The following is a 144,179-nucleotide window of genomic DNA, read 5'->3' on the forward strand; positions in this document are numbered from 1 at the left end:
CAGGGAAAAAATTAAAATCTTTGTAACTGTTTAAGAAGAATGAAATGCAATTTAAAAGCCTCAAAATGGAGAAGGGCAAGAATCAAAACTAAAGAATCATAGGCACACTGAATCTAAGAACGAGTTAAGCAAGTGAAAGCCAAATGACAAGATAAACAAAGGCGGGAAAGGATTACCCAGGGGATCTGACAAAACAAGAACTGTTTCCAATACATACAAAGTAAAACACTGGCAAGAAGAGACTCCAGTCCAAGAAGAAAAGGCAAGGACCATTTACCGTCAGAAGCAGTAAACACTGCTGAAAAGTTCAACAAATCCTTTGCCTCCAGGTCCACAAAGGAAGATAGAAGATGCCAGAAATGTCTGTGCCCTGGAGAAGGGTCAATGAAAAAAAACATTACTGAAGGAAACAGAAATGACACCTGGGTTTATGTCTTGAGGTTGACACAAATGCTAGAAGCAATATTTTCCTACTGCAATCAACTTGACTGTAAATAAGGACACTTGGAAATTGGCCACTCTGCATTAAAGGTCTTATGAACTGCTAGAGTCCTTCACTTTTGTCCAAATGTAAAAACAGTGATTTTTGGAATAAAAGAAGAGAAAAATCATTTTTACATTTCTTTACAGTACAGCATCTGTCAATTACAATTCTCCTATACTTCTTTTTGGAGTAGGGGAGAATGCACATGGAAACTAAATGTGTATCTGCAACCTACTGAAAAGGACTTCCAACAAGTCCTAGGAGTGAGCATGGATTCAGCACCCCACCTACTATCCACTCAACTCCTGAAAGTTCCACAGAATACTTGAAGTTAGTGAGACTCAGACTGCATTCAATCTTTGGTAGTCTGCTAGCCACTGATTCAATGAAAGGATTGAAAATGGGCTGCCTAACTCACAGTTTTAAGAAAATGCAACTGACCTCAAAATCAATCCCACCAAATCAAATTGTGATTCTAATAAACTGAGCATGTGACAATTCGTATGAGAACTTAGTCTCTGAGAACAAGGAGGATATAGGTATTTAAAGAACTATCTAGGACGGACCAAGCCCCTACAGAATGACCCAAACTCCCCAAGCTGGGGGTGGGTGGCTCTTGGAAACCATTCCACATCTGGAAACTGTATTCCTAAAAATCACTACTGAGGCTTCAGTATAGCCATTCTGGGTTATGCTGCAGAGCCAAGCAGGCTTAAGGTACATTATAGGGAGTGTGCATCTATGTAAAAACGAAGATGAAGGCAACGGGTATTAGGCCACGGCTGTTTGCTCCAGCAAACGGTAATTTCCCAATAGCTCTGGCTCCCCATTCCTCCTTTCCTATCTCAAGTAACTTGGAGTCAGATCAACCCCTGTTCCAATCCATCCAAAGAGGTTCAGACTCCGATTTGGGAGTCATTGCCCAACAAGCAGGTTTGAACTCCTCCACTGCACATTCTTAGGCTGTGGGATGCAGAAATCATCTACTGCTTTTCTCTCATCTTTGTCAATATTAACAGACTCAGATCTTCATCCTTCCCTTCATTACTTATCTACTAACCACTGTCCCCCCCACTTCCATACATGCCAAATAAAGAAAGAATCCTCTGTTGGCAATGACGACTTGATTGTGCTTTCTATAGATGGGCACATGAGTCGTTTGCTAAAGTAAGCCTTTATAGGTATTTGGTTTGACCCAATTTGAGTATTATCAGCCCCATCTCTATGACAGAACTATCAAAGAAAAAGATGCCTAATGAAAAGAGAAAACTGATAAATGGTATATTACATATTTAATTTGAATGAGAAATACTTACTATAAGATGGAATTTACAACTTAAATAAAACATTCTTTCATAACATTCTAATATCCACATCAGAGTTCAATGCCAGCACGGTTTGAAAGTAAAGCTGACATAGGTTTTCCAAAGAATGTTGTAAAAACATACTGTGAACAGTGTAGTAACATTTTAGAAGACACTAAAACTTAAATATTTAGATGCTGCAAATGAGAAGTTACACCGAACTCCATTAATGACATTAACATTAGATAACCGCATCTCCATTTCCAAGCTTCAAAAAATGGAGAAAAAAGTTCCTTTAGTTTACCTCCATATTAAAAAAATAAGGTATTTTGGGGAGGCTAAAGATTCATTCTCAGGTATTTTCAATTAAATATAATGTTACATTATCTAGAAACTTACAAAGTATTATCCATGATTATGAGGTTAAATATCAAATAGGTTTTACTTTTCTTACTTTGTAACATTTAATTTTCCATTAGGTTAATATGCTAGTTTTTTCTGTTCCTCTTGTTCTTGGGTAAGTGAATGATTTATCAGACTTGGTACTCAGTTTACGAGCTTTTCTCATTTCAACTTGAAGAAACTGCAAATATTTATAGAAGATGAACCACATGTATTTGTTCCTGAAGGTTGTCAGAATATAGCACTCAAATCAAATGCCGAACAGAAGCTATTCCCTAACACCACATACTGTGGAGATTTAATTTCCATTGACATGTTTTCCTAAACAGTTTTTCCCACTACAGTAATTCCTAACCCAAAAACTACTGAAATCTTCTTTTAAGTGTGTACTCACACATTACTGAGTTATGAGGACCTAAACAGTCATACAGAATGCAGAAATAGCCACATCTTTAAAAAATACAATTGAATCCTGTTAAATTAAACATATACCATGAGTAAAAGAGTATATAAGATTATGTTTGAACTGACTTTCCTTCCTTTTTTTTTTTTTTAATTTATTTTATTTATTTTTGCTGTGTTGGGTCTTCGTTTCTGTGCGAGGGCTTTCTCCAGTTGCAGCAAGCGGGGGCCACTCCTCATCGCGGTGCGCGGACCTCTCTTGTTACGGAGCACAGGCTCCAGACGCGCAGGCTCAGCAGTTGTGGCTCATGGGCCTAGCTGCTCCGCGGTATGTGGGATCCTCCCAGACCAGGGCTCGAACCCGTGTCCTCTGCATTAGCAGGCAGATTCTCAACCACTGCGCCACCAGGGAAGCCCCCTTCCTTCTTTTTAGTTTGCTCTTTGATACTTCAAGGGCGCTTTGTTTATCCACAACAAAATTCCAAATCTAGGCAACTAGAATGCAGGGAAATGAACCAAGAGTATACCATCCACAAAGGCAGGGACCATGACCAGCTTTGTTTATCAATATACCCCCTCTGCCTAACACAGTCACACTCAAATGTGTTCACTCTAATAAGGAATCACCATGGGCGGGAGTGCAAATCAGTATAACCTTTCTTGACGGAAATATAGCAACTAAAAGCCTTAGAATTATATATACCCTTTGACCAGTAAGTCCGCTTCTAGGAATTTATCCTAGGAAAATTAATTACATGTGAGCAAGGACTTGAATTCTAGGATGTTCGAGGGCCAGATCTTTTTAAAAGCAAAAACCTGCTAACAACCCCCAATATCCTGAACGAGGGCCCAGGGCGCGCCCTGCGTCACAGCTCACTCTGAGGCTGCTCCACACCAACCACGGCTCCCCGTGGACTCTGTTAGCGCCCACAGCACCCTACACTGGTCTCCTTCTCTCACCTCCTCTGCACGAGGACAGTGAGATACAAGGTGTCTCAGGACCCACTAAAGGGAAAAGAGCCAGGGTGCGATCCAGCTGACTGATCCCAGAGCCCCAGTCTTGCCTCGAAAACAATGTTACTGCAAAAAAAAGGATTTCTCAACTCTTCTTACCCACCACCCATTCCTTTGATCATCTTCCTAGGAGTCGTGTCTTCAAAGGGAAAACCATCCAAAGAGTCTCATAGGCACACCTCCGCCGGCTGGTCAATCTCACTGATTTTGGGGTTATACAAATGGCAGGATTTTTTTTTTCCTTTCAAATACAAAATTATTAAAATAGTCTTTTCCCTCCAGTGTAGCACTTGTCTCCCAATTCTTCCTTCCCCACTCATAAAACTTGTTATTAGCATAATTATATTTCACGGTATAAAAAAATAAACATGAAGCCCTCAATTAAAAAGAAAACACACACACACACAGAATCAATTTCATTTTCATACAAAAACATGGTCCTTTGGTGAAATGATTTCTTTTTTTTTTTTAATTCTTGTGCCCGATGAATGGCCTATGAGCATGGGGCCTGGGCAACCATCACCTGAAGAAATGAAAAGGCGGACCCACGGGAAGCACGCCAGGGGTGCCAGGGCAAGCACACAAAGCCTGGGGCTTCAGGGGCGCTCACCTGGGAGCGAAGAAGTACTAGATTCACAGTAGGTACCAGGGCCTCTGGGTCGGGCATCGGGACAAGCAGCACTGGACTCGGTGGCTGAAATGTGGCAGCACAGAGGTATAACAAAGGTGATGGAGCCTGTAGGTCTGAGCCTGGTGATGCTTCTGGTCAAGCCTGCTTTATCTTTGGAAATACACAGGTATAAGCTAAATAAAAATAAGAAGATAAATATAATATGTCTAAACCCAAATGAGCAAGCAGTCGAGATTATTTTATTATTATTTTATTATTTGCTAGAAAGACTTCTCAATATGCAAGTGTGTTTCTTCCGAGAATTGCCCCAATGTGATCTCAAGAGTCCACGTTAACTCCTTTTCTGGAAACTTCCTTTTCTTAGCTGTTGTATTCTTGAAGAGCCTGGGCCATGAAGAGTTTGCCTAAGTTTTGAGCAGTGAACTCCTTGATGTTCTGGCAGTAAGTGTTAATCTGGCCTGTGCATTTGGGAAAGTGAGAAAGAGAGTCATAATGTTCCACAAACTGTAAAATGACCCAGAATACTAGTCAAACAAGAAAATCAGCATAACACAGAATCATCAGAATGTTATTTTGTTATGTTTTGAATCAAAAACAAAAACGAAGCAGACACAGATTTAGCGAACAAACTAGTGGTTACCAGTGGGGAGAGGGAAGGGGGGAGGGGCAATACAGGGGTAGGGAATAATAAGACGTACGAACTATTAGGTATAAAATAAGCTACAAGGCTATATTGTACAACACAGGGAATATAGCCAATATTTTGTAATAACTTTAAATGGAGTATAACCTGAAAAAACTGTGATTCACTAAATTGTAAACCTGGAACATATAATATTGTAGGGCAACTATACTTCAATAAAATTTTTTTTAAAAAGAGTTAAGAATTCTATTCGTTCATAAGGGATTAATAAAGAATATAAGTTTTTTTTTTTAAATAAGCTATCTTCCACTCTTGGTTACATGGATAATGAAGAAAAATGACAACTTTTAAAAAGATTATCAGCAGTTAAGCACATATTAGCTGTCAATCAAAATGTACTGACTGTGCAGACCAGACCAACACTGTAACTAAGACAAGTGAGAGAACAGCACTAGCTCTTCTTAGCCAGGTAGAAAGGAGATACCAAATCACAGAACTGTAAACTAACCAGACCCACCTCACCCAGATGTTAACTACAGTAGTTTTCAGTCCGTGCTCCGGAAATATTAACAGCCTGCTCCTGCACCCCCAGAGCCCAGACAGACCATGAGCAAGGAGCCCATGTGAGGAAAGGGCTCTACCACTGCATTAGTCTTAAAACTAATGATCTACTCTGATGCAACAGTTACACATTTCTTGAAAGTATAAGAAATACAATTCTGCTTGAAGTGGCCCTTAAGTAAGTAAGGTGTCTCAGTTTCCCAAATCTCATTTACACAGGTACCAGAAAGCTTTAAGGAATTTGGAATTTCCCCCACACTAAAAATATATCAACAGAATTGAGAAATTGCAGAAGACCCTCTTTTCTCTGAGTTGGATTTTCACTCTAACAAATCTCTCAGACAACTGGCTGACTGAATCAAACAGTATTCAACAACATTCATACAGAAATAAGGTGATTATAGCTAAATAAGGGCATGAATGTTATATATATTCAAAATCAAGTCCTAGCACAGGACACAACGGCTCTACTACCTTAAGGCAGTGTTAAATGTTTATCCCCAGAGAAAGTCCATGGAGAGTTACATTCATGTTGCTACAATACAAGTCAAAGTAAGGGAAATACTTCTTTAAGTCAAAAACTTCAGTTCAATTCAAACACCCACTTACAGACTGGGCTCAAGGCTAGGCTAGAACATCAAAAGTAAGGGGTTTGAACTCAATGGTCTTTTGCATTATGAGATGATAAACACTTTTTCTTGGTTTCCATGAAAGATGACTCACACAAAACCTTCCCATTTTAGAAAGTTTATATAATCCCATCTCAAAAGTGTTTGTTTAGATAAACACAGAGTGAAGCACTGAAAGGACCTTAGAAATAACAAAGACTGACAAATTCTTAAATTTCAGAAATTACAGGTGCTAGATTCAAGTCCATCATTTAACCATTTTAAATACACTAACTTTTAGATGTCTTACCCTGTGAATCTCTCAGTGTCTCCTGCTTCCTAAAGAATAAAGAAAACCAGCCATGTTCTGCACTGGCTAACAATACCTGCAATGAGCAGAGAATCCATCCTGGCAGGGGGCTGATGTGGTTTGAAGAGTTTGGACAGATCCTCCTCAGGGAGCGGGGGTTCTCCTCGACTCTGGCGCTGCATATTCTCCTGCTGGCGACGCTGCTGATACTAAAATTCAGAGAGGAAATGACTGGGTTATTTTTCTCTACCTGGGAAGAAAAAAGACCTCCCTCACTTATGTGATCAACAAAACTCCACTGCTTTGAACTCCAATCTCGGTTTTATAAATGTAACCCTTCATAACTCTTGCTTCTAAGAGGCTAAATATGGTTAACAGTTAAAGAAAACTTCCTTGTTGTAAACTCTAGTGTCACTCTGAGCTCTAAGATTATGTAACTAATGATTTAGAAAAACAAAACTGGTTATGTGAGAAACATGGGGCTTACAGGCAAAGAAGCTCAAGATTCATGAGCGAAAGGGAGTAACTTGACCAATTACGACAACAGGGTAAACAGCACTGCAAGTATGATTCATCTTAACTTGAAGAACTAAGTAATGAAATACCATATTGGGGAATTTTTTCAGCTTTATCCTTATTGACCAAAGTAACAATAATACTGATGATGTTACTATTATAACGTCACCATTCCTGTTATTATTATAACAGTAAATACTATCAATTCCTAACAACAGATAATCATCTGTGCTTTAGCTCTACACCGAAGAAAGAATATTAGCACAGATAATGCTTCAAAAACTTTCAAACTCTGGATTCTTAAGACTCAAGGCAGAGAAAGTGGGGTTATATATAAAGGTATATATCAACTATAAACTTATAGTTCAAACTACAATCAAGACGCTAATAGCTGTGGATTGCTTACAACAGCAGAGGAAATAATATCCCACACACAGCCTTAAAAGGTCAGATAATGGGAAACCAGGGTAGGCTAGTAAAAATTTTAAGTCCTTAGATAAGGGAAGTAACTTGCTTTGCAAAAATTTCTACTCATTATGGGGTATGAGAGTAGAAGTGAGACAAATCTAAAAAGGGTTATGAATGGTGCTAAGTAGGAATAAATGTCAAATGCAAAAATTTATGTCATACTAGAATTCTAAAAAATATCTCCTAAGATTGGTTTCCAGAATCAACTGTTTCACTGGTGACAGATTTTCAATTTGATCCTCCAGTTGGGTCTTTTACCTACAGGAAGAACCAGCAAGGGAATGGGATCAAGCTGGTTTTATTCTCCCCAGTTTATAAGAGACTTTCACCATCACCATCTTCACCACCATCTTTTCAGTTAAAAAAATGATACTTTATAGATTTATATGTGTTTTAAAAATTCTATGTGTGTAGAAACACAGTATTTTAAATTTCACTAAATATATGAACATTGGTATTAAATTAATTTTTTAAATATGATATTCTCAGAACCACTTAGTTGTGCTTAAAATCCTACAGTTACCAACATCTAATTTAAAGTACATTTTAATGAACAGAGTAATCAAACACTCACATGTATGTACATTCTGGAATCAACTTATCTATGAATCAAATGCTAAGAACATTTCGGAGCAATACAGTCCTAAACAGTATTCCAGGAACTGTGAAAATCATGTGGTCTTCAGGTAACACTAATAAAGATTAAGATTAAATGGCCAGAGCAGTGTGGATGTGCATATGAGAATATCCAGGTAATTCCACATAAATCTGTATTATACTATCTATTTCACAGCAGTTGATCTATTATTTCCTATCAAAATTGCTTGCTCTTAATCACAATTGCTCAGTTTTTTAAATGAACTGAAGACTGCTAACTGTACTGCAATGAGCCACTAGCAAACCAATTCTAGTTAGTAAAGAAATGAGCTGTGACCCTCTGCAATCTCTCTGCCTCTGATTTTCTCAATAAATGTATCTCTGTTTTGCATAACCTTGGCATTACAATCTGAGCTTAATCTACCAGCTCTCTTCAAGATAGGGATTTTTAAGTACAGCTTGTAAATAATATATTAGGAACATACTATATAAAGAATAACCTTTTAAAACATGATAGAGTTACTAGCTAAGAGTCAATGCTTTATCAAAGATAATTTAGATCGTTTTGAAGATGACTCTTGAAGCACCATACTTGGAAAGAAATTCTATGTTTGCTGAATTTTCCCATAATACCAACCTGATGTTTCTGCTGCTGCTGTTTACTCGTGTTCCTCATGTATGTGTTATATTTAACTATATCTTGGCTCATTTCATCCACTCTGTCCATCAGCAACTGGAGGGTCTTCCCCAAATGACTGCTGAAATATAAAGTAAGTATACTGACTGACATGTCATACTTTAAAGTTATAGCTCTGCCACTGCTCTAAGTAGTTTTGAGATATTAAACTGATCTGCCATTTGCTAAAAAAAAAAGGAAAGCACACACATACAGGAAAGCAAAGGCAGAGGAGAGAATGAGAGTCAGCTTGTTATTAAACTTTCCATATCGAACCCACAACTATTAACTACAAGGGTATCTGAAATAGCTCAATTTCTTAGTGTCAGAGCATACACATGTCAGAGTAGAAAGAGTTAAACATATCTAGCAGGGTATCTAAAATGGGTACTTTCTGAACAACCAAGTTTAACCTAGGCTCAGTACTCCTGAACCTGTTTCCTGAGCCCCGCCTCCGCTCTCCCCAACTGTGCTCCAAAGCATTCAAATCAGTAGCCACAGAAAGGAAGAACCGGCAAATGGACTGAGACTTCTAGCACATGATTTCTCTACCTAGCAGGTTCTGAAAGAGTAACAATAGCATTTATTCTGCAAGGCCAAATGAAGAAAGAGGGCTCCTTCTCCTCTGCCCTTCCTAAAATCTGAAGTACAGTCATTCATCTTTCTTTTCCTCTCCATAAATTTCTACTGCAGCTTACTTGCCAAAATCTTCTTACAAAGTGATGCTAATGGTTAGTACAACACCCACCATATTCACTGACTTCTGCCCACAACTATCTCCTACCATGTTAGGCCCAGTACACGTATATGTACTCTAAAAATCACTAGCTGACAAACAGTACTCATTCATTCATTCCACACAGGTATCTACTAAACACCTATTATGTTCCAGCCTCAGTGTTAGCAAATAAGGAGACACTAGTGAATGAGACATTCCTGGTCTCGCTCTTCACTGAGCTTACAATTGATGGGGAGAGGGGAGGAGGGAAGAGGGGAGATACGACACTTAGATAGTGTGGTCAGAATATCTCTTTTAAAAGGTGACAGGCTGGGGCTTCCCTGGTGGCGCAGTGGTTGAGAGTCCGCCTGCCGATGCAGGGGACATGGGTTCGTGCCCCGGTCCGGGAAGATCCCACATGCCGCGGAGTGGCTGGGCCCGTGAGCCTCGGCCGCTGAGCCTGCGCGTCCGGAGCCTGTGCTCCGCAACAGCAGACGCCACAACAGTGTGAGGCCCGCGTACCGCAAAAAAAAAAAAGGTGACAGGCTGGAAGCACAAGGTTAGAAAGAATCAGCCATGCAAAAAGTATTCTAGGTGAAAGAAAGCCCAAGTGCTGAAGGCCTGAGGTGGGTAAGAACTAGACAGGTAAAAAGAGGAGGCCTGGCATGGGAGGAGCACAGAGACAGGCTAGGGAGGCCAGACAAGCACACACCAGGAGCCATTAGCTGCCTCGCACAACACCCCAACCACATGGTCACTTAGTGTGAATGAGAACCTGCGACTCTGACATGAATCCCTGGTGACATGTCTTGCCTGAAATTTTAAAATGATTTAGCCTGGCTGCTATGCAGAGAATACACCGGAGGGTAGCAACTAGGAGACGGTTAAGAGTCCACTGTGGAGTGCTGGCAAGAATGTGGAGAAATTAGAATACTCGTACATTGTGGGGAGAATGTAAAATGGTGCGGCCACAGTGGAGAACAGTTTGGTGGTTCCTCAAAAAGTTAAACACAGGGTTACAATATAACCCAGCAATTCTACTCCTAGGTATATACTCAAGAGAACTGAAAACTTACACTTACACAAAAACTTGTACATGTATGTTAATAGCTGCGTTATTCAAAACAGACAGAAATTGGGAAAAAAAACCGAAAAGGATGAATGGATAAACAAACTGTGATTTGTCCATACAATGAAATACTACTGAGTTATAAAAAGAACAAAGTACTGATATATGAATGAAACGTAAAGGCATTATACTAAGTGGAAGAAGCCAGACACCAAAGGCCACTTACAGCATGGTTCCATTTATAGGAAACGTCCAGGGGAAGCAAATCCACAGAGACAGAAAGTAACTACTGGCTGCAAGGGGATGAGGGGAGGCAAAGTGACTACTTAGAGGCATGGGGTTTCTGCTTGGGGTGATGAAAATGTTTCCAAATTAGTGGTAATGATTGCACAATATTGCAAATGTATTAAAAACCACTGAACTGTATTCTTTAAAAATGGTTAAAATGTTAGATTTTATTTTACATGAATTTTATTTTAAATCTGTGCGCGCATGTGCGCGTGCGCGCGCGCGCACACACACACACACACACACACACACACACACACAGAATCTACTGTGGCATTGCAGAGAGAAGTAGTGGCGGCCTGGAACAGCCCAGTGGCAGTGAACATGGAGAAAAGTGGGCAGAAATGAGAGAGGAATCAAGGGCGACTCCCAGTTTCCTGGCTTGAGTAGCTAAACGGTTGGTTACAGCACTTACAGAGAAAGAAAAGGCTGAGGAAGAAACAGACTGGGAATATTGGGAATGACTAAAAGTAAACCCAGTTAAAACATGGATTCCATCTGTAACCTGAAGAAAATAATTAGAAAGCTTTGGCTCTTTATCTTAAATAATAGAAAGAGCATAGATCTGGGGTGTGTGTGTGCGTGTGTGTGTGTGTGTGTGTGTGTGTGTAGATGAATTTATCTTTTAATTCCAGGTCTGGCACTATCTATCTTACCTCGATCCAGCAGCTTGGTCTAGTGACTTAACTGAAGAATCAAGTGCTTTTTTCAAATTAAATTTTATTTCATATTTATCTTATTCCATTGTTAATTTTGTGAATCATTTTTCACTTTTAAATATTTCTTCTTTGGACATCAGATTAAGTATTCACTTTTCTGTTCTTTTCCAATTTCTTAATAGTCTGATTTTAATTCATCCATAATTTGAGCTGATGGTGCAAGATCAGGAATTAAAATGATTTTTTTTCCCCAATAGCTAATCAAATGTCCAGATCCACTGATTATTTAGTTACAATGCTTTCCAAGTAACTTCAGGGCTGAAATTTAACTATACTGTACCCTCTCACATGCATTCTTTCAACACACATTACTGAGTACATACTTACTTTTCCAGTCACTCTGTTATAAGATACTATATAAGACATTGTTGCACTCAAAGCATTCTAGGGAGAAGCAAGGAACACAAAAAGAAATGCAACACAGTGGTAGTAGATTCTATAATAGAACAGAAGCATAAAAGATAGTTTGGTGGGATCAGATGAGACTTTCCAGATTATGTGACAGCTGAATTTTGAGTTTTTGAAGGAGCTGAAGATGGGAGTTGGAGACAAGGAAGATGCAGAGGGACACTGCAGATACTGTGTGTAGTTAACATGGTCAGAGACACTGGCATGAAAAGCATGATACATCTGAAGAACTGCAAGTAACTCAGTCCATCAGAAGAAGCACGGGAGAAGGGCAAGACTGGGAAAAAAGAGAGCAATGAAACTGAAGAGGCAAACGGTCACGGTGCAAAGACTCTTGGAAGTTGGGCTATAAGCTTGGATGCTACTCCAAGGACAATGGGGACTCAGCCAAATATTTTAAGCAAAGGAGTAATATGATCATACAATTTGCATTTAGCAAGATCACTGCAATGAAAGAGGAAAAGGTTAGAAGCAGGAAGTTAGGAGACTGTGAAAGTAATCAGGAAAAGAAATAATGAGGCCCTGACCTAAGGTAGCAAAAGACAAGGAATAAGATGAAATCACCCCAGGAATCACACACAGGAAGACAGACCCCAAGGAACACCGATATTTAGGGATGAGCAGAAGAAGGTTGACTGTGGAGAATGAGAAGTAACCCAGAAGTAACCCAGTGGTAGTATCCTAAACTACATCAAAGAAAGTATTTCAGGAAGAAGGTTTATCAACATATTAAATTTTCAACACTCTATAACATCCAGCAATATCGTGATAAAAGTCATCTTTTGCAACTTCAGCGAGAACTCTAACAACACAGAATAGATGGAATACCAAGTGTTTAGGATAAGTGGAAAATGAGTAAATACAGACAGCAACATATAGAAAATCCTATTAAGAAGTTTGACTGTAAAAAAAAAGGCGGGGGGAGAAAATGAAGTAAAAGGTTAAAGGAGATGGATATTAATGGCACGAGGTCAAAAGGTGTTGTTTTTGTAACTTTGTTGTTTAAGATGATGGTGACTTTAAACAAGTTTAAATGTCCTTACTTACTCTTAGGAGATGCATGCTCAAGTATTTAGGGGTTAAGTGCCACGTCTGCAATTTACTTTCAAATGGTTCGGGAAAGTAAGTACCCATTTATGTCTAGAGAGAGAAAGAGAACAGGTGCAAATGTAGCAACACATACACCTGGTGAATACAGGTCAGTGTTTATGGGTGTTCACTGTATTACTTATTATCCTTTCAATTTTTCTCAACTGCCGAGCATTAAAAAAAAAAAAAAAATTAATGGGAAAATCCAGTCAATAAATGTAACAGAAAAGAACCAGTACAGAGAGGAACTGGAGATACCCAAGGAGAGAGGGTGCAGAAAAAGACAGACCTGGATGAGGCCTCAGCGGAGACACTGATCCCTCATTTTCACCAGTTAAAGAACTGAGGCCCAAAGAACTATATTAAATACAAGAAATACTGTAATTAACTACATGATTACTTGTTAAATAAGTCACTTATGTTCTTAAGTGAAAAAGAAATTCACAGAAGGGAAAGATCACCACCAATCCTTGACTGGGTGATCGAGGAGAGAGCAATGACACTGGAGAACGCCATTAAGAAGAGTTAACTGCCATTGCAGAGAAAGATCTATTATTTTTTCCAGACCTTACATCTTGGAGACTGACTACACTGATTTTAGCAATGAGAAAGGTGCTACTAGAAGAGAACTTCCCTCTCTACTAAAAAGCGTCTTTAATGCGAAGTACTAACATTACGTGTTGTAGGTATATGTAATTATAGTGAAAGAGCACAAGCACAGGTATGTGGACTTTAAACATTTCGTAACATTTCTGTTACTATAGTGCTCTTCAGAAATCTAACCAATAAGAAATACGTGAAAATCTGCACAGTACAGGTCTTGAAGGGCAAAAGGAATTAACAATAATACAGAACTATTTCACAGATAACACTCATAGGAAATCAGGTCGACTACCAAGAGCAATTTTATGGGGATCTTTTCAGTACCAGTTCAACTAGAATAGTGAAACAGAGTTATTGTTGGCAGTTTCAATAATGTAGTCTTTTCTTTTATTTCCAAGGAAAGAAAGAACTGAAAGCAGATAACTTAAACAGATGTGAATGGAGAGGTGCAGTGATAAGTCTGCTCTGGCTACATTATCAATTTGTCCTTATTATCCTTCATGTATGATGCCCACCCTTAGTTTACTTTTTTAAAGAGGAAACAAGAACAGAATTGTTTTCTCATGTGTGAAAAGCCAAAGGCTTGATTTTTAAAAATTAATAAAGGCTGTTATGAAATAACCATTACCAGAACTTCTGTCTAATAATATTAAAATTAAGAATTAGAATTTTTTAAATGAAAGGGAATGCAGTATGTTTTATTCATAGCATAAAGCAAAGTTATCAGGTAAAGGAAGAACTGGAACACGCATATGGGTTGTGATAAGCGAGACCAAGCAAAATGTTTAAGGAGCTACTTCAGAATGATTTCTGATGCGGTTTCTTAGAAAAAGTTTTATGGCAAATGATGATTAGCAATCATCATGCTACTAATGTTAGAAATTAAAATTTGAGAGGTACAAAGGTTACATTTCAGTCTTTTAAATTAGTACTATCAATTTGGGCCAATGTAACGGTCCATTCGTATAAGCACTGCTTCAAGGTTGCTTCTTTTTTTTTTTCTTCTCCCAATAGGAACACCAATTTACCCTTTTAAATAACTTCACATGGAAAGCAAACATCTTCTCTTCCTATTTCATATAAAATACAGAAGATTAAAAACTATAATAAAATATTTGTCCAGATCTTAGTTGCTATGGCGAACTGGGAACATTTTCTTGGCTATTCTAAATGCTGCTTTGGACAAACAGACATTACAGACCAGCTCATTGGTCATGGGAAAGCAGAGAAGGGCTGTATTTGTTTTGTATCCTCAATAAAGGAAGCTCGGGGAAAGGTGAAGACGTAAATAATATGTAAGCAAAAGCTTTCACATAGTAAATTTAAAATTATTATATAACTATATACTTAATACATCAAATTGCATGCTGAAAAAGGTTCTTAGCTCAATGCTTTAAATACAGGTGTGCCGAGTGTGTTTGTGAAAGCAATGAAGAAAAATATGACCTTCTAAAAGAGACAAATTAAAGGACTATTGTGAACATACATTTGTAGTCAAACAGTACACTCTTTAGTGCCAAATGACCCTTGCAACCAGGCTGTATTACTGAGCACTCCGTTTACCATCTAGTTTCCATCTCCTTCCCCTGTTAAGACTTTCTAGTGGCCTCTGTGATAAATTCATGCAATGAAGGTGGCACTTCAACCACAGTGCCACCCATCCCAGTGCATGGAGAAGAACACTGGGTATACTGGTCCTTCTGGGTTTACCCCTACTTGTCTTATACTGAAGAAGTACAAAGCCTGCATATTCTTTTGTACTAGCTTCTATCTGGGATAACTAGAAACCTGATAAATAACTGAGCTTCTGTTCCAAACTGGTTGCTGTATGAAAACACACCTTGTTTTTCTAAGCCATTCAGCAAATGCATACTGACAGATTACCTACTTGCTATTAGCCTTCTCCTGCCACAAAACAATCACTAACATCAGGCTTAAAGGGAATTTAAGAGGAGCTATATACATGATTCTGTTCATATTTCTGTTAAAAGCAATCAATGAGGGGAAATGAAACATTAATTTCAAAAAGGAAATAATCTGTTTTAGAACACCTCAGTCAGCGTTTTATCAATATAATAAACAATATCTTAGCAACTAGATAGCCAAAGCAGTCACGATGAAGCAAATGATGTCACCACTGTCTAAGAAGCAAAAGCCAGTGTGAGGTTCAGAAAATTCTAATCTTGGTTGAAAATTCAAATGGAAAGCTTACTGCTAATAGAGTCTACATCTGAACAAGGGCAAATGCCACAGTAAAACAAAGAAGCATTCTGGTTTTCTCCCAAGCATTATTAAATATCCAGACCTAATACCACAGCCTCTAAGGATACTGTACAATAAATAAAGCTGAGCCAAATCACAAAACCCCTCCCCTGTGGGCATGTACCATCTCAAAGCAAAAATGACACAGAGAAGGCAGCAGAGCGCTCCTGTAATAACGGTAGCTATTAGTATTCAAACACCATCTCACTGTATCAATAACCATGGTGTTTTTCCTTGGGTTTTAGCAGAGCTGGACAAGTACTACATGTTGCTACTATGTCTTAAGAACCTCAAAATGTGCTTAAGTAATTTTCTTCTTGTTTCACCGGTTAGAGTCTAAGTAAAAGACTCTTTTGCAGAAAGTGATAAAAAAGGGACTTCTCATTAGACAGGGCCGCTTACCTGCTAGCAAGACTGAGCAATTCATGTTTATCTGCTACAGCTGCCTTCTTCTCAAGCTCCCACATCAGGACGTTGATCAGATGGGAATTTTTAATTACAATCGGCACTTCTTCAAACATGTGCTCAAAGGTGATGTTTCCCTTTTTCAATCTGCGAAGCATGTTAAAAATACATTAGTCTGGTGGTCAGAAGTAAGTGTTAAAGTGATTATTTCATTTTCCCTAATTACAGGCCCTCTTGAGGATTTTTGTTTGTCTCATTAGCACTTTTAAAAAGGGAGAGAAACTAGAGTTTTACAGAGTCAAGCCTAAGTCGAGTGATTTGAACAACTCTGAAAATGATCCGAGTTGGAGCTATAAGACTAGAAAATAAGACTTAGCAAAAGAAACTATTGCTTCTTCACAATCAGGTTATCTTCAAAATTTCAGATACTAAAATGTAAATGCCATAGGAAATCATGCTATATAATCTATATCTAAAATATTTAAAATAGCTAGAAAAGAGAAATACTCTAGTTTTTGGAAAGTTCACTTTAAAAGCCAACTGAACTCAAGAGATTAACAAGTAGCAGGACACTCACACGTTACTCCACACGCGGTGGCTGAGAACACGGCGAGAACGCAACTCCTCAGAGTTTAGTTATAACCACCATGCCCCGGAACTGTTCAAGAGTTAGCTTTTCTTTTTAAATGCTTCGCATCTTAATTTCTTTAGGAGCCAAATGGTAAACTACTAATGAATTGTCTGTCCTACATGAAGTCAAAAGCACTAACTTTAATAAGAAATAAAAATTCCTATAATTAACAGAAAATGAAAGAATTCTGAATTTTTAAAATTTTAATGTAAATATTCCAATGCCATTATGTAGGATCACAAAACAGCTTTTTCAATTAATTCTTTGCATACCTGTCACCCATAAAATATCCAAAAAATCCACATTCCTTACTGAACCCCCCAAAATATTTATATCTTTCCACACACACACCCCCCCCAATGAAACAGGTCAGAAAATAAGACAAACAGCTCTCGACTGTTCTGATACAGAACTTACAATCTGACAGCCACTGAACACTCACTCATCCCATCTCCCTTTATTTAATCATATATTTCTTCAAATCCAGTAGCTAATTAATCCCCACTCTAACTGAATTCACTCATGCTGAGAACAACAGATGAGACATTCCATAAAGAACAGTTTAAACATGGAAAGGGAGAAATCAAGTGGCACTCAGCCATGCAGAAACTTCTACCGTCCACATGGCAAAAGCATTACCACACCACCACCGAGGATTCAATACATGTGGCAAACTAATATCTTAAAAGAAAAACACCCGATCCTTAACATATGCCTTATAGGCCCCCAAACACTTACGCTTCGGGAGAAAAATCCTTCTCTTTACAAACTTCCATCAGTTTAGGAGTCAGTCTGTATGCCTTTAGTGAGAGAGACCCTTGGGCAGTTTTTATGGGATCTCAAATAAGGAAAAGAAAAAGAAATTACTAAGAATTCTGTCACTACCAGTGCCCAAATGACACTGGTTCTGGGCACATTCTGTTAATTATCATAGTCTTTGCAAAATGAAGATCAAAATAAATAATCAGAACACAATTTGAAGCAGATTCAAACCAGCATAGCAAACAGTAAGTGAAAATGCAGGAACCTATCACCCTACTTATAATAGGCAGAATAACTTCCTCCCGAAAGTATAAACAGAAGATACAAAATACAGTTATTTTCAAATCTATTCCTCAGCTAGAACCAGCAATCTTGACAAAAATTAAATATAGCATACGTTCTATACATCTTACATACATCTTGTATAATTAGAAGGAAAATACTAATGAATATTAAACATGAAAATTCACTGGACACATTGTGTAGTTCTTAGTCCACTAATTTAAATAAACAGCCCTTCCAAAATTTATCCATCCTAACAATCACTGTTCAAATTTTTTAGTTAAAGCAGATTCTAAAAACAAAACCACTAAAGTCAAAGTGCAATCACAAGTGTCTCTTTAGTTTTAGAGAAACTAATTTTATCAAAGCTAACGCTTAAACACTCCGTGAGTAAGGGAGCTTAGCACTTGCTGCATAACGGCTCCGGCATGCCAATATTCGCCTAAAACCTGTGTTAACATTCATGTTGCCTGAAACTTAACACAGTGCAACTTTTAGCAATAGGTGATAAAATGAAAACCAAAATAGACTGAAACAAGTGGAAAATTCATCAAGGTCTGATGATGCAATGTTTCCAGCCAGTATAAGTACACTTTAACAACTTGTTCTTTACTGTAATCCAATTGTTAACATACTGAAACAATTTGGGGGCAGCTCATAAGATTGATCGTATTCATTAGTATTTTTTCTGACAGATACTCAGGACGTTACATTTACTTCTCAGCTGGAAACTATATGCAAGTCTGCCAGATATGGCAAACTGTGAGTGTTTGGGGAGGGGGAAGGCTATAAAGCTGTTAAATTGCCTACAGTTCTGATACAGCACAGAACATCTGGTCTGGAGAGCTTGAGGAAACACCATTAAACAGGCCGAAAAGAAAAAAATCTTTGTGCTAAGAAACAGTCCAGGTTTTGTACGCTGCTGTCCGAGGTATAAAAAAACTTGGCACACTGTGTTATGATTGGTCAGTCACGTACAGAGCCAGACACTCTAGCAATCGGGGTTTGTTAGACATCTGGTCTAGTTCCACCAGCCCCTTCAAATGAGGGAGGGGAGATGGAGGAATAAAAATGAAGCAGCTACTCCAGCATTCCAAAATGTACACATCAGGGCTCTGATAGCAAGAAAAATAAACAGAAAGAAGGAAACCCTGTCTAGACTTAGCTGCTGCTGAGGCTGCTGCAGAAACAGGGTTGGTATTTACTTGAGAAGGCCTGCCAGGCTGCTCTTAGAGGCGAAAAGACAGAAAGCAAAAATAGTAGTAGTAATAATATTAAGGGAAGAAAAGAATAATAAAGGAAACTCCTACGAACCGTAAATGAGAACGACAGATTCTTCAATGGCATGCTGGTAACTGAACTGAGAATCCAGAAGCGCCCGGGTGACGAACGAGCCGTAGTATGTGGACTGGTACCAGCCCACGTGGAGATGGTCGATGTTTACATGGCGAAGGCTCCGCATCATTTCCATCTGATATTGGACTAGATGATGGGGACGAGAGGGACAAAAGAAAAACTATTTAATGATATTACCCATATTAAAAACAAGCCTTTTTGGAAACAAATTTCTACACGACTGTTTATTAGCTAAAGGGAACAGGTTTCCAGATTTTAAATTCATTCGCTTCACATGTAAAGAAAACAAATTAAGCTTTCAAATCATTAGGGCATTCCTTTTCTCATTAACAAAAACACATTTTGTAGAAACAGTATTAAAAATCTAATAATAATGCCTTATTCCAAACAAGTAATTATTTATTAATGTGTCTCCACTTTTAAGGAAAAAATGTGTGTAATTACTAAATTGGATGGTTGTAAGAAGTTATGTTTGAATTAATAAGTTGAGAGTAGTTATCAACGTCTTCAACACAGCTTTTAGAACTGAGAAGTTAAAACCATCAAGAAAACCAACAGGAAAACAATTAACTACCACATTATTTAAGTATGAACAGGACACAAGCTGTAGCTGATTAAAAATAGAAGAATTCATTTTTGCCTTCAACTGGTGCCCCCTGCTGCATGTGCTAAGTTTAGAAAAGAATTCTTTTTTCGTCTGTGTGTTCCTTTGTGTTAAGTAATCAACAGTATTTTTTTCATTAGAATAGTTATATTTTAATCACCATGTACAGAATGAACAGTTGGATGACTTTTACATGTCAAATTAATGACTATAACGTATATTATTAACTCAAAGCTGTATTACTAGAAAAATGGGTGCAGACACTATAATAATGTATTCTGAAAAGCAATATAGCACAATAACGAGTAGCAAATATGTAAAACAGGAGAAAATTTTATAGTTAACATAATATTCAAGCTATTTCTATTACAATAAAAATGCATGACTGTGTTGAGTAAACATATTTGCTTAACTCAAAATCTAACCATTTCATTTCCAAAACTCTTAATCAGGTTTTAGCAAAAGTAAAGTTAAATGTCTGTCATTTCCTTGGTTATAGCACTACGGTTTTACAAAGCAAACAAAATTCAGGATCATAAAGTATAGAAGAACCTTCCCCAGATGGACACGGTCTTTTCAACACTTGTTACTAGGTAAAGAAAGTATAAATCTGCTTATTCCAAGGAAGGTTATATTTCTTATGATAAAAGATGGCAGCCAACTCATCAACTACTCAAGAATTATGTTTTTTTGAAGTTTTCCTTTTATATACAATATGAAGGCTTCAAGAAGGAGCAGTATAAAATTAACATGGTAATCCTGAATCAATTACCTTTTATCTTAATTTTTTCGCTTCTAGCATATAAGATATCCCCCTTCCTAGCCAGTTTAACAGATTCCTATCAACCACATAAAACTGGGATAGAACCATTGCTATTGTTTCTTTCTGCTTTAAAATTTCATAACTCTTTTAAAGTAAAATCACTGATTTGGCTAGTAAAATTTAATCAAATGTAACTTATGAATGAAAAATTCTAGTATCACCAGTAAAACAGGAGCCAGAACTAAATTTAATTATTTATTTTAAAGGGATAGGAAAGAGGAGATGGGGAGCAATTACCAAGCAACTGACAGTACAAACACGATTTTATAGGATGAGTTTTTTAAAACTGGTACTTATAAAACATCTGTCAATGTACAATTTAGCTATAATATAAGCAGAAGACAGATTCTACCAACTGGCAATAGTAGACAAAGACCCGGAGTCTAGTGATCTAGGTTCTCATGTCGGCTCTGAGATTCTGCCGTGGGGCATATCGCTGTCCTTCTCTGATGCTCAGTTTTCCCATCTCCAGAAAGATCTGAGAGCTCATCCCAGTCAAAATGCTAAGATTCCACACTGTTCACTGGATATGCTAATTACAAGTAATGATTCTTCTATAAACTAAAGCAGGTAGCATGCATTAATAATTAAAATAAAAGTGCTTTCCTATGAAAAATATTCTGTAATCTTACTAAGTCAAACAGCCTGAATACAACAGATTTTATAATAGCATTTTCAGGATGCATGAAGTAGAAAACTTTACAATCAGTAGCAAACCTCCAGATTCCTTCTTCATCCAGAGTCTTACCTATCTTACAGCCCCTTGGTAACGATAAGGAGGAAAATGAAGTGTTTTCTCTCAGCTAGAGAAGAGACTAAAGACTATAAGCCTATGAATGAAGCCTGTCGCCCTCGGAGTTACCATTGTAAATAAATGCCAATGTATTTATTTCTGGGGATTGAGGGATGAATAAATAAACTTCTACATTACGGGTGAGGCTGAGCACTTCTATTTTCCTCTTCTACAGCTTAGAAAATCATGACATACAAGATTTTACAAGGCTTTAATAAAATTTATTTTTAAGGTCATAAGAGTTTTCATAGGATGAAAATACAAATCTAAGGGTTAAGACCAATGACAGGTGAGTTAAAAATTGCTTTTGAAACTCTACAATGAACTGGAATTTCACTATTACACACACAAAAAAATATGTGAAATTTCAGGTCATTCTTCATCTAGGTTTAGACCTACCACCCCAATTTTTTAAATTAAAAACACAACTTTTTTTTTTTTTAAATGCATGTCCTCTTGGAGGTATCAGAGAAAGAAAGGATCTAACTAAAAAGACTACAAGTGATCCTTGAAAAGGTGAGGGTAAGGGTGCTAGAGCTCCAAAGTGAAGTTGGGGTGTTGGGGTGCACTGAGGCCCAGTCCTCGCTGGAACTATACATATGAGGCTCCCAATGAATGCACAGTTTAAAGAGGTTACTTCGATTTTAATTAAAAAAAAATTTTTTAAGGAAGTCATATTTGTTCTATTATATGCAATCAGAGACAACCCAGAAACAGCCATGTGAATTTTATCTCTGCAGTGTTTTAGGTCTATGTCCTTGTTCTAATGTTAACACAGACATGTGACCCTGTCTCCTTTCACAGTTTTTTCTCCTCCTCCAACCAAGTTCTCAAAAGTACAAATAAAACCCTACAAAAGCTTCCCGGTAAACCTACGTGGGGATAAGTAAATGCACAGCAGACTGTCCCACTAAACTGTCTCAAAACTGTGCTCCCAACACGCCCATCAATCAACTGAAACTGAGCTGCCACACCAGCTGACACCATTTACCCTCTGACACGGAAAAAAAAGTCGTGATACAGTGACACGCCAGTAAACTTTACACAGGAAATAAGAACGATCATTCCAGATTCTCATCTCCCAGGCAAATGCCACTGCTTTAGTGGCTCTGCTAGTCCAGTCCCTCTCAGGAGTTATGCTCGAGGTGGAGGGGAGGGGTACTGGGGGTGGGCAGGTGAGATACAAACAAGAGGACCCAGTTTAGCTAGGGACACCGGGTAAACAGAAAGGGGAAGGGCTCATGCTATCTGGAAAGGACTGTGAGGACGGACGTGTGTCCCAGCCCGCAGGCTCTGGGGAGTAGGGGCTGGTGCTATTTCCTTCTCATTCCCAGCCATCCTCACTTACCCTCTCCCTGCCACCACCCGCAGCTGGAGTTTTAAAAGAAGGGTAGAAAAGATGTGGCTAGACAGATAAGGTTCACTCCTATCTCTCAGAAGGAAGAGAATTACAGCAAAAGAAACAAAGAGAAAGGAGAAGGAAAAGAAAACCAAAGTTCCTTGATATTAAAGTGCCACACCTCCCTATAGTTGAGTTAATGAAGATCAATGAAATAAGAGACAAGCATTTACTGGCAACTCTGACGAGTTGGCTCAGGGTTAGAGACACTTTCATTTTTGTTCTAAAGTTCTCGTATTTAACAGAAGCCCAAGTGGCAATTTCAACCAACGATATTAACTTCTGAGTTAATGGCTAAATATTTCTGGAGAACTTTCCAAAGATGAATAGCAAGGGAAAACTTTTGGGGAGAGGAGGATTACTTTAAAATATGATAATATTCAATAGAAAGGCTCAGAATTGTGTAGTGAGAAGTTTAGGAAAGAACATTTTAAAACGTTGTTAGTTTAAAAAGCAAACCCCCTGCCGACTGACTGAGGAGAAACAGTGCACAGCAAATGAATTTCAAAGACAAATAGGTATGTTACTACCAAGCCAACTCAAATTACTAATACAAAAGCTACACTTAGATGCAATGAGGTGGTGCTACAAAATTTGGAAGGATTATAAAAATGAGGTGAAGTTTTATAAATCTCTTCAACCTCTACAACTGCCTTCATTGCTTAAGCCGCTCCCAAGCAAAGGAGAGCCTGGTTTACAACACTGAGGAACTGCCCGCAATCTGGCACCAGTGCATTCACATTCACTTTTTCCAGATACCCTCTTTGCAAAACAGTCAATTTTAAACTGCCTAGAGCTAAACAGTCTTAACTGAGGCAGGCTGCCCAATAACTATTGCTTTCAAAATCCACCACATTTGTTGGGCCTTTCTCCCGTTTATCTCCAATATGAAAACACTGAATATACTATGCTGTCTTATATTTAAATGCTGTATCTGGACTCACACACTGGCAAACAATCGAACAAGAGTTTGAGATATGAGTTCTCCTTAAGATCACCAGGAAGGACACTGAATTCGAAGCTTTTCAGTTCAGCACAGTAATTAATCAGCATTCTTTTCACCTCCAATTCCTCACCTTCATTTTAAAAACCATCTTTATTTTATTATTTTAAGTGAGTCCTCATGAAATGCAATTTATTGCCAAAAAACAGGAACAAAGAATTACCACAGTTGGCCAGGCTGGGATGAGCTGAAAGTAGAAAACTGAAGCTGAAGCATACTTTAAAACTATCTGTCTGGCAGATTGCACGCGCACACGCGCGCGGCGGGGGCGGTGTGTGTGTGTGTGTGGGGGGGGGTTGTTAGAGATGTCTTATTGGGGAACAATTAAAGGACCAAGTAATAAACTAATTTAAATTTAAAAAATTAAAAACAATTCAAAGGATCTATTGTCTTATTTGACTACTTTGATATTGTATCAAACAAATCCAAATCATTTAAAAATATATAATAAAATCTTATTAAAAATATACATAGATATAGTCTGGAGGAAAAGGACAAGACTAAGCACCAGGAAAGAAACTAGCACTTAGTGAGCACTTATATGTCACACTTCCTGCTAAGTGGTCTACATATGTTACCTGACTTTATTCCTCACAATAACTCTAATGAGCTAATCACCGAAATCCTTTTAGAAAAGCTGTTTACCACAGCTTGTAAAGTGGCAGGACTCAATTGGACTTTAGACTTTCTGACTCCGAAGCCCAGGCAACCATCCATTACAGAATCTCATCTCTTCTTTATTAGTAAAGTGTAGAGTGAATTATTTCTGAATCAATAAAGGCATAACAGAGATAGAGCAGAAATACACAATTTCTAGGTTTTCAGAAACCACAGCTTGTGCATGGTTTGATCACTAAATTAACTAGTAATTTAGCACTACCAGTAAGATTTTAAGTGATAAAACTACCTTCAAAGATTTTTAAATGTCAAAGTGTGAAATTATCACCAAACATGTAATCAAACTCCTAAAACACTGCATTCTATGTTACTATTTGAAACTAAGCACTGGACCAGATCAAAGATGACCTGCACAAACAGATCAAGAAAAGAACAAAGAGAGACCAGATGTAGTTGTACATGCTCTTTGAAACAAAGAAACAAACTAAGCTCAACCAAGAGATGCAAAGGGCTTTAAAAGCAAACAAACAAACAAAACCCCACAATTCTGAAACAAATCAATGATAACAACAAACATGACAGGAAAGTAGAATACATCAAAATATATCTGTTCTAGCATTAGGGCTAGAACTAAGGAAGGCTTTTAAGAAACTTATCACAACCCTCCTTCCCAGCAGCACCAATTGAGACACCGGTGAGCGCGGACAGGCTATGAACTGTGAAGGCTCTGCCACATTATTTAATAAGACAAACTATTCTGTGCTTTCCTCTTCATATCATATTTTCTGCAAGCCACACATACGTTTCAGGCAATGCTCAAAGCTAGGAGCAGATGTAGATTTAAGCAAACAGAATGTGCATTTGAAAAAAGAATTAAATAAGAGTCTACTTCGGGTAGAGAGAAACTATAGAGTACATATTTCTTAAAACTTCCATATTCTCTTCACCCACTCTGGCATTACGTATTCATCCTTTTTTTGATCCCCCAATTAATACACCTGTTATTAAGGCCACGCTGGGACTGTTTAAGAACTATGGTAAGAGTTCAATTTCTCACAATATAGAGAAATATACAGGTCCAATATAAATTCTACTCTACCTAGATATTAACCTGTTCTATTTAAAAAGAAATAACAAAAATACTGCCTTTCTTAATCTTACCGGAAATATTTTTTAAAGTGTTCATTTGTCCTGGGTGGTTTAATTTCTTCTTTAAAGTGGTTTATGAATTCGGACAAGTAATTTCTTCTCTATGCCAAGCTGGGAATAAGGGAAGAGGATGTGTGTGCTACTCTATCTTTTAAACTAGTAAGAGCTTTGAAAATTATTGGAAATCAGGTTTTTTAGAGGTTTTAATGTATCCCAAGAAGTCTCCTATGAAATAAACTGGATTCTTCACAGAAAATACTATGTATATCCTGGAACAAATTCATATTGTATCTTCTTAACCAAATCATGAAACACAGCCAAGAAATCCTATTTCTTTGAGGTTACGAGAATTTTTTAAATATATATATACATTTATGTCCTTGGTCATGAAAACAGATGCGTGTAAGTGAATGACAGAGAACAGCAACTAAGTTAATTGTATGTCATTTGAGATCCATTTACACAATGTAAATTCATTTTGATGGGAGCAAGGCGATATAGACCCCCTTTCCTTACCTATCACCATGAAGAATTCTCACTTAAAGAATAACCTACTGACCACTGCTACCACTTGCTACAATTAGGAGCACAGTATGTTAGAAGACCAAATGAGAATCTTTTTTTTTTTTTTTTTGCGGTACACAGGCCTCTCACCGCTGTGGCTTCGCCCGTTGCGGAGCACAGGCTCCGGACGCGCAGGCTCAGCGGCCATGGCTCACGGGCCCAGCCACTCCGCGGCATGTGGGATCTTCCCGTACCGGGGCACGAACCCGTGTCCCCTGCATCGGCAGGCGGACTCTCAACCACTGCGCCACCAGGGAAGCCCCAAATGAGAATCTTTGGGTTTAGAAAAATATATATTTCATGCTCTTTCATGAGGACAGGTAACGCCCCTGTCATATTTACAGGTATATATCAAGTACTTGTTTAATGCTGACACAAAGTTAGGTACTATAAGAAATATTTCAGAAACCTAATTGTTGTTAATGTACTAGAGGATGGTCACAATTATTAGGAAATTATAGATCGATAAATCAATCCATCTCCATCTTACCATGTTTCACAAAGGACATAAAGTAGCTTGCATTAAAAAGCATAACCAGTAAAATCACATCTAGGGAAAGTATAAATTAGATTAAAGAAGGTGGAAACTGAAGGTGAGGCAGAGACCTGAACAAAGTGAAGCAAGCCATAGATATTTTGGTTAAAAAACACAAATTTAGTTCTGGGCTCTGGCAATCAAGTCAAAAAGGGAAACGTGGTAATTTATATTATCCAAAGGGAGAAAAACATAAGATTCCAAAGTAGGTAAGGCTTTTATCTAGTTCTTAAGCCTAAAATGAAAATTTCATGTGGAGTCTCAATGGAAAACTATTGTACAGTTTTTTGAGAAGCAAAAGCATTCTCTAATAGAACAATCACCACTGATTTACCTTTTTTATAAATCTAGGTTTTTAAAGGAAAACAAGGAGAGAATGGCTCATGAGTCTTAAAACAGAAAACAGTTTGTACAAGTTACAAGCAGCAGCAGAAGCAGCAGCAGCAGGGGAATAAAAGAAGAAAGGGCTACCAAAATGAATTAATAGTTTCATCCTGTAAGAAACTACCTATCAGACTCAGGCTGTTCAAAACATAGAATGGGATGCATCAGCAGTGAGCACTAAATACTCAAAATAGAGAACAAATGGTCAGTTTTTGGAAGAACTGTTTGCAGCATACAAGCAATACTGTTCATTGTGAAACCGTTTACTGAGTATCACCTGTGCTGGGAGCCTGATAAAAGTTATAGTGACATGAGCTTTAAAGGTACCCCCTCTTCAATAGGAGCTGGTGGTCAATTAACACATTTCTCTCTCTGAACCTTAACTTCCCCACCTAAAATATGGTGGTTTCAACTTCCAACCATATGATGATGGCAATTTTAAAAACTTACCTCCAGCCCAGATGGTTGTTTGCTTAACGAGCATTTTTCGGTGGGAGTTCCATAGGTAATGCACTCGGTAAAAGTATACACTGACTTTATCAATCCCACCCTCCATGCAGACTAACTGTTTTCTCTCTCAGTGAGAGGCCCTGAGTCATCAATCTTGCCCACCTTCTCCCACACTCAGCTCATATAGTCCTCTACTTTCTTAGCAGCTCTCAAATCTGTTTTCTCCAAGGCAAAAATCATTTAGAATGTTTCTAAAAATTTTAACTGGGAAAATGCTCGTGAGATGCCAAGATGAGGAAAAAAAGCAGAATATGTGAGTAACCTAGGTTGCTCCCTCCTCCGAAAGAGAAAAACTAGAAAGAAATATGCTAAAATGGTAACGGCAACAGTTCTCCGGGGAGTGGGATCATAGATGACTTTTGTTTTCTTACTTATTCTTACCCTTATTTTTCCATGGTTTTCGGCAAGAGAAGTGTGCAATACATACAATACTATAGGAGTACGTACACAAGTATCAACAGCATTTTCTTTTGCTGGCCAACTTATTACATTTAACATGGTCACCAAATAATCTGGATACCAGAGCTCCTAAACTGTGGGAGCAGAGAACAGAATATGGTACCAGACTATTCAGAAGAATCTGAAGTAGCCAACCTGGTCTGAATAGCATCTGCTATGGACTGAACTGTGACCCACCCCAAATTCTTAGGTTAAAAGCTTGACCCCCAATGTGATGATATCTGGGGATAGGGTCTTTGGGAAGTAATTAGTTTCAGTTGAGGTCATGAGAGTAGGGCCCTCACAATGGAGTATGTGCCTTTATAAGTAGAGACACCTCAGAGCTTGCTTCCTCTCTCCATCCATAGGCAGTACTGAGTAATCAGGCTGTGTGAAGACACAGTGAGAAGGTAGCCACAACCCAAGGAGACAGCCTTCACTAGACATCAACCCTGCTGGCACCTTGATGTTGAACTTCCAGTCTCCAAAACTGAAAAATAAATTCCTGTTGTTTAAACCATCCAGTTGTTTAAACCATCCAGTCTATGGTATTTTGTTACAGCAGCCCAAGCTAAGACACCATCTTTAACACATATTAGTTGTGTGACCTATGACAAACTGTCTCAGCTTAGGTGTCTGCCATTGTAAGATGGGAATAAAAACAGTATCGACTTCATGAAGTAGTAAAGAGGATAAATGAAAGCCTTAGCAACAAGAGCTTGGTGCACTGAATAACCTCAAGAAGAGCTCAGTGGGCTTTCACCATCACCTATCATTCAGAAATGCTATTTATAATCTAGAGGTTATGGTGTTTATCTGAGTCAAAGGAAAGTTTATGTACAAATATGAATATGATCAAAAAACAGTCTACCGTGAAAAAGGATTACAAAGGGAAAAAATACTTCTTAGACACTAAAACTATAAGCTAATTATTTTCAGTACAATAAAGAACAGTCAATAAGGAAAGAGACAAGCTACAGAAATTAGATTTCGAGAAAAGGTAATCTTGGGTGTACTATTATTACTGGGTATATAACAATATACTTGCATTGTGCTATATAAGTTTCTATCTCCTGATTGCATTTGTAAGTCTTCCAAATAAAGGAAATAAGCTCCCTGCCCCCTCCCCAACAGGTGACTTTAGAAACCGTACTGAGAATACAGGTGGAAATGGGAAGGAAGAGTGAGCAGCAGTGCCACCTTACACAAGGCACTGACTGAGTAAAGGTTACTGGAAATACTGCCCACCCAAGTGACGGAGCTAAACTCAGTTCAATATAGCAAACAGCTTTCTAATGTGCCACCTATCACTTAGTAGGGTGATCCACTCCTGCAGCCTCAACTGTCCAAAGATAGTGCCCTTTACCTTCAAACATCAGGACAATTTGGATTAGCAAATCAGTATTAAAGATGCTATAAGAAGAAAGCTTGAAGGACACGAGTCTTTGAAGAGTATCCTTAACTGCAACGCAAAGGGAAAGCTGGCAAGAATGGAAAATGACAGGAGTTAAAGAAAAGGCTAGGAAGAGCAAATAACTTCCTATGGATTATTTATACCACAGAAACAGAAGGACTTGTAACCACTCTCTCCATCCAACCCTTTCTTACCCCCATCTCTTCCCCTACACACTCAGCTTCATGCAAACTTATTTTTATGGGGTAAGGAATAAAGAGGTCTATGCTGAGAAAAAGAACAAGCAGAAACCCACACAGCCACCACAATAAATCTGAGGCTTGATCCTTGTGGCTTGTTTTTAATGAGGCCATGTTACTTTTCCTGTTACAATCTCCTTTTCCCAAAACCATACAAATATGCACTTTTGTGGAGAGAGGGTGTAAAGCTTTCACTCAATTCTCAAAGGGGCTAAGATCCAAAAAAGAGTAACAAGCACTGAGATGCAATAGAGAACAAGCCAAATGTGGTCTTGGCTCTCAGGGAACTTCCACTCCTCTGTGCACATGTAGGGGGAAGGTGGGAAGGAGGCAAGATGTGAAGCAATAGTAATCAATTCAGTTCAGGGGCAGCCAAACAGTAGCATAGACAGCACTGAGATCACCAAAGACACACTATTCAGGGAGAGTAAAAATGACAGGCCAAAGGTCCCAAGGAAACCCCAGCAGGACACCCAACAGATTGTCACTTTTACCCTTGTCCTACCAAAACCAGGAAGTTCATCATGTGGGAAGCTGGATGGAGGCTTCATCTAAACAACTCTGTGATTTAGATTAGTAATTCCCAAGAGAAAATACACTCCTTGACTGACCAGGTGATATGACCGGAGCTAGTAAGCTAAGACTGTTCTAAAGGCAAGGAGTGGTGATCCAAACAGAGAGGTAACCTTTCTCCATTTGAGAAGAATACACATTTTGGGGGAAAGCTGGTCTCTAGCAAAAATGTTATGTTATAAAATACACTTAGCACAAACTGTATCCTGCTATGTTACAAACGTACCTTGAAAATACAGTTCTACAGTCACACACTAAAAACCATCTTCAAGCAACTCAGTAATCCTGTTATCTTTTGGAGTTTTTTACACAGCGATCTCTAGAAACCATTACTGAGACTTGTCTAATCAGTTGTCATTATGTAATCTGAGGTTCCTAAAGATGCTTTTCTATAGTGGACCTCTTGGATTAGAGAGGAAGATGAAATAGAGCATACAGGCGAGAAATAAAAATCACTGAAAGGCAAGAAAAGTATTACAGAAAGATGCTGGAAGGCTACAAAACAGACCAAATAATTCTCTTCCGCAATTGGCAGGCAGGATCCTGCCAGATGTTTGAAATAGAATTAACCTCTATGGGCTGCACTGACAGAAATACACTGCACAACTATAAATAAATAAATATCTAGGGAAGCATAAATAACTATCTAGGAAAAGGCTATCTTTGTTTTACTTTCCCTGAACTTGTTTCAGATCGTTCACCCCCCACTCAAACCGCCAAAAAAACCTGTCCCTCACTGCAGTGTCCAGATACAGAGCGAGCTGGGTATGCCGAGACTTGGAAAAAGGTGCCATTTGCAATCTTTCAAAGCATTTTCAAACCAGGTAATATCACCTTAACAACAAAAAAAAAAAACCCTCTTTTATCCCCAAAGGATATATATCTCTTCCTTGCAGAATAGATTTTGATGGTCAGATAAAGGCAATACAAACAGCTTACAGAGGCTTCCTCCTTATATTGTGAGGAAGAAAAATCTTGAACAGCAAATTCATACATTCATCCCTTCATACATTCACACAGCAAGTATTTATTTCAAGCTATAATGCGCTGGACTCTTAGGTGCTGTCCAGCAAGAGGGCAAAGACAGAAAAGGTTCCTGCAGCTGACATTCTAGTAGAGGAGCAGGGTGACAGCCAGCATTCCTGGGTCTACTCAAATGCTTAATGTTCCGTAAAGAAAATATCTGGATAATCACATATAGTTCTCTGGGCCTTTAAAATGAACAAACTCTCTCTTTTAATAACAACCAGGAAATCAAGCTTGGGAATCAAAGGCCTGGCTTCTTACTTTGCAAAATAATACAGCACAGAAGACTAGTTGCAGGCTGAGAAAACAGCAGACCTGAATGGCATGTTTGGCTTTGCCATTAAATACAATAAAATAAAGCAGAGGAAAACCTCCAAATAACCAAACTGCCCTTAAAATTACAGTTTTAAAATCATCTAATTTTTAATGTATCTCAAATGAAAAAATGATTTGGATTAATGCTTATCACATGGTAACAGTGATCAAATAAACAGTAGTAAAATGGCAATGATTACCCTTGTGAGAAAACTGACATTTTTTAAAAGAGTTAAGGCAGGGACCAGATAAAAATCCCCCATGAATAAAACTTCATGTGTTTCTCTGCTAGGTTTTGAAATTGGAATCAACTGTCTCTACTGTGCCTTCAGGTGCTAATATTCCAGAGATAAATGGGGGACAAAGTCAGTTTCACTAAAACTATGATCTAGAAACCCTAACAATAAGAATGGTCAAAAGGAGGAGAGAAGTATAACAAGGATCACAGTTTAAGAAGTGACTAGAGTTCTAGACTACAGAGCATAAGTGGGTTCCTCACACAGACAACAGGCCTGAGGCTAATCCCTGAAGGAAGAGGCAAAGGTTCAAAAACCATCATTAGATTTTCCTCCCAACACAATTTTAGTTCAGACAAACAAAGCACTGGAACCACCTCTCTCACACGTGAATCATCTGCAGAACATTTAATGGACCTCTGCACTCATGAAAACCACTGATTTCAAGTTTTCAAAAAGTTATCCTAATTTTAATTATATAAATAAAAGTTTTAATGAAATTAAAAACGAGACAAAACTGCTGTATATCAGTGACAGAGATGATTTGCATTTACCTCCAGGGTTTAAATATACAGCCTGGAGATGGATGACTTGAATTACAGGTTATATATCTAAGAAGGTTCTTTTCTCATTCTATTTCTACTAAATTAGCAGCTCCTTACTCAGACTTGTAGCTCTCATCAGGAAAAGCAGCCAGCATTTCGTTACTGTCAGATGATGCTACATATATGAATGAAATAGACTAGATTCTAATCCTTGATTTCATTAAGCTCTGGAGCTATTCATATCCTGTTGCACTATTTAGATGTAGTTTAATATGTCTAGCAATCTCATCAATTTCTTCCTCTAATAAATTAAAATTATCAAGGCTTAGTAAAGTGGGAACACTTTCCTCATCCCCGTATCATAATCTCAATGTTTAAAACTGTGGTATTTTTACTCAAAATTAATACTATAAAACTACTCAAGATACTACATGTTTAGCTAAAACATGCCACTTTAGCAAATTATTTGAAGGAAGGAATGAAAATAGCTTTTACTGTCACTGACTGTTATAAAGAAGGTATAAAAATGTAACCTCTACTCTCATGTCAAAGATTCATACAGGTATCTTTACGCCTCACAGGCAGGTTAGAAAAGCAGGGTCAGATTTAATCTCTTCCCACACATTTTTCATTGAACATATTCTAAAGATAAGTATTGAAAGACTGAAATTTCAATTTTATTATCTTCACTATTTTCTTCCATACTAAATTAAGATTGAAAAGCATAATAGCATTATTTCATCAAGTCTAAAACTCCACTAAAGCATAAGAAAGGAAAGAGAGCTAGCAACTTTAATTATAAAACACCATGGATTAAAAAGTACATCTCAATTTCATAGATGTTCAGGTGCAAAAAACAAGGAGAGGAGGGGAGGAGAATTCTAGAGCCACTGAAGCTGTTCCCTGTAAACAAAGAAGTGTGTGGGCAGGCACTGTGGCAGCAATGCTTTTTTCTTGCCACAAATACAATTGTACTCTATCAGTACTCTAACACGCTTTTTCTAGTCTATATAACTCACAAAATAGTTGTTAAATAAAAACTCTTCTCTTGAATCATGGATTTTCCATAATGAACAAAAAAATCACCTGGCACTTTTCCTTCATACAAGAATCACATATATGCTAAGGATGAATGCTTTTGTGCACATCAACAGTGAAGCTGAGTATATAGTAACATGCATATTTAATAGGAAGTGCTTTTGCATGTTCTATGTGATTGAAACTACGAAATATTAACTAACAGTAGTTTTGTAAAGGAAAGGATATAGGTACTCTGCTTTCTCGCCAAACACAGCATTTTGTCATTAACTTTACAGCTGCTTTTACAAGGTTATCTGCAATAGTGCAACTTCTACTTGTGTTATTATTATTTTTTAATTTACTTATATTTTATTTATTTATTTATTTATTTTTGCGGTATGCGGGCCTCTCACTGTTGTGGCCTCTCCCGTTGCGGAGCACAGGCTCCGGACGCACAGGCTCAGCGGCCATGGCTCACGGGACCAGCCCCTCTGCAGCATGTGGGATCCTCCCGGACCGGGGCATGAACGTATCCCCGTCGCCTGCATCAGCAGGCGGACTCTCAACCACTGCACCACCAGGGAAGCCCCTCTACTTGTGTTATTTAAAAAAAAAAAAAAAAAAAAAGTGCTACTTTGAATGATGCTCTGGTAGTTGGGACTCTTGTCCACCTTTAGCGACAAGATTCATTATTTTTGGAAATAGTTCTTTGGAAAGTATTACATTTGTCCTGGAAAAACTTTATTGATTTATAAAAATTGTCATTGGAGTTTTAAATCACATGTTTTGGTGGCACTGTGCCACCACTTGACAAAGTTTCTTAAATAACCAAAAACTTTGGGGACTAGGGGCAAATTATTCAAGAAGTCCATAAAACCTACTTTTGAGGTATGTGCCACAGTGATTCTTATTCACTTTCCTCTTATTGCTTGTATAAATCACCACATTCTTAGATTCTCATTCCTATCATATACAGATCCACATTCCACAGAGGCCAGAGTTTCTGCGGACATTCTGGGCCAGATAGTTCTTTGTCGTGGTGGCTATCCTGTGCGTTGTAGCATACTGCACAGCACCTCTGCTTCCCACACACTGGATGCCAGCAGCGCTCCCCAAAGTGATAACAGAAAGAATGTCTCCAAACACTGCCAATGTTCCCTGAGGAGCAAACCCCAACTCTCCTCAGAACACTGATGCAGGCACTGGAACCCTGTTCGATTATCACATATTATTCTGAGACACAGTGATTTTGTTACTATTTTTACGACTCAATGAACCATTCCGCCCCCCATTTTTGAGATGGAATTTCAATACAATAATAAGAATGAAAAATGCAAATTCGACAAACAAAAATATGTAAATGATGTAAAAGTGGTAACCAAAACAAACTACCATATGTAACTATCATCTGAGACACACTGACCAACTCACTATCCTTTAGAGCACACATACAAGCTTTAAGAACAATTATTAGGAATGTAGAGAAGTCTTCTAGGAAAGTCATAATCAACCTTACACTTCAATATGTAAAATGTATATGACAATTGTTTCAACGCCTTTTCCTCTGAAAACACCAAAATTTGAAGGCAGAAAGTGAAGGATAAATTTTTTTAATGTTCATATTTTAAGTGTTTTAATATAAAATTCACTACTATCAAACTGTGATATAGGCCAGGGACATGAAGGACTTTCAACTGGTTTAGAAAAACTATTAACAAATACATGTGCAGTTGAGATCTGCAAGTTGGGGGCCAATTATGGCGATCATGCTTTCTTATAACTTGTCTCTTGATACAATACTATTTACTAACACTAATTATAGAAAGACCGGAGGGTGGGTAGACCACAATCCTGAATTAATACAACAGTACTAATATACATGGCAGACAAGGGAAAGGCTAGACATATATTACTCACCTTTCAGGTCTTAGCTCAGAAACCCCTTCTTTCTGGAAACTTTCCAGGTTCCCTAGTCCAGGCTAAGTGCCCTTACTTTGTGTACCGTGCTCCTGCTTTTATAACATTATTCCACTACGCTATAATCACCTTGTTGTGTTTACATTTTCACAAAAAAACCACTGTGTCCTCAGCACCAAGTACACTGCCTGGTACAAGTGGTGCTTTAGTAAGTCCTTCTTAAAAAAAAAACTCAGATGAATCCTATGATAGCTTTCCTTATGATATACAAAAGGAATAATAATAAATGCAAGTTTATCCAGAGTAATTAATAACAAGGAAAGAGAAAAAAAAATCCTGAAAGCAATCTGGAACACTGCAAACACTGGACTAGAAACCTCAATGAGCACTGCAGAAGACTGTCTATATTTAGAAAGAATGAATCGACATTACGTAGCTAATTTACTTACGTCTTTTTCAGAAGAACATATTGTGGGAAAATAAAGATAATATTTAAGATTATGTTGTTTTTTGTTTGTTTGTTTTTGCGGTACACGGGCCTCTCACTACTGTGGCCTCTCCCGTTGCAGATGTGCAGGCTCAGTGGCCATGGCTCACAGGCCCAGCCGCTCCACGGCATGTGGGATCTTCCCGGACCGGAGCACGAGCCCGTGCCCCCTGCATCGGCAGGCGGACTCTCAACCACTGAGCCACCATGGAAGCCCTAAGATTATGTTTAAATGGAGAATTTTACTCCATTGGGCAGACTATAATTCAACATTATTTGTAATCAAATAAATTTGAACCAAAATATGTCAATTTTCACCTGAAAAATATGTAACTTTAAAAAATATGCACAATGATGGTGAAGATGTGGTTTAATTGCAGGGTGACATATGTTCCGAGTGTGGCTGGGCTCCAGTTTATATTTGTCCAAAGCCCACATTACTTGGCATAGGTTTGGAACTAAAGTTTCCCAATTTGTGTGTTAAAGTATATGGTCACACTCAAATGATACTCTCATATACTACTGAGAGCAACAACCTTTAAGGAAAAATGCTGGGTCTAAGAAAAGCTTCTACTTACTGAGCACCTATATTTCAATCAATAAATCAGATACTCCCTATACTTTATATGTAAGGAAGATATTACTTTTTCCATTTGTTACATGAGTAAATTGCCCATATAATAGGTAAGTGACCACCATGGCTCAAAGCTAGATGTTCCCAGCTACCAAGCCCACATTCTTTTCAATATACCATAAAAATATTTATGTCCTTTAACTCTGATTCCTCTGCTGGAAATCAGCAAAAAGGTTATAATTCATAACTGGAGGGAGGGGTATGCTTTTAAGTGATCATCAAAAACTGTTTATAACAAAAAATTAGAAATTGACTAATATGTCTGACAATAGGAAGAAGTTGTGATACATTTATGCCTTCAAAAGTTCACAATACAGGGGCGTCCCCGGTGGCGCAATGGTTGAGAGTCCGCCTGCCAATGCAGGGGACACGGGTTTGTGCCCCGGTCCGGGAAGATCCCACATGCCACGGAGCGGCTAGGCCCGTGAACCATGGCCGCTGTGCCTGCGCGTCCGGAGCCTGTGCTCCGCAACGGGAGGGGCCACAACTGTGAGAGGCCCACGTACCGCAAAAAAAAAAAAAAAAGTTCACAATATAGCTTTAACAATGGTGAAAAGCATTCAAAAACACAATAATATGCAACATAATATGAAACAGATACAAAAGGTAAAAGCACTCTAAAATTTAAAATGTTAAAGATACTTAGAAGGAAATATACCAAATTATTAACCATCATTATGTTAAAGATAAAAGATGGATAATTTTTCCTCTTTTCCAAATTCTCTGAAATATTGTTCTATTAATCTTTTATAATTCAAAAAGCTTATTTAAAAAAGAAAAACTTAGCAGGGGCTAAAAGTTCAAACAGAGTACATTCTGTTCTCTAATTCATAACAAAATTCACATGCTCACAAAAATGATAGTTAAGTTTAAAGATATAGATAAGATAGGAAGAGAAAAAGCAAAACAGAGATGCAAGAATTTGAGAAGTTCAGTAACAGAAGCATTTCAAGAGGTAAACCAGATGCTCCTATGGAACTGCAGCAGAAGGTCCAGGAGACAAATTCATAATGTCAAAGGCTATATCAGATCAAAGAGCATAAAAGTAGGGTCCATTTGCTACAGAACCATCTGTTACACTGAAGAGATCAAGCCTCACTAAGCTCTCAGCAAAACTCACAATTAAAATCAGTTGAAAGCTGTTGAGTAAGAAAGCAATGGAAAGATGAGAAGACTGCTTCCTCAAGCATTTCACTGGGAAAAGGACGCTTGGGAATCGGGTCAAAACAAAGCAGTCAAAAGCATAAGTTAAGTGAACAGTGTCTCATGTGAGGCCATAAAAAGTTAAGTTACCAACAGTAATTAGCAAATATCCATGATATTTGCTTTCAGTGCCACAATGCCTCTCTCTCTAAGCGTCTCTCTTCTGTTTTACTTTTCTTTAGATTAGGCAATGTTACTGTCCTTTCTCCAGGACTTCTCAAAACCAAATGAAAAACTCTTTAAAAAGATATTGCTGTCTTCAGAGGCAGCATGGTTCAAATGCCCTCACAAAACATTTCACAGGTCACATTTCAAGAGGGCAGAAGATGCATACTCTGGTGAAATTACTCACAATAGGTAAAAAGTAAAAATTATTCTAAGTGTTTGGTCTGTACCTAATAAATTTACCTTTCCTACAAAATTAAAATGGAATTGTATTGAGGACATGCAGGATGGTATGAAGCCAATTGAGCAGGAAATACTTGATCTCTTGGGGGTAAAAGTCTTAGCTTCCAACTGCCTGTTACTTCTATTCAACAACCTAATCAAGAGAATATATAAAAATGAAATGTTGTGATATGTTGTTTGCTATGGCTGTGGTGCATGAACTTGCCCTGAGACCTCTGCTGAGATGATAATCATCTGACGCTGAATTATGACTACTATATTAAGTGCCTGTCCAGAGAAAATCAACTAAACTCACATGATTGTTTAAGGTCAAAACATCTCAGAATACCTATCATCCACAAACAATAACGTTTTACACATGGTGTCATAAAACAAAAATTTCAATAGACATCTGCTGTATCAGGAATAAGAACAGACAGAGCCATACCCCAGACATTAAACAGAATGCCTTTTCATTGTCACAATGCCCTATATAATGAATGTATCCCTTTAGTATGAGAGAGATCAGCTTCCTTCCTACCTAACTACTCCAATTTTGAGCTTCCCTTGGGGTGCCATAACAAAATACCAGAGAAGTTTACTTCCTCATAGTTCTGAAGGCTGGGAAGTCCAAGATCAAAGTGCTGGCTCATTCGGTTCCTGGTGAGAGCTCTCTTCTTGGCTTGCCAGCCTTCTCCCTGATGCCTTCACATAGTGAAGAAAGAAGGCGAGCAAGCTCTTGGTATCTCTTCCTAGAAGGACTCTAATCCTACCAGACCAAAGCCCCATCCTCACGGTTTCATCTAACTCTAGTTACCTCCCAAAGGCCCCATCTCTAAGTACCATCACATTGGGGGTTAGGGTTTCAACATATGGACTTTGGAGGGACACAAACATTCAGTCTATAACGACTTCTATTTAAATTTCTCAATTTGGCAATGGGGTGTGTGCATAGGGATGATGACATAAGCTAAAACTGTTTATTTAAATCATAACAATTTTTGAATACAAAAGGTTGATATTAATATTCATAAAAAGGACTATAAGAAAACAATATCAAAATTGGGCAGAAGCAAAAAATAAAAAATCTGGTTATCATGAAGATGCTGTTTTGTAAATGCTCTGGTCACAGCATATTCAGTGATTTATATAACCCTGGCAGGTTATATACGCTGAATTCTTTTTAATTTTAGCCAGCTTTATTTTTTTAAGCCACAAGACGAATAATAATAGCCTACATTGATTATTAGCCTACACACCTCACATGTATTTATGATAATCCTCCCAACGGTTCTATTGTGTAGGTACTATTATCCCCATTTTACAGACAAGGAAAGTGTAAGAACTGTCCATTATAGTAGTACAATTTTAGAATACAGAGTTTAAAAGAAGGAAATAGGACCTGTCTCTAATAATTCTCTATCTGGAAAAAGGACTATTCACAAATCTGCAGCCTTTCATTTGACTATTAATAAAAAGAGCCTGTCTTTGTTCTGTGTTTTAATCTCAAAGAGAAGCTATTATGCTATAACCACTGGAGAGAGCCAAGATGAAACTGGGCAGAAAGGATCAAGTTCTCACCAGATGGAAGTCTTGCAGACATGAGAGCTTTTACCAAAATATTTGATTGAAAGTAGGAAGAAGGGAGAATGTATCTTCTGAAATGCACTATAAAACTGTTCTTGCTGGATCCACCCCCCTACAGTGAAGATGTAGAATGAACACGAAAAAAGCAAAGTTTCCAAAAGAAAAGGTGCCAGGATTCCTCCCTTTCTCCAATTAATACACATTTTTCAATTACATTGCAGCTATTATGTTCATATTATTCAAAAGAAACAAGATGATGCATTCCTCGATACTGCTACTTTTACAAAGTAATGCTTCTAATGTTACATAAAACTGCTAAACCATTATTGATGGGAAGGAAGAACACAGAAATTTGGAATATCGTGAAATCTTTTCCAGACTCAGAATTATGACTAGTGCTAAAATTCAAAGATTGAAGGAAACAGATAAGAAAATAATTCTTTTGAACTGTAAGCATACACTACAGGAAGTATGCATAGCATGAAAACATTTTATTGTTTTTATAAATCAACATCCTGCAGATGTTATGATTAAGAATATCCACAATTTGTTCAATTATAAAATGTTTTAAATTGCCAAATTAGCAAGAAACTCATATCTGCTTCAAATGCTTTTTTGGAAGGAGTATGTAAATCATAAATAGCTGTTGCACAATCAACAAAGAATATTACTTGACTGTTTATTTCATAAGAAATAAGTATACTGTTGAAATATATATTTCCCAAACCTTTTCAAACAGAATATACAGGCAATATCAATTACAAAAGGTAAAATGTAGCTGCAGCACAATTTATTTGATATTATGCAAATCACTCAGTCTTTCAGGTTATAAAAGACTGAGCCTTTTCTCTTATTTATAAACAACCACAGTCTGCCTAAAATAAACTTCAAATTCTGATTTCTTATAGTGTTTGATACAAGAAACTAACCAGAAGTTTGCCCTAAAGAGAAATGGAACATCTGGTGAAATGAGTAACATGCTTCAGGATCACATCTGTTGCTAAGGTTAGTATTCCAATGTGATGGCTGTAATCTCCATGCTAAGTGGTAAAAGCCTAACGGAGAATAAAAAGGTACTAAAGAGGCATCTTCTCCAACCCCAGAGTGCTTTCTTTTTCTCAGCAATGTTCTAACAACTGGGCCTCACAGAGTACTTGGAGAACTATTTCTGTAATAAGTAAATCCTTCAGTTCAAAACACGGACCTATTCAATAGACTGCTTCTACCATGGGATGGCTGATTGCGTCCCTTCCCCCAAGTATATTAATCTAGGACATTAATCAAGACAAAATGTGCGCTATTTCTTGTCTGTGATTCATCAATCTATTCTTTTATTTTTCAATTCACCAATAAGAGAATCTGGAGTAGAAGAAACAGGAGAGAAAAACTGAGAGAAAGCCCAGGTGACCAGGAGAGATGGCATTATTAATTCAAAAAAGGCTGCTTTCACAAGCACACCATGCTCAGTAATCTTTCTCCTCCATTTACTTTTAACTTTCAATTTTACGCCATAAACAGCAACAACAAAATTCTATGCTTACTACAGTATAAATTGCCTTATATTTGTGACACTTTTTAAAGCCCCTACCGTGCCATCAAAGGTTCCCAAACAAGGAAAGATCTGTACAGCAGGAGAGGAACCCACTTACATTTTCTAACAGCTGTGAAGGATCAGTCCCCTCGAGTAACAGAAATCAAATGCAAACTAAAAAGTGTTTAGAAATCAAATGTTTCCATCACCTCACACTATCAGCTACTTCCGTTAGTATCCATGAAAGAGACATGGATTTTATACAGCATTTCAATACAATAAACTTTACTGACAGTAGAAAAGAGAACACAATTACAGACTAATCCTACTATTAAACACAGGAAGTCATCAATGAAGAAAATGAATACTCAACTTCCCATTTCTGTCGCTTCTCTACTGGACTAAACAACTAATCACAAATGCCTTAGGGAAGAGTTTACAAGTGTTATTTATGAAGCTTATCTGGGGTTCCATATTCTGAATTAAAACCATATTACTTAAAATATAAAACATTTAGCATCACATCAGGAATTGATTTTACACCAAGTTCAAAGTCAATGATAAGCCCTATGGAGGGAATTTTATATAATTTGTGATGGTTCTGTAAATATCTTGACTACCTACTAATCAGAAAGGATAATACAGTCTACATATCCTGGAAAATAAAAGATGAGTGACCAAATGGGCTCAAATCATCCATATTATGCTAAAAATAGGAGGATGTGAAAAGATTTTCAAATGTCATTACAGAGTGAGTCTCAACTCCAGTTCCAGATGACTTCTGCCAGCATTTCCTGAGCACCTATCTCTTTTTCTAGGCACTAAGGTAAAAGCTGACAGCCAGCCTTGAATCAAGACATAATCTTTGCCTTCAAGCGGTTCAGAGTAGGTAAGAAAGCCACATTAGCAATACCATGTGATAAATTCAAGGTATATGGGTTGCAGAGTTGACACAAAGGGAACTATGGGGATAGGGGCATTAGGAAAGGCTTTGCAGAGGTTCAAAACCTGCGCTAAGTTTTGAAGGATGGGAAAGAGCTTGCCAGACAGAAAAAGTAAGAGCTGGAGTCAAGCCTGAGGAAACCACCATGCAAGGCACAGAAGTGTAAGAGACTCCAAATTTTTAGGGAACCCTATAAAACAATCTCATACTATATAATGTGCACAGGAAAAAGAGTAAGAAAGAAGGTGGAAACCATATGCCTGAGCCAAATCTCAAAGCACCGTAAGCCAGGGAGACACGGACTTTACTGTGCAGGTACAGAGGCGCCAGAGAAGGGTTTTAAGTAGGAAAGTGACACTCTGAGACTTCTGGGTTTTTTTTAAGGCATCACTTTAGACGGGAGAATGGACTAAAAAGGAAAAGACTTGGGCAAGGAAACCTGTTAAAAGGCTACCACAATAATTCAGGCAAGAGATGATGATGAAAGCCTGAAGTCAGGTAATGTAGACAGACTGAGCAGTTAACATGAAAAATGGAATATGCTCAGCAACTTTACATGGTAACTTTAAAACTAGCTCGTGCAAAAAGTTTAAATGAGCCACCAAGAAAACATCAAAATTCCAAAAGGCATTTTAGGTTGTGTGCCACATTAAAGGAATACTGCAAAACAATTTCAATTAGTAGGAATCAACAAAGTTCACACATTCAAGAAAAGGACTAGAAATCCACATCGTGCCTGCTCCAACCTTGGTGCTCCAGCAAAAGAAACACAAATCACAAAGTGGTGTCACAAAATTCACAAATCAAAAGTGCAACCTGAAAGTTTCCAAATAAATAACTGCGATAATTTATGATTACATAATTTGTTACTATATTATCTAAAGAAAAATACATGTAGGACTTCAAGAGAAACTGACGCAGCCATTTGATAGGCTTATGAAGTATTTTCTACTTGGCTCTTAAGTTTTTCTTTTTTTTCCTTTTAAGAGAAGGGCCAAGAGACATTTGTTTAATCTGAGGGCATTTTTACGGGCTTTTAAAACAGCATCATTTCCAAACTGCTTTTCCCATGACTGCTTTCATTTCTGGAATAATTTTCGAATATACTGAAAACCACCTAAATTTACAAAAACCTCTAACAATGAGGGTTGCTAAGTTATTGATATACTTCATGATTCCTTTTAAAGATACTTGTAATAAAAACTTGGTCACAAAAGCAATCATTCATTCAAGTAAGAAACCTAAAATGCCCAAGACACTAAGCTAGAATGAATCAGGTCTGACTACTGCCTACGTATACTTATAAAATACAAGCTAAGGTTAGTTAAAAATATAGTACTTCAGAGGGTCGAGACACATTCCGAGCACAGCTTAAATGCAACACGACAAAATGTTACTGTCAACACAAAGCAATAAAAAATAAAGATAAATACCATATTTAGTCAGCCCAATTTAACTCATAATTTCCCTCACTTTTATCTATATGATATTCATATAACGTAGAAAAACTAAAGAAACATTTGAATACCAAGGGAAAAGTTCCAAAAACTTTGCAACAAGCCCCTACTGTCAAACTCACCACAAATGTATTAGACAGCAGTGAAATGCCTTCTTCTGAATATACTCAAGTACGAGCGCTAAACACAGAATGCTGTCTAATCTCTCTGGTATTCATACCTTAAGAAGGAGTCATAAATGGTCAACTTTAGCATACAAAATGTTTTGACATATACAGTGCTTTTAAAAACCTAGAAATTTCACATAAAAATTGGAAACAATTCAAATGCCCACTGAGGACAGAATGAATGAATAAAATGTGATATATTCAAATAGAATACAGCAAGAAAATAATGAATGCACTACAGAGGATGAACCTCAGAAATACAATGCCGAGTAAAACAAGCAAGACACAAAGAAAACATACACTGTCATTACACTTATAAAGTTCAAAAACAGACAAAATTAAATTCATAATGCATAAAAACATACCTGGTAAAACTATAAAAAATAAAGCTTCAGAAAAGTCAGAATACTAGTTACTTCTAGGGGGAATGCAAGGGAGTTATGATCAGGGAGATTCTGTGGTGCTATCCATGTTCTATTTCTTGACTAAAGTAGCCGTTATGTGGATGCTTGCTTTATAATTATTCAACAAATTGTGTTTGTTTTATGTACTTCTCCTGTAAATAGACGTAGGAATTCAAGAGAAACTGACTCAGCCATTTGATAAGCTTTATGAAGTATTTTCTACTTGGCGCTTAATTTTTTTTTTTTTTCTTCAAGTTAGAAGGGCCAGGAGACATTTGTTTAATCTGGGGCATTTTTACAGGGTTTTAAAACTGTATATATTCTTAAAAACTCAAATGTAGTCAGAAGCCCTATGACATTGAAAAGTCAGATCGTCTGCATTTTAATTAAACTATTACAGGTGAAATGAATCTCACCAATAGGAAAGTGTATATATTCCCTGGTGATGCAGTGGTTAAGAATCCGCCTGCCAATGCAGGGGACACGGTCCGGGTTCGAGCCCTGGTCCGGGAAGATCCCACATGCCACGGAGCAACTAAGCCCGTGCACCACAACTACTGAGCCTGCGCTCTAGAGCCTGCGAGCCACGACTACTGAAGCCTGCATGCCACAACTACTGAAGCCCGTGCGCCTAGAGCCTGTGCTCCACAACAAGAGAAGCCACCACAATGAGAAGCCCGCACACTGCAGCGAAGAGTGGCTCCTGCTCGCCGCAACTAGAGAAAGCCCGCGCACAGCAAAAAGGACCCAAAACAGCCAAAAATAAATAAATAAAATTTATTTTTTAAGAAAAACATGAACATATCCCAGAACATCGAAGGGGTCTGATATCTTAATGCCATATCTACTCCTCCCACAAATGAGAATATATTTCTACCCAAAATAATCACTATCACTTTAATAACTGCTGAAAATCACTTCTACTTTCACAATTATTACTAAAAGTCAGTCATACTTGTTCTTAGAAGATACCAAGCCCAGGACCTTCATCTCACTGGCCCTGCTTCTTTATGGTTTTTTTTTTCCAACTATTTGGCCTTAAGCAAAAAGCAAAGAGCTGGCCTACGACTTGGAGCTGACAGTTCTCTGATGGACCACTAACACTAACTACCGAAGTCACTAGTCTATTTCTGAAAATACAGCAACCTAAAACAATCAGATGGAGGGCAATAAAATTAAAAAGAAAAATAGCTCCTCTCCTCCTTTATCTCTCAACCCCAGCACAATAGCACTTGTTGGAAATGCGGGGCGGGGGGCACGGGGGGGGGGGGGGGCTAAGAAATTTGAAAATAAGTTCTAGCTGAGCTAAGGCAACTTACTGAAAGGGTGCAGACACTGAAGCCCAGGAAAGGGTATACTGGATTTATTAATCCTTCAGACTGCTGTTAACATTACTTTTTGATCCCAACTACCATTTCTAGGTTGACTTACACTGGGATCTAATTATAACCTACTTTGCTTATCATTCTCAGCATGTAAAAGAAAAATGTCTAATACAATTGATACAGCAAATATTCAAAGATTAGTTCTGCTCTGTGTATTCATTTTAAATAAAGAGAAAATTTAAAACACAGGTAGAAAATGCTTTAGGTATATGTGCTAAATTAAGCAAGTGACTAAGAAGAAGGCCATTATACTCAACATATGAAAGGCTCTGACAAGCAAATAAAATGTGAGAGCAATATGAACAGGTATCATGGCTAATCCATAGAATTTTCACCAAAATTAGTGACAGTGTTGTAGCTCTGAGAATACACTCAACCCCAATGCTCACTGTTCAGGTAAACATTGTTTCCTAGTGTTCTTAGATCAAAGGTACATTTAATAAACAGCCTTAGTGCAAACATAGTTTATTCCATTACTAAGCCTGATGGCAGCTCCTAATGACAGCAAACACTGCTTAAACTATTAAGAAATGCAAGAAAAACCTTCATTTTCCATTTATAAATAACAACCCATTTGTACACTGCATCCACGATACACATACATACTACACTTTGAAAAAGAGCAGACTCCAGTTCAAGACCAAATCCCACCTTTTGGGTTTGACCATCACTCCCCCACCCCCTACAAACCTAGCATTGGTGGGGGAGGGGTGCACTTATAAAGCCCCAAGGACACTCCAAATAATGTACTCAAGTGTTCTTTGTTTTGGTTGTTTAACATGTACTAAATAATCTTGCAATTCTTGCCTGTCACTCTATATGTACTCTTCAGTCATTTAAATTTTAATTTTGTTTCAAAACACCACCATAGGAACCTCTATTAAAAAGAAATAAATGTTTTAAAGCCTACAAAAGAAATGTCCTTCTATTTAAAAAAAAATGAGGAGGGGGATGTACAAAGTCCCTATTTTCAATTTTAAGGTTTGGTAGATTAGACAAAATTACTTTTTATATTATTCCTCTTGGAACAGAGGTTCTTCTCATAGCTAGTGAAATCACAAATATGAAATTGCCTCTTCCCAATGCTCACTTTTTTACACTGGCAGATAAGGTCTTGTGTTCTACATTAACAACCTCCTAAGAAATACTCCCTAGCATCCCACTGTGGCACAACCCTCTTTACTTACTGGACTGAACTGAATCTAATAGACTACAGGGATAGCATAGAAGGATATACACATAATTTTGCAAGCACTCTGAAAGGCTCTCAAAATCCAATAAAAGTTTACCATGACGTGAATAATATGAAACAAACTGAAAGAAACTAGAAGAAAGAACCACTCCCTTTATAAAACTCACCCAAGAATCCTCTTAATGGCAAATTCTCAGTGCACTTGAAAAGACTGTTAGATTTACAAACATATAAACTATGCATTTTTTCAGGACCTCGATTATACAAAAAAAAAAAAATCAGTGCAGTAAAGGCCAATTAAATTTTGGTTTACAGAAAATACCACCTTGCTTATTATCTTCTACTAAAAGTAAGTACTGCCTTAAAATCAAACCTAAGTGGAACTTAGGCAAAACATTTAAAGAATGTATTGGCGTAATAAATGACTAAGAATCAAGACAGGATTCCACACCACAATTAAGGAAGACTCAGGAAAAGTATTATCTGTCTTTCAAAAAAGAAATCCTTTTCCTGCTACCCTCACTGTATATTCATCTTATATAGTGGCACTGAGATGTCTATTTACAAACACTCTTCATAATAATATGCTTAATGAGTTGAAACACATAGGTCTCCCTCTCACTCCTATGCCCTCTGACATCACCACACTTTCTGGTTTATAGATGTATCCTTAAAGAGGTAGTCTTAGCATATACAAGTCTGTTACACATAAAGATACATAAATTCACATATTTTCAACAAAATAGTAGCATGCTCAAAAAACAAACAACCGAAAAACGTACTCCCTTAAAAATATATCTGAGGGGTTCTCCACACTTGTTCATAAAGCTTTTCATATTTTTGTACAAACGTGTGGCATCCCACTGAATGGATGCACCATATTTTAATCATTCCCTTACTGGCAGGCATTAAGTTATTTCAATCTTTTGATATTAAACATCCTGTAATAAATATCTTTATACATACATCACTTCACATACGTGGTAAGGAGATGTGCAAATCAAATTCCTGTAAGTGAAACTGCAAGGTAAAGAACTGTGAGCAAACATTTCCATTTTTGATACCGCCAAACTTCTCTTCATACAGTTTGTGCCAGGTTAAACTCTCGTCGGTAATATATGAGTGTATCTGCTTCCCTACACGGTGTCTATCAAATTCAGTGCAGTGTGCTATAAAATTTTTTAATCTTTCCAAATCTGAAGGGTGAAAACTAGTATTTTCTTATACATTTTAAATTGCATTTCTTTCATTTAAATTGATTTGTTTATCTTTTCCTATGAACTGCCTGGCACCTTTGGTCCACTTTTTCTAGTGGTCTGTTTGTTTTCTTTTCTCCCCGCATTCGATTTGTAAAAACAATTTTTATATAATTTAGAAATTAGCCTTTTGTCAGTGCTGAATTGCAAATACTTTCTTTCGCTTTGCCATATATGTTTGTATTTTTATTCTTTGAATTATCAACCATTCATTTTATGCCTTCTGGGTTCTGTAGCATACACAGAAAGGTCTTACCTAATCTAAGACTGAATATTAAATAATTCACTTACATTTTCTTTTAGTTCTTTCATGATTTCATTTTTTTGTTTTGTTGAAATCTTTGACCTATATATAAATTATTCTTGAGAAGTAGTTCTACAACCTCTCCTTAAAAGTTCCCCTAAAACGAAATCATGTTCAGATCAGATAGAAATACTATGTGATGCTAATAGTTAGTTTAACCCTTCAAAGAAGGAAGCATGAGCTAAAACTGACTCATGAAGGGGTACTGCAACACAGTAACAGGGAATAAGAAAACAAAAGTTTCTCTTCATGCATCCTCTATTTATCCCATATCCATACCCATACTGTCTTTAAAAACAAAACAGCAATAAGAAAATCCCATCTAATGCAAAAGTCTTAAAAACGAGGGTCAAAAAAAAAAGAAAAAAAAAAAACTAGGGTCAACCTCCTAAATTCTTGTGCCTTACTGTGCACAGGTAATTAATTTAAGAAGTGCACAGCCTGGGCGGGGGGGAGAGGGGGCGGAGATGCAACAGTCCAGAGCAGAGTGTCAGAGCCCAAGCAGGTGAGCAGGTTGTCCAACACTAAACAGTAAGAAAGGCGGCCTCACAAGGCAGTAGGTGGCATGGGGAGTCAGAGACTCAGTAAAGTTGGGGGCTCAGGGAGCAAAGCAAAGAGCTTCAGCATCTAAGCAGGGTGAGGAATGCAGGGCAACCGGGGGACAGGTGGTCTGGCATAGGGTATCAGAGCCCAAGTGGGGTGAAGAAGGTCACATGGGAGAAGGGGATGGAAGGTGGAGTCAGAGCCTGAGCAAGGTAAGGAGGACATAGGCATGGGAAAAGGTGTGACAGCAGAGACAGCTGAGTTACATGAGGAAGAAATTAACCAAATAAGTAAACATATTAAGAATAGCAAAGGCCAGTGTTTTCACTGTCAGAGAAGGGAGTTATAAATATGGAAAGGGAGAAACCTAAAATAAACTCTGTTGCAGTATACTGGAGTTGGCCATTTCAGTGTGAACTCATGGTTTTCAATACAGATAAATAAAGAAGTACAGATGTGAATGTGTTTTCTGTGTGTTATTTGTGTACTTAAATACATACATTCCCTAGATCTGTCAGCCTCAAAAGGCCCATTGCTATACTCCAATAGCAATGAGTACACTCAATGCCCAGTTCTCTCTTCTAGATACCATTCTTCTCTACGAGGATATGGGGATCCTTTGAGAAATGACTGATTCCAGAGCTGTGACACGGAAAGTACAAAATGAGCCTGGAACATCATATTATGCCACAAAGCAATAAAATGCTCAACTAATTGATGGAGACATTGCTGAAGGACACAGCCACCTTGAATGATAACCCACTGATCAAACAGGATAAAATGAACATCAAAATAAAGTGATAGCAACATATAGTAACCCACTGAATAAAACAGGAAACCATGGAGTATATACACATATAAGGATATATGAATAAACTGAAAATTTTTTCAAATAGCATACTTTCAAAGTATCCCTAGGGCTTCCCTGGTGGCGCAGTGGTTGAGAGTCCGCCTGCCGATGCAGGGGACGCGGGTTCGTGCCCCGGTCTGGGAGGATCCCACATGCCGCGGAGCGGCTGGGCCCGTGAGCCATGGCCGCTGAGCCTGCGCGTCCGGAGCCTGTCCTCCGCAACGGGAGAGGCCACAACAGTGAGAGGCCCGCGTAACGCATAAAAAAAAAAAAAAAAAAAAAAAAAAAAAGTATCCCTAAATACTTGGAAAATCCCCCAAAATACTTGGAAATAAGATTTTTCCTCATACCACTCAAATTTTTCTAGCCCTATAATTAATAATCATGAATAATAATTAAGGCTTGATAAAAGATAAGCATATTTCATGACTACATCAAGAATCAGATCCCAAAGCACTACACAAATTGTTTCTGAAATAATTCATTATTTCTGCCTAAAATACAGGGTTCAATGACTAGCGCTTCAGAATAGTTACAATACGGGTGAGGGGGGAGGTGCTGTTAGCATGATATTGAATTTCCACTACATACTCATATATTTAAACCTTGTATCATGCTTTGTCTCCTTGAGAAAAAAAAATCAAAATAATATTTGAGGGTAAAATTGATGAAGTGTAAATCTGACTACAAAATATGTAAGGCAGAACACCCTTGCTCCAAAAACAGAATGAAAAGCACAAAAACCAAAAAAAAAAAGTTTTTTAAGAAAACAAATTAAAACAGTTAAGGCAGTACATGCAGTCAAATAAAAGAGGCTAGGACACCAAGCCTGCCTGTATTACACTACGATCATTACAATAAGGGCACAGACATAATAGTCTCACTGTGGCTTTTCCAAGGGGTTCCAGATCACCCCTAAGGAAATACTGGGCCCGGATGAAATTTTTTTAAAAGAAAAAATTAAAAAAGGATAGAGCTTTAGGATTTTAGAAAAGCCTTTTTTTTTTTTTTTTTAATGCATGCCTATTTGCATACATATGGACACTGAAGACCTACTGTTGCCTTCACCAACCCAAAGACTGGCAAATTTGCTCACTTTCCTCCTCTGTTCTGCTACAGACTGGGAACAAAGCGGAATTCACTCCACCAGTGAGCTTGTGAATTAAAATGGAATTAGGATGACCACAGCCCTCTGAGTCTGTACTCGAGCCACTTTCCCTATTGCTTAAAGCCACTACCAAGAGGTGAGGCTCCCTCTGCATTATGTTACAACATTTTTTTACCCACTTAACCAGGAACCTCTAGCTGAGCCTGTCCTCCTCACACTGAATTAGTACTAAAGGTTTATGTTTCTTCCCTCAGGGCCTAAATCTTTATTTGTTCCTATTACATATCACACTGTTTAAAAATCTTCCAAATTTCAACTTGCCCTGATTAGTTTGAATTATACAATGCAAATCAGACTACTCAATAAGGCTTGATCTTGAAATGTGATAAACATAATCTCAACTGATTAAGTTAAATTATGCTCCAGTAGAAGGCAGACTCTACATACTTCATATGCCTCCAAGCTACAATGAACTCAAAATTTTACCCCAAATGTACCCAAAGTTATGCTTTTGTGAAAAATAACAATACCTAACACTCATTAAGTGTTCACCATGAGTCACGTACTGTTTTAATGTTTTACATGCATTCTTACTTAATCCCCAGAACCACCCTACAGGTAGATGGTATCACCATGGTACAGATCAGATCACATTCAAACACAGCAAGAGCCTACCCCTGGACCATTACACTAGAGGAGAGCTATTATCATGTTTTGGCTATTAGGTAGCTATTGTTTCACATGCAAAATAATTATAACTGCAGTAATTTTTACCTTTAGCTTTAACAAGTTGATCAATGTGATATAAAATAAATTTGACATGGCTGATTATTCAAAAAAGTAAACCTATACATTTCTCATACATTTAATTCAAAACAGAATTTAAGCTGCAATTTTCTAGATCATCATATTAAGTCTAGTCTACAAGTCAAGTTAGCTGTCGCTCACTAATGCAAATCACTCCTTTACTCAGAAGTCATCAAATTTCTCGTATCTACCCCTTCTCTCATTCCCACCACCAGTGCTCAGAATGGTCTTAAAACAGATCTGAACTGTCATAATACAAAAAGCTTTCATAGTTGCCCACTGTCAATGGTACAAAGGTCAAACTCTTGAACAAAATGATCAAAACTAATATAAATCTATGTTGTAGGTATCGACTGTCTCCATTTTACAGAGGAGGAAAGTGAAGCTAAAGGACTTTTACCATACTCCGCATCTGTCTATCAGTACCTTGGTCATGTAACAGCCTCTATTTTAAAACCTCTCCCCGCAATCAACCTCTTTCCCCATTCTTAGAAATCCTAATCTGTCATGTGAACGCCAATTCTTTAATGCTGCCAACCCCTAAATTTCATTGTTTATGATTTTTTTCTACTGAGATGCAAAACACTGTTAATATCAGTGGCTCATCTTAACAAGGGACAGCAGTGGGGCTGTTAGGAATTTATACATATAAATTTTACACACAGACATATATACATTTATTTGCATGTGTATGCCAAAACTCACTGAGTTATAGGTCCCATTTTATTAATTAAAATTGATTTGATAACATTTGCTTACATTTCCATCCATTTCATAATTCAATTTCCCAACAATTTTCGTCATCAATAAAACACTTGACATTTGACTCCTCTAAGCTCAACAAACTTTTTCCTTAACAGTTTATTTAAATGAACACATAGGTGCTCTGATTATTCTCTTCGAATGGCAAGGGGCCTTAAGATCAATGGCAAATGACAGTGTCGGGTTTTTTTAATGGAAATAATGAAATAGAAGACAGTATTTTAACAGTCTCAAGTAGCCAACGATAATCTGGCATTGGAGCAAGACTGCTTAACCATCTAGGGAAAAAAGCAGGTAACAAAACTCATCCTTAGTGGGATGGTGGCAACTGCAGCTGAAACAAAAGATTATCCAATTGATTAACCAATTTCAATCTCCTGAAGTCTTCAACATCTTCTTAAACAAAACTCCTTTTCACTTTTTAGTCACTACTTAGCAAAAACACCAATGGTCAAATGCAAGTATGGTTTATTGTTCCTGTTTTTAGTGGATCAACTGACACTCTTTAAAAAAAAAAAAAAAAAAAGATTTATACAGTTTGAAGGGAAGCCAGAAGCATCCATAAGTAAAACCGGCATCCAATATGGAAGTTAAATTTAGCATGCTTGGTGTTCAGAGAGTCCATTTATATTGCAAAAGCTAGGTTAAACATAACATTTGTAACTTTTAAACACCTTTTTTTGAGAAATGGGATGGGATTTTTCTATCACTGCTAATTTACTTAGAAATTATATGCTTTCCCAAGTTAAATCCACCCTTCTAAATATAGAGCATGCTCAAAACATTCAACCAGCTATCATATAATAAGACTTCTGGCCTAAATTTATTTTGTTAAATTTCTTTATTCTAATCAGTTCTCCTACAAAGCTAAGAAAAAAAATACTTTTTCTATATATGTTAAAATTAGGGAAGAATGTATTCTTCAATCACAAACAAAATTAAAACAAAGGAAACTAAAACAGTAAAATTTTTTGCCACATTATTCAAACACTGTTAATACTATTCTGCTACCTAAAGGATCAAGTTTAACTAATTTAGCTTTGTGTGCAATTCACAATCTCCTTTTTCTGGTTCTAGCCATTCAACAAATATTTTATTGAGCATTTACCATATGCCACTGTTCTACATACAAGGGAAACAATACATCAGCCTTAGTTCCTGAGCTCAATGAACATCCAGTCTAATAAAAGTGAATAACTGAAAAAGATAATTAAGATTAATCCTGATAGTCCTCATAATATTTATTAATTACTGGGGTGTTTTCAACTTACCTCCAAAAATTCTTTGCTACTTGTCCCACCAGGAGATGGAACTTAACTCCCCTCCTCTTGAGTAGTAACTCACTTCTAGGGAAAAATAGTAAATATTCAGTGGAGAAACCTGGCAGTCACCCCCTAAACTGAGCGGCCAAGGTTAGTATCACCAGTACTAAAACATGTTGAGATGATGTACCCCCTGATATGATGTGATGAGAAAGGCACTTCTTTTGTATTCTTCCCCAAATTCTACAACCTCAATCTAACCACGAGAAAGCATCAGACGAACCCAAACTGACAGACAGTGGACAAAAGACCTGATACTAGTACTTTTCAAAATGTCAAGGTCAGGAAAAACAAGGAAAAGGCACAGATTGCAGGAGACTAAAGAAACATGACAACTAAATGCAACATGGTATCTTGGATTGAACCTTGGAACAGAAAAAGAACATAAGTAGGAAAACTGGAGAAATCTAGATAAAATCTGTACTTTAGTTAATGGTCCCAATTCTTAGTTTTGACAACACTGTGGTTATGTAAGATGTTATGGTTATATAAGATGTTAACAGTAAGGGAAACCTGGTGAAGGGTATACAAGAACTGTCTGCAATTTCTGTAAATCTAAAATTATTTCAAATTAAGAGAACAGAATAATCCACTAACAAGACAGATCTTGGTTTGGGTAGAAAACAAGTGGTTTAGCACAGCTGGCATATTAGGGGGAAAATTGAGGGTAATGTCGAAGGACATGTCAGAGAGAGAAGCAGGAACCACATATCTTCAAGATCTAGTGCAAATTCCACTAGTTCCAACCTAGTGCTCAAGTGACTTCCTCTTCTGAAATCATTTCCTATACAAGCCATTTGTATATAACCAAGTATTGCCTGGGAATAGTACAGTACTTACTTCATGAAACAGCCATGGGGATTATATTTAATGCATACCAAAAGCTCGACACAATTTTTGGCACTTGATAAGTGCCCAATAAATGTTAGCCATTACAACTGAGGTTGTAATGTTATCATTACCAATAATAATGATGATGGTGATGATGATGACAACATTCAAAGATTACTGCCTCCCCATGGCTAACTTTCAAGATTTTTAGTGATTTTTCCCAGTTAAAAAGAGAAAAAAGACAATTTCTTCCTACTAATAGCTAGGAAAAATACCTATTTTACTAATAATAGTAAAATCTTGATGTACAATTGTTTTTTTCCCCATACAAAGAAGAGTAATAAGGTTAGTCAACAAATATGAAGAGATACTTGGAGTCAATAATCAAACAAAAGTTTAAGAACTGCAGAAAACGGAAATCAAAGGAATGTCCCTAAAATTTCAATACAGGCAGCTTCCATATCCCCCGTGTTCCACACCTGTGGATTCGATCAACTACAAACTGACAGTATTCAGGGAAGGGGAAAAAAATTCCAGAAGGCTCCAAAATAAGAATATGTAAGATAAAAAACTTGAGCATCCATGGATTTTGGTATTCACTGTGGAGGCCCTAGCACCAATCCCCCGTGGATACCAAGGGATGGCTGTACATCCTTTCTTATTTTCTTAACTGGAAAACTCAAAATTTGTAGTTTAAAAGCTGAAATGTTTCAAACATCCCAAAGAAAACACAAGCTATTTAAGGCTGGTTTTTAATTATTTCAAGCCTTTTTTCTTCACCTCTCAAACAATTTCATAGACTGTATAACACCGTGTAGCTCTCACAGTGGTAGTATATGCTATGTCAGTGGACAAAGTTGTATTCACACCAAATGTAAAAGTTTGGCGAGTTCCTTTGTACAAAAGGCATTTTGCAGTGGATACAAACTATTGCCAATAACACTGCGTAGGATCACACATGGGAAATGATAATTTCTGCATCAAATATTCCTGATATTGAAGTGCTGATGAGCTACAATGAATGTTTTCCAACATCTAATTCATATTCTGTCAGAGATAGATCCCAACTGGCCTGAATGAATTTAGATACCCAATAGTATGTCTAAGATGGTATAGCATAAAAGTAAAAAAAAAGGTCATCGAAACTGTGAAAAGTTACATATTAAGGCACATAATACATAACTCTACCCATGTTGTTTAGCTATTAAACTATTAGGAATAGACAGTATAAGGAGAAAAGTTGTTTCTTCCAAGAGAGAAACTCTAATTTTTCAGCCAAAACATCAATGTCCTAAGGTTTCCGTAAATTATAAAGACTTCCAAGACAGAGTGATGATTCAAAAAGGGTATCAGACACCACCTTACCCATGTGACCAAAGTTAGCATCACTAGTGATGTCATGTGGATAACATTCTACCCTCCAACAGGATGTAATAAGAAGAGCACTCACCGTTGTGGGTTTACCCTTCAAAACTCCAGTCTAATCATGAAAAAATATCTGACAAACTCAAACTGAGGGACATTCTACAAAACACTTAACCAGTACTCCTCAAAACTACCCATATCATGAAAAACAAGGAAAGACTGAGAAATGGCCACAGACCAGAGGGGACTAGGGGGACACAACAACTAAAAGCAATGTGATGTGGTATCCTGGACTGGATCCCAGAAAAGCAAAGGACATTAATGGAAAAACTGGTGAAATCTGGATAAAGTCTGGAGTTTAGTTAACAGTAATGTGCCAAAGTTGGTTTCTTAGTTACACTTATGTACCACAGGAATGTAAGATGATAACATTAGAGGAAACCGGGCTGAGGGCTATAGGAAAACTCTGAACTATCTTTGCAACTTTTCAGTACACCCCAGATTTTTCCAAAATAAAAAAGTTAATAAAAAATAAAAACTGCAGACAAATTTGTTTATAAAAGTTATCTAGTAGCCACAGATAAACTTTCTTGGAATAAACACTATCACCAATGCATTCAATCACCAAGCTGAGTTTTCATGAATATTTCAAATACACGACCAAGAAGAAAAATAAGTCTTAGATTAAATCACAGAGTTATAAAGAACATGATAGTCATTAACTCAACCATTTAACTTAAAACCCTTCAGTTTAGTAGCCTCTTGCTGCTTACTAAACAAAACCTAAATTTCTATGAGGCTCTGAATGACACAGCCCCTTATTTCTAATTCAGAAGGATTTAATCAGACGGCCTAGCTTTCTAAAAGTTGCTAAACAATGGCAAGCTCATTCCCACCTCAAGGAGGGCCTTCACACTTCGTTTTCCTCTACTCCTGGCTCTCACACACCTGAATACACCTCAGTGTCAGGGACTCTGAAGGGACCCATTTAAGGTGGGGCACCACCCACTAAATCATCCGTTTATTTCTTCCACACTACTTAACACAATTTGTAATTATTTTATCTGGTTAACTGTCTTATGTCTCTCTCCTCAACGTGTTCATTATGTTATCCCTCAACATCTGCCAAAGTTCCTGTGGTAGCTGGCACTCAGTAAATATCTTTTAAATGAATGAATGAATCCACCAATTTGTAAGAACTATTCTCAAGACAGGACACAACTGTCTAAAGAATTCCATCCCATGAATGGACAGTTCTGTTGGAAGAGTGAAGTAAATCTACTTTACTCTTTATTTCTATTTTTAGAAGATCTTAGTTCTGCCCTTTGGAGCTTTATAATAAAGATCAATCCTCTCTCCTTAAGACAGCCCTAAAAATATCAATCCACATCTATACCATATTGACTATTCCAAACAATGCATGTACCTTTCAAAATGGCCCCGAAAGCTCCCTTAATTGAAAAATCTTAAATATTTAATATTTTAGTAAAGCTCGTATTGCCCTGCCGGTTATCAACAGCTTACATTTACTGTACCCACCTGCTCTGTCATACATACCATTATCACAGAATGGGTGCTGTTTACAAATTATTCAAGAGGAAAAGGGATGACAAACAGGATTTAATTCTCCTAGAATATGTCAGATATTAAAGCTATTTGATACATGAAGTCAATCCCTCAAAATATGTGTATAACCTTGAGCTCAACCTTTTACAATTTCTTCCGTCTCTCTAGTATTCACCTTTTCATTCTTAATGCTACTGCTCACATTTCATTCAAACCTTCATTATCCATCTGTTTTTCCTGCCTCTAGACAAAAAAAATATTGATTTTATACCCTTACACCTCTGCTGGGGAACCCAGAATGACACACAACTGTTTCAAGTCTAAGCCTCTTTTTCAAGCATTCTGTCTTCCATAATCTGACCCTATCTATCATAATTTCAGACCATTTCCCCAAACTAAGTCTTTGCTCTAAGTGACAGACCTCACTTTCCTACGTTTGTATCACATGCTTGTTCCTAAATCTATACCTCTTCATTTTGTATGAGTTCACCTTTCCTCAATGAGTCACAAACCTCTAAAACTTAAAAGTACTACCCTACTTTCTAAAAACAGAAAGTTACAAACTCTTGGTAAGCAATCTTTCCAATGCTCAAATCTCTTCCTATTTTTAACACTCTTCTCCTTTGTCTTATCAGGGAAAACAAAAAGGCTGTTGATTATCACTTCCATACGTCTTTCAGTACCAAGGGCAAATCAGTTATATTAAAAGAAGTCCATTACATTTTTAAGTGCCCTTCACCAGGCTTAAAAGTTACACTGGGACATGGAAACTTCAAGCCAAACTACAATAATTGTAAGAGTACTCAAAAATCAAGACGGGGGGCGGGGATCAAGACAGTGAAAATTAATCAGCACATCAATAAATGTACAAAGCATTTTACATGTAAATTTTCAAGACAGCTCTTTTAATAATGATTATTATTACTATCATGCTAAGGACAACAATATCTTAAGTTATTAAATCTTCCCTGTCCTCCATTTACTAGTCCAAATGAATATTTATTTTCCTAAGCCGAAACATTTGCTTAACTACACAACAAAGATACTATTAAATACCTGTGAAAGACTATTTCTAAAATTAGTGGAAGGAAAGTCTGTTGATTTTGATGACTAAAAATTTCATTGATCTATATTAATAGGCTAGCTAAAGTTTAAAATTTCAAGTTCAAAGACAAAGCAAGATAATTTATCAAACAAATTAAATTCTGTGATTAGTATAATTCATTCATTATGGGCGAAGTAGTTAAAAAATCTTTCCATAAATTCTCAAAGATGCTCATCAAAACCATTTAATACCAGCTGAAGGGAAACCGATAGCAGTTAAGTTACTACATTCTCAAGACATGAAATATATATTTAAATGGATGTATTTATATCAAACAATAATTAATTGAATTACACCAAACAGCATTATAGTGCTCCACTACCACAGGATAAACAAAAGTGTAATTATGATCCAAGCAAAAAACTAAAGAGAAGCAAGGTCGGATGAACTTGATACTCAACTGCTGCACTTTCAAGCTTTTAATTTTGTTTAAAAGGTTTTCTTGTTCTAAGGTTCGCTTAGCTGTTGAACTTGCACCTCCCCAGAATCTCAGCTTGGCCAGAGCCTTTCTTTTAAAAAAATCTCTTTGCAGTGAAAGAAATTATGGTCTAAATCACAAAGATGACAAGAAACCTTAGCAATTTAAATAGACAAGCCTTGAAATAATATTGTGATCAAAGTATCAAGCAGCCTAATAAAACCCAGGTGGCTCAAGCTTATCATATACGGTACTCATTACCACAATTGCACTATTTAATCTACTTCCTGGTGTCAACAAAAACTTTCTGTTATTAATTCCCTCCAGTTATGGATCTGCTTAAGTTACTGCAGTTTTCTGATAAGACATCTCTTTGTCCAAAAAAATTTTTAAAGAGGGAGCAAGTCTCATTTTAAATGTTTTAGAACTAGAGCCATGGTTGGTAAAACCACAGAAACCACAGTGGCTTTGTATTATTAGTCATCTATATAAGGTTATGTTAATTCCTAAGGAGGTACCAGATGACTCATGATTAACAGTTTCATAAGAGCTCATATGTTTACATCAAAAAGGTAACCATATGCACACACAAAGAACTGTTTTACAAGTTATAAGCCTCAAAGCCAAATAAGAGATTTACTCACTGACAAAGGTATACAGGATAGATTCTGCCAGTCAACTCCTCTTACCCATACACAACTTCTCCATCATTCATATGGTTGGTCCCCTGTTGGTTACAACTTGTAAGATTTTGAAGGAATTTTCCCATCTATAGGTCTTACTGACCCTTTTTAAAGTACTTAATTGTTTCTCAGGAAACTTGTTTTATGGCATAATTTGTTTCCAAAAAGATTCCATTTAGGCAACATAAAAATGCTAGCTAGCATTATTAAATCAACCTCAACAATGGTGTCAAACACTGAAGCAGCAAAAAGACTTTATATTAGAAAAGTAACAGAGAAAAATAATAAGAGGCTGGCATGATCATGGTTACCATCCCTGGATTTTCTAGTTGGTCTCAAGCACAGGTACCACAACATCCAAAAGGGGAAGTCGAGAGCTGAATGTATCGCAAGCCTCCAGTTTACAGACAGCTGGGTGTACTGGTGACAAAAGAAAATCACTCACTGCTTCGTGCTTCAGGAGTGGCACCCAGTGTTCACACAGATTCCTTACAACTTACTAACTGATCCATTTCCTTTCCATGTTCTCCTCTCTCTCACTCTGCTTGCGCAGATGGCAGTCACAGCAGATTGGAAGCATTGCACAACATATCACTTAAGCATACTGTGTACTCAGTAAAGAAGGAAATTCACATGACAAGCTTTATCAGTATTGTCTGCTTAAGTCATCTGCAAAGCAATGTATTCTAGAAAGTCTTCCTGTGTCATCAGTCAGAGGCTGATCTCCTAAGTCAAATTAAACCATCTATTCAACCTATTGTTTATAACTGCATTCAACAGCATTTAATAAGAATCTGTTTTTCCTCCCTTAACCCACCCAGGCCAATTTATACTTTCAATTAGCTTCTCCATTCTTTCAGCATTGAAATGATCTTAGAGTGCCGGAGGTGACTGTATATATTCAACTACCACTAATTTTCTGTTGACCTAAAGGTTAGAATTGCCCTTCATTTTAATTTAATACCTAGTATACAGGCAGAAACTTAAGAAACTTTCTGAATCTAGTGTTAAATTCAACAAACATTTGTTTCCAGCTGTGCTGAGAGTAAATGATAACACCAAGAAGTCACTTTTAAGTAAATACATCATGCCTACAAGTCACAATTGCATGCATCTATATCACTCACAGTGCTTTCAACAAAATACTGGCATTACTGACAACCCTCCTAAATTGTGTGAATTACATATTAGATGGGCACGTTGGAATTTCTAGTTCTGGATTAGCCACTCACTTTAAACTTGGGCCTCTTTGGGCTTCAGTTTCCCATGTGCAAAAAGAATCACAAAAGTTCCTACTGTGATCCACTCTGCAAATGTGAAAATTGAGGCTAGAGACAAATGATTACAATCAGTAATAAACCAGAACTTTACCAGAACTCAGTCTAAATTCCCTTCCTTTTATGCCTTTCAGAAAGTTTGCAAGAGCTGTATAAAAATGATTTAAAATTTTTTCTCAACTAACAGCTATAATGGTAAATGTGTACACACACCATTTCCATATATATGGAATTTGCTACTACTTATTTTTTATCAGGCTGCCCATAGGATGAGGAGACAAAAACGAAATACAAATCTGGCTTATAGCAAAACATCATTCTCACGGTTAATCATGTCAAACATCTCCTAAAGGAGCAGGGAAGTAACCCAGACATGCTTACCGTGATTTTAACATTTCACAATATGCAACGTTTCACAGTATGTCTATACCATCCCATTCCTCGTTCATTCACCAGAGAAAATGGCTAATACCCATAAAGGTGTTATATCACCACTCTTCATACAACCCTTCACTCTCTTCCAGTAATGAATCTTTTTAATGTTTTGCTTTATCTGTGTTTTCAAGGTAGGAGTGGTGATAAGAGTGTTATGAGGAGGGAAAGAAGAAATGAAGAAATAATTCACCTCACCAAAAAAGTCTTGCTAATAGACTTTTAAAACTGAGTACATTTGGGGCTTCCCTGGTGGCGCAGTGGTTGAGAGTCTGCCTGCCAATGCAGGGGACACGGGTTCAAGCCCTGGTCTGGGAAGATCCCACGTGCCACGGAGCAGCTGGGCCCGTGAGCTACAAATACTGAGCTCTGCGCGTCTGGAGCCTGTGCTCCGCAGCAAGAGAGGCCGCGACAGTGAGAGGCCCGCGCACCGCGATGAAGAGTGGCCCCCGCTTGCCACAACTAGAGAAAGCCCTCGCACAGAAACGAAGACCCAACACAGCCAAAAATAAATAAATGAATAAATAAATTTAAAAAAAAAAAAAAAAAAAACTGAGTACATTTGATTATAGATTAAATTACTGACAAAGAAATTTTCATCTAAAATTTTGGGAGTCCCTACCAAGTGAGATCAAAAATAAAAATAAAATATTCCTAATATGAAAATGAAAAACATGATGATTTTACAAATCTTTAGGAACCAAATTAAGTTACAAAATAATGGAATCACTCTGAATCCCCAACTTGGAGATGTGTAGGCTTGCAGACACATCTTTATAAACCCACGTCATTCTCCAACTACACAAAAGGTTTTCTAGACACTTGCACCTGAACAGCAACATAATCTTCACTTTATACCATAACCTGGTTTCACTAACGTAATGTGCTAACCAATCTCCCCATGCTTCAAGTCAAACACATTGCTTAGAACAGCTAAGTTCTTCAACGAACACTTCAGGAAACATCCTTAGCAGATACAGGCACGAAATGGCCAGTGGAAATGCCTGGCACATAGTTCCCACTGAAATACTGACTTGATGAATGAGTAACAATGGAATAAAGAAAGAAAAGAAAAGGAGAAGGTAAAGTGAGAACAGAGGAGCCTGGAAGCTACAGTAGCGTGAGGACAACTGTTATTTGTGGAGTGACTGCTGCCTGCTGGGGTCGCTGACACATGCCCCAAATCCAAAGTTCCCTAACTAGGACGCTGCTGCCTGCCTCTTCTGACCACTGCTGCTTGTGGGACTAGTAGCCTGCCACCAAAAACCATGTCCACAAGGTCCTCACCTTTCCAATTCTACAAAACAGCAACAAGACAGATACATTTCTGCAAAGACCACTGGAGTAATTCTGTGATCCTCTCACTGATCAAGGAGGGAAGAAAGGCTGTCTGTATATTAAAATGTCTGTAGTTACATATTAGAGAAAACAAAGGGTGAAGATGTATGGGGTGAAGAAGGGGGGAGATGTAGGGCTGCATTATAAACCTATGCCATCATATTGTTACTTAAGTCAAAATAAATATTGTCTTTGTTCTCAAATGTATCAGAAAGCACCAAAAATGTACTGAGTAAAAAATTACCAATTTTAAAAAAGGGCAGCAAATAATCCTCATGTTGAAAAGGGATAAAGGTATGAAAACACCAGTCTGAAACTGATAATAGGTAAGCCTTGAAGAGTAACCTCAAACAGATAAAAGTTTCAAGAGCTATGAAAATTTCACCTAGAGAGATGAAAACAAAACAAACAGAACACTTCACTGGCATGACTAAGATATCAATCTATATTAAAAGGCAGTTTGCAAAACTCAGTATTAGCACCAAAACGTCAAATCTAACTATAAGTAATCTATCAATCTATAAAACTTGCAGATCAGGTAATGTATTTAATTGGGGGGGGGGGGTGAAGCCAGGTAGCACTTCTCCAGGGCAAGACAGGAAGCTTGAACTGTGATGGGTAGGACAATTTTTGGAAAAACAGAAATAGCAAAGGTCTTTGATTACACACTGTAGCTGTGGCTTTTTGACATTTTAATTAGTGCCAAAACAGTTCATTTCTAATGGTTATTAACCTTAAAGTTAGTAATAAATTCAAATATCTATACCTAATGTCGTTGTGGTTCAAAAGTAAGGCAATTTTTATTTAATTAAAATTTAAACCACTGGGAATAGTAATTTAAGGATTACATTTTTAGACCTGGGAAACTTAGGAATTTTAAATACTATTTAAGTATTGTATCCACCTGTAATTTTCAAATCTTAAAGTATTACTTTAAGTCTGGACAAAATTTGAACAGGTTTTACTTGGCTTCTTTCCAAACCATAGCACTTACGCTTTAGGGACTGAGGGAGGGTACAGTGTAAAGCACTTTAATTTCTTAAAGCAGAAAAATCTTTTACCTTGACCACATTTTCAATAGTATATCCTTCTATGCACAGGAGTTTCTCATTTAAAAGGGGGGAAAAACCCTAAATTTTAAAACATGCAATAAAAGCAAAAATATTTTTCAAGCTTTTAAAATGAAGTCAGACTTTGCTCCTACTCTTGTATTTAAAATCTTGAGACGCCCAAACTGAGAGAACAAAAAAGGCATAAAAATAATCAGGACTGATGCTTTATATTTGGATTCTACTTCTCATATTCTAATCACCCTAATAAGCCAAAAACTAAACATATAAAGTAAGGTTAAGGTTTTTAAGTTAGTTTCAAATCACAAACTATAGCTTTCTGAGTGAGCAAAATAATTTAAGTAAGCAATAATCTAAAGTTCATTACCCTGAATATTCAGTGATAAATCACTCAATGTGAATGGTTTAACGTTTTCAAAATACTACCATGAATAACAACAAAGACATCAGTACCCTGGAGAACTGTGCCATAATTCAGTGTACAGATTCTCTCTAGTTACCTGACTATACAATGTTTCATTTAAAATGAAATATATATGAAACAGGTTATTAACTATTTAAAATTTATTAAGTATCCTATTTAAATATTTATTAAATATTTTAAATAGAGCTAACTGCAGCATGGGTCCTGAGTTTCCATAAACAAGGCACTCAATTATTATTGTCAAGCATCTTTTTATGTATCAAAAGAGCCTAGATGTCAAAAACAACTTCTCCACCTAATACAAAACCAGCAACAAAATCTGAAAAATATTATCAAGGAACATAATTAGCTCTGAACAATAAAGATGCCAAAATGAATATATATTAAATTCTAGAGATGCTTGTGTTATTTATGAGGGCCCAGAAATGTGAGTAATTGGAACAAACTCACAAGACATAACTTCCTTAAAAATTACTTAAAATGCAACTAATAACCACCTACAAAATCAAACTCTACCTCCCCTGTGAAGTCATCCTCCAAAAGGAATTAGTAGCTCATATCTGAGTGTTGCCATCATTTTTCCCCTTCCTCACACTAGACTCAGATTAATTCTGTTTCACAATTCTTTATTTACACACTTGTCGCTCCCACTTAAAATCTTTCAAAGCAGTAACTAGGATTTTATATCTGTATCTTTTTCACCACCCGCTCAATGCAATTTTTTTTCACCACCTACTCAATGCAATTTGCTGGATAAAAGCTGAAAAGGAATTTTTTTTCTGATATCTGAAACATTACCATACCTCCACTTGATGATCTGAGATCACAAAGTAAACATGCTTCTACTTCTCCAGTAAGTTTCAAAACACACTTCAAAACTATCTATATATAATATTTCCAATATTTCCACCAAGAAAAGCTCTTTGGGGGGGGGGGAAGCAATAAAACAGTATTTTTTAAAAAACGAAATCTATCGAACAGACCACAGTGATCAATGACTATTCATACAGATGGAAGATAATACAAAATAGTAAGTAAACATCATGTCTTTTTACAAAATGTCCCCATCTGTCTGAAAAAACATGAAAAGCTTTCTCCATTCTGACTCAACCCTTCCCTGAACTCCAAAGCAATACAAAGCCGAAATAGTGATCGTAAGCTAGGGTTAAAGCAGTTTTGCACTCAGTGTGGGCTGCAAGCAAACTAAGGAGAAAGAAGGCGAGATTTCAGGAAGCAAGTAAGCAGAGACTTTCTCCAGTGTAAAATATAGCTTACCTATGTAGAAAGTATTGCAAGTAATATAACTATACAAACCCACTCTCTCCGAACCCAGTGATAGAAAAATAACACCTATGCCATGAAAAATTACTGTGATTACATTTTATTTTAATTACATTTTTGCCAATTCTTATTTTAGCCTTTGAAGAGTCTGTTTAAGACGATACTACTTACTGCTCTTCTGTTGGTAGCTTAATGATAAATGATAGCGTATAACACAGTCTTTAGTAGTGTTTCCTGGTCTAACACTAAACTTGAGTTTAAGAAAATAATTTTCAAGTACCTGAAAATAAACAGAAAGGTTAAGAGCTATGTGCGTGTACATATCACTTCACTGTGTGGAATTACTTCAGTAATTACACATGCTGCACACGTCAATATTGTCTCAGTTAGGCATCACTTCATTCCCCTAACTGCATTTTAATAGCACAATACAGTCTTCATGCTTCATTTCTGAAAGAAACTTATTTGAAGGCCAAGGATCATCCTTTGTGACTGACTTAAAAAGAGCAAAATTTTAAAAATTGTCTATTCCAAATATGAAAATTATGGATTTGGCTCTGATGCAGAATAAAGTAAGCTTCTTGTATCACCTGCAATATTATATTGATTTAGTTTGCTGAAAAACAAGACAGTGAGTTATTGGATCTGTGTTTAATTCACTGCAATTTATAACATATTTAAGGAATTCAGTTGTATAAAACAGTATCTGAATCTTATCAGATGAAAATATTTTTCCCTTTTAGCAAGCCTCGGGTTGCATGTCTAAGAAAACAAATGAGTCTCCAGTTCTCCTAAGCTTGATAATAGTGCCCCCTAATGGGAATTTTAATATGAGTTTTTCTACTTAATTTTTTAAAAATCATATATTCTCTAATATGAGCATATTATCTCTCTAGAAAGTAAATTCTGTAACATGAAAGTTTATTGAGATTTAAACCACTCAAAGGAGAAGTTATCACATATGCAAAAAAAAAATGTGAATTCATGGAGAGAACAAGAGAAACTTCATGCCACAACTGTTTCTTGTTTTCTGTATCAGCTTATTGTAACATCATCCATGGTAGCACTACCCAGAAAGTTAATCTCATAAGGAAATTATCCTTCAGTTATGTTCCCAATGTTCAGTATATAAGCAATTAATACATGCTTGATGAAAAACATTAGTGAGTCAGATAAAAACAAGTTCAGAAGTGAATTATTCGGCGTCACACAGATCCTAAGTATAGAGCTGAAATTTCCAGCCGGGTTTTCAGGCCTCATAACACTACCTTTCCACAACACCTGGTCACAAGTCTACAACCATTAATTGAAAGCCTTTCTTCCCTGTTATCCACAGACAGTTCCCACATATATCAATAATATGTGGGATTTTTTTGAAAAGAAAAATGCATTAAAATTAAAGTAAATACCATTCTGATACTTTCCAGGTGCACCAGAGAAACAAACACCTGATAATACCAGCATTTTCATTACAGTGCCCATAATACATTCTGGATGAGAGTCAATGTCAAGGGCAACATCTAGAAGAAATAAGTAACAAACAAAAAGCCATCACTTTATGATGAAAGAAGGAACTACCTTTAACTTTTGAGAGCAGGAAAATAACAAGAAAAAATTATATATAAAAAAGAAGTGGTCAAACTTTCTTAAAGAACCAGACAGTAAAAAAAAAAAAAATTCAGGCTCGGTGCCCATACGGTCTCTGTCCCAACTACTCAACTAAGCCACTGTAGCAGGAACACAGCCACAGAAAATACATAAGTGAATGGGCATGGCAGTGTTTCAATAAAACTTTATATGCAAAAGCAGGCCCACAGATCATAATTTGCCAGGCCCTGATTTAAAATATCTCTCTTTTGGACCACAGATTAGAAATCTCAACTTTACACGAGGCACAAAAACACACAAACCAAAAAAACCCAACCTAACACAACTCGAAATACATAATCACTAAACTTATTAAATGTTTGATGATTTTTACTTCCATAGGGTGAAAAGCAGAGGAAAAGATCCTTCCCTGAATAAATATTAATTTTAGCCAGCATATAATACCAGAATAGCAGTAAGCAAAACAAAAGGCCTTTACTTTAGCATGATTTAAAATAATCAACATGCAGGACTACAATGGGAAAATTTAGCTTTTATCAAGGTTTGATAAACATCTAATGGTGACTGCATACCAATGCCCATTAAGATAAATAAATGGGGACTTCCCTGGCGGTCCAGAGGTTAAGACTTCAGCTTCCAATACAGTGGGTGCAAGTTCAATCCCTGGTCGCGGAGCTAAGATCCCACATGCCTCTCCACCAAAAAGCCAAAACGTAAAACAGAAGCAATATTGTAACAAATTCAATAAAGACTTTAGAAAATGGTTCACATCGAAAAAACTTAAATAAATGGATTAAGTGAGAGAACCTAAAATTTAAGACTACTACAGGAGGCTATGAAGAAATACAGAGCATTGACTTAGATTACTCACATATATAAGAAAAATGGCAAAACCTACTAGCTTCCAAAGGCAAACCAAGAAAATCTAATTCAAATTCAGTTGTTTTTCCCAAAAACAAATTTAAGATATAGAATAATGATGCTCTGCACTCAACACCCTTTAACCACTGGCTTCTACTTCATTAAATTTCTAAAATCAACACCATTTTAGTGGGAAAAATCATGGGATTTGGGACCAGGGACCCAAAGATCTCAACCCCTATTCTACCAACTGCCAGTTAAATGATTTTGGACAAGTTGGCCTCAGTTTCCTAATCTGGAAAATGGGACTGATAAAACCTTCAACTATGTAGAGTAAATGATTATAGGAAATGTACATATAATACACAGCAAACAATGCCCTGTAATTTTTTATTATTATTTAACATTAAGTTGAAGTCTGTTCTAATCTCAGTGTTATTAAAGCATTTTTTAATGAGCTTCTTAAAGCACATGTTAATGAAAAGGTACAAAGGCCAATTATCTCAAGTCCATAAAAGAAGCCAGCTTCCATAGAGAACAGTATGGAGGTTCCTTAAAAAACTAAAAATAGAATCACCATATGACTCAGCAATCCCACTACTGGGCATATACCCAAAGAAAACCATAATTCAAAAAGACACATGCACCCCAATGTTCACTGCAGCACTATTTACAATAGCCAGGTCATGGAAGCAACCTAAATGCCCATCGACAGACGAATGGATAAAGAAGATGTGGTACATATACACAATGGAATATTACCCAGCCATAAAAAGGAACGAAACTGGGTCATTTGTAGAGACGTGGATGGATCTAGAGACTGTCACACAGAGTGAACTAAGTCAGAAGGAGAAAAACAAGTATCGTATATTAACGCATATATGTGGAACCTAGAAAAATGGTACAGATGAACTGGTTTGCAGGGCAGAAATTGAGACACAGATGTGGTGAACAAACAAATGGACACCAAGGGGGGGAAAGCAGCAGGGGGTGGGGGTGGGGGTGGGATGAACTGGGAGATTGGGATTGACATGTATACACTCATGTGTATAAAATGGATGACTAATAAAAAAAATTTTTTTTTAAAAAGCAGGAAAAAAAATTAGCTTCCAATGATCAAGATCTAAAATTAGTCAGACATTTTGCTTTGTTTATCTACCATATTTGCACTGAACAGCTATTTCTTGCTAATATTCTAAATTGAGAATTTTATAAAACAAAATTAATTAGCCGAGAAAGCCACATGACAATGTAAACTGTTCAGGAATGGATTCTGCTCCCAACTGTGCCACTAACAAGGAAACTGAGTAAGTCATTTCAAATGAACCTCTCAGGCTCCTAACTTGTAAATCAAAGAAATTGTGCTAACAATCCCTGGTCTTCTCCCTTGTCTTCCAGATCTAAATCAGTTATTACTGAATTATAATTAAGTATCTCCAGATAGGCTGGTGAATATGGGAATAGAGATAACTTAATACTGCCAAAATGGACTAAAGAGAAATCCCAACCATAATCCTATGTGAGTATTACACACATTTAATATTAATATTACAGTAGTTCAAATGAAACAAGGAGATCCTGACTGGTTTAAAATAAAACAAAATAAAATGCATATTGCATGAAAGTTTTTAAATAATGCTAATACTTAAGTGCCTAGAATAAAACAGCCTTGGTTAGTTTCTAGAAGTATTATCTTAATGAAAAAAAGATGTGTAGACCAAACTGCAATATCAAGGTTATTATATTAACCTCAGTAAGAATATACTTCGTGTTATTAAATGTTCAAGGTACTATGAGGATGTGAAGTCAAATGAGATAACATTTTATCAAAGTTAAAGTTGATCAATTAAACGTTATATAGAAAATGAATGATAAAAAGAAATGTAAAAGACAATCTCATTTACAATAGCACCAAAAAGAATGAAATACTTAGGAACAAACTCAACCAATGCGGCACAACACTTGTATACTGAAAACTACAAAACACTGCTGAAAGAAAGTAAAGACGACACAAATAAATGGAAAGACATCCAGCCTGTATTCATGGACTAGAAGATTTAATGTTGTTAAAATGTCCATACTACCCAGTGTGATCTACAGATTCAATGAAATCCCTATCAAAATCCCAATGGCATTTTTTTTTTTTTTGCAGAAATAGGAAAAAAAATCTAAAATTCATATGGAATCCCAAAGGACCCTAAATAGCCAAAATAATCTTGAGAAAGAAAAACAAAGCTGGAGACCTCACACTTCTTGATTCCAAAACATATTACAAAGCAACAATAATCAAAGGAGTATGGCACTGGCATAAAATTCCTAGAAGAAAATACAGGGAAGAACCTTCATAACACTGGTCTTGGCAATGGTTTCTTGGATGTTACACCAAAAGCAAAGGCAACAAAACCAAAAATAGATAAGTCAAATTATATTAAAGCTTCTGTGCAACAAAGGAAACAAAAGAGTGAAAGGAACAAAACATCTACAAACCATATATACGAGGAGTTAATATCCAAAATATATAAAGAACTCCTTCAACTGAGCAACAACAACAACAAAAAATCCTGAAGAATTAACAAAGGACTTGAATAGATATTTCTCCTTCTAAAGAAAACATAAAAATGGCCAACAAGCATATGAAGAGATGCTCAACATCACTAATATCAAGGAAATGTAAATCAAAACCATAATGAAAGATCACCTCACACCTGTCAGAATGGCTATCATCAATAAGACAACAAATAACAAGTGTTGGCAAGAAGATCGAGAAAAGGGACCCCTCACGCACTGTTGGTGGGAATGTCAACTGGTGTAGTCACTGTGGAAAACACTATGAAAGTTCTACAAAAAAAATTACATATAGAATTATCACACGATCCAGCAAATCCCACTTCTGACAAGATTATATATCCAAGAGAACTGAAAATAAGATCTTGAAGAGACATTTGCAGCATTATTCACAGTAGCCAAGAGGTAAAAAACCATCTAAATATCCATCAATGAATGAATGGAAAAAGAAAGTATAGTATATATACATACAAGGGAGTATTATTCAGCCTTAAAAATGAAGGAAATCCTGCTGTATGCTGTAACATGAATGAGCTTTAAGGACCTTAAGCTAAGTGAAATAAGCCAGTCACAAAAAGACAAATACTGCACAATTCCACTTATAAGTGGTATCTAAAGTAGTCAACCTCTTAGAAACAGAAAGTAGAACGGTGGCTGCCACGGGTTTGGGGAGGGCAAAAAGGGGAAGAGTTGGTCAATGGATATGGAGTTTCAGTTTTTGCAAAATGGAAGTTCTAGAGACCTGCTCCACAACAAGTGGCATAAAGTTAACACTATTGTACACTTAAAAATAATTAAGCTGATAAATGTTATTTGTCTTAACTGCCATTTAAAAAAAAAAGGTATCCGGCTTCCCTGGTGGCGCAGTGGTTGGGAGTCCACCTGCCGATGCAGGGTATGCGGGTTCGTGCCCTGGTCCAGGAGGATCCCACATGCTGCGGAGCTGCTGGGCCCGTGGGCCATGGCCGCTGGGCCTGCATGTCCAGAGCCTGTGCTCCGCAACGGGAGAGGCCACAACAGTGAGAGGCCCATGTACCGCAAAAAAAAAAGTTATGTACAAAATGAGTTCTGAGAGTTCAGACAAGTGAGAAATTATTTTCAACTAGATTTTTTTTTTTAATCCTTTAGGATGCTGACCTTAGCCTTTGGTATGAGCTTTTAACTACTATTAGCCTTTGCTAACAAAGCAACTATACCTGTAGCACAAAAATAAAATGCTCCTGAAATACTTAAGGAGTGTCGTCTTTCTGAAGTAGATAGCTCAACTCATCTTTTCTTAAACAGTAAGCCAAATACTATAGTAGGAAATGGGTGTTGGACACAATAACAATCCCTGTCCTTCACAATGTATTTGGCAAGCTGATTTCATAATGGGAAAGTTAACTTCAGCACAGCTCCTATCCAAATTATGAGAATCACAAATTCCAAATAAGTAAAGGCCAGACTAATGAAGTGTTTTATAATAAACCTTCATTTCAGAGAATTTGTATAATTTTTTTTTTCAAGAAACTCAGAACTAGGCTACCCTGATAGACTCCCAATAACAGAACATCAAAGGTTATGGTGAACATTGGATTAATAACCATTTGTGTGCACTGCAAAGACACAGTAAGACGAGTACCCTTACCTTCATCAAAGTCAGCATCATCTTCAGTGTGCTGGGGGAAAGGAAAGCAATTGGTAATTTCAAGCCGATCTTCGACAACAAGGCCCAAAAGCACTCCTTGAACGACTTCAGTTCCCTGTCCTTCTTCTTGGTAATGTTTGATAATCTTTAATACCACCTGAAAGAAAACAAACAGAAAGAAGCTTAAATACCATCTTACAGTTTACACTTCCTTTATTTCAAAGAAAAAATAAAACTTGCCTAACCAGGGCTTCCCTGATGGCACAGTGGTTGAGAGTCTGCCTGCCGAAGGGGACACAGGTTCATGCCCCGGTCCAGGAAGATCCCACATGCCGCAGAGCGGCTGGGCCAGTGAGCCATGCCGCTGAGCCTGCGCGTCCGGAGCCTGTGCTCCGCAACGGGAGAGGCCACAACAGTGAGAGGCCCGCGTACCGCAAAAAAAAAAGAAAAGAAAAAAAGTGTCCGTGTATAGCACTCACAACCTTCAAGTCAAGGGTCCCTAAATGTCTGGCATCCAAGAGTTCCTTCACTCAAAACAAACAACATCACCTCAACCTGAGATCATTATAAAGTGATCCTGTTAACCTTTATTAATAGTAAGATAATTTCCTGCCACAGATGATAAAAGTATCAATAAAACACAGAGATAAAGACCTCAATTATCTGAACACCTAAAAGCAGAACCCTCTGACAAATTCTCAACACCTCAAGATGGTTCCTGAACAGAGCATCTAATTAATCAGAGGAAGCAACAATGGGAACATGTATCTAAGAAGAATCTGCTTGGTAACAGAGAACAAACACAAAGAGAACCCAGTCTCTAGCACTACCTAATTTTTCTCAACCAGAAGGATACACCAAATAATCTCTAATGGATTAGTCAGCTCTTACTATTACTCTCTCCTTTAATATTTCCATAAAGATAAAGAGGTAACATGATTGAACAGGTAATTCATTTAAAAGTTCACAGTAACAGTAATGATTAACAATAATTCCTACAACATGAGATTGGTAATATATTAATGGGCTTTGAATAGTGCTTGGCACATAGTATTTATTAATAGTAGTCTATTATTCAGTACAAGTCCATGGCCTGAAGACGAAAGGGCAATACAGTCTACAATATAATGGAAAGTCCTCAGAAGGAAAAAATAAGTCTAACAACAAAATGATAATTAGTATCTTACTGATTAGCATTTAATTTAAAACAAGTATATTACTGACAGAAATAAATCATTGGTAACCAGTCAGTAACACAGGTTACAATTATTGAACACCATGTGCCAGGCAGTATTCTAATTATTTTACATGTATTATCAATCATGTAATTCTCACAACTACCTTAGTGAAAAGGCATTATTATACTCATTTTACAAATAAGAAAACTGAAGCAGTGAGAAGTAAATGACTAAAGATCACACATCCAGGAAATGGAAGAACTAAGATTTAAACCAAGTCAAACTCCAAAGCTCATGTGCATACTTTAACAAGGACATGACTTTCATATCAGTAACTTAATAATTAAAACCATGAGTTAGGAACAGATATGAAGCAAAGACTCTGTGATGAAGAGACCCAAAAAGACTTTACACCAGTGTAAGATCCAGACCTCCTAAGAACAGCAAGCTGTCAGCAGGGAAGAGCTTTATGCAGAAGGACTGGCAGTACTAGCTGGTGTACTACTTCAACACTGTGAAGTGGGGAAAGTGTACAAACCTTACATATTCCTGTATAAAAGACCTCTCCACTTCTTGAAAGGCACAAAATGGGCTTAAGGGGTCATGCAGGAATAGGAATGATTTACAGCTCTAGCATTTATTAGCTGTGACCTTGGGAAAGCTATTTAATCTTCCTAAGTCTTAGACTTCTGACTTGCAAAATGGAGCTACTTCATAGCATTATTGACACTATTAAAAATGAGAAAATGTACGGTAAATACTTCACACAGGGTCTGCCATGTAATAAATGCTCAATAAATCATCAATATTACTGACTTTATCAATAAAAAGAAAACAGAACTGTTTAATTCCTATTCAACTTGACTCTCTGCCAAGAAATCATTTCACACACTTAAAGAACAGAAGAAACATGAATGGCTAAAAAGGGATAAACAAAACTGATAAAGAGTTATGACAGACACACCTACCAACTTGTGTAGTTTACCTAGTTTCCTGGATACTTAACCCTATTAATGAGATCACTGAACCACAACTGAAATCAAAGTAAATGAGAGATGCTAGAAGATATCTGAGCTTAATGTAGATCTTTGCACAAATCCTAGAACTGATTCCTAACAGCTGGTTCCTGTGTGTGCAAAAAGCAGTATTGATGACTAGGGCCCAGCATACTTTCACAAAAAGTCAGGCCAAAATAACCTTATTTCCTTTTATAAAGAAAATAGAGATAAGAAAAAGTAATTATGTTTAAAAACAAATTAGCATAGTTTAAAAATATCTTATGGGCTTCCCTGGTGGCGCAGTGGTTGGGAGTCCGCCTGCCGATGCAGGGGACACGGGTTCGTGTCCCGGTCTGGGAGGGCCCCACATGCCGCGGAGCGGCTGGGCCCGTGAGCCACGGCCGCTAAGCCTGCGCGTCCGGAGCCTGTGCTCCGCAACGGGAGAGCCCCAACAGTGAGAGGCCCGCGTCCCGCAAAAAAAAAAAAAAAAAAAAAAAAAAGACTGAGGGAATGGTACTGGTGGTCACATTTTTTGTGCCCTGATAAGAAGTATCATGAACAGGAAACTGCCACTAATTGTAAGAATGCGATTCAGCTCCTTATCTTTAGCAGCACTATCCTCACAAGCCACAAGACGGGAACGTTCCACCACACATGTCCTGTTTCAGTCATGCTTACTAGCCTTTCATTTTTCTCTCCCTCCAACCAATCATATGCTTCTGTCCATAAAGCAGTGCTGATATACTTTTAATTAATCCTGTTTATTGATGTCATGCTACCTGTTCTTACTCTTAAAAGCAAGATACATGAAAAACTTAACAGCTCCCCAAAACAAAAACATACTCCTCTATTATACTTTGTTTATAAGCATCACAAATGTTCTTAGCTTATCAAAATGACCTGGGGAGCTTTTTTAAATAAATGAAGAGAGGTCTTCACCCTGGCTACATATGACAGCCATCAATATTTTAAAAATACTGATGCCTGAAACCCAATCCCTAAAAATCATAGTTAGTTAACCTGGGTTGGGGTTCCTATACGGTTTTTTGGGTTTGGGGTTTTGTGGGCTTTTTTTTTTTTTTTTGGTTTTGGTTTCTATTTTTGTTTTTAGATTCTCCAGGTGATTCTAACATCCTACTTCATTCTAACTTTTAATGAGGTAGTATGGACCAGCCTTCCTTTTTTTTCTGTTTTTTGTTGTTTTTTTTAATGAGGTGGGTTTTTTTGTTTTTATTTTTTTGGCTGTGTTGGGTCTTCGTTGCTGTGCGCAGGCTTTCTCTAGTTGCAGTGAGCGGGGGCTACTCTTTGTTGTGGTGCGCGGGCTTCTCACCGTGGTGGCTTCTCTTGTCGCAGAGCACGGACTCTAGGCGCACGGGCTCAGTAGTTGTGGCGCACGGGCTCAGTGGTTGTGGTACATGGGCTTAGTTGCTCCACGGCATGTGGGACCTTCCCAGACCAGGGCTTGAACCCGTGTCCCCTGCACTGGCAGGCGGCTTCTCAACCACTGCGCCACCACGGAAGTCCTTTTGTTCTGTTATAACTTCTCAGGTGATTGCAATGCACTCAACTGGTTAAACCACAAGTTTTCTTTCCTGTTTTAAGACTCCCTGTGTTGCTAAAAAGTGAGTACACTGAGAAATACAGACCCAAGAATGAACCTTTTATTTATAAAAGCATAAAGAGAAACTCAAGCCCTACTTGGAAGGATCCCTACAATAAAAAAATGAGAGGAAAGGTAATGTGAGCAGTTCATCTGAGAAGTATTCACGTGTCTATAGCAGAGTAAAACTTATCTTTATAGCTTGACCCCATATTTATGATTACTTATGAACTACTACTACTTATGAACCAACCAGGTTCCTTTATCCTATAAATTAGCAGGTAAAGGAAGATTCTTCTACAAATTATGCCTTATGGGACAGAAACAAACTGGCCAGCAGAATGTGAAATTACCAAATTCTTCTACACCTCCCCAACATTGTCATATTTGGAGTCTAAATGCTTATTAACCTCCTTGATATGCCCTGCATAGTAAGTACTGTTCTTGGAATAGGTCAGCAGTCTCTAGAACCATCTCCTAGCTTTCTGAAGTTCGCATGTTCTCAGGATGGGCAAATCTTGCCAAAGAATCCCAACTTGCAAGACAGTAAACAGACTTCCTGTCTGCTGAAAGTACCCTAGAGGAACCATTTTTTCCTACTATTGTTTACTATTCGGTGCAGACAATTTGAAAAAGCAAAGCAGACTATTTCTAATCTCTAATGAACAAAATACTATTTCTTTAAGTGTTTGGCATTAAAAAAAAAAATGAAAACCTAACTTTGCCCAAAAGGCTAAAAGCAACAAAGAATTTAACTTCCAAGACAGAAAGTATTCTCAATACTATAGGACAAAATATAAATAATAATCTAAAATATCCAAATAAATTAATTATACCAGAAGTCAATCAACCTAAACTTTGAGTTAATTAATAAGCATGATGGGTTAAAACTTCCATCCTTCCTGGAAAGGAACACTTAGCAGACTCTCTAATCAAAAGCACATCAGAAACTTTCAGTCCCATACCAGGGAACAATTTAAATCTTACCAAATTAAAGATTATGTTTTCTGATGAATTGGAGTAATTTTCTATCAAATATGATGTCTACAAAGACCCGTTACTACAGAAAAACTTGGAAGCCCTGCATAGAATCACCAGAATTCTGTTATTTTCAGTTTCTTTCATTCACTCATTAATCCATTCACCCAGATATTTGCTGAGTGACTTCTACAGGCCAGTTATAGCAATGCCAGTCCCTGTGAATATGAAACTAAATCAAATACATAAGGCCTTTATTTTCATGGGGCTTATATTTTAAAACATCAGTTCTCACATATTTTGATCAAAGGACCCTTTTAACACTCTTAAAAACTACTGTGGACCTCAAAGAACTTTTATATTGATATTTACATATGAAAATTCAAACCAAAAATGTTCAAAATACCTTATTCACTTAAAACAATAAATGCATCACAAACTAACTTAAATTACATTTTTATGAAAAATAACTACTTTCCAAAACAAAAAAACTTAATCAGGATACAAAAATGACATTGTTTCACATTTCTGTAAAACATTTACCTTTTCAAAAATAAATTTGAACCAGGATAGGAGAATGACACTGTTTTACAGTTTTGTAAATCCTATTAATGTCTAGCTTAATAAAAGACAACTGGATTCTCCTATCTGCTTCTGCATTCAGTCTTTTACATAACACATCATGTAAAATCTGAAAACCTCCATTAAACACTCAAGAAAGAATGAGAGTAAAAGTGACAAATAATGTTTATAGTTACTATTATGAAAATAGTTTAAATCTCAGACACCCTCTAAAAGAGTGTTGGGGATTCTCACAGTTTAAGAACCACTATTCTAGAATGACAATTAAGAAAATTAACGTGTGTATACATTGTTAAAAGCACTATGAAGAAAATAGAGAAATGTGCTGTTAGCTAGGTTGATCTGGAAAAGGCCTTTCTCTGAGATGACCCCTGAGCAGAGAGCTGAAGAACAAGCAGCCAGCCCTACGAAGAGCTGGGTGAAGTGAGTATTTGCCAACTATGGGTTCTAAACACTAGTTCAAAAAAATACTAATATTCGTTTTTCATAAAATATACAAGTTGTATTTTAAGGGAACAAAAAGGCCTAAAGAGGGATGAACAGTAGGGTGGGAGTAGTACACTTTCACGTTTTTACCAAAAGCTCTGGTATATAAATAATAAACCCAATCTCCTAGCAGACTCAGTTACATCCTAAGATAGTACTACATAATTCAAAACTAACAATTTCATATCATTTTTGTCGATGAATTATGAAACAATATATTAATAAAATCCTTTCAGGAAAGGCTTGCCATGGCTTTTATAATCAGCGATATTTCTAATACCACTGTCAAGGTTAATCTTTACCTGGTAAACATACGTCTACGAAGTTACCACCCAAAATTCTTCTAATCAAGGTAGCAAGTCTAATCAAGTTCAAAGTTAAAAAGTAATTTAAGAACTGAATCTGGAACTTTCTGGCCTTGCAATATACGAATACGAAGTACCTCAACCCCCTCTACTCCTGTGTGCATGCAGAAATGATGAATAAGCTGCATTTCTGAAAAGCTTACCAGACAGTCAGCCAAGCTAGAAGAGAAAACTCACAGACCAGAGCATTAACCCTGTGACTTAACACAGCAGTATCCAAAGGTACAGCAGACCTAGATACAATCCCCAAGGGCAAGGAACTGGGCTGCAGCCCAATTTCTGTCCTGGGTCAGCAGATGGGGTCTTGACTTGTTTGACTCAAGGAAGTGGAAACTAAGACCTTTCCAAAAAGCTAGAGCTCCATGAAAATTGTTGGTGGAAAGATAGAAAACAGTAATTGCAGTATCGTATAGTTAAATATAAACTTACTACATGATCCAAATTCCTACTCCTCAGAATTTACCCAAGAAGAATAAAAACATATTCACACAAAGATATGTTCACAAATGTTCACAGTAGCACTATTCATAATAGCCAAAACCTGGAAGCAACCCAAAAGTTTACCAAACACAGGTGGATAAACAACTGCAATAGGCTATCCATTCTATGGAATACTACTCAGCACTAAAAAGGAACAGAGTGGGCTTCCCTGGTGGCGCAGTGGTTGAGAGTCCGCCTGCCGATGCAGGGGACACGGGTTCGTGCCCCGGTCCGGGAGGATCCCACATGCTGCAGAGCGGCTGGGCCCGTGAGCCATGGCCGCTGAGCCTGCGCGTCCGGAGCCTGTGCTCCGCAACGAGAGACGCCACAACAGTGAGAGGCCCGCGTACCGCAAAAAAAAAAAAAAAAGGAACAAAGTATCAATACAACAACAGGGAATCTCAAAAGCATTATACTGAGTGAAAGAAGTCAACAAAATGCTATGTACTATATGACTTCCTTTATATCGAATTCTAGAAAAGGCAAAACCACAGCTGATAAGTGGTTGCCTTGGGGCCAAGGTGAGGGGGAGGATACTGAGGGCAGAAGGTCACAAATAATTGTATAATTGTGGTTCCCATTATATAATTATTTACAACTACTAAAGTTCATCAAACTGAACATTTAAAATGAGTGGGTTTTATTGTGTATAAATAATACCTTAACTTTAAAAAACTGTATGTACTTTAAAAATGTCTATATGATGAAGAAACAATTTATATGTGCCCACTCCAAATTTTATCCCCAATTTCAGAGTTCAAAGATCCCCTGAAATGCCATAAGGCCCAAGGAACTAGATTAAGAACCACTGCTATATTCTGACATTATTTATATTTTATATGTGTATATATAAACTCAAGTTTAAAATAACTCATTTACAATAAGCCTAAGTAATCAAAAATAAAACAAATCAAAAATAAATCTGTATTATTTTAGAAGTCAAAGTATAACATTCAGAATTTTTCTTTTAAAGTATTTTAGAATTTAATGAGATTAAGTAATTAACAATTTCAGTTACCTAGAAAAATCTGTTTATATAAAAATAATTCACCAGAAATTGGATGTTTACATGTTTACAAACACACACACACACACACACACACACACACACACAAGACATGGCTAAAAAATATCCACACTACCCAAAATTCTACATTAACAAGTATACTTCTCCAAGTCTATAAACCCTAAAAGCAAACATTCAAACCTGAAGGTCACAAAGGAACTGAAGGAGATCTAAGAACCTCTTAAAATCAAATGCAATATTTTGTGTCTACATATTTTAAGGGCATTTTCTTGGAAAAAACATCCATGGCATTTGCCAGATTCCCAGAGGCCCATGACACACAAAGGGTTAGAAAGAGTTTTAAAAAGTAGTAAAAAAGTGTATTATATACGTGCAGTTATGCATTTATGTTTGTACGAACAAGAATGGTGTGGAAGGACATACCTTTTCTTCTATGAATCTTTGTATTATTTACTTAATCCTAATAAGCATGTATTTGTTTTTAACTCAAAAAACATCAAATAAAAAAAATTAAGGGAAATGATTTTAAAATACAGCAATCACTGCAATTTACTGTATGGAGTTGCACAAAGAAGAGCAAACTAATTTAATTTCCTTTTTTGACAGTGCTCCTGAGTTGACAGAATGGTGTGGACATAATGTATCTTGATTTTAGCATGTTCTTTGGGGTACATTAAAAAAAAACATGGACTGAATGAAGCATGGTTAAGTGGCTCTGAAAGGAAAAGAAAAAGAAAAAATCCACACACTATAAGCCTGAGCACCTGCTGACTTTAAATTCTAATCTCTTGTTGATATGGTTACTCTTCAACTCAATTCACAGATGTCGCTGCACACATAACAAAAATTACCAGAAAATATGCATATGTACACACCATCAAGGTGAAAGAGGTAACTTCCAGATACATAGACTGGTTTTCAACAAGCAGACAGATCTGTTTAAGAGAAGCCTAACCTAAGCCAATTATAAATCAGCAAAATATCAATTCAAACTTACGGCAATAAATCTTCACCAGGAAAAGCAGCAGGTTTCCCACTGTCTCTGCACTACACATAAAAAGGATCTGTTGAAAGCCCAGTTTAAAAGATTTGGGACCTAAGTAGTTCCAAATTGTTAGAACTATACCATCTATCATTTTTAACCTTCTTTTATAAAGCTGAGCTCATAAGGAATGCTCTGAGGTTGCAACCTGTACTGTGCACCTAGGGTAAACAAACAGTGAATCTATCTGTTCATCTTGTTAGAGTTCACAGGTAAGAAATGTTGACATTATTAAAATGTTTTACCATTAAACCTGATAATAAAGTAAAAGTAGTGGTATTTAGTGATCACAATATTATTTTAGGTAGGTTCTACTAAATATTATTAGTTATAGGAAGTGGCCTTCCTCTGGTTATAGGAAGATGCTATTATCTAAAACAGGCATAAAAATCATTTATAACAGTGCTTCTCAAACTACAAGCAGCAAAGAACTCATTTTCCTCCCATCTACCACAGACCAGTATTTTAGTCAAAGAATAAAAATTACTTACTAGAAAGTGAAAACATATTTTTAAAGACATAGAGAATACAAGCCCAGGGGTCACAAGCTTGGCTACAAAGCAATATTAAACTGCTGTCAAAGTTTCTAAAGACTTAGTCTGAATCCCGTGCTTGTCTCAGGCAGACCAGTAACAGTTCACACTTAATCAGCACTGGTTTATAGAAACTGTAACGTTAGGCAGGTACAGTTCTCTCCCAACTCCAGGAGTGGAACATTGAGAGTTTATAATCAAACACTTCCTAATTTATGTCACTGATAACGAAGTCTCTCAAAATATAACATTATCTCAATAGATGTGAAGTCTAAACTGTGTAGCTATCAAACCCATAGCTTCCCCCCAACCCCCGCTTGCTACAGGAGAGGACAGGCACTTGCTGGCCTCAGACCACTATTCTCTTAGTTTTGATTCTATTCTGAACTCTGTATTTTTAAGAAGGGTAAAAACAAACTCATTTCAGCAGCAGAACTCCACTTTGAATCACATACTCTGTAAGACGGAAGTAAGACAGTAAATCATTTATCAAGTGAGCGAGCCCAGCTAAAGCCCCAACATGCAAACCTTGATTTGCTGTCTTCCATTTGTTGTCTAGTACACAGTAACCCTAGAATTAATCTTTATTTTTGTGGAAAAAAAATAATGTTCAAGTGAGAGAGAAAACTTTAGTAAAAGCTTAAAATTAATTCTTACAAGTACACAGAAATGTGAACCTCTGGTCTGTACAAACAGGAAAACCATATAGCATAGTTTAGTCTGGGCACTAGAATTCAAAATTAAGCTTGATCTGTGGCCTTAAGCAGGTTACCTTACCACCTATCTCCTATGGAGATAAATCAGTCAGTACCTATTCTCACAGCATAGTTACAAGGATTAAAAAATAACCCACCCAAAGTACCTATCACACTGTGCCTAGTAAAGCCTCAATAAACGTTAGCGACTATTACAACCACTAGTTTACAATAAATATTTTACCTAATCTCTTTCATTCATCCATCCATCTATCTATCCCACAAATATTCAGTGAGTGACTGAATATGCCAGATACCCTCATGGCACTTACCCTTGTCTCCTCAGAATGTTCACAGTCTATTCCTCAGAGATTTTTTTCAGTCTTATAAGATATAAATATGACTTATTAAAAATCAGCCACTTAACGCCAAACTCCCATTTTTGTTTAGACTTATCAGGCATCTGTACCTATCTCTTATAACAACCAATACCACAGGGTTTCAGGACAAGATTTTTTTAATCTGCATTAAAAAGTCAAGAGTGTGAGTAAACTGATTAATTGATTTATTCAAAATATTGTGTATGGATAGATGGATGTAAGTTTCCTTAAAAACATCATTATCCTTGCTAAAAATAAAGACTAGATCCACTACAAGAGTGTCTTAAAAGTCTGAAGTAAAAAGGTAAAGCCCAAACTGCACCAGTTGCTAGCCAGACAGAAGAGGTCAGACAGGATGCATGATTCCTAGCTGGCTTTACTCCAGTTTTGTAGATTCTGGGAAGTAAGGTCCACAGCCTGAATTTCTCACATCAATCACCGTCAAAGAACAGCTATTACTGTAGAAGAATTTTAGTCTCAAAGAAACTGTAATGCCACAGAATCTCCCCTTAGCATATTCTGTAAAGTCAATATCTTGACTTTCATTTAATTCTGGCTTCTCTCACTGACTGATCTGTGAACTTGGCAGTTTTCTTATTTGGTTAAGCCTGGATCATTTTTTCTAACACTGAACAAAGAAGGTAGTTACTGCCAAAATGTAAATTCAAAAAACAGAAAGCAGCATTAGTCTTAAATTTAACACATTTTATGGCTCAAGTGGGATGGGGTTCCATTTCATAACTGGCTGAGTCAAATAATAAATAGGATTTAAATCATTGCTGTTAAGTTTTGATGTGAAAGAAATTCAAGTAACTTCAATAAGAAGAAGAAGAAAAAAAAGATATTTTGCTCCTGACACATATGGGATCAGTTACAATGTTCCAATACACTTAACCAATATTGCTTCTATAATATTGCAGTTGAAAGACTGTATTTCATAATTATTCTCTTGGATCTAATGCTCATTGATGGTCCACAGTTTTAAAGTTAAATCAACTATTAATTGTTGGGGAAAGGGGAAGAAGAACAACGCAGCCTCAAGAAATTCAACAGAATAGCTCTGCTCTCATCATAAAAATTAGTCATCAGAAAGTCCAATGATGCAATCAAACATACAAATGTATAATTTCAATTAAATGTTAACTGAGAAGGATATTTAACTTATAATATTAAATTTTTACTTTACCAACTCAATATACATAACCAAGAAGCAAATTTTCCCACATATAGCTAGAAGATAATTTTCCTAAAGTAAGAGGCTTAGCTGGAACAAAATTCATTTCCCCTCTCACACAAAACAAACAAAATTTCAAAGCCGTTATGAGCTGTCTGCTTTCCAACACAGTTTAAGCTTATTATATTCAGGAGCGTGAACCACTGCTTAATTAGAAGGCCTTAAGGTGATTTTTAGGTGCTTCCATTACAGTTTGTTTCTGCTTCCTTAATAGGAGGCAATACTTGCCAAAATAGGTCCAGAAGGAAACATTCAAAAAGAGTAACTGTGACTCTGCCCCTGAGAAGAGGGTGGGTGAAGATAGGAATGAAAGTGACAGTTTCTTTTCACTACCTACTCTTTTTTGCGTTTTGATTTGTGTACCATGTGTACCCAGAGAAATGGCTGTGTTTAATTAAACAGGTTTAATAAATTAAAAGCACTTCAACTTTCCAGCATAAAAAGTATACCACAATAATCCCAGGGGGAGGTGATTATTCGCCTTCTTTATCCTCAAGAGGTCCTTCAGAACAAAACTGAAGGTTATGCATTTCTGTACAAAATCTAAAATGGGTTTTATTCTACCCAAAAGAAAAAGATGTTTGTTTTGTTTTAAAGGCTACCCTTAAACCAAACTTGAAAACAGTATATCTACAAGCTCTTATTTGGAGGCTATAAACAAAAGGTAAAGAGGATCTTAAAAGTCAGGCTGTAAAGTTTGATGTTATTTTGTGTAATGAGGATTTTTCCAAGGAGTTTCTGCATTCTAGGATCACAGCTACTAAGTAAGTGACTTTAAGAGAATCCAAGGGAAACCCTAAGGAACAATCAAAGATAATACCCGAAGACTGGGTGACTTGGGCAGATCTGTGAGTGTTATCACTATCAGACAAGAAATATTTACCAAATTGATGAATCACTGCAACAAGCATACTAACATGCATACTTAATTTTTAAAATAGACTAAGATTTTTAGAAACCATTAACTTTCAGGTGGCAATGGTGTCAAGAAACAGCACTCTATACTCTGTAAGTGGGAAAGCACACTGAACTATACAACTCTTCTGGATAGCAGTTTGGCAACGTGCTTAATATGCTTAAAAATGTGCACAACCACCTTTAACCCATTAACTTCAACTATAGATATTTATTAAAGCATTGAAGAAACGCTAGAGAAGAAAATTCCGAACTCTTAGTAGTGTACCCACCCTCAAGTTATGAGCATATAAACTGATTTCCTTTGTGTTTTTTGTATTTCCCCAAATTTTTCTTACTATGAATGTATACCATTTTTTGTTTTCTAAAACATCCAATTTTAGCACATTACTGCTATCCCATAGATAAACAAACATTTGCTACTCGTATCAAATGAAACTAGTTGGGGACAGGGATAGAAGGTAAAGGTATTGAGAAAAAACAATGTTTTGTATTAATCATCAAGATACAATGAATACCTTTGGCTTTTGGTACTATTTGGGAGGAAAATAAATCCTTAAAATTTTATGCCAAAATACAGTTGATATTCAGACTCAAAGAGCAAAAAAGTTTTATATTTTGAGTAAGTTAATACTGAGTTACCACTATTTTGCTAAATCCATTTTTTTTTCCTTGTATGCTTGGGCTTGGTACCAACATCAATAAAACTCCAGAATACGGCTCTGGTATATACCAGTACGCACTTCAGCCCTTCGGTTTTGATGAAACAAGTACAGTTTGTCATCAAATAGATGGATATGTAAATTGCACTATACTTTGCTATCAAGTCTAATCTTTACAGGAGATAACCATTTTATAGAACAATCTTCTACAAACAGTAGTTTGCAGGGGGAAAAGATAAAGCTATTTTCTCTTTAAGTGTATTTTCCCATATCCTGCCAAATGAAATAATATCCAAGTACCGTAATTTAAATATTTTACAAAAACAAAATTATGAATTTCCTAGAGAAAAGCAAATGCAACCAAGTTTTCATATTGTGCTGAAATCAGGAACTTTTATCTAAAAAACTATCTAAAGGAGACTTGGTAAAGTAAAAGAGGATCTGACCACAAAAATAAGAACTGGCAAACATCCTCTTCAAAGCCTAATGATTTATAGAGGCTTTTCTCCCCAATATCTGTGCTAAAGGCCCAGAAAAAGGTTGCCAAGGCTTAAAATATCTGGATAAACTTATGAAATCCTGGATAATAAGATCAGAACTTCTAGTTATACAGGAGCTAGTTGAAGCCAAAGGTGACAAGAAAGCAAAAGATAAAAAACCAGTAGTCTGATGTAAAAGACTTACTGTGCCCACACCTTTTAATGTCGAAGCAGGCCTTTGGGAAGTGATATATGCCATTTCATCTGGACTGCAACAACTATAGTTTAAATTTCTCATTATATTCCATTTACTTGGTCAGGCATCCAGTTTGGAATCCCACTGTAACTAATACCAACTATTAAAATCAATCCCAGCTACTAAAACTGTTATTGACAATGATTAAACATCAGTAGGAAATTTTATATGTTAAGATTTTATTTATTACAGTAGGAAGGCCATGCCTTATCCTCACATTAAAGCAGAACAAACTAAGGTCCAGAAACGCTATTTATTAAATCATCTCCATGTGAAGTACCACGTATAAGCTCCTTCAATCATCCCCACAAAGCTACAAGGAACAACACTAATACAGCTCGTCACCAATGGTGTACATGCCATAAACACAGGAAGCAAGCACTGTCATGAAGTTTTTTTAAGAAAGGAAATGGATTTCAACAAGCTTTCTTGCCATAAGGGAAAGAAACGATGTCCAGAATGTCTGCAGGGTTATCCAAACCTTGGAAGCAACCAGAGATGAAAAAGTCAGATGGACTTAGGTTTGCCTACCTAAGGCAGGTAAACTACCTTACTTACGGATACCTACTAGTACTCCGCCTGACTTTCCTTAATATACAGTAAACCTTTCATTAACAGCATATGATTACACGCCAAGATGAGCAACACAAGCTGTCACCACAAAAAGTTCAGAGAAAGGAAGAGATCGATGTGGCCCAGGGCAGTACTACTCAAACATTAATATGCTATAAATTACCTGAAACAGTAGATCAGGAAAAATTCTGAAATACTGTATTTCTGCATTTCTAACAAGCTACCAGGCGAGGCCAATTCTGCTTGTCTTGCTGGTCTTTGGACCATACTTTGAGTATCAAAAGTATAATGTACATAAGTAAGGTAAGATTCAGCCTGGTTTGGGGGGAACAAGGTAGGTTTTACATGAAAAGTCCAATAGGAAGAATTAGCTTGATCTTCTCTAGGAACAATGAGACCACTTGACTACAATGAAGACTCACTCATCCGTTCTACAAGGATATACTGAGCACTGACTCTGCACAATGTACAACAAAAGACACACTGACAAGCCTACTGAAATGCACAATTAAGATTATTGAGAGATATCATTTCACACAAGGAAAACAAGCCATCTAACTGTCCATTAACATTTAGATGAGGAAAATTATGTTCTAGTCATACAATGAAATGCTATATAGTAATGAAAATGAATGAATTATAGCTCCTCACTCTAGAACAGAATAATCTCAAAATCATGGTGTGAGATATGCATATATATGATTCAAGACACAGGGGAACATATACTATGATTTAATTAATATTTCATTTTTTATTAATATAAACAGAACAAACTAAACAAATTGGGAATACTCTGTGTGGTGAAGCTATAGAGAAAACTAAGAAATCACTGAAACAAAGCTCACAGGAGTGATTACAGGTTTCGAAGAAGGGATGGGAGAAAAGGATGAAACGGGAAGGGGCTTCAAAGGTACTCAATGTTCTACTTCTCAAGTTAAATGCCAGGTAAGTGGATGTTTACTTTGTGATTATTTAAATTATGTACTACAGACACTATTTTGCATGTATAATATATCTTGATTTTTTTTTTTACAGTTTTTTGATAATGTTATCAATGACCTTTTTAAAAACTAAATCAGGGACTTGGTGATGGCAGATTCTAGTAGCAGTGAGTTAAAAAAAGAATGGAAGACCACAAATATAGACAAATCCTTTAACCACTGACTTCAAGGAAAAAAGTGGGGACTAAGAATGAACACAAAGTACTAAGTAAAAAGAGACAGGGCTGGGCTTTCCTGGTGGTGCAGTGGTTGAGAGTCCACCTGCCAATACAGTGGACACGAGTTCATGCCCCGGTCCGGGAAGTTCCCACATGCCGCAGAGCGGCTGGGCCCGTGAGCCATGGCCACTGAGCCTGCGCGTCCGGAGCCTGTGCTCTGCAACGGGAGAGGCCACAAGAGTGAGAGGCCCGTGTACCGCAAAAAAAAAAAAAAAAAAAAAGAGACAGGGCTGAACATTTTAATATGGGAAAGTCTGACAATGGTCACATGTTAAGAGAAAGGTAACATTAAAGATACAGAAAAAATTGATGAAACAGGACTAAAGCTTAGAAAGGAAAGGCTCAAGAAAATAAGAAGAAAAATTGGCCTTGGCCATTACCAAGACACTGGAAACAAATGTGATTAAACATGAGGCTAACCAAATTAGTCCTGTGTGGCTGGAATGAACCGTTCCTACGTAGAAGCTTGGAAATAGTAGCAAATAAATGTGAACACAAAAACAAGGACAACATCTTGGTGGGCCTTGAATTCATTGCAAAGTCACTAAAAACATTTCAAGGGACTTCTCTGGCAGTCCAGTGGTTAAGACTCTGAGCTCCCACTGCAGGGGGCACAGGTTCAATCCCTGGTCACGGGAACTAAGATGCCACATGCTGTGCAACGCGGCCAGGAGGGAAAAAAAAAAACCATTTCAAGAGGAAAGTTAACAAGGTCTGAACGTTCACATTAAGTGAATGTTTTAATAAAAGTATGCAGGCTAAGAAAACAAGTCAAGATACCATTAAAATAATCTTTATAAAAGAAGATATCGGGACATGAAACAGGAGCAGTACAAAATTCATCAGTTTATCCTATCTATGTCAATTAACCTTTTCAGTTTGGGGAATAGAATAGGTGAAAAACCATAATCCCTGCCCGCCCTCAGTAGCTTACATTCTAGTGGGGGAGACAAACAAGAAAGCAAACAAGACAATTACAGGCAGTAGAAAATACTACAAAGGAAATAAAGGTGATGTATGCAGAGTGATGGGGATGGGACTATTTTTTACCAGGTTGTTAGGCAAGGCCTTTCTTGAGATGCTGACATTTAAGCCAATACCAAAAGGCTCAAAAGAAGCCACGGAGAAGGAAAAATATTTGAGAGAGTATTTCAGGCCAAGAAAACAAAACTCTGAAAACTCACTGTGACTGAAGCCTAGAAGAAAGTATGAGGTGAGTTTGAAGAAAGAGACGAGAGTAGCAGGACCCTCAAGTCTGTATAAGAAGTCTGTATTTTATTGTAAGTGGATGTGGTTGGTGGCAGAGAGATGAGAAGCAGATGAATTTGATATATTTCGAAGGTGAAACAAACAGAATTTGCTGACGGACTGTATGCTGAGGGTAAAAAAAAGAACATGCATACATTAATCCCTAGGTTTTGACTTTTTCAAATGGAGAGATAGTAGTTCCATTTATTAAGATGGGAGAGACTGAGGTAAGGTTAATGAGTGGGAGAGAAGAAGGAGAGGGAGAGTCAATAATTTTATTTTGGACACGTTAAATTTGCAGTACCTATGAGATATCCAAACAGTGATAGCAAGCAGGCAGCTGGATATATAAGAGTGGCATTCAAGAACCAAGTCAGGCAAGGAATATAAATCTAGGAGTTATCAAAATACAAATATTTAAAGCTTTGAATAGGGGCCTTAAGGAAAGTCTACCACTGTAACTTCTACAAATAATAACAGTAGCAGATAAATTAAATGGTAACACGTTTTACCATTTAATTTACCAAGGAGAAAGAGATTAAGTAACATGCCCAATGTCATTCAGCTAATTTTAGAGCTGGATTCCAACCCAAGCAGTCTGACTCCAGAGTTGTGCTTTCATCTACTTTGTCAAGCAGAGACCAGGTGGAAGGAAGCCTAAACCCAAATCCTGAGGCACTCCAATGTTCACAGATAGGGAAAGCAGAAGCCAACATAAAAAATATTTATTCCAATTACGCGGTTTCAGGTAAGCGCTGAACCACAGGCTCAAAAGTGGCTACAAAGTAAATCTCCACTTGTGAAGTTACAGATGTCAAATGCCAGCAGGGAAGCAATAAAGTTTACTCTCCCCTTCCAAAAGCCCTAGAGTCCTAGGTCCCTCTCGACACCTCCGTCACCTACTTGTCTCCTAGAAGAGTCATTCTCCAAATACCCTCTCCCAGGCATCTCAAAACAAGACCCCAAAAATCTGTCACACACACACCCTAACCTAGGTCCCCTTTTTCAGCCCTCACCTCCCCCATAAGATGGCAGAGAAGGCGGCCGCGTCTCCCGAGCAGAAAGTGAAGATAAAGAAAGGTTTTAGGGAAAAATCTTGTCCCAGCCTCAGCAAGCCCAGAGGGGGGGCTGCCGGGAAGCACGTCTGGCGGAACCGGGCTGGGAACTGAGCTCCCCACGTGGGCATGGGGAGACGGAACCCCACTCACCAAGCCATCTATCTGCACTTGCTTCACGGCTGAATCTCCGGACCCCCCTTTGCCTTTGCCTTTCCCTGCAGCGCCGGTGGTGGAGCTGGAAGAGGTGGCAGCAGAGCCGGTGCCTTCCTTGCGGGACGCCATCTTTCCAGCCGGACAGGAAAAGAGAGAAACGTGAGTAACCGGAAGCGGAAGTACACGCTTCACGTGACGTCAGACGCAGTCTGGCGTTCGAGAGGCGGAGCTCTTAGGAAAGGCCCGGGGAGGCCCCGCCTCCTTTCTCACTTCAGTCACCTTCTTCGGCAACGGAATCGTCTGCACATGCGCGTTGTGCGTTAGCGGCTTTCAGAAAGCTTTAAGAAAGGAAAAAATGGACTTTTAAAAATGTTTTGCACTTTATGTTTAGTCGGTCTCCACTAGGCAGTTGATCATAACTGCATTATAGCTCACATTTATGTAGCGTCCCATTCGTAAAAAATCCTTTTACTTCTAATTTTTAAAATTAATCCCCATTTCCAATCTTGGAAACTATGAAGAGCTATACAAACTCCCATGTTAGGAAATTGAGACGTGATTTGTCTAACGTCATTCTGTTAATTAGTGGTGAGCCATATTGCAGTTTGTTTTAAATTTCTTTGCAATTTTTGTCCTTTTAAATATCCCACTAAGATTTTCCAGTCATGTATGCTAAACACATACATGGGTTCTTGTAATCTGAACAAAGACAGTGTATGTGGGCCCTCTGCATGAAATAGCCCAGAGCCAAAAGATACAAATACAGAGACAGAGAAAGAGAGAGAGTGAGAATGAAGTAGAATTTTAAACAGGAAATCAATATGATCACCCTAACTAGAAAGGGTCTAGAAGCAATGACATTCCTTCACTTGGATTCCTAGTTTCCTTCCTATCTCACTGACTGATCCTTTCTTCTCAGTCACCATTGCTGATTTCTTTACCCTTCCCTAATTTTAAAATTAAAATTTAATTTAATTTAATTAATTTAAGAACAGCAGCAGTGTTCAGTCCTTGTACATCTTCATTCCCTTATCTTTACTCGCTATCTCACAGGTCATCATGCAATGCTGATGATTCCCAAATTTATATTTCCTCAGACCTCTCCACTGAACTCCACACCAGCATATCCATCTGTCTATTCAACATCTCCACTTAAATGTCCCACAAGCACCTCCAACTTAACCTTTCAAAAATTGAGCTCCAAATACCACCTCCCCTCGAAAAAAATGTTCTTCCCACAGTCTTCCCCCTGTCATTTGATGACAGTGTTATTCTTCTAGTTGATAAGAACAAAGCCCTTGGGGCCATCTTTGACTCCTCTGTTTCCTTCACACCCTACCCCTGCTCCATTGGAAACTTCTGTAGGCTCCACATTAAAAATGTATTCAAAATCCAGACTTCTTTTGGGAAGATGAAGTAGAAATATTTTTTCCTATTCCTCCCTATGAGTACAACAAAATCCCAGGGTATTATATATAAAAGCAACATAAGAAGACTCTGCAAGGTGAAGAGAAGGAGAAAGACTGGTTAGGGACATGGGGACCCAAGGAGCAACACAGTGGTGATTTCCCAGTTTCTATTTGCCGCATATATCCCAGACTTGGAGCTGAAGTCCAGTCACCTGAAAATATCAACAGGCACAGATTTAAAAACTCCAACAAAAGTCTGTTCTCTGCACACTGCCAGTAGAGACCATGTGGGGAGCTCGAACTTTCACCCCCACCAGACAGTAATAGGCACCCACTCCATCCCCCAATGGAGTGATGTCAAAGAAGGCCTAGTGGAGACTAAGGATTTCACCACAGCTGGTAATGAGGCCAACCACTCCTAATGCCAGTGAAGGAAACAAGAAGAGCAGTAATGAAGCATTACTACCCCTCCCATCCAGGAGATATAAATTTACGGGTAGTGGGAGCTGGAACTCCCATCCTCCAGCAATAACAAGGAACTAGTCCTACCCCCAAGGGAATCAATGGAGGCTGAACGTGAAAATTCTATTTGTACCCTTCTAGGGCAGTGATAAGAAGGACTCCCTCCTCCTTCCATTGCCAGAGCTGTGTCAGAGGAAACCAGCTAAAACATATGTCTCAAGATCCAGTGTTCTGCACAAATAAAAAATGTTGGCGAGAATGTGGAGAAAAGGGAACCTGCATACACTGTTGGTGGGAATGTAAATTGGTGCAGCCACTGCAGAAAACAGTATGAAGACTTCTCAAAAAACTAAAAATAGAGCTACCATATGACGCAGCAATTCCACTCCTGGGTATATACCCGAAAAAAACAAAAACACTAGTTCAAAAAGATACATGCAACCCAATGTTCATAGCGGCATTATTTACAACTGCCAAGATACGGAATAAGCCTAAGTGTCCAATAACAGATGAATGGATAAGGAAGAGTGGTATGTATGTATAATGGAGTACTACTTGGCCATAAAAGAGTGAAGTTTTGCCGTTTGCAGCAAAATGGATGGACTTGGAGGGCAAATGGTTACCAGTATGGAGAGCGAAGGGGAAAGGAGCAATAGGGGTGTGGGAATTAGAGGTACAAACTATTAGTTATTAAATAAGCTACAAAGATATATTGTACAACATGGGGAATAGAGCTAATATTTTATAATACTATATATGGAGTATAGCCTTTAAAAACTGTGACTCACTATATACCTGTAACCTATATAATATTGTACAGCAACTATACCTCAACTTTTTTAAAGTTTAAAAAATAAAAAAAAGAAGATCCAGAGTTCTGTAACAAAATACCCAAAAGTCTATGTCTCAGTTTAAAAAAATCACTTATCATCACATCAAGAACAAGGAAGATCTCAAACTGAATGAAAAAAGACAAATAGAGGCCAGCACTGGAATTACAGAGATGTTAGAATTATCCAGCAAGGATTTTAAAGCAGTCACCATATAATGCTTCAACAAACAATTACGAACACACTTGAAACAAATGAAAGAGTGTCAGAAAAGAAGTTCAAAGTCTCAGCCAAGATATAAATAAGAATGAAACATAAATTTAGAACTTAAAAAAAATACAATAACCAAAAATAAAAAAACTCAATGGATGGGCTTAACAGCAGAAAAGAAAGGACAATGGAAAAAAATCAGAGGACTGGAGATAGAATGATAAAAATCACCCAGTCTGTATGTAAATTAACAGAATATAAAATGGTACAGCCACTGTGAGAAGGAGTACGGCAGTTCCTCCAAAAATTATCATAGAATTACCAATTTCACTTCTAGGAATATAGCCAAAAGTATTGAAAGCAAGGACTCAGACAGATATTTGTACACCAGTGTCATAGCAGCATTATTCATAATAGCCAAAAGGTGGAGGCAACTCAAATGTTCTTCAACAGATGAATTAATAAATAAAATGTGGTATTTACATACAAGGGTATATAATTCAGCCTTAAAAAGAAATGAAAGTCAGAGACATGCTGAACCTTTTCAACGAGGATGAACCCTGAAAACAGTATGCTAAATGCAATAAGCCAGACACAAAAGAACAAATATTGTATGATTCCATTTATATCAGGCACCTAGAATAGTGAAATCTGCAGAGGAGAAACAGTAGAATAGCAATTACCAGGACTTGGAAAGAGGGAGGGATAGGGAGTTACTGTTTAGTGGATGCAGGGTTTCAATTTGGGATAATGGAACAGTTCTGCAGATGAACAGTGGTAATTGTTGCACAACAATGTGAACATACTTAACGGCACTGAATTGTTCACTCAAAAAAGGATCTTAAATATAAGTTTTTATGTTATGTATATTTTAAAAACAACTTAAAAAAAGGAGACCGGAACAAAAAATGAACAGAGACTCAGAGGTCTTTGGAACTGTAAAAAACACATATCTAACAATCCTGTCATTGACGTCTCACAAAAGACAAAAGAAAGAGAGCAGGGGTTAAAAGGTATTCGAAGAAATAATGAAGAAAAACTTCCCAAATAGGGGAAAAGTCATAACCTACAGTTTCAAGAAGCTTGAGTGAATGCCAAACAGGATACATCCAAAGAACTTCACACCAAGACATATTACGGTCAAACTTCTGAAAACCAAAGAAAAAATCTTGAAAGCAAAACAAAAAAAACCTTATATATATTTTTTTTAATTTAAAAAAAAATTTTTTTTTTTTTTTGCGGTACGCGGGCCTCTCACTGTTGTGGCTTCTCCCGTTGCAGAGCACAGGCTCTGGACGCGCAGGCTCAGCAGCCATGGCTCATGGGCCCAGCCACTCCGCGGCATGTGGGATCTTCCCGGACTGGGGCACGAACCCATGTCCCCTGCATCGGCAGGCAGACTCTCAACCACTGCGCCACCAGGGAAGCCCCAAAACACCTTATATTGATATAAGAGAAAAACAATTAGATTAGAGTGGATTTCTCGACAGAAACCACAGAGACCAGAGGAAGTTGCATAATATTTTCAAACTGGTAAAAGAAAGAATTACCAACCCAGAAACCTATATCCAGCCAAAATATCCTTCAGGAATAAAAAGGAAATCAAAACATTCTTGGATGAAGGGAAACTAAAACAATTTGTTACCAGCAGACCTACCCTAAAAGAATGACTGAAAGAAGTTCTCTAAAAAGAAAAGACAATAAAAGAATAAACCTTGGAACATCATAAGGAAGAAAGAACACAGTAAACAAAAATATGAGTAATTACAATAGACTTTCCTTCTCCTCTTGAATTTTCTACATTATTTTTGAGAGTTAAAGCAAAAATTATAGCATTACCTAGTGTGGCTCTAAATATACGTAGAAGAAACAGTTAAAGCAAATAAGGGCTGGTTAAGGGACATATAGGAAGGTCAGGTTTCTACAAGTCACTTGAACCGGTTAAATGACTTAATAGTAAACTGTGATTTTGTTTTTATCTAATGTAATACCTAGAGAAACCACTAAAAATGCTTTACAAAGGGAAACACTCAAAAACACCATAGATAAATCAATATGAAACTCTAAAGAATGTTCAAATAACCCACAAGAATGCAATAAAAAGAAAACAGAAATAAAAACAGAGAATTATAGGGGAAAAAAATGAAATGGCAGTCTTAAGCCTAAACATATCAATAACTAGATTAATATAAATGTTCTAAATACACCTATTAAAATACAACTATTGGAAGAATGGATAAAAACAACCTAACCATGGGCTGTCTAAAAGAAACTGATTTCAAATATAACGATATAGGCACATTGACACAAAATGATGGAAAAATCTATCATGCAAACATCAATCAAAAGAAGAAGGACTGGCTGTATTAATATCAGATAAAAGAGAATTCAGAGCTAAGATAATCACCAGAGACAGTGGGAAATATATAATGATAAAATGGTCAATCACCAAAAGCATACAGCAATTCTAAATGTGTATGTCCTAGCAACAAAGCTGAACTTACGTTGAGAAAAAACTCATAGAGCTCAAAGGACAAATAGACACACCCACAGTCATAGTTAGAGATGTCAACTCTCCTCTTTTAACAATTGATAGAACAACTAGAGAGAAAATCATATCCTGAGTCATAAACCAACCTTGACAAATTTAAAGTAACTGAAATCATTCCGAGTATGTTCAGCAACCACAATGGATTCAAACTAGAAATCAAAATATAAAAGTAAGAGAAAAATTTCCAAATACTTGGAAACTATACAACGTGCTTCCAATAGCCCGCCCATGGATCAAACAGGAAGTCTTAAGAGAAATTTTAAAACACACAGTAAACCGAATGAATATGAAAATATAAAATGTTAAAATTTGTGGGACACAGCTGCGTCAGTACTGAGAGGAAAGTTTATAGCTAAATGTATACATTATAAAAGAGGATATATCTCAAATCAATAAACTAAACTTCCTCTTCACGATCCTAGAGCAAAGTAAGCCTGCAAACATGCAGAAGAAATTAAATAACAGAATACTGAATATATTTGATCACCCAAAGAAGATTGCTCACAACCATTAAACTGTACTTTAGCCGCCCTCCAAAAGGCAGTTTTGATGTTGTGGTTATTAATTTCACTGTGGATATTCATATACTAGATAAAATAAATTCATCCTGTATTCCCAATAATATGTTCTTCATTCTCTCTGTCACTGGAGCTAAAGTTTTTACCATACTTCTATATGTGCTGGAAATATTTCAAATTTAGTCAGAGGCAAAAAGAGAGAGGATGGTAAAGGCCTTCCAAAGCAAGCTGTGGGCCCTGTCCACGGTGATTACCGCATGAGGACAGGAAGCAAAGGATAGCCTGCCATGCCTGAGAGAAAAAATGAAAAAATAAACAGTCTGACTAGTTCTGCTCTTGTGGCGTAGTAACTCAACCCATTCGGAAAACACAGCCCAGTGAATGTCAGACTGTGACCAGTCCATGCCTTAGACCCAGCCAGTACTAGAGCTGTTTTCCTTCACTTGGCTAAGATTTACCTAAATCCATTTCAAGGCAATAAAATAGAAGAGTCAAGACACCAAAGATGAGCCAAAGGATTTTTTTAAATGTCACTTTATTCCTATTCAGTATTCAGATGAGCCAAAGGATTTTTTTTTTTTTTAATGTCAGTTTATTCCTATTCAGTTGTTGCCTTCTTCCAGACCTCTATGGAAGGCAAGGTTCCTTTGGACATCTTGACAGTCTGAGTTGAGCTCAGGGTTGGCAGGCAACCTCTATAGGACCAACTTAGCATTGGTTCTAGCCTTGGTATGAAGGAAGAGGGTAGAAAGTCATCTGACCTTTCTATTTACTGTCCCTCTGGAAAGTAACCACACATTCGTGACATACAACCGAGGAATTGTTCTGCTTTAGTACCCATGAGAAACAAAGGAGTCAAGGAAGCATCATTTTCGATCAAATTTTCAACGAAAGCCTATAAGGGGTGTATGTTCTTATCTCTTCTTTGTAGATTATTTTCTAGGAAAGGAACACAAAGATCTTTTTTTCCCCTTGAGAAGGAGATACCATTATGGCATGGTGACAGGATCTCCCCAAACATCAGATTAGTCACCCCATTGTTAGGGAGTCATAAGTAACCAGGTATAGGGAGAAACAGGAAGCCTACCTTCCAATAATATTCACTCATAAGGAGGGGAGCAGAAACTCCCTACTCTATAGAAATGGGAGGAAAGGGCAAGAGCCGTCGTATCTCCTCCTCTCCAAAAGAATATGTGGTGCCATCACAATTCATGAACAAGGCCTGGGACACAAAAATTGGACATAAGCAAAGCCAGAAGAAACAACATATAAATAGGGCAAAACTAAAGCTCTGAATTAAGTTCATAAACTCTTTACAAGTCCACAAATATTCATTTGGCCAAAAGAAATCATTTGGCTTAAAACACTAAATGCTTTCCTTAATATTTAACTAGAATGGAAAAAATGCCTTTGGGAGATAGTTGAAAGCAGCTAATAGCAACACTTAACTTTGCATCCCAGCCTCTTCACAATGGTGTCCAGGACAAAACAAGAACATATGCAGAACATCTTAAACTTCTTTAAGGTAAAATATTATACAGGTAATATTATCATTTTCCCTTTAAAAGTACATTTTCTTGCATAGATTTAACAAATATTCCATCATTTAGGATGCTTTGGGCTACAAGCAACCAAAAAAAAGTAAACAAAAAACAATTTAAATTATTTTAAACAAGAAGGAAATGTATTCTATCACATAACTAAATGTCTAGAAGGGGGCAGACTCCAAATGAAGCAGCATAAAGACTCCAGTTCTTGGCGATACGCGGGACTCTCACCGTTGTGGCCTCTCCCGTTGCGGAGCACGGGCTCCAGATGCGCAGGCTCAGTGGCCCAGCCGCTCCGCAGCATGTGGGATCTTCTCGGACCGAGGCACGAACCCATGTCCCCTGCATCGGCAGGCGGACTCTCAACCACTGCGCCACCAGGGAAGCCCCTTGACTCTGTTTTTTACCGTGTTTTGGTTCTGTCCACAAACTGACTGGCTACCCCTATAACCTCAAAATACCTGCCAGTAGCAAAGAACACAATGTGCTTCTTTTTAAATGTTTATTGTAAGAAAAAGAAAACCTCTTCTCCTAACCATGGGGAAAAAGTCTTTCTCTTTAGTCTGGGATCAATTTAAGTCATATGTCTTCTTCTGTGTACATACATACTATGTGAGGTTATACTTTGAAGAACAAAGTGATTTGTTCAAAATTATGAAAAGTCACAATAGAGAGGGTAAAGAGAGAGCCAATAAAAAAATATTCATTATTCCTATGACTCAGCATGTGGGTATTTCCTATATGTTTGCTAAAATAATAATTTTAAAATGATGTTTGATCTTCTCATCCCAGTATTTTGATGTATGACTTATCAACTAATATTAAAAGAAAGTGATCTCACATTGAAAGCATTTGCACAGATTCTAAGAGCGACTTTTATTTGGTATAATATCATGTAACTAATACCTTGTATTGGTGTAATTCAATTATAAATATAAGACTTTGAAATAATATTCTACTGAATTATTGAAAGCCTTGCCACCAGAAGTTCAGTTTCTGCCCTGAAGTCCTCCTGCTGCTTAAAAATATATACGAAACCATGAGTGAAAGGGTTGTCTTCAACATTTTGTTCAATATAAATAAATAGTGTTTTTAGGAACTCGTTTAATGCCATAATCTGACATAATTCTCAATCTTTAAACTCCTTTAAGTAACAGTAATAATATTTGCTTACTTAGAGTAATTTTATAAGGATTCATTAATCTTCTAAAAATGCTTTGATAGGTTAAAAATGAATGACCCCATACAGTGTGAACTTCTCTACCAGTTTCAGTTATGATTTAATTAAATTTCAAAGGGCAGTTTGTTATGTATGTATCAAAGTAAAACATTTTGCACATTGCTACCACTTCTTAACTTTTCTTTTTTCTCTGCCATTGTATGTTTTTACTACTTCAATTAATGCCACTGAACATTTTGTAGTAAAATCCCAATGGAGAGCACTATGCAGATCTATTGTGTAATAATAAATTCCTTTCAACTTACCTCACATGGCAGTATTTGTTCTCTGTATAATTTCATTCAAATAAACTATTTAGCAAGCAAATTTGCTAGTCTAATTTTACAGCCATCTGACAACAGTCATCTGATAACCAATGGTGAACTACTTCCTGATCACTGTCTTGCTTAGAAATATCCTTGACAAAGAGAAATCCCTTGAAATTTTTTTCCAAGAGACACTTTCTCCTTTGTCATTTAAGGAAGAGCCCACTGGTACTAGCTGGGCCAACAGACAGAAATTCTGCTCGCTTTCTTTGATTGACAACTGGGTGACACTAACATTTCCTTGATGTTTCTTGCCCAAGCAGCTGGGGTTCTTCATATTTAACTAACTTTTCCAAACAGGAGATATATCCCACTGACATTCTCAGTTCAAATCAAATTGTTTATAAGTTCAAAAGAAACAAATGTGAAGATAACTTCTATAGTATGTAAAATGGATTTAGTTTATTTTACTTTGAAAAAGTTTTTTACCTTTCACAAAACTTATAAACTAGGATTTTGAACCTGTTCAAAGAAAGGGTAATTGTATTGGCAAACATTAACCAACATCAAACTTTTATCAAAAACATCTGCCAATATAAAATTCTCTAATTCTGGCAAGTAGTTTTAACATACTCTGTCAATTAAGATTGGGTTTGGCTGCATATAAAAGAAACAACTTATCAATGTAGGTTCCTTCTTGGTTGAAAAAAATGTACCATTCTGGTGAGTGATTTTTTTTTTTAATGAATTATTTATTTATGGCTGTATTGGGACTTCGTTGCTGCACACGGGCTTTCTTTAGTTGCAGAGAGCGGGGGCTATGCACAGGGTTCTCTTGTTGCAGAGCACGGGCTTCAATAGTTGTGGCATGTGGGCTCAGTAGCTCCACAGCATATGGGATCTTTGTGGACCAGGGCTCGAACCCATGTCCCCTGCATTGGAAGGCAGATTCTTAACCACTGTACCACCAGCAAAGTCCTGAGTAATGCTGATAATGGGGGAGGCTATGCATGTGTGGAGGCAGGGGCTACATGGGGAGTCTCTACATCTTCTTTTCAATTTTGTTGTAAACCTAATACTGCTCTAAAAACAATAGTCTCAAAAAATAAAAAGAAAATAATTTTTTAAAACTAAAATAGAAGTTTATTTTTCTTCTCATGTAAAACAAGGCCAGAGGTAGAAAGTCTAGATTTGGAAAGGTAGTTTCATAGTCATTGATGGCCCAGGCTGCTTCTGTTATCTACTTTGCTGTCTTAGCACATGGCCTCCATCCTCAAGTTTACTTCTTGGTCTAAAATACACTGCTAGGGTTCCCTTCGTCACATCCAAATTCCAGGGAGTGGTTAGAAAGGCAATGGAAAAAAAACAAAAGTGTTCATCACCAGGTTAAGTTCCTTTAAGCAGCTTTCCCAGAAGTCCCTTGTCACACTTATACTTACATACCCTTGGCTAAAACTTAATCGTTTGACTGTACTTGACTGCACAGAAGGCTGGGAAATGGATTCTCTTTTCTGGGCACACTATTGTCCAGAATAAAATTAGGATCCTATTACTAAAGAGAAGAGATATTGAGCATCAATTTACAGTCTGTGTCACAGTCATTATGTTAAATGTGGTGATTTTGTGGGAAATTTCAAGCAGCCATTAAAAATAATGAATAAGAACTATGCCAACTGACTTGGAGTATGTGTGGAGAGGATTTCCACAAGGATTGTTGGGTAAGAAAAGCAAAATGTACAGAAGTGATAAAATACGATTCTATCTTTGAATAACATAGAGTGACAAAAATCTCTACATATGTATGCATATATGTAGGCAAATAAGTATATGAATATTAAAAAAATTACAGAAGTTACACAGTAGATTAACATGTGTTATTTGGGCAAGGAAGAGTAGATGAATGTCCTGTGTTGTTCCATTGTTCCTCTTGTTATAACAGGCATGTGTTATTTTTGTAATTTGAAAACTGTAAGGAAGATTTTTAAAAACGTGGCAGCCTCCAGAACCAACCTTCATAACACCTTCCCCTATATATAAAAACTCACAGTAAGCAAGTCCCAGATGGAGTTCATCCTAGGGGATCTTAGTGAAGGACTAATAAGCCCTCAATACAAACCAGTTTACCTAAGTTGTTTTAAATTATTTATTTCAGGAAAATATTTCTTTAAAGAATATGTTAGCTGGATAACGTTAGGGAAAATGTTGTATTCCTTTGGAGCTAATGGATGTTGACAAATATTTAAATATGAATATAAGGCAGAATAATATCACAATAGATATCTTTGCTGAATTATTTGGTATACTAGTATTTATGAAATTAAACAAAATAAGCTTTATGAATTGTATTTAATATTTACCTATTTAATTCCATTTAGGACATGAATCTTTCATGAAAATTCTTGTTTGGGAATTAGTCATACCTTGCAGGAATAAATCATTTTCAGGTCAACTTGGCTTCATCAAAATTTCATGAAGGAAGAACTTCAAAATCATGTACAACAACATCATATTATAAATTATATTTGATCCAGATGTAATAAAGAATATGAAGAGTATGAAAAAATAAAGAAAAATAAATGAATCTCCTACCCCAACTGAATGTCTATTTGGCCTGGAAAATATCCAGTGTACTGACCTGAGGAAAAAAATAGCAGCTAGCCATGCTGAGACATTACTGTTCCTGCACTCTAAGGTCAAAAAAATTTGCAATGACTATTAAAAATTTTTAATTAAAAATTTTTAATAATATTATAATAATTTTCAAAGTAAAATTTCAGATTTAAACTTATATCCAAATAGTTTCTCCAATAATGGCAATATTTGGCTTCTGCCTTTTGTTGTGGCCAAATATTGATTTTCTAATACTAGGTCATTTGGCATCAGGCCAAAACGTATTCAGTGGACCATTTAATGAAAATGTCCCATTGGGTAAACAGTGATGCTTTACTGCAGACAGTCCTTCTGGAACACCAATATGCATAATAAATGACTTGGGGGTATTGTAATAAATGTCACTTCCTCTCTGATTAGTATCCCTCTCCCTCAGTACTTGTTTTGAATCAGAAATGGGCATATTAAACAAGCACACTAAGAACTTTTCTGCAGGTCCCAGGATCATGTTTTGAGAAACACTGCTGTAACAGAAAATTCTGTTTTAGACTTGATAATCAGCAGTATAGACTGTCTTCTTATTTGTGAAATAAGGGTCAGTTGTGTAAATAGCACTGTCATATACATAGAGCTTGAAAAAAATGCTACAGTCTAGTAAATTAAAAGAAAAAAACAAAAAAACTAGAGTATGACTCAAATCCCTAGTCCTGAACCTCATTTTTCTTAGTAGTGAAACGTGGCTAACAGGATGGAGCTGGTAGATAAATCTGTGAGCCTGTTTTTAAAACTGTTTTAACTGTTTTGCAAGGCTGGGATAATATATTTTCTGTCTTTGGCGGGATTATAGTCAGAGTGGGGTGTTGGCACACAGGGATAAAGAGAGTATTCAGATTGGAAGGTCATGAGCAATTATACTCAAGAACCATAAATCCAATCCTACAATAACTCTTCATGTCTTCCAATTCCTAAATTTATTTTCAGTTAAATGAAAGCAGTCATCTAAGGGGTGTTGTGCTGTGAATCAAGACAGGGTTAACATTATAGAAGATTTTGGTTCCAATTTCATAAACCTATATCTTCAAATAAAACCCCAAATGCAAATAACACATCTCGATTACTTTGTAAGTTATTTTTCTGCATTGGTTCTTTCTCTCAATCTTTAGCTAAAACGAGATTTGGGACAGATTCCAGGCCAGAAGAAAAAATGCAAAATTCCATACTCCCCATTCTTTGGTTATTTTGCCTAGAATTGAAGTGGATATGTGGCAGTTAGCCACGGGGGAACTCAAAATTTTCAGATTTACTCTCTTCATTAACCAAGTTGAGCAAGTAATTTCTAAACTTTCGGTCAGCTTTGTACCTCCCTGTTAGTAGCCCAGTATGTCGTTCTCCTACCTCAGAGACTATAGACATAAAAAGCATTCTTAAAAGTCATCTAGTCCTGCCAACCTATTTGACAGTGAGGAAGCTGAACCCGTTTCTTGGGGAGTTGCTCAAGGTCAAATGGCTTGGGTGAGGGGCAGAATTAGCACTCTCGTTTAGGGACACTGACTCTTGGAAAACGAAGTTCTTGAATAAGTCTTCCGGAAACACTCCATGCGAGTGATTTAGGATGGTGTCCAGGAGAAGAGGAAATGCAAAACGATGGGGACTTTTTGCCCTGACATTTGGCTTTTCAGTGGGAGTGGTCCTATGGCGGGAATGTGTGCGGGAGGTGAGGGGGAGTGCAAGAATATTTGAACTTCAGGCAGGCTACCTGAGTTCCGGTGATAGTTCTGACACTGAAGAACCACGTGCCCTTAGTAAACGTGCTTAACTTCTTTATAGGAAGGCAATCACTACAAACCTGCCCAATCATAGTCGCCCAATATACTTTGGTCGCTTTCTTCCCTCATTTGAGAATTATTAACATTAAAGGGAAAAATATAAGGTATATTACGTAGAACAGTGCCTAGGACATATTAAGGCTCAATATTTTCACTGATTATTATTATACCGCGGATTTTTCAGATGCCGTGCCAGGTAACGCGCAAGACGCAGTGCGTATATTTTTTAACCTGGACCATGACTGCGCATGTGCGCCTCTAATCGAGCACTTAGTCGTTTTCCCACTTACGCGCAAGCTCCGCCCCCGAGGGCGTGTCCCTTAAAGCGCGGGCACCGGGTAAAGCGCGCTCCCGTTTGGGAGTGACGTAAACCAGGCCCACAGATGGGGCGTTTGCTTCCGGGGCCAAGGGTTCTTCATTTCCGGGAGAAGTCCGTCTTGCCGATAGCGGGCTGTGTGGGGGGAGTTCGCTGCTGCATTCTGGTCCGGTGGCTCGCTCCGGGAAAGCCAGGCATGAAGATCACGAGGCAGAAACACGCCAAGAAGCATCTTGGCTTCTTTCGCAACAATTTTGGGGTCCGCGAGCCGTACCAGATCCTGCTGGACGGCACCTTCTGTCAGGCGGCTTTGCGGGGCCGCATCCAGCTGCGGGAGCAGCTGCCCCGCTACCTCATGGGGGAGACTCAGCTGTGCACCACCAGGTGGGCCTGGCTGGTCCGGGTGGAGGCGCGGGGGCCCCGCGGGTGCGGTAGAGGCGAGGCCGCTGCTCGCAGGCATCCATTGGGAGCCCCCGAGGGGCAAAGCGCGCCGCCCACGAGGAGCTGACAGTTCAGCGGGACCGCTAAGGAGGGTGGGCGAGTATCTACCAAGTAGATAGACAGTATAAGGTACGGCGAGTATTCATCTTAACCTGGAGGATAAGACACGTGCTTTGCCGTTCGACCTGGTTTCCAGTATTGGGCCCAGTTCTACCAGCTTTGTGATTTCGGACAAGTTACTTAACCTCTCTGAGCCTTGGATTACTCATTTGTAGAAAAAAGCTCGTAACTACTTACACACTGCCTATAAGTCGGAGGAGGTATAGTATATGTAGAGCGTTTATTGGTATCTCAGACCTGTATCCTCTAAGTGATTGCTTGTTGTTTGCATAGCTTTTCCCAGTTTAAGAATTTTTCAAGCTTCACAACTGCCCCATGTTGTAATATCTTTGATTCCCAGAAACATAAGTCAGGACTCGATGTTTCCTAACTTTGTGCAAGGTCATTTGTTTATTCAACTGTGTTTATTGAGCACCAGCCATACGCCAAGCACTGCTCTAGCAGAGGATAACTTGGTGAACAGGATGATTTCCCAGCCCGTATGGCCAGCAAAGTGCATAAATCAACCTCTAATTGGTGTGTTTTGACCCCTAGTTTCCTCACTTCTTCAAAGTGTGGGAATACCTAAGATGGAATCTTGGGGGGTTGATTGGAGGAAAGATGGAATCAAGGAAGGTTCCACAGAGGAGATAACTTTTGAGCCCAGTCACGGTTCAGTTCTGAGGGGAAGGACATTTTTTGAGTGAAAGAAAAGAGAAGTGACTTGTAGGGACCTCTTGAACAAAGGAGTGGAGTGGAGTTGTGAAATGCCAGGGAAAGAGATTAGAGCACAGCATATGTTTGGGAAAGAAGCTGATAAGAAGATAAGTTGAGTCTGCATAATGAAGAACTACTATTCATAAACTTAGTTTTGTTTTTTTTTCCTTTGTAGGATATTTCCTTTAAAAAGTGAACAGAGAAAATTTAAATGACCTATAATACCACACCAGTGACTTACCACTGTTAGCATGTGGTGTATCATCCAGTTCTTTACACACACACACACACACACACACACACACACACACACACGAATGGGCTCTTACTCTGCATGTGATATTAATGGCCTGCTTTTCTCACATAACACTACTCCATGAACAGCTTTCTATATTCAGAACTTCGTGTGGGTTTCATTCAAGCAGAGCCTCCAGTGGGTCATAGATACCCCCTAAGTTTTGATCCCCATCTCCTTCAGAGCTCCCAGACAACTTCTCAGATGGTCTGTGCCCCAGAGTTGATTGCTTCTGGCTACAAGCCTTGTCTACTTACCCCTGTCTGCCATAGAAAGACTAACATTTTTAATACAGGGCTGTAATATAAAAAAGGTTGAGAAGTACTGCATGAAATTATATTCTGCAGCATTTTTCCCCCTAAAGAATTTATTTTAACTTATGGGATATTTTATACATACACAAAAATAGAAGAGTATAATGAAACGTCTATCACCCAGTTATTGCAATTATTGACATGGCCATTCTTTTTTTTTGGCTACCTCGGGTGGGTCTTAGTTGCAGCATGTGGGATCTTTCGTTGAGGCGTGCAGGCTTCTCTCTAGTTGTGGCTCGTGGGCTTAGTTGCCCCACGGCATGTGGGATCTTAGTTCCCTGACCAGGGATCGAACCTGCGTCCCCTGCATTGGAAGGCGGATTCTTAACCACTGGACCGCCAGGGAAGTCCCAACATGGCCATTCTTATTCATTTAAGAAAAAGTTACTGCTAGTTTATTTTAAAGCATATTATTGTCAATTCTTGGTGTGTATCAAGAGATAAGTGCTATCAGACCTGATAAGTATCTTCTAGAAAAGATAACTGCAGCTATGTGAGGGGTAAGTTGGAGAAGCAAGAGAATGAAGAGCAAGAAGAAGAAGAAGCAAGAGAATGAAGACATGCATGTTTTGTTTGTGGTTGTCTAGTCAAGAAATAATGGGAGCCTGAACCTGAGAGAGGAGAGGTAGGAATTTCACAAGGTAGACGTTACAGAGGTAGATACCAACAGCTGAGATAGGACTACCACTGATGGGGTGGGGGCAGGGGTAGGAGTGAGGAAGCAAAGGTTAAATAGGATTTCTGATTTCGAAACAGTATCTGAGAAGATAATAAATTTAAAGAGGTAGCAAGCCCTGGAGAAGTCTGGAGGCAGGAAAGTAGTTTGATTTTAGACATCGTGAATTTGACGAAGAGCTGATGGCGGGCCATCCACAAGAAATATTCAATAAGTAGTTGGCAATTTAGGCCTGAAACTCAAAATGGATGACTTTAGAAGCAAAATCTCTTAAAAAAATCAAAAACTAATGGTGTGATAAAGCGGGTGAGGCAAGGTAGAATCAGGCAAGGGCTGGCTAAGGTTGAGAAATCTTTGACTCAGTAGTTCTCGTCGTAATTTTTAAGAGGAAGTACCTGGGGAGCTTATTAAGATGCTAATGTTTGACTCCACAAGGAGTTCAGATTTGGGGATGAGAAAGGAGCTAGAAATTAATATCACTGTGTCATTCCGATAGGGGTAGTTTATAGGTGACACTTTGAAAAACATTGCCTGATATTAATATGAAAATGCAAAGTGAAAGAAAGTTGTGATTGTTTTTAAACACGCCGGTGACTTGAGAATATTTACTTTTCTAAGCTGAAAATATTCTGAAGGTGCACCGATTTGCACTTGAAGGAGAAGCCTGTAGCACTGTGGTTGGTCCAAAGCATCTATCATCAAACTACTTAGATTCACATTTCAACTCTACCTCTTATTAGTTGTTTGAATTTGGGCATGTTACTTGAAATCTCGCAGAATGAGGTGTTCTAAAATAAGGATAATTTTACAGTAAGCTGCCCTCATGCTGTATAGCACAGGGATCTCTACCTTACGCAGTGTGCTAATCTGAATGGGAGGGAAGTCCAGAAGGGAGGGGATATCTGTATGTGTGTGGCTGGTTCATTTTGTTTTGCAGTGGGAGCTAACACAACATTGTAAAGCAACCGTACTCCAAGAAAAATTAATAAAAATAAATAAATAGAGTAAAAGTAGAAAAAAAATAAAGTAAGCTGCCCAACTTTGTAGGGCTGTTTTGAGATAAGCGAGAATTTATGTAAAGGCAGTTAGCATGCTGCCTGCACATCAAAAATGCTCAGTACATGTTAACTGTTTATTATGTTCCTTCTACTTGGTGTATGCATTTTTCGGGTCTTTTAAGAGTGAAATGCTTAATGTGTGGTTTGTAGTTTAAAAAGAAGAATTGAGTATTTTTTTTTTATAATTTATGTGAACAACAGATGTGCGTCTGTTATAATTGTGAGCTGCTAATAACTTTTTTTTTTCAGGTGTGTGTTAAAAGAGTTGGAAACATTGGGAAAGGACTTATATGGGGCAAAGCTGATTGCACAAAAATGCCAGGTTCGAAACTGTCCCCATTTCAAGAATTCAGTGAGTGGATCAGAATGTCTGCTTTCCATGGTGGAAGATGGGAATCCTCACCATTATTTTGTGGCAACACAGGTGATACCACTTTTAAAACCAGAGTCAATCTTAATCATTTCTATTTATACTCCATATGGAGCTATTTATCATTAGAAAAAATTAGGTGGAAGTGGTTTAAGTGTTTCAACTTTTGAAAATGCACGCTTTCAAGTTAATTTGTAGTCAGCAAAAGCAATTGTCATTTCAGAATTTGAGGAGAGAACCTTAAGCGTAATGATTTTCTTCTAAATTACTGAAGTTTCCTTTTGTAAAATAAAAATTATTGACAGATGTGATGATATGTTTTGGGGCTCTTGAAGGGAAGGGGAGTAGAGCAAAGATTTTACATTTTATGTTTATGCATGTTTTTTCACGTTCCCGTGTTTCATATTATTTCTTAGAAAGTCGTGTTTCGTATTGTTTGAGACTATACCACCAGTATGGAACTGTTTCAGGCTTTTAAAGACTGGGAAGCAGGGAAGGAGAGACTCTCAGGGTCGATATTAATGAATAAGCTCACATACATACAGATTTCCTTAAATTTGCTTGTAGGATTATAAAATTACACAATTAGAAGCAGAGCTGAGTCTAGAATCTGAATCGGCCAAGGCTCACGGGCCCAGCCGCTCTGCGGCATGTGGGATCTTCCCGGACCGGGGCACGAACCCGTGTCCCCTGCATCGGCAGGCGGACTCTCAACCACTGCGCCACCAGGGAAGCCCTCTGTGAGCATTCTTGACCCTTTCTGAAACATATCTCAGAGTAGAAATGAGGGACATCACCTAGTATATTTACCTTTGCATTAGTTTGTAATTCAAGGTCCTAGAAAATTTATGGTCTTAGAGTATTGATCAATATAAAATATTGATAAATCCCATTCACATTGTTGCCACTTAACTGTGCTCAGTTTTTATGTTTTTCTTCCTTTCTTTATCGTAAAATATACTCCCATTAGTAAGACATAACTAATTTGAAAAGTAAAACCTGGGATCTCTTTTATTTTCAGTATAGCCCACTTTAAGTTCTGAGAAATCTCTTTAAGGCATCTGATTTAATTGACATATTTGAAGTAAATAGTTCTATTTTTGTTTTTAATAGGATCAGAATTTGTCTATGAAAGTAAAGAAAAAGCCTGGAATTCCTCTCATGTTCATTATTCAGAACACTATAGTCTTGGACAAACCTTCTCCAAAAACAGTTGCATTTGCTAAAGCAGTAGAGTCAGGTCAGCTTGTCTCAGGGCAAGAGAAACAAAATATCAAGCAACTCAAAGAGGAACAGGGTTTAGTAAAAGACCCTGAACAGAGAAGGAAAAAAAAGCGCAAGAAAATAAGTGGCCCTAATCCTCTTAGCTGTTTGAAGAAAAAGAAAAAAACACGGGATACAAACTCATCTGCCTCTGAAAAGAAAAGAAAAAGAAAAAGAATCCGAAACAGATCTACCTCAAAAGTAGTTTCTGAAAAGCAGAATGCAGAAGGGTAATGATTCCTTTGGATACTTTTAAAGACATGCAAATATGAAAATGAATTTCTTTTTGAAACTGTGGAAGTACTTATGTTAAAAGACTAAACTTATTTTTGTAAATGAATATTGACCCACAAGCCTTTGTATAAAATTATTTGTTAAAAAAAAAAAAAAAAACCAGAATGGACGGATTTAGGTGTGATCATGTTCACTTTTCTTAGAGAATTTGGAGGTTGTTTTTTAATGTAAAACTGTTGTCTCTTTCTGTCTTACTGCTGCTCGCCACCCTCCAACATTATATGCAGATAGTTTAAAAAAATCATATAGTACCAAAACACTTGTGACAAAAAAGAGGTAGTCCCTTTTTCACATTCACAAAGGAAACTTTCTCTTTCAACTCATGTAGTGGTTTTAGAATTTACCTGTACATTTCCAAATAATATGAATCTGCTGCTACCTTTGGATCTGCCCATTATTTATTGACTTCCTACTAGAAGGAGTGGAAATTTTGCTTACTTATTTTACTCCACCATTTTTCTAATATATTAATATTTCAATCTTTATACATCCCAAATTCCGTATTTTCATTTTGATGACTATAAACTCTGTTTACCGCTAAACCAAGTAGCCTCCTATGGTTGAATTTATTTTTTATGTTACTTCTTTGTTATTCCAGACGTTAATAATGGTCTCATTTTCTTCTAGCCTCTGACTTGATCTTACCATATTCTCCAGTAACTCTGGAAAGGATCTCATAATTTTCAATATAATATCAGGTCATTTCTTACCCCTGGAATACTTCTGGAGCCAGCCCTCTGTCCTCCAATGTGGAAAGGTTTTCTGCCAAGCATGTTGCTCAGCTATCACCCAGGCATTTCCTTTCCTTATCCAGAGAATCTACTTTGTCACTTCTGTAGCCTAGATTCTTCATTCTACTCATTCTTGATTTCCTCTTCTGCTGTGGTGGAGCATAGAGTGTGTAGGAGGTACATTTTTTGAGGCTCAACCAGTCTGTCTAAACCTGTATTTGTTGCACTGATAATCTAGCAAGATAAAGATTCTTTGTTGAAAAATCATTTCTCTCCATTTTTCTTGAGAACTTCATAATTGTTTATAAGGTCCTAGGAGGAAAAAAATCCCTTTACTTTTTTTGAGTTCTGGAGGACAATTTTCTTTTAGATGTAAATGTTATCTTAAATGGCAAAAATTCCAAAATAATACTCTTTCAGGTTGGCTTTAAATGTTACTTTAAAAATGTCTAAAGGTGGGGCTTCCCTGGTGGCACAGTGGTTAAGAATCCGCCTGCCAATGTAGGGGACATAGGTTCGGTCCCTGGTGAGGAAAGATCCCATATGCTGCGGAGCAACTAAGCCCATGCACCACAACTACTGAGCCTGCACTCTAGCGCTCACGAGCAACACCTACTGAGCCCGTGTGCCACAGCTACTGAAGCCTGCGCGCCTAGAACCCATGCTCCACAATGAGAGAAGCCACTGCAATGAGAAGCCCGCGCACTGCAATGAAGAGTAGCCCCCCTCGCCGCAACTAGAGAAAGCCTGCATGCAGCAACGAAGACCCAACGCAGCCAAAAATAAAATTTTAAAAAACTGTCTAAAGGGTTAATTCAATTAGGAATTGAATAATCAAGCTTTTCTTTTTCGGCCCCCTCCCCAATTGTTTTAATCATCCTTCAGGCCAAAATTAAAGTAGCCTTGTAAGTTTGAAGTGTAAAGTTGTCAGATTGATCAGTAGCTCCTGACTTTCAGCTGCCTGTGATACCTTCAAATAGTGGTTCTAATCTGTATCCTTAGAATATGATCATGTATAAAGTACTTCATGAATAAGTTCTTATTTATGGCTAAAATAAATAACTTCTTAAATATGAGAAAATTCAAATTTATTCCTGTAGAAATGTCATTCTCAGTTGAATTCAAGAGGTGCTTTTTTGGTGGAAAGTGGAATTTTAGCTTTACACCAGGAGGACCACACAGGCTATATTACCTGTCAAGCCAGATGAGTGTTTTCTATTGTCATTTCATGATTCTGGTTTAAATTCTTAATGGTAGGAACATTTTTTTCAAAGGAAAGCAAAGGTACTGGAAAAAAGTGAATATAGTTCTGTAGTTCTTGTGAGGAGAAATAACATTTTTCAATCATGACAAGAGTTAAGATTAGCAAATCAAATGTAGATAAAGTGATAAAGCAAGTGAAATGTACACTGATGATACTTGTTTCAATATCCTCAAATGCACAAATTTTAGGTATTTTTAACAAGGTTTATATTTATGCAGTGCTATTTGATTGCCTATTATTAGAGTCCAAACTGGAGAGCTGGAAAAGTCAACTCACTTTTATAAAATAGTAATTTTTAAGTTAAAATATAAAAAATAAAATGCAGGGACTTCCCTGGTGGCACAGTGGTTAAGAATGCAGGGGACATGGGTTTGAGCCCTAGTCCAGGAAGATCCCACATGCCGCAGAGCAACTAGGCCTGTGCGCCACAACTACTAAGCCTGCGCTCTAGAGCCCGCGAGCCACAACTACTGAAGTCCGCGTGAAGCCTGCCCCAAAGGGACCTGTGGCCATTTTCTAGAGAGAATGTGCTTTGGGGAATAGAAATATCTAGAACTTTTGGAGATTACTACACCCTGACTCTGAATTGATGCTGATTGCTAGGGTTTCAAGATGCAACTGGTCCCACATTCAAAATGGAGGTTTATGGTGGTCAGGTGATAAATTGAGTTACATGCCAAGTTTGAATCCCAGTAGGTCCATGAGCCCACCCTGTGTTTTTTCTCCAGTTCCAGAATGTGCAACTTAAACACATACTAGGCAACTGATTGTGTCCCTGTATTAGCTGTCTCATTTATGAAGGGTCATTAGGATATGAAGGGTCAAAGGGAAGCTATTGGAATTTCTCTTCCCTGCCAGGATAGTAAACCAAAAGAATAAGACATCCTTGGAGGAATTGCAGGGATTACTACCATCACCAAATACTTGAATGATGCAGAAATGTTGATTCTTTTGGTACGCGGGCCTCTCACTGTTGTGGCCCCTCCCGTTGCGGAGCACAGGCTCCGGACACGCAGGCCCAGTGGCCATGGCTCACGGGCCCAGCCACTCCACGGCATGTGGGATCTTCCCGGACCAGGGCACGAACCCGTGTCCCCTGCATCGGCAGGCGGACTCTCAACCAATGCGCCACCAGGGAAGCCCTTGATTCTTATTTCATCTCCATTTAACACATCTATTTGGTCTGTGCAGAAGGCAGATGGATCTTGAAGCATGACTAGATTTTTTATGTTAATCAGAGGGTAACTCATTTGCAGGACCTCTTCCAGATGTAATATATTTGCTGGAACAAATCAACACAGCTCCTGACACCTCATGTGGAAAATCCTTTTTTTTTTTCTCCTTCAATTTTTAACAATTTGCTAGGACCAGCACCAAAAATCAGTCTGTTTTTCCTTGACAGGGTCAGTAGTATACTTTTACAGTCTTGTTTCATGCTAAGCTCATTTGCCTTCAGCCATAGTATAGTCTGTGGAGATCATGAGCATCTTGATATTCCACACAATGTCACACTGACCCACTACATTGATGGGATTACGCAGGTTGAGTCTGATGAGCAGGAAGGTGCAAGTACTACAAACATGTTAGTCAAGTTAGGGACTTGGAAAGAATAGGATTGGAAGATTTGTGAGAAAGATGTCTGGTGAAAAAGTATATAGATGGATCTTTTAGAATGGGCACAAAGTATGAAGATAATTTGTCCCATGTGAAAATCCATCAATAGGCATTCACTGCAGAGGAGGCTCTCAAAAATCGGGTGGACAGAATGGCACTTTTATAGATGTCAGTTAGATGTCTTTTCCCGCCGCTGAGTGCTTGTTCACTGGGCCCATGAAAAAAGTGGCTATGGTGACAAAATGGAGACTATGCATGGGCTTCAACGACATCCCTGACCTAGTTATCACTACTGCTGAGAACAACACTGAGCCCACAGTATGGCACCATTCTGGTGGGGAGGGGAAAGGAACCCGTCAGCCACCTGCTGGCAGGTTGATTACACTGCATCCTTTCCATCATGGAATAGAAGTTTATCCTTAATGGAACAGAGCCTATCCTGTATATGAGTTTTCTTTTCTTTCCCATAATGCTTCTCTCAGTATCACTTAACAAAATGCCTGTCTGCCATCATGGTATTCTGCCAGCACGGCTTCTAATCAAGGAATTTGTGGTATTAAATGGTCTTGCTATAATACATCATTATGTAAGTAACGCCAGTTTGGAGACAACACCTTGGAAGGATGGATATTCTCTTACAAGATGCAGTATAAACTTTGAACCAGAGGTCAATATATGGTGTGTCTCTTCCATACCTAGAATACATGGGTCCAGGAATTAAAGGATAGAAATGGGAGGAGCTCCTCTCACTATTACATTTTATAACCCACTTAGAGAATTTTTGCTTCCTCCCCTCACAACTTTGAGCTCTGCTGGCTTGGAGGTCTTGTTTCTAAGGGTGAAATGCTCCTACCAAGGATGCAACAATAATTCCATTCATTTGGAAGATGAGACTGCCACCAAGTCACTTGGGGGTTTCTTTCTTATGCCTCTGAACCAACAGGCAAAGAAGAGAGTTACTCTACTGGCTGGGATAGTTGATCCCAATTTCAAAGAGCAAATTAGACTCCTGCTACAGGCTGAGGGTAGAGAGGACTATTTCTGGAACTGAGGAGAGTCTCTAAGATGCCTCTTATTACTTCTATATCTGATAGGAAATGTTAATAAAAAACTACTACAAACAAAGAGAGGCAGAACCACGGTGTATTCAAACACTTCAGGAATGAAGGTTTGTGTTGCTTCACCAATTAAAGAACAAATTGAGGTTCTGGCTGATGTCAAAAGAAACATGGAACACATGGTTGCAATAGCCAGCCTCCAAGATGGTGCCCCCAAATTCTCACCTCCTGGTATTCATAAGCTTGTGTGTCCTCTTCCACACTGGATAGAGCTGACCCATATAACAAATAGAATAGTAATACTATGGAAATGATGGCATGTACCTTCTGAAGCTAGGTCCTAAAAAAAAGTAGCTTCCATCTTGCTCTTTTTTTTTGAGGTACACGGGCCTCTCACTGTTGTGGCCTCTCCCATTGCGGAGCACAGGCTCCGGACGCGCAGGCTCAGCGGCCATGACTCACGGGCCCAGCCGCTCCACGGCATGTGGGAACTTCCCGGACCGGGGCACGAACCCGCGTCCCCTGCAACGGCAGGAGGACTCTCAACCACTGTGCCACCAGGGAAGCCCCAAGTGTTTTTTTAATTTTTTTTTTTTGAAGTATAGTTCATTTACAATGTTGTGTTAATTCCTGCTGTATAGCAAAGTGACTCCGTTATACACACATATACATTTTTTTTACATTGTTTTCCATTATGGTTTATGCCAGTATATTGAATATAGTTCCCTGTGCTATGCAGTAGGACCTTGTTTATCCATTCTATACATAAATAGTTTGCATCTACTAATCCCAAACGCCCAGTCCATCCCTCCCCCACCCCCTACAAGTGTTTTTTATTTGCGGTTAACTATACCATTTGGTCTTCAGAAACAGAATTTCATCTGGGACTGAGGTTGACATTGAGGGGGTAATTAACATAAACTAAAGACAGCTACAATGACCGTTAGGATTTTGCATCTTCTCATTTTGTGAAGAGTGTGAGAATACCTTCCTTTGTATGAAGGACAGTTGCATCATGTTAGGTGAAACAGGGAGTTAATTGTTTGAAAGTTTAAATGTGTAAAGAAGTGTGCATACGGATGCTGAGTAGCCAAAGGGGTGGCCTGTGCCAGCTCCAAGCCCACCTTTCTATGCTCTACATTGTGGCACTGGAACTGGAGCTCTGCAAACCACAATTCTCTGGTGGCAGCTTTTTTGTAGCTTCTGCCACTGAGGGGCGCTGAGGCAGGACCTGGAAGGAGGATGGAAGAAGAAAGGACATGCTTCTTCCTGTGAGCTTACTGTAGACTCCCTGACTGCTTGGGGCTCTTGCGAGTGTCACTTCTTCACTCTAGCAGCTGCAGTTTCTTACTAACACGGTCCCTGAATCCATTTGCAACACCTGCAGAAACAGCTTTATTGCATCCACCCCTCTCCCCCCACCAGAGAGCCAGACACCAGCACTAAGGGGATGGAGCCCATTCTGCTGAGATGTGTGTGGGTACCAGACCCATGGGGCCCCTCCTCGGAGCTGAGAGATGTCTGCACCAATTGATTGGAGTTTGCCTTCTCCGAGGTTTCAACTCCAAGGGCTGCTTCTCCACACTTCTGTTTTAGTAATTCTCACCTCTTCCGTTTTATCCCCTTGCTTTAAGGGCAGAAGCTGCTTCCTGCAGTTGCTGTACCTCCAGGAGCTTTAGGGTTCTCTTTCTACCTATTTAGGGTCCTGGTTAACAACTTGATACTTAATTAATACATGCTTATATTACATTATCTCTTTCACGTGACTGGTGTGGTTTTCCGCTGCAACTAGGCCCTGTTCTAATACAACGTTTCCAGTTAGCCAGGCCTGATTCAGGTGTTCATTCTGGCACTAGGGGGGAGGAGGTCAGCTCTACTCAAATCATATAGACTGAGAGTGGATAAGAGATAGTTCTCATGAAAGAAAAAAATTGGGGTTCTATTATAGAGAGAGGTGAAAAGGGATCAGGCAAAAAAATCACATCTAAGCATTAACATCATCTTTAAAGATTATAAAAGAAGTTTTCACAACCTTTTTCTCCCCTACAAAAACCGCCCAAATAAAATTATTGTGAAGGTGAAAAGACAAATGGAAATTACATGCCATTTCATACCCACTAGGATGAGTTATAATTAAATAGACAAGAAATAACAAGTGTTGTCAAGGATGCAGAGAAATTGGAACCCACGTACATTGCTGGTGGGAGTGTGAAATGGTGCAGCTCCTTTGGTAAACAGTCTGGCAGTTCCTCAAATGCTTAAACATAAAATTACTGTATTATCCAGCAATTCCTTTCCTAGGTATATACCCAAGAGAAATGAAAGTATATGTCCACACAAAATCTGAACACAAAATTCATAGCAGCATTATTTATAATACCAAAACGTGGAGACAATACAAATATCCATTAACAGACGAATGGATAAATAAAATGTGGTATATCCATACAATATACTTGTCAATAAAAGGAAATGAAATACCAATACATACTACAATATGAAAGAATCTTGGAAATATGCTAAGTGAAAGAAACCAGTCACAAAATATCATATATTGTGTGATTCCATTTATATGAAATGTTTAAAATGGGCAAGTCTATAGAGACAGAGAGTGGATACCTAGGGGCTAGAAGAGATGACAGACGGATAGGGGATAAGGGGTGCAAGGTTTCTTTTCAGAGTAATGAAATATTCTGCAGTTGACTCTGGTGATTAGGTGTACAATAATGTGAATATATTAAACGATTGAGTCTGTACACTTTAAATGCGTGAATTGTGTTATGTAAATTATATCTCAATAAAGCTGTTAAAAAAGTATATATACACAGTAGGTATACAATACATACTTATTCATGAATTAGTCATACAGCCAAGTGGATGGAACAAAATATACTTCTGCACTCTAGATGTTTTTAAGGGGCAGCTAAAGAGAAAAAGAAAATGTATGAATTGTTTCCAGTTTCTTTAAAGGAAAAGAAAATTACTGACCAGCTCTCTGGGTGCTAAGATTTCATTTCTTTTTCTCCAGTGAATTAATCCCTAGTGGCTCTCCGCCAGCTTGCTGTTGTTCCCTGTTCACTCCCTGATGTTTTCAGAAAGATGCCATCGTTCCCTTTAGTGGCCAAGATGTTACAAATTATCTAAACCTTTCCACAGGTAGTAAACGCTGAAAAGGGACATCTTCCAAATGCTCATCACTTTGCACACTACTGTACAAAGATATATAGTTCAACTTGATGTGGAAATGACAATCCCCATGTAATGAAATATTTGTAATCTCCAAAACTGAATTAGCAAATGTCAGTATTTTACATGGTGAGCAACCTGACCATGGTGCTGTTTAGCTGTGTGATGTAATAATGTTCATAGTGGCACTTAGAGAGTTTTCTACATTCAGAAAGAGTAGGGCATGAGAGGAAACTGTCCAGGAATGGCATGGACTTTTAGAAGAGCCATGTTTGTTGTTAGCATGTACTGTCCACATTGGTGGCCCTTAAAATGGTGGTGAGCCCAAACAGCTGGGCAGGTAGGTAGCATCCCTGATCCTGAAGAATTCCGGGGTTTTATGTCTCAGCGTCATTCCCTCAAACAATACATTTAGACATGTAGAGCTATCACTAGGCATACTTTGGTTGAAGTTCAAAGAAAATGATCTTATTTTACTCTTGTTTTCTAGTAGTGCTTGATGTCATTTCTGGCACCTAGGTGCTTACTAAATGTTGAATGAGTGAGTGAATGAAAGAATGAATCAAATTGGATGAAATGAATTCTGTTATTATCACCTGTACTCCAGGGTCTCTAGCCTTCCTGACTCATGACTGTCAGTATCACGCTGTTTCTTTTACATGTGACAGAATAGGGGCCATCTACCTTTACTGGACAATACAGCACATACAATGCTCCACTGAGCCCTTTAGCATTTGGAAATAACCAGTAGTTAGAATAAAGAATCTAACATTTTGGTGGAAAAGAAGAAATATTTAGAAAAATGTTTGGCAAAATATCGTGTATCCTCACTGAAATGTTAATTTCATATACCTCTAAAAGTTATTGCCTACTTTCCCCGTCACTCTGTCATGAATTATTCTAAAGTGACAATGTATGTGTATGGGGGGCATTGAGTGTGTGCACTTTGATTCAGTGTCCCTCCTACTCTGTCATTATCCTTTGCACTGAAACACGCTCTGCTGTGACATCCTGAAAAGACAATTTTGTGCCATCCCTCATTATTTCTCACTGCAGTGAGAAAGTACTTTAGTCTCTTTGGATGTAATGTCCTTTCATCGTGTATTGTTACATGGTCCCTACCATGTTCTGGCTAATACACTCTGGACCATCTGAGATTTTGGGGGTGACTCTGGAGAAGTAACAAAAGGAGCAGAAGAAAGTGACTTCACTAAAACCGGAAAAGGGAATTCAGAAATATGTATATACACAACCAGTACGAGAAGCAGAATGCTGTGGGACAGTGGTTCTTAGCTCTGTGCCTCAGAATCATGGGGAATAGTAAAAACAACGAAAGGTGTCCAACTCCCACCCGAGAGATTTAGATTCCTTTAAATCTGGTGAGAGATCCAAGCACTTTTGTAAATTAAATGTTCCTCACGTGTTTCTAATGTGCAGCCAGATGGAGAACCTCTGGCGTAAAAAAGAACTTGGGTTTGGGAGTCAGGCAGTTCTAGGTCCAATCAAATGGGGCTTCTCTCGGCCTCAGTTGTTTTAATGGGTAAAACGGTAAATATGCATTGTAAATAAGATAGTGTCTGGCCTTTAGTATATGTTCGATAAATAGTGCACAGCTTATAATGGAATACCATGCAGCCAATAAAACTTGCATTTTCGAGGGCTACTTAGTGATCCAAGGAAACAAATGTTTGTTCCCTTGCCCCCATTCTCTCTCTTTCCCTGCACTGCCAACTTCTGCAGGTACAAGCCTGGGTCCTACCTTCCTTCCTAAGGACAACACAATTCAGAGCAGTCTTTCTCATCTCTTGGTTGCAAATTATTTTCTCATGAGACCTTTCAGGAAATCAAATGAGAATCTCTAAGGGAGGTGCCTGGGCTTCTGAATGTTTTAAAAGCTCCCCAAGTGATGCTAATATGAAATCAGCATTCAAAAGCACTTAATGGAACAGTGGATCTCAAACTCTGGCGTGCATTAAGACTCATTTGGAGATTTTACTAGAACTCAGATTTCTGGGTCTTAATCTCAGAGAGTCTGATTCAGTAGGTCTGGGGTAGGGCTCAGAACCTTCATTTTTAACAAACTCTCAGCTCCTAAGACCAGGAGCCTCAACTGGGAGCTTGTTGGAAATGAAAATTGAAGAGCCCTACCCCAGAACTACCAATCAGAATCTCTGGGGGTGGGGTCTAAGAATCTCTAGAACAAGCTCTCCAGGTGATCCTAACCCATGGTAAACTTTAGGAAGCACGCATTAGATGAGAAGAGAACGCCGAAGCAAGACGCAGGGCACCACCAGGAATCTGGGAAGGTCACCAAGACTTCCAATGTCCAACCTGGGACCCGGAGTCTGAGGCTAGAGCCAGAGAAAACACAAGGAGTAAGTATAAGGGAGAAGTGGTTCTTCTGAGGAAACTCAGGTGACATTGCCAAACCAAGGGGAACAAAGGTTAGATAAAAACATAGCTATCCCCTACAAATATGGAGGGGAATATGGAATTATGGCATTTGTTTTTGAGGATGAAACAAAATGATGCAGGCAAAAGTGTTCTTCAGTGCGTGTCTGGCACATAAGTACTTAGTGAGTTATAGGAATGATTTTTTATTAAAGTAGCATTGGGGGCAATCAGTTTAATTATATTAGGAAATATAGCCTTTGTGCTTTATGTTTCTGGTGTTAAAAGTTTAAAGAAAATAATTTAGGTAATACAAACTTTAACACCTCGTGAAGAGGACAGTCCCCTTTTGGAGAACTGCAAAATGGGGTGAAAGGCAGAAAACGTTAATAGGATAAAGAATAAGGAACAAGGAAGAGAAAAATAGAAAACATCTGATTGGCTGGGGCCACTTAGTCGACGTTGTTGGGGGTGAGAAGGAACAAGGAAATTCGTGTAGAGCCCAGAGTTGGCTTGGAGTTGGGGGTTGGCTGACTGGATATACTGCGTTTCTGCTCAAGCAGAGCATTTACAGGGACACAAAAATTATCTAAGCTTTGGTTTGCTGACGTGGCACCCTGGGGAGGAGCCACTCCATCTTGGGCCTAGAAATTTATTTCAACACTGGGTTTTACGGTTAGGTATGTTACTGACCAGGGTTCTTTGCCTCCTCAGTCAATAGAAATTGATCAGAGGCCAGACAGGAAATTGAGGCAAGGCTTTATTGGGACCCCTGCTGCAGCAGTGGGGGGCGAGATCAAACAGTAGGTTCCCTTGCTTGCTTGCTCCCCGAGGTGGGGGCGGGGGGGAAGCTAGTTACTTTTTTTTTTTTTTTTTTTTTTTTTTTTTGCGGTACGCCGGCCTCTCCCTTTGCGGAGCATAGGCTCCGGACGCGCAGGCTCAGCGGCCATGGCTCACGGGCCCAGCCGCCCCGCGGCATGTGGGAATCTTCCCAGACCGGGGAACGAACCCGCGTCCCCTGCATTGGCAGGCGGACTCTCAACCACTGCGTCACCAGGGAAGCCCAAGCTTGATCCTTGTATGCGGTGAGGGTAGGGGTGTGTCCAGGGGGTTTGCCCACCCCTTAGGTGGTGGTGTGTGCTGGGGGCCTGCGCAGTACCGTGCTTTTGCTGTTGACCCCGTGTTGTGCTCCGAGCTCTTGAAAAGTAGCAGTTGGGTTTTTTGGTCTCTTTCTTTTGTCCAGAATTTGCAGTAACTGCGCAGGCATGCAGTTACTTTTAGTCCCACATAATTTCCTTGTATTTTATTGCTCGACGTGTACCCAGGTGCAAGCACTTGCAGCAAAGGGGCCCAGGTCCCAGCCTGTCTCAGGTATACTGGCCATCTCAAGTTAATTTTTGTGTATGGAATGACTTATGGATCAAATGTTATTTTTTTTTCTGTATAGGTATATGTAGTTGTTTAAGCAGCCTTTTAAAAAAAGACTTTCCTCATTAAATTAACTTGACTGCTATTTTCCCATTTTTTTTTCAGTTAGCAGTTTTTCCTTTTATTGAGGTATAGTTGATTTACCATTATTATATTAGTTTCAGGTATATAACATAGTGATTCAAAGGTTTTATAGATTATATTCCATTTAAAATTATTGTAAAATGTTTGCTGTATTCCCTGTGCTGTACAATATTTCCTTGTATCTTATTTATTTTATACCTAGTAGTTTGTACCTCTTAATCTCCTACCCCTGTTTTACCCCTCCTCCCTTCCCTCTCCCCACCAGTAACCACTAGTTTGTTCTCTGTATCTGTGAATCTGTATGTTTTGTTATTAAATTCAGTAGTTTGTGTGTACTTTTTAGATTCCACATATAAATGATAATATAGAGTATTTGTCTTTCTCTGACTTATTTCGCTAAGCATAATAGCCATCCATGTTGTTGCAAATGGCAAAATTTCATCCTTTTTTATGGCTGAGTGCTGTATATATATGCACCATATCTTCTTTATCCATTCATCTGTTGATGGACACTTAGGTTTCTTCCATGTCTTAGCTGTTGTAAATAATGCTGTATGTATCTTTTTGGGGTGCATGTATCTTTTTGAATGAGTATTTTCATTTTCTTTGGATATATATACTCAGGACTGGAATTACTGGATCATATGGTAGTTCTATTTTTAATTTTTTGAGCATATCCATACTGTTTTCCTTAATGGCTGCACCAGTTTACATTCCCGCCAACAGTGTACAAAGGTTCCCTTTTCTTCATATCCTCACCGAGGTTTTGTTATTCGTGGTCTTTTTGAGGATAGGCATTCTGACAGGTGTGAGGTGATAGCTCATTGTGGTTTCATTTTGCATTACCCTGATGATTAACAATGTTGAGTATCTTTTCATGTGTCTGTTGGTCATCTGTATGTTTTCTTTGGAAAAAATGTCTATTCGGGTCTTCTGCCCATTTTAAAGTCAGGTTGTTTGTTTTTTTTTTTTTGTATGCAAATGTTCATAGCAACTTTATTCAAAATAGCCGCAAACTGGAAGAAACCCAAATGTCCATCCACTGCTGAATAGATAAATAAATCGATGGGATACCCATACCATGGAATGCTACTCAGCAGTAGAAAGGAATGACTAATGATAGAGGCAGCAACATGGACTCATCTCAAAAGCATCTGCTAAGTGGAATAAGCCAGACACTAAAGGCTATGTACTGCATGATTCTATTGGTGTGACAGTCTGGAAAAGGCAAAGGGGACAGAAATCGGATCAATGGTTACCGGGGGCTGAGGATAGGGAAAGGGAACTGATTCCAAAGAGGAGGAAAAATTGGGGGGTTATGGAACTCTTCTATATCTTAATTGCAGTTGTAATAACACAACTATATACATCTGTCAAAATACAGTAATCTGTATCCTTTAAAGGAGTGAATTTTACTGTATCTAAACTATACGTCAGTATGAAGATGCTATGCTTTGCTTTCATTACCACCTAGGCTTACTAAGTATGAGAACCAAAGATTTTCCTGAGGGAGGGGCGGAGGACACTGTGGTGTGAAGAAATAGATCCACCTGAGTGGCGATAAGAGGTGTTAAGGATGGGCTGAGGGGATGAAGGAGGTAAAGGAAGAAAGTTTGTCTCAGGGAGGGGCATATCCTCAAAAGGCTGAGGTCTAACTCTAGAGAAAGACACACTGACAGATAAGGCAATAAAGTGTCACAAGTGAACAGACATCTTTTTTTAATTATTATTTATTTTTGGCTGTGTTGGGTCTTTGTTGCCGTCTGTGGGCTTTCTCTAGTTGTGGCGAGCGGGGGCTACTCTTTGTTGTGGTGCATGGGCTTCTTGTGGTGGCTTCTCTTGTGGAGCGTGGGCTCTAGGCACGTGGGCTTCAGTAGTTGCAGCATGCGGGCTCAGTAGTTGTGGCGCATGGGCTTAGTTGCTCCGTGGCATGTGGGATCATCCTGGGCCAGGGCTCGAACCTGTGTCCCCTGCGTTGGCAGGTGGATTCTTAACCACTGCATCACCAGGGAAGTCCCGGACAGACACCTCAAATTCCATGTCAGGGGGCCTTGGAGGTCACATGGCTTATGTGAAGAGGAAATTCTAAAACTGTGGCAAGAAATAGAAGAGTGAGTGTTCCATGTAGCTGAAGTAGTTGAGCAGGGTGGGGAAGTAGGGAAGGCTCCAGGGTAGACAGTTGTGTGGGGTTGAGGTTTGGAGCACAAATGGGGTGTGGCTATAGAAGGGGTTGGTGTATTTGGGGAGATGGGCAGGAGGCAGCTCTGTGAGTCCCTGTAGATTTTCACCTCCACTTACTCCTATAGGCAATGGAGAGCCAGTGTGGAAAGTGATACATACAGATGGCCCCCAGCTTACGATGGCTCAACCTAATGATTTTTAGACTCTGTAACAGTGCAAAAGCAATACACATTCCATAGAAACCGTCCTTTGAATTTTGATCCTTTCCCAAGCAAGCAGTATGCATTCTGATACTCTGTTGTGATTCCGGGCAGTGGCATTGAGCAGAGACCCCCAGTCATCCATGTGATCACAGGGGTAAACAACCCATGCACTTGAAACCATTCTGTACGCAGATAATCATTCTGGACCCATACGACCATTCTGTTTTTCACTTTTAGTACGGTATTCAATAAATTACATGAGATATTCAACACTTTATTATAATATAGGCTTTGTGTTAGATGATTTTGTCCAACTGTTGGCTAATATAAGTATTCTGAGTATGTTAAGGTAGGCTGGGCTAAGCTATGATGTTTGGAAGGTTAGGTGTATTAAATGCATTTTTAATTATTTATTTTTTTATTGAAGTATAGTTGATTTACAATATTGTGTTAGTTTCAGGTGTACAGCACAGTGATTCAGTTATAATACATATATTTTCAGATTATTTCCTTTATAGGTTATTACAAAATATTGAGTATAGTTTCGTATTAAATGCACTTTTTTAAACTTTATTTTTAAAATTTATTTATTTATTTTTAAAATAATTTATTTATTTTTGGCTGCATTGGGTCTTTGTTGCTGTATGCGGGCTTTCTCAGTTACAGTGCACCGGGGTCTCACGCGATGGCTTCTCGTTGCGGAGCACAGGCTCTAGGCTCGTGGGCTTCAGTACTTGTGGCACATGGGCTCAGTAGTTGTGGCACATGGGCCCTAGAGTGCATGGGCTCCAGTAGTTGTGGTGCGTGGGCTCAGTAGTTGTGGCACACGGGCTTAGTTCAGCATGTGGGATCTTCCTGGACCAGGGGTTGAACCTGTGTCCCCTGCACTGGCAGGCAGATTCCCTGTACCCCCAGGGAAGTCCCTAAGTCCATTTTTGACTTAATGATATTTTCAATTTATGATGCATTTATTGGGATGTAACTCTATCATAAGTGAAGGAAGATCTGTATCTGGATTTTGAGTAAATCAGTTTGGTTACTCTGAGGGGGGTGGGGTCATGTAGGGTAAGAGGTAGGGGGTGGACAGTGGGGATGGGTAGACCATTAGGAAACTGTTGCAAAAGTCTGGTTGAGATGTGATGGTGGCCTGAAATGAGGGGCAGTAGCCATGGGGATGCGAGGGACAATTATGAGAGCTATGTAGTAATTTCCTCAGGATAAAATTCTGAGGAGGATGTAGAACCTTGGATAAGGTTCTTTTCTTTTTTTTTTTTGGCGGTACGCGGGCCTCTCACTGTTGCGGCCTCTCCTGTTGTGGAGCACAGGCTCTGGACGCCCAGGCTCAGCGGCCATGGCTCGTGGGCCCAGCCGCTCCATGGCACGTGGGATCTTCCCGGACCTGGGCACGAACCCACGTCCCTTGCATCGGCAGGCGGACTCCCAACCACTGCACCACTAGGGAAGCCCAATGTTCATTTTTTTAAAAAAACATGATTTAAAAGGTAAATCATCAGCTGGCTCCAGCTTACTTCTGTAGTTCATCCATCACCACTGTCTCTTTGTTTCATGCCCTTGTATCCTGCCTCATACCTTTTTATTGGCTTCATTCTCAGGCAGGGTCTCCAGATAAGGCCAGAGAAATGGTCCAACATTTTCAGGCTTATGGAAAAAAGACTTAAGAGTTGAGGATGCTGGCCAGTCCTTGGTCAGGTGCCACTTCCGGGGCCGGGTTCACAGTGGGTATGCGTGAATGTATTTCTCACACAGAAGAGAGGTGTTATTGTCAAGAGAAGGATGAAAGAGACTTGGCAAGAAAACACAAATTACCAGAAAAAGGACCTCTGTTATATGTCCCAAATTTCCACAATAGATGGGGTTTGGATGGGCAGAAAATGGTATAAAATATAGCATCATGTTGCCGCAGAGTTAAAGACATGACTAGGCTAGCTGGCTTGGCATCTCAGGGTGCTCTTTTATCGTGGTGCCTCATGATGGTTTATGTCTGCTCTGTCCTAATATCTCTCAGGACAGTTGTCATGTAAACGGACTGACTTTTATCTGGGACAAATGCTAAACTACACTGGTACTAGGGTGACAGGGGTAAACCAGGATGGTCCCAAGCAAACTGGAGCATATGGTCACTCTCATTCTGTGTCCTGCATTTGGCTGAACTTCCAGGAATCTCCTGGTTAGTTGATGCCTGCTCCCTTTGGTCTAATTCTGAAACATGGAGCCAGAGTCACGAGGATCCATCTTCTGCCTCCTTGCCACCTGAGGTGGGATGGTTCTATTTCCTGGTCCTTCCCTACTTTTTCTTACCCTCCATTCCTCCATCACCACCAGAAGATATGAATATTAGCCTGACCCCTTTCAGGGGATGGGCAAAAGGCAGTATCCCATGACCATTTGCATTATATCCAAATGGTCATAATCAGGCTTGTGTTTTACTATCTTATGTTGATTTTTGTTAAAAGCAAAAAAAATTGCAGATGGTGGCAAGAATAAATCATTTTGATAATTTGTGCGTCTCTGTGTCTTGAAGTATCCTAGCGTTATCTGTGTCATTCTCTCCACTAGACTGTGGGCACCTTGAGGACAAAGGGCAGGTCTTATTAACTTTAGTATCATCATTTCTTATCACAGTGCTTGAGCCTTGTCAGGCATTTCTTCAATTACCCTGAAGCCTCATACCAAGTTAATGATCATGCTACAAAATTCAGCAATAGAGTTAAACTGAGGAATTATTTGAGTGGAGAACCTACCCATGTTTGTTTGTATCCTCAATATAGATTCAGCAGTAGACCACATGCATTGTTAGATTGTGACCATGTTTTATCCACTGCTCTTCTTGGTAGTGATCATAATGGATAAACACTGTCACATCAACCCTGACCGGAGCACGGCATTTATGTTCAGTGGTATTTAGCTTCTGAGGAGCAAAGCAGGCCAGATGAGCTAGGTTCTGATTTATCAGTTGGTCTCACAGCTAAAACTTAGCTCTTCTTGTAATGTCTTTCATAATGTTAGGCAGAGGGAGGTGGCATGCTGGTAAATGTTTACCATCCAGCTCTCCTGGAAAAAAAAAAAAGCCCTGATTTGTAGACCTTGCCAATTTCTGTGGTGTAAATACTCCCACCATGGCTGGCTCCAAACTACCGATGTGATGTCACCAAACAAGAAGCTGAGAAGAGATGCAAGCTGGTGTGAGCAGACTCCAGCATACCACTGGTGCAGAGCTGACGCAAGCCTGTAGCTGACAGCTCCTTTTGATATTAATTCATCCAACAGACGGGTATTTATTGAGCACCTACTGTTTTGGTGCTTGAGATACATTAGAGGAAAAAAAAGATGAAGATTCCTATGCTTGTGGGACAAATTCTTTAGGGAGGGTGGAGATAGAAGAAAAAAAATAAACATATAACAAGTGAATTATATAATATACTAGAAGCTGATAAATGCTACAAAAAATAGAAATATACAAGGATAAGGGCCATTGAGAATGTAGGAGAGGTTGTAATTTTAAATGAGATGGTCAGAGTGGACCGCTCTGAGAAGATGACATTTGAGCAGAGATTTGAAGGAGGTGAAAGGAAGCAAGACTCCTGGATATCTAGGGCAGGAGTGTTCTAGACAGAGGGGGCAGCTGGTGCAAAGGCTCTGAGGTGTGAGGCTGCACGGCTAGTTCAAGGAACTGCAGGGAGGTCAGTGTGGCTAAATGGGAGAGGGAGAGGGTGGGAGAGCCAAGGAGAGGGAGGGAGGGGGAGGGAGGAGGAAGAAAGGGAGGTGGGAAAGATGGGGGAGGGAAGGGGGAGGAGAGAGATTGACTGACTCTAGGTAGAAGGAGAGGTCACAGGACAGTGTTGGCAAAACAAGGGAAGACAGACCTCATAGAATATTGGGAGGGTTCTGGGTTTTACTCAGGAACTGGAGAGCCCCTGCAGGCAGAGCAGAAAGTGACATCCTTTGATCTAGGTGTTAATGTAATATCACCCTGGCTTCCATGTTGTGAATAGACTCCAGCTGGGAGACCAGTTTGGATGTAGTGAGGAGTGTCTCATTCTGGATGTATGCTGAAGGTAGAGCCAAGAAGATTTGCTCACCAGTTGGATGTAGGGTTGCATCAGTCTGCTAGAGTGGCCACAAAAATGTACTACAAACTGGGTAGTTTAAAATAACAGAAATGTGTTATCTCAGAGTTCTGGAGGTTAGAAGTCTGAAATCAAGGTGTTGGTAGGGCCATGCTTCCTCTGAAACCTGTAGCGGGTAATTCTTCCTTGTCCATTCTTAGCTTCTGGTGGTTTGCCAGCAAGCAATCCTTGGTGACCCTTGGCTTGCAGCTGCAGCCCTCCATCGTCACACAGTGCTCTCCCTTCATGTGCCTGTGTCTCTTTTCCTCTTATAAGGACATCAGTCATATTAGATTAAGGGCCCACACTACTGCAGTATGAACTCATCTCAGTTTAACTCACTACATCTGTTATGACCCTGTTTCCAAATAGTGTCACATTCTGAGGTATGGGGATGGGGTTAGGACTTCAACAGATCTTTTGGGGGAACATGATTCAACCCATAACAAAGTGGAAGAAAAAGAGTAGGGTTGAAAATAACTCTAGGGTTTTGACCTGAGTGACTGGAGGGGTACAGTTGCCATCAGGTTAAATGGGGAAGGCTGCAGATGGAGCAGGTTTTGGGGAGAAGATCAATATTTCCAAAGTATTCCAAGTCATACCCATATAGTCAGTCATCTTACTGTCCCACAACTGAAAAGAGAGGAAAACTGCATTCATGTAAATGTATACAGATGATAGCAAAATAACCCTGACAGTAACTGGTCTCATAAGCAAATCCCATTATGTATTCAGAAAATACTTACTCAGCCCCCCGAAGAAAAACTTTTAAATTACTTAAATTAATTGGAAGTTCTAAATGTTGCATTTCACTTTTGTCAGAAACATTTTTTTTTTTTGCAAATTCACCTTTAGTGCACAGGTAGTTTAGACACTGGGGAGAAAAAACTGAAAATCTATAAAAGGCTTCTGAAGTCTTCAGAAAGGCAGAGATGACTCTTAAGGGATGAATCTATACAAACATTTACCTCATTGTGTAAATGAGGTGTAGAAACCCAAGCCATTATAATATTTCACTTGAAAGTTATTGAATGTTCCTGGCTTTGAGACAGTGTCAGAACATTTTCATCTTTCTTTGCACACCTCGGTAAATTACTGTTGTTTTAGGGATTGATTGTACAAACTGAAACCAGTTCAAAATGATGAAAACAAGGGTGGATTCAATGGAAGGACACAGGAATATGTCCCGAAACCTAGAGAAGGGTGTGAAGCTGAGTTTCATGAAGACCAGAAATTAGGAATCAGAATCAGCGATACAAATCCAAGGTAGCTACTCACTCCAGCTCCATCTCTTTCCCTCTAGGGTTGTAAGGTCTCTTGTCTCTGGATCTTCTCTGTGCATTTGCTTTGCTTTCTTCCCTTCCAAGATGGCCAGTTGCCTCTTTCCTGCTTTGCCCATCTCCTCCTTCATTCAATGGTGCCCTTAGCCTCAAAGAATTTATATCACATCATAAAGCCAGAGCTGACTGCTCGTAAATCCATATTCTCCAGAACCTGAATGCGATTTTTGCAAGTGGGAATCTGATTGGCCCCAGGGTCTGAAATAATTCACTCTTGGTCTAATCAGCTGTGTAGGAGGGAAAAGTTCATATTCACTCATTAAACAAATGCTGATTGAGAGCCTACCACTCGTCACTTGCTCTTACAGGCTATCTGGATACTGTAGGGACCAAACTCACCAATCTCAATGGAGCTTGAAATCCAGTGGTCCTGTGAAAAAGTGCTTGAATTTCACCCTGTGTAGATCTGTATGGAATAGGTTGGTATTAGAGAAAAGTGGACAGGCGTCCTAAAAGCAATATCCCATTTGGGGATCTGCCAAAAACAGAGCTGTCACATCTTTCTGCACTAGATCATGTCAATACTTTGATTCTTTTGATTGCAATTGCAAGTAAAGGGATTCACTTTCCCTTTACTCCCTATCAAAAGCCAAGCAATATACTGCTTTCATCTCTTTGCCAGAAGGTGAGACTTTAAAATCGTTTGTCCCGTCCTGTCCCAGGTGATGTAGAGTTCTTTGCGATGGGAGTGGGTACAGGGCAGGGTATGTTCCATTCTACAGTTAAACCTCTGTTTAGCCAACCTCGTGGTTGTTCCATCAGATAATCAACAATAAGAGCTATTATTCTGATAGTTTACAATGTTGCTTTGCAATGGTGTAAGCCCTTTATGTCTGTTATCTCATTTATTCCTTACAAGTCCGTGGAGAAGGTCCTCATTTTACAGATGAGAAAACTTAGCAGAGAGGTTGGGTGACTTGCTTAAGGTCTCTCAACTGCAAGTGGTGAGCCAGGATTTGTACCTAGAGTCTATGGAACAATCACTACATCATTACATGTTCTCTAAGGCATTCCTGGTGATGATGATGGCTGGGGTTTTGAACTACTTTTAGTGCCTTTCCTGGTACATAAATGATAGGTCCATGGAGATTCCCAGTCTCAACTTTCATCAACCTATTTGGATGCAAGATGACAGGCACTCTGACTTACGGAAATATATATTTCAAATGAATAAGCCAGCAAGATTTTTTAATCAAAGGGCTTCAAGCAGAGGATTGGTGGGAATTACAAATTCTTCTCTCTCCAGATATACATCTTATCCTTTTGAAAAGTGTGCATCAACCTTTAGAGTTAGACACTGCTTCAGTATCTTCCCCAAGCCCTTTTAGCTAGCAGATGGTGAAACCAGGATCTGAAACTAGAGCCATGATCTTAACCACTAAATTACATTGTTTTGAAGGTACCTGAAGTGATGGTAGGGAATTCCAACAGACCACACAGTAGTTGTGGTCTGAAAATCACATCTACTTTCCAGTAGAAGGAAAAATTTTGATATTGTATTGAGGGGGTGGTAGTGGTGATAAAGGCGGAGTGGAGGAGGGTCCCAGGCCCATTACAGTGAATTTTCCTAAAGGTCTTTTCTAAAATCCTTCAAGGCCAACCCTTATAAAGACTTCTATGAGCATCCATCCCCTTAAGCAGAGTTGATCATTCCTTTCAATATCCCACAGCATCCATTGGCTATGTTTCCATTAAATTATGCAGTTATCTCACTAGAATACTTACTTTTTTTTTGAATTTAGGATCTGTGGACTCTTTAAAGTCAGGAGATTTTCTCTGTTCACTGCCAAATCTCTACTGCCTAAGCACTTGTCCCTATTGTGTGTAGTAGACACACAATAAATGTTTGTTTGTCAAAGAAGAAAGAAAGGCAGACATACCAGTGCTTTACTGATAACCATCTTCTGTGGCTATCTGGAAACTGTTTCAATTACTAGTTCCAGTATTTCCAGCACCAAAGCTCTCCAAAACGACCAGAGCTCTTTCACATCATCAAAGAAGCAATCTGATGTCTTTGTGGTATCATTTTATGACCCTGTGCTGCATCCAAATCCAATTATCGTTGGGTATTCTTGTTCATATTGCAAAATTTCTCCCTTTTTTTTAGCATGCATAATAAGCGTCAGTTGCAAGTTTATGCATTTTTTCATGTTCTATCTACCATCTATTCAGAGGTCAAATTGAATTTCACTTCAGAGTAGTCTGCCATTTGATTTGCCCATAAAACGTCTAGTTAGTGGAAGTGAAGTTTATTCAGCTAATCATGAATTTAGGACTTTAAAATGTACTCATCTTATTAAAAATGAAGCCATGTGGATGAACGAAGGGGGATAGGAAATGCTTATGAGTTTTAGGATAGACTAATAAAGTGATTTAACTGCACATCAGAAGGATATCTCTGGAGACTTGTGTGGAAAACAACCCTAACAATACAAAATGAAAGATGGGGGAGCGTTTGAGAAGATATTGGAACAATACAAGCGAGAGCCAATCATGGGTTGCAGTAAGTTAGAGGTGGTGAGGTTCTGAACATATTTGGAAGAAGAGCTAACAGAATTTGCTGAAGTGCTTGACGTAAGGTGAGGGAAAGAGGGGAGGCAAGGACAACTTCGAGGTTTTTAACCTGAACAATTAAAAGAATTATATCGTCAATTACTAAGTTGGGACAACCTGGGTGAACCTCAGTCTAATGAAATCCTGTAACTGTATAAATTCTATTCCCATGATGGCGGGGAATGAAGCCATGTGCATTAGGAACATACCATTATTTTAGTCATAGTTTGTGTTTAGGTTGAAAAAGAATAAACTAGGTTTAGGATGATTGGTCCTAGAAGAGGAGCAATCCACAGACTTCGAGCTGGTGAAAAATGTAAGTTACACTAAGCTGGATACTTATGGTTGCAAGTAACAGAAAACTGGCTTTTTTTTTTTTTAAACATCTTTATTGGGGTATAATTGCTTTACAATGGTGTGTTAGTTTCTGCTTTATAACAAAGTGAATCAGCTATACATATACATATGTTCCCATATGTCTTCCCTCTTGCGTCTCCCTCCCTCCCACTCTCCCCATCCCACCCCTCCAGGCTGTCACAAAGCACAGAGCTAATATCCCTGTGCCTTGCGGCTGCTTCCCCCCAGCTATCTACCTTACTACATTTGTTAGTGTGTATATGTCCATGACTCTCTCTCGCCCTGTCAAAACTCACCCTTCCCCCTCCCCATATCCTCAAGTCCGTTCTCCAGTAGGTCTGCGTCTTTATTCCTGTCTTACCCCTAGGTTCTTCATGACATTTTTTTTTCCTTAAATTCCATATATATGTGTTAGCATACGGTATTTGTCTTTTTCTTTCTGACTTACTTCACTCTGTATGACAGACTCTAGGTCTATCCATCTCATTACAAATAGCTCAATTTCATTTCTTTTTAAGGCTGAGTAATATTCCATTGTGTATATGTGCCACATCTTCTTTATCCATTCATCCGATGATGGGCGCTTAGGTTGTTTCCATCTCCGGGCTATTGTAAATAGAGCTGCAATGAACATTTTGGTATATGACTCTTTTTGAATTTTTGTTTTCTCAGGGTATATGCCCAGTAGTGGGATTGCTGGGTCATATGGTAATTCTATTTGTAGTTTTTTAAGGAACCTCCATACTGTTCTCCATAGTGGCTGAACCAATTCACATTCCCACCAGCAGTGCAAGAGTGTCCCCTAGAAAACTGGCTTTTAAAAGGCAGAGTTTGGGAATTTCTTGATGGTCCAGTGGTTAGGACTCTGTGCTTTCACTGCCGAGGGCCCACGTTCGATCCCTGGTTGGGTAACTAAGATCCCACAAGCCACGCGGCATGGCCAAAAAAAAAAAAAAAAAGAGTTTATTGGGTCACACAACTGAAAATCCAGGGATACATTTAGCTTGTCTCAGCTGGATCCAGGTACTTGACTTCGTTCAGACCACTCTCCTACTCCATCTTTCACTTCTTCTTTTCTTTGTTTTGGTTTTACTCTCAGGAAAGTGTTCTCTGCCTGGTGGCTTCCCAGAACCTGCAGCTGGAGCAGAAAAGAAATCACCCCTCTCTCACCTGCTCCAGCAAAAGATCCAAGAATGTGCACATTCCTGAACCAATAGTGGAGCCCGAGAGTACAAGTTGATAGCTACCTTTTGGTTACATGCCCAGCTCTGGCTCTGGGAGTGAACTCCATCTGAATCACATGGACAGAGAATATCTAAGCGTTGTTTCCCCTAGGAAAACTGCAACACTGCTATCAGAAGAAGGGTAAGTGATGTTTTTATTTATTTATTTAAAAAAAAAAAAAGGATGAGTGAATGCTGACACGTAAGGTACAAATGGCCACTACTGATAGCTGCACGTTAGAGTTTAATTGAATCTTTACTAGGATTATTTAATTTTTTAATTCTCATCAGAGTTTGTATAAAAATATGGTATAACTTACTATCAATCCTCAGTATGATCAGCTGGGTCTTGTATTATCATCATGTGAAGACCATACTCACCATCAAAATTAAAAACTTTGCATCTTAACTTCACTCACTGCTACTCGTTCTCGTTTCCTTCATCTGGCTTTGATCCCTCGGTAAAATTGTAGAATGTGTGTGTAATTTGGGGGATTACAATGATATGCTTTTCTTTAGGATTACATTCTAGAAAAAATTCTTGAAAATTCACTTTCTTTCCAGTCCTTTTAAGAAAGTCCATTGCAAAGAATTTTAAACATGTAGGTATTAATTTTTTTTATAAAAAACCCCAAACAAGGAACTCTGATGTGGTTTTATCATTAGAAATGATTATATAATATGGGGAATTTTAGGTACATAATACATTATTGTTAACTATAATCACAAATGCTGTGCATTAGATCTCCGAGACTTATTCATCTTCTAACTGGAAGTTTGTACCCATTGACCAACATCTCCCCAGTTCCCATATCCCTAATCCCTGGTAACACCATTCTACTCTCTGCTTCTATGAGTTTGGCTTTTCTGGATTCCATAGATAAGTGATATCATATAGTATTTGTCTTTCTCTGTCTGACTTATCTCCCTTAGCATAATGCTTTCAGGTCCATCCACGTTGTCACAAATGGTAGGATTTCCTTCTTTCTCGTGGCTGAACAATATTCCACATATAGTTCACCCTTGAACAAGATGGATTTGAACTACATGGGTCCACTTACACAAGGTTTTCTCCAATAAATATATACTACAGTTCTACACAGTTTGTAGTTGGTTGAATTTGTAGATGCAGAATTATGGCTGCGGAGGGATGACTGTAAAGTTATACATGGATTTTTGACCTGGGGGTGGTATGTTAGTGCTCCTAAACCCTTTCATTGTTCAAGGGTCAACTGTGTGTGTGTGTGTGTGTGTGTGTGTGTGTGTGTATGTAATATATGTTTCTCATCTCCCTTACCTATTCATCTGTCACCTGAGATTGACAGATGCTTAGGTTGTTTGCATATCTTGGCTATTGTGAGTAATGCACTAAACATGGGAGTGCAGCTATCTCTTTTGATATCCTGTTCTCATTTTCTTTGAATATGTACCCATAAGTGGAATTGCTGGATCCTATGGTAGTTCTATATTTAATTTTGAGGAACATCCATAATGTGTTCCACTATGGCTGAACCAATTTGCGTTTCCATCAACAGTACACAAGGGTTCCCTTTTCTCTACACCCTTGCTCAACACTTGTTATCTTTTGTCTTCGTGATGATAGCTATTCTAACAGGTGTGAGGTGATATCTCATTGTGGTTTAGATCTGCATTTCTTTGATAGTTAGTGATGTTGAGCACCTTTTCATGTGCCTCATGGCCATTTGGATATTGTCTTTGGAAAAATGTCTATTTCCTTTGCCAATTTTTAAATCATATTATTTTTGCTAAGTGTGTGAATTCTTTATGTATTTTGGATATTAACACCTGCTCCAATATGGTTAGCAAATATTTTCCCTCATTTTGTACATTGCCTTTTCATTTTTTGGTTTTCTTTTACTGTGCAGAAGCTATTTATTTTGATATATACCACTTACTGATTTATGCTTTTGTTGCTTATGCTTTCAGTGTTGTATCTAAAAAAATCACTGCCAAGACCAATGTCAAAGAACTTCTTTCCTATTTTTCTTGTAGGTGTTTTACAGTATCAAGTCTTTGTGCCTTTAATCCATTTTGGGTTAATTTTGTGAGTGGTATAAAACAGGGGTTGGATTTCATTCTCCTGCATGTGCTGATCCAGTTTTCCCAACACAGTTATTGAAGAGACTATCCTTTCCCCATTCTTAGCTTCCTTGTCAAATATTAGTTGACTGTAAATTCAGGGGTTTATTTATGTGTTTTTGACTCTGTTACATTGGTCTATGTGTCTGTTAGCCAATACCATACTATTTTGATACATTTTTGTAATCTGGTTTGAAATAAGGAAGTGTGATACCTTTAGCTTTGTTATTCTTTTTCATGATTGAGTTGCCTATTTGGGCTCTTCTGTGTTTCCATACAAATTTTAGGATTGCTTTTTCTATTTCTGTGGAAAATGCTATGGGAATTTTGACACAGATTGCACTGAATCTGTAGATGGCTTTGGGTAGTATATACATTTGAACAGTATTCATTCCTCTGATTCGTGAGCACAATATTACTTCTTCCTTTCTGATTTGGGTGCCTTTTATTTCTTTATCTTGCTTAATTGCTCTACCTATGACTTCAAGTACTGTGTTGATTAAGAGTGGTTAGAGTGGGCACTCTTGTTGTCTTCCTGATCTTGGAGGAAAGGTTTTCAACCTTTCACTGTTAAGTATGATGCTGGCTGTGAGCTTGTCATATATGACCTTTATTATGTTGAGGTATGTGCCTTATATGCCCAATTTGTTGAGTGTTTTTATCATAAAAGGATATTGTATTTTGTCATGCTTTTTATGCATATTGAGATGCTCATGTAATTTTCATCTTTCATTCTATTGTGGTGCATCACATTTATTGATTTGCGTATGTTGAATCGTTTACATCCCATGGATAAATCTCACTTGGTCATGATGTATAATCTTTTCAATGTGTTGTTCAGTTTGCTAATATTTTGTTGAGAATTTTTGTACCTATTGTGAAATGAAACTTATATTTTATGGCAAGACAAGAAAAGTTTAAACATAAAAAGTTTTCTCTGCCCTTTGGCCTTCTGTCTCCCCCTACTGTGCATTGTGTTTCTGCATCACGCATCAACCAAACCTCCCCATTGGCAGAAATACCTTCTCAACCATAAAGGAGAACGTTTTCCTAGCATCAACAAGACAACTCCTTAAAAGATAACATTCCTTTTTAATCTTGTAAGGGGTCCCATGACCCACCACTTTGTACTTGTGTAAACTGTCAATAATACATTATTTAATGTACAGCCCTCTGTCTCAAAAAACTTATATAACTGTGCTTTGACTTCTAATGGACAGAAGAGTTCTCGGAGCTTTCTGAGAGGCTGTTCCCGGGTTATAATCCTCAATTTGGCTTGAATAACATTTTTTATTTCTTTCATCAGTTGGCTGATTAATTTTTCATTGACACTATATTCATCAGAGATTTTAGACTATAGTTTTCTTGTGCTGTCCTTATCTCAAGTGCTGGCCTCCTAAAATGAGTTTTCAGTGTTCCCTTCTCTTCTGTTTTTTGAAAGAGTTTGTGAATGATTGCCATTAATTCTTCTTTAAATGTTTAATAGAATGCACCAGTGAAACCATCTGGTCCTGGGGTTTTCTGTATTGGGAGGTTTTGATTACAGATTTAATCTCCTTACTGGTTATTGTCTCTTCAGATTTTCTGTTTCTTCATGATTTAGGCTTCGTAAGTTGTATGTTTCTAGAAATTTATCCATTTCACTAGGTTATCTGATTTGTTGGCATTTAATTATTCACAGTAGTCTCTTATGATCCTTTGTATTTGTGTAGTATCAGTTGTAGTGTCTCCTATTTCATTTCTGGTTTTATTTGAGTCTTTTCCTTAGGAAGAGTAGGTAAAGGTTTGTCCATTTTTCTTTTTTGAAAAAACAGCTCTTGGTTTTGTTGATTTTTTAAAATTGTCTTTCTGGTCTCTATTTCATTTATTTCTGCTCAGATATTAGTTATTTTAGTTATTTTCTTCCTTCTGCTTACTTTGGACTTAGTTTTTTTTTTTCTTTTTCTAGTTCCTTTTGATATAAAGCTAGGTTGTTTGAGATTTCTATTTTCTTAATACATGCATTTATTGCTATAAACTTTCAGAACTGCTTTTGCAGCATCCCATAGGTTTTGGTATATTGTGTTTCCATTTTCATTTGCTTTGAGGTAGTTTTTGATTTCCCTTTGATTTCTTTTTTGACCCATTGGTTGTTCAATAGTGTGTTATTTAATTTCTACATTTTTGTAGATTTTTCAGATTTCCTCTTGTTACTTATTTCTAGTTTTGTACTATTGTGGTCAGAAAAGATACTTGGTATAATTTCAGTCTTCTTAAATTTGCTGAGACCTTGTTTTGTGGTCTATTACATCATATCCTGGGACTTGTTCCATGTGCACTAGAGAAAAATGTGTATTCTGCTTCTGTGGGATGGAATGTTCTATAAATATCTCTTAGGTCCATTTGGTCTAATGTATGGTTCAAATTCAACATTTCCTTGTTGATTTTCTGTCAGGATGATCTTGTCCATTGCTGAGGGTGGGGTATTGAAGTTCCCTGCTATTATTGTCTATTTTTTCCCTTCAGATCTCTTAGTATTTGCTTAATATATTTTGGTGCTCCAATGTTGGGTTTGCACATGTTTGTAATTGTTATATCTTCTTGATGAATTGATCCCTTTATCATTATGTATTGACCTTCTGTCTTTTTTTACCATTTTTGGCTTATAGTCTATTTGGTCTGATATAATTATAGCTACCCCTGCTTTCTTTTGGTTTCCACTTGCATGGAATCTCTTTACCTGAGCTTTTGTGAGCTGAAGTGAGTTTCTTGTATGAAGCATATAGTTGAGTCTTTTTTTTCTTTAATTCATCCAGTCATTCTGTGCCTTTTGATTGGTAAATTCGACCTATTTATGTTTGGAGTTATTATTGACATGTAAGGACTTGCTAATGACTCTGGTTCATTGTTTTTTGGTTCTTTTGTATTTCCACCCCCTCCCCCTTCTGCATATCTTTTTAAATTGGTGATTTTCCATGGTGGTGTGTTCTGTTTCTTTATCTTTTGTGCATCTACTCTAGGACATCTCGTAGATAAAACAGTCGATTTTTAAGCTGATAGCAACTTAACTTTGCTTACAAAAGCTTCAGATTTTTACTCCCCCATTTTATTTTTTTGATGTCATTATTGGTATTAGTTATAATTACACCTCTTTTAACATTGGTGTTAGTTGTAATTATACTAGCTATAATTATTTTTAGTATTCTTTTCCTTTGCTCTTTATACTATAGTTAAGTGGTTAACACACCATGCAATTACAGAATTAGAGTTTTCTAAGTTTGACTTTATATTTACCTTTACCAGTGTATTGTATACTTTTGTATATTTTTATGTCATTTCATTTCAGCTTGAAGAGCATCCTTCAGCATTTCTTACAGGTCTGGTGGTTATTAACTCCCTCAGCTTTTGTTTGCCTAGGAAAGTCTGTATTTCTCTTTCACATCTGAAGGATAGCTTTGCCAAATAGAATATTCTTGGCCGGCAGTTTTTTTCTTGCAACACTAAGGATATATCATTCCACTCTCTTGGATGTCTAATTCTCTCCCCAGGTTTGGGAAGTTCTTAGCTGCCATTTCTCTAAATCTGTCCCCTTCCTCGTCTCTTCTCCTTCTAGACCCTGATTATTCTAATGTTTGTTCTTTAATGGTGTCCCATAGATCGTGAATGCTTTCTTCTCTTAATTTTTCACTCTTTTTCTTTGTTCCCTCTAACTGGGTTATTTCAAAATTCCTACCCTCTACCTCACTTATGCTGTCTGCAGGTGCTCTACTCTACTGCAGATGTGCTGTACTGCATTTTTCATTTCATTTACTGAATTCTTCAGCTCTAAAATTTCTGCCTGGCTCGTTTTGATGATTTCTATCTCTGGTAAATATCTCATTTTGAACCTGTGCTTTTGTGTGTGTGTGATTTCATTGATCTGTCTATCTGAGGGTTTTAAAAATTTTTTTGGTAGCTCATTGAGTTTCTTCATAACAGTTATTTTGAATTCTTCATCAACCACATTGCAAATTTTGTGTTTTGAGCTCTGTTATTAGAGGATTATTAGCATCTTTTGGTGATAATCTGTTTCTTTGATCCTTTATGTTCCTTGTAGTTTTGCTTTGCTGCTTTTGCATTTAAAGAAGCAGATGCCTCTTTAAATCTTTGCTAGTTGCCTTCATATAGGTATTCAGTTCACTGGTGCTGATATTTTCTGGGGTTTTCTCTGCCTTTGTGTAGATACACCTGTTCCACTCATCTTGTTCCCTCTTGTGGCGGAATTCTTAAGCTTTTAAGTCTTCCCTCGTTCTTACAACTCACCAGGCTGGCTACTTGAAACCTCTCTTTTGTTTTCTAAAAGTGGTACTATAGCTCGAGCTCTAATTTCTTCCTTGCCCACAAACCTTCGCCCGTTTTCTAAGCACATTCACCGTCTACGGCAGCTTTCTCTTGTCGCCACACTTGGGAGTGTACAAGGAGCCAGTTGCAGACTGGGGGGAGCTATGGGTTTAGCCCTCAAGGTATTGGGGGTGCCTGTGGACTTGGTAGGGAGATCCCTGGCTGTGGGACTCCCAGAGGCTTGTGGATGGACTTCCTGCTGACTATGTTTCTTTTAATACCCTTTGACAGTCTTACCTGTCCGTTTCCTGATCTCCTCTCTCCTCCCATTCATGGAGGTTCTACCTTGGTCCTCTTGATGCTGCTGGAGAGAAACAAGTTTCTTCAGCTGTGTCCTGCGTCCCTGGTCACTCACCACTCTCCTTTTTTCCTGCAGGAGAATTCACCGCCGCCTGATAGGTCAGCCCCGTGCAGTGTTGCCATGGTGGGGGGAGACTGGTGTTGGTAAAGTTCTTATTGTCTTGGCTGCATTCAGACTCTCTTTCCTTTAATGAGGTACTTGAATCTTTTCTCAGATAGGCTGGACTTCTAAAATTTCGCTCTTGACTATGGGTATCTGCCCAGTTTATTCTCCAGGCTTTTTCCTGACCGCGTGACAGGGGTTGCGGCGTTTGCTGCTCTGCTTGTTCCGTCCTGTACTGAGGTCTGTCTGCTTATTACTGGATACACAGGTGAGTGAGACTCCTCCTGTGTCCCTTGGCACGTGTTGCTGGATCCCACAGCTCCCACTAAGGTACTGTGGTTCATGGATGGATGTCTAATTCTTTGTTGAAAAAAGGGGGACAAAGAGAGGAGTGCCTTATGCTGCCATGATGCTGTCACCCTATCTACAATGTGATGTTTTTATGTCACGTGCACTTGAGATAATAACCACAATCAAGCTTATTAACATATCCATCACCTTGCATAGTTAATTGTTACACAAAAAAAATTTAAGATCTACTTTTTGCAAATTTCAAGTATACGATACAGTATTATTAACTATATCACCATGCTGTACATTAAATCTCCAGTACATATTTAAACTTTGTACCTTTTGACTAATAGGTCCCCATTTTCCCCTCTGCCCCAGCCCCTGGCAACCACCATTCTACTCTCTGCTTCTATGAATTTGACTATTATAGATTCCACATATAAGTGGTACTGTATAGTACTTGGCTTTAAGTGTGAGACTTGTCTTTAGGTGTGAGACTTATTTCACTTAGCATAATGTCCTCCAGGTTCATTTCTATTGTCACAAATAACGGAATTTCCCTGTTTTTGGAGACTGAATGATAAATGATATTTCTTTGTATATGTACACCACATTTTCCTTTTCCATTCATCTGTCAATGAACATATAGCTTGTTTCTGTGTCTTGGCTACTGTGAGTAATGCTGCAGTGAACATGGGAGTGCAGGTATCTCTCTGAGGTACTGATTTCATTTCCTTTGGATATATACTCAGAAGGAGCATTGCTGTATTATAGGGTAATTCTATTTTTAATTTTTCATGACCATCCATACTGTTTTCCATAATGCTTTACCTGTTTACATTCCCACCAATAGTGTACAAAGGTATTTTTTTGCTACACATTTCCTCATCTTCAACTTCATCCAAATATCCTATACTTTACACAGAACCTGGAATATAAAAGACACTTTATTTGCTAGGTGACTGTGTAGTTAAAGGAGAATTGTTAAAGCTGTCATTGTGTTTGTTGTTCTGGTGATGTTACTATATTTTAAAGCATTAACATTTTTTCTTAAAGAAATTTGCCTACAGTGTCAGTGCTGCATTTTTGAGGATATTTTATTTGGCCCCTAGAGGGCGCTCCCGCCTCCTCTAGAGGTCCCCTCATCAGTACTTTCCTCCAGGATTTTGTTATTCCATGCCTAAAGAGAACTGAAAATCTCTTAACAGCAAAAGCATTTCCTGGACGTGTATTTAGGGGCATGGGTTTCTCTCTAGATCATACAGCCACAGAAAGACTAGTTCACGGCTATTGATCTTTGGAGCTGCCTCTCTCAGGAAGGCCTTGAATTGTTGGATTTAGTTATCTATTTAATATATATTATTTGAATGCTTGCCAGGTTCCAGGCACAGTTCTAAGGCTTGGAATTCGGCAATAAACAAGTGATAGGAGATCACTGTTTCCTAAAGAGCACACCCTGGGATATTGTACCCTTTCTGCCTCAGTCCTTAGAAAGAAACTAAATACAGGTCCAACCTTAGCAAGCTTGCCAGGTCCAAAGCCTCCTAGTGATCCCAGGGAGTCCTGGCCTCTACCACTCCAAAGGTGGTTCTTAAATATAAATTGTCATTGTGTTAGCATAAGACCAACAGCTCCCCCCCCACTAATTTCCCCTGAACAAAGCTGAATGGCCCAGGTGTGGGAATCTGATCAAACAAGCCCATCTGTAGGTCAGATGATAGAACAGGCTTTTCTGAGAATTTTGCCCAACAGGGACCAGTCATTAACTTGAACCCATCAGATTCTCTCCCCTTGGAATTTGACTGAGATGCAAAAAGAATTGGTTCCTTGGTGGTAGGGGGATATTACCCCAAGGAATGTCAGTGCCACAAGGGAGCAAGGACTTTGAGTATGCAGGGGATAATCCTATCAATAGTACCTATATCTTTTTTTTTTTTTTTTTTTTGCCACATCACATGGCGTGTGGGATCTTAGTTCCCCAACCAGGGATCAAACCCACACCCCCTGCATTGGAAGCGTGGAGTCTTAACCACTGGACTGCCAGGGAAGTCCCAGTAGTACCTATCTTTTTTGAGGTTAAAGGATTAAGTGAGATATATATACAGTACTTAGCACCGTGCTAACATATATGGCTCTTATTTTCCCTGTTTCACATATAAGGAGAATGAGTGTATTAGAGTTCTCCAGAGAAACAGAACCAATAGGAAATTATGTATATATATAGAGAGAGAGAGAGAGAAAGAAAGAAAGATTTATTATAAGGGAATTGGTTCATACAATTATGGAGACTGAGAAGTCCCATGACCTGCCATCTGTAAGCTGGAGACCCAGTAAAGCCAGTGGTGTCATTTCAGTCCAAGTGCAGGAGGTGACCCATATTTCAGCTAGAAAACAGGCAGAGAGAGTGAATTCTCCCTTACTCCACATTAGGGAGGGCAATCTGCTTTACTTAGTCTCCCAATTCAAAGGTAAATCTCACCAAGAAACACCCTCACAGACTACACCCAGATACTTGGTTAAACATTATTCTAGGTATCACCTGGCTCCATCAAATTGATACAAAATTAACTACACATCCCACTGAAACTCAGCTCAAATAACTTGCCCATGTATGAACAGATAACAGGCAGCAGAGCTGGGGTTTGAACCTAAGTCTCTAAGTCAAAGTAGCTCTGGGCACAGGTAGGGTGAGACAGTGGTAGAGTCACTGAGGCAGGCCAGGATTAAAATGTTTAGAGGTCATCTACAACAAGATTTACACCCTCAACTGGGGAGATTCCTAATCCTTTATGGAGGAATTTGACTTCTGGAAAGGACCTCAAATAATTTCATAATAATCAATGGAAAAAAGATGTTTTGGGGAATAATCAAAGGGAAAATTAAAATATTTCTTGTTGTCTTATGTGCTTTTGACACTGGCTCTGAAGATCATTTCAAATTCTAGGGAGGGATTCTATGCAGTGTCATTACTATTGGAAAAATGTACTGTTTCCCAAGGTAGTACTTTGAAGGACAGCATTCATACAGAGGTGTTTGTATATGCGTACGTGTATTCGTTTGCTGAACACCTTGTTGGGATTCAGTGATGAGTGAGATACAGTCTCCTTTCCTGAAGTTTGTGATCTGCCTGGGGAACAGATACGTAAATAGTGAATTTTATTACATTGAGACTAGTGTTATAATAAAACTCCTTCCAGCCACAAAATTCTTTGATTGTATAACATGTAACATCAATCTGAATTTCCCGGGGGGGGGGCACAAGTCAAGGTATAACTATAAATAAGTAAATAAATGTATTTATAAATAATTTTTAAAGATTCATTCCACCTGAGAGCTTTCAGAAAAGCTTGACAGGGGAAGCGACATTTGAAGACTCAAAGTAGCCTAATAAAAATATATGCCAGAGACAAAGAGGTATTCAATAAATGTTTCTTAAATAAACCAGTGACATAAGGATGTACCAGTCTTTCTTGATGCCAGTATATATAGTGTTGAGCCTTTATAAAAGCTGACTATACTATTTCTTTCTTTTTTTATTGTAGCCAATATTTATTTTTTTATAGGAAAGAGGATTAATTGATTGAGTGCATGCGTGTGTGTGTGTTATGCATATTTTTTTTAATTTTTTAATTTTATTTTTTTATACAGCAGGTTCTTATTAGTCATCCATTTTATACACATCAGTGTATACATGTCCCAGTCTCCCAATTCATCACACCACCACCCCCATATCCTATTTAAATTATGTCTACTCTGGTAGA

General features: G+C 38.1%; 2 protein-coding genes across 3 annotated transcripts; one reads left to right on the top strand and one right to left on the bottom strand.

Moving 5' to 3' along the window:
* Window positions 1–4,471: 4,471 nt before the first annotated feature.
* EIF3H (eukaryotic translation initiation factor 3 subunit H) lies at window positions 4,472–90,409 on the bottom strand. Of its 2 annotated transcripts, none has more exons than XM_032610425.1 (8): window positions 90,232–90,409; window positions 72,094–72,250; window positions 19,167–19,334; window positions 17,547–17,646; window positions 16,175–16,324; window positions 8,578–8,698; window positions 6,436–6,568; window positions 4,472–4,695 (listed from the first exon to the last, which is right to left on the bottom strand). In XM_032610425.1, exons 1-8 carry the CDS (start codon window positions 90,361–90,363, stop codon window positions 4,598–4,600), a joined length of 1,059 nt encoding a protein of 352 aa, XP_032466316.1. In that variant the 5' UTR covers window positions 90,364–90,409; the 3' UTR covers window positions 4,472–4,597. The 2 variants fall into 2 exon arrangements, with proteins under 2 accessions (XP_032466316.1, XP_032466317.1); XM_032610426.1 differs by having other exon boundaries at window positions 8,578–8,695; window positions 90,232–90,392.
* Window positions 90,410–104,101: 13,692 nt separating this feature from the next.
* Window positions 104,102–111,343, top strand: UTP23 (UTP23 small subunit processome component). The gene is made up of 3 exons (XM_032610582.1): window positions 104,102–104,382; window positions 107,848–108,022; window positions 109,082–111,343. The coding sequence occupies exons 1-3, from the start codon at window positions 104,195–104,197 to the stop codon at window positions 109,463–109,465; spliced, it is 747 nt and encodes a 248-aa protein (XP_032466473.1). The 5' UTR covers window positions 104,102–104,194; the 3' UTR covers window positions 109,466–111,343.
* The last annotated feature ends 32,836 nt before the right edge of the window (window positions 111,344–144,179 follow it).

The sequence above is a fragment of the Phocoena sinus genome, chromosome 17 (assembly GCF_008692025.1).
Source record: "Phocoena sinus isolate mPhoSin1 chromosome 17, mPhoSin1.pri, whole genome shotgun sequence".
NCBI classification, from domain to species: domain Eukaryota; kingdom Metazoa; phylum Chordata; class Mammalia; order Artiodactyla; family Phocoenidae; genus Phocoena; species Phocoena sinus.

Excerpts from the sequence above, each read along its gene's own strand:
- EIF3H (XM_032610425.1), bottom strand. The coding sequence starts at position 90,363 with ATGGCGTCCCGCAAGGAAGGCACCGGCTCTGCTGCCACCTCTTCCAGC. Across the intron at positions 16,325-17,546 it reads AAGGATTTTTCTCCCGAAGC|ATTGAAAAAGGGAAACATCA; the intron begins GTAAGTGTTTGG and ends CATGCTTCGCAG. Across the intron at positions 4,696-6,435 it reads GGATTCTCTGCTCATTGCAG|GCCAGATTAACACTTACTGC; the intron begins GTATTGTTAGCC and ends CCAAATGCACAG.
- UTP23 (XM_032610582.1), top strand. The coding sequence starts at position 104,195 with ATGAAGATCACGAGGCAGAAACACGCCAAGAAGCATCTTGGCTTCTTT. Across the intron at positions 104,383-107,847 it reads ACTCAGCTGTGCACCACCAG|GTGTGTGTTAAAAGAGTTGG; the intron begins GTGGGCCTGGCT and ends TTTTTTTTTCAG. Across the intron at positions 108,023-109,081 it reads ATTATTTTGTGGCAACACAG|GATCAGAATTTGTCTATGAA; the intron begins GTGATACCACTT and ends TGTTTTTAATAG.